Genomic DNA, 135,472 nt, shown 5'->3' on the forward strand with positions numbered 1-135,472 from the left:
TTAAGTTACATATAACATTTTTTATTAATTTCATCTTACCTGTAATTACTAATAAAGCTAATACCACCCAGGAACTAACAAAAATTCAAATACCTAACTTAGTCATCCCCCACGTTTTAAAGAAAAAATACTCTGGGGAAAAAAACCAGACTTTTGAAGAACAAAACCAAAGCACATCAATAGCAGCCTTCTGATGACACCTGGTGGCCACTTCTCCCACAAGTCTCTTGCAGGGATTTGGAAGAAGCGTTCCAGAAAGCAGGCTTTCAAGGACTCACTGCCCCTAGGCAGAACAGGCGACGTCCTGCCGGCCCCCTCGCTAGCCTTGTTCATTTGTCACTCATTCCAGGGACTCCTCTTCATTTCTCTGTGTGCCTTTGGTCCTCTCTGTGGGGTAGCATAGAGACAACTCAGCTTCTCACTTCTGCTGAGTCACTCACACAGGCACACACAGGCTGCACAAGAGCCCATCGTCTCAGTTCCTTACCCTTCACCCTTCCTGTATGCACACATGCACAGAAATTAACAGTCTCATGAACTTTCCTCTTGAGAAATTCAAAACAACATAAGCCCTAGAAGGTATAATCCTACAAAGAAAGATTCTTTCATCCTGAAACGAGGCCACACACATAACTAAGAGCTGAAGCAGCCACAGCTGAGTAGAATAGAGGAAAGTATCTCTCTCAATCTGCCATTTCAAACTGGACTTCCTGCTGAACCTGTGTCATGATAGTGTCATCTACCCTAATTTCAAGCCCACTCCTACAGTCTGTCTGTGAAAGCCTTCTACTACTGATGTGCAGTCTTGGGAAACCAGAGGTGCTATGTGTGCCCAGCCCTCCCAGTCAGGCCTCTCCTATCAGAAACATCAATTTGGAAAAGACTTTACAGAATACAGTCTCTGATCCTACAAGGCAAAAGAATACTCTTCCAGGAGAATCCTCGTTGTGAGATGAGTTGTGTTATGAAGTTGAATGGATAATTCTATCAAGAATATATTTAACAAACTAAATACATTTACTAGATAACTCTAGGGGCGACTTTTGATAAATGAACATACGAGTCTGTCTTATTCACACAAAACTAGTTCATGAATACTTGGGTTCCAACAACTCCACCTCCTCACTGTCCTAAGAGACTACAACACAAATTTCTCAATTATAAATACATGAAGCTCTTCATAACCTTGCCCTGGTGGGCTTAAATTAACCTACGAATTGTTTGTTACTATTTCGATAGGCTTAGTTCCCTTTCAGTATGATGAACTTGGTGAACTGTACCTAAGAAAGCAAGAACACTCAAAGTGAGTGTGCTCTACCTGGACTCGGTCTCAAAGCAGTCATGCTTTCTACCTGTTCTTCCCGCAAGGATCATGACCTCAGGGAGTACCAAGAGGATACAGCAAGAACACCGGTGCAGTCTGTGCAGCCTACACAGAGGCCCACAGACAAAAACGTTAGGCCTCTTCCCCAAAATGAGTGAAAAACTGAAGGCTCCCTCAAATTGCCAAGAAATTACTTTAGTAGCAGACCATGTACCCTGAGTCATTAGCCCTTCGGATGACAACTCCTACAAAAATTTCACTGTAGCCACAGAAGAGACCTGAAACCAGAACTAACTATCCAAGCTCACTCCCTAATATCCAACACACAGGAAGAGACAATGAGCTGACATCTTTGTTATGGGCAACAGGTAACTAACATAAAGCCATCTCTCTGTCTGGCTTCTTAAATGAAGATGTGGCTCAGGCTCACACCGCCTGCACTGGCGTTTGTACCTTTTCCTTCCCTCCTTTGCAGAAGGCTTCTGTACTACACAGCAGTACTGAGGTACACCCGAGAAGACCCTAATGACATCCGTCACATGAAATGCCTTACCAGGGCAGAACGCCTCTCCATTTATTTCAGAACTATAATAAAACATTTACATTTATCGCTCCTACTACCAAAAATGAGATCTGGTATCCATTATGACTAAAAACTTCACTACATCGAAAGTTACTAAAGAAGCACCTAACAAACTGATGGGGTAGGACTACTTTAGGTTTCAGAGTCACATCAAGGAAATATCTTACTGTATCCTGAAAACAGACCATTGCAGATGGAAGCACTCTGCCTCTGGAATCTACTGAGCCAACAGCTCACCTCAGAAGGTTAGCATACCCAGACTGGGGGAGCCGTGCATGTGGGGAACACAGGTCACAGTGTCTGAGAAGGTCAGACATAACCCATCGGTTACTGTCACTACACAATCAACTTTGAACTGGAAAGCAGTTAGTACTGCAGCTGGAAAGCACTCAAGCTCGGGGAACGCAGAGCCACTTACTTGTTCAGCACACAGCCTGTGTAAGACTGCCACCTAAATATATACAGCCTGTGTAAGACTGCCACCTATATATATACAGCCTGTGTAAGACTACAACCTATATATATACAGCCTGTGTAAGACTACCACCTATATATATACAGCCTGTGTAAGACTACCACCTATATATATACAGCCTGTGTAAGACTACCACCTATATATATACAGCCTGTGTAAGACTACCACCTATATATATACAGCCTGTGTAAGACTGTCACCTATATATATACAGCCTGTGTAAGACTACCACCTATATATATACAGCCTGTGTAAGACTGCCACCTATATATATACAGCCTGTGTAAGACTACCACCTATATATATACAGCCTGTGTAAGACTACCACCTATATATATACAGCCTGTGTAAGACTACCACCTATATATATACAGCCTGTGTAAGACTACCACCTATATATATACAGCCTGTGTAAGACTACCACCTATATATATACAGCCTGTGTAAGACTACCACCAATATATATACAGCCTGTGTACGACTACCACCTATATATATACAGCCTGTGTAAGACTACCACCTATATATACACAGCCTGTGTAAGACTACCACCTATATATATACAGCCTGTGTAAGACTACCACCTATATATATACAGCCTGTGTAAGACTACCACCAATATATATACAGCCTGTGTAAGACTACCACCAATATATATACAGCCTGTGTAAGACTACCACCTATATATACACAGCCTGTGTAAGACTGCCACCTATATATATACAGCCTGTGTAAGACTGCCACCTATATATATACAGCCTGTGTAAGACTACCACCTATATATATATACAGCCTGTGTAAGACTACCACCTATATATATACAGCCTGTGTAAGACTACCACCTATATATATACAGCCTGTGTAAGACTACCACCTATATATATACAGCCTGTGTAAGACTACCACCTATATATATACAGCCTGTGTAAGACTGCCACCTATATATATACAGCCTGTGTAAGACTACCACCTATATATATACAGCCTGTGTAAGACTACCACCTATATATATACAGCCTGTGTAAGACTACCACCTATATATATACAGCCTGTGTAAGACTACCACCAATATATATACAGCCTGTGTAAGACTGCCACCTATATATATACAGCCTGTGTAAGACTGCCACCTATATATATACAGCCTGTGTAAGACTACCACCAATATACATGCAGGCTGTGTAAGACTACCACCTATATATATACAGCCTGTGTAAGACTACCACCTATATATATACAGCCTGTGTAAGACTACCACCTATATATATACAGCCTGTGTAAGACTGCCACCTATATATATACAGCCTGTGTAAGACTGCCACCTATATATATACAGCCTGTGTAAGACTGCCACCTATATATATACAGCCTGTGTAAGACTGCCACCTATATATATACAGCCTGTGTAAGACTGCCACCTATATATATACAGCCTGTGTAAGACTGCCACCTATATATATACAGCCTGTGTAAGACTGCCACCTATATATATACAGCCTGTGTAAGACTGCCACCTATATATATACAGCCTGTGTAAGACTGCCACCTATATATATACAGCCTGTGTAAGACTGCCACCTATATATATACAGCCTGTGTAAGACTGCCACCTATATATATACAGCCTGTGTAAGACTGCCACCTATATATATACAGCCTGTGTAAGACTGCCACCTATATATATACAGCCTGTGTAAGACTGCCACCTATATATATACAGCCTGTGTAAGACTGCCACCTATATATATACAGCCTGTGTAAGACTACCACCTATATATATACAGCCTGTGTAAGACTACCACCTATATATATACAGCCTGTGTAAGACTGCCACCAATATATATACAGCCTGTGTAAGACTACCACCTATATATATACAGCCTGTGTAAGACTGTCACCTATATATATACAGCCTGTGTAAGACTACCACCTATATATATACAGCCTGTGTAAGACTACCACCTATATATATACAGCCTGTGTAAGACTACCGCCAATATATATACAGCCTGTGTAAGACTACCACCTATATATATACAGCCTGTGTAAGACTACCGCCAATATACATGCAGGCTGTGTAAGACTGCCACCTATATATATACAGCCTGTGTAAGACTACCACCTATATATATACAGCCTGTGTAAGACTGCCACCTATATATATACAGCCTGTGTAAGACTACCACCAATATATATACAGCCTGTGTAAGACTACCGCCAATATACATGCAGGCTGTGTAAGACTACCACCTATATATATACAGCCTGTGTAAGACTACCACCTATATATATACAGGCTGTGTAAGACTACCACCAATATATCAGGCATGCCATTTCTAGCTCTGGAGGAAGAGAGGGGGGAAAAGGAGGGGGAGGAGGAGAAGGAAGAGGAGGTGAGGAGACAATGATGAGGACCACTCCAGAGTTGGAAAGATGGATCAAGGACCCAAGTTCAGTTCCTAGCACCCACATCACCTAACTCCAACTCCAAGGAATCCAAGGCTTCTATCCTCTGCATAGACCTTTGTTGAACAAACCCACATTCAGACACACCTACATATACCTAATATAATAAATCTTCGAAGAACGCTCTCCGGACAGAGTCTAAGAACATAAAAAGATAAGCAGGCTAGAACTGCATCCTCCCATGCCTAGGAATCAGAAGAGACTAGACTCCCACCCAAATTAAATCAGAATTTACTTTTATTCCAGAGGAAAACCATGCAAATATTTCAATATCTAACTCAATTTTGCCTGCAAGTTAAAAATTCAAACGTGTTTAATGCTTAGACTAGAATGAAAACATTAATACCATCATCTGAGATTCCCATCCTTAGACCACGCTCACGGAGATGCGCTGGCCACAGTACAGTCACATGGTAAGTGGCTACTATACAGGACAGTCACAGGGTAAGTGGCTACTATACAGTACAGTCACAGGGTAAGTGGCTACTATACAGCTGGCTCATCCCTCACACCTGCCCTTTGTTAAAACTTTCACATCTAAAGTGCTACTTTCTAAATACATTAAAACAATCCAGTCCTTAAATTAACTTTAGGACAACTCTGTATCTGTTATGTCTGACAAATACGTTTCACACAGAAAAATTCTCCACAAAAAGTTAAAATTCAATTTATCCTTTTAAAGGCAATTTTAAAATCAATACTTTGGTAGTATTTCCATCTAATTTTTAAGAAAAAAATTATTGGATCAGAAATAAAAGGGATAAGGTAAAGGTGTGATGACTCTTGAGTAAAAAAAAAAAAATGAGAAAAACTCAATGTCGTTAAAATCACGTTACCAGTGTGTCCAGTGTGTGTCTCGTGTGTTAAAATCACACGTTACCAGTGTGTCCAGTGTGTCTCGTGTGTTAAAAATCACACGTTACCAGTGTGTCCAGTGTGTCTCGTGTGCTAAAATCACACGTTACCAGTGTGTCCAGTGTGTCTTCTGGTATCTGAAAAGGTTGCTTTATTATCAGTGTAACTAATCACAATGAAACCATCAACTAAAGACATTATAATGAATTTTCTTTATAGCTACAGAGAAATGGGATTTGCTGTTTCACATCATCTAGAACAGGCTGTATAAATTCTTCTTCCTATTTATTATAAAATATAACTTCATCTATAAAATCAGTCATGAAATATTAAAACTGAAACAACAGAATTTATGCCCTTTACTTAATTTAGTTTAAACGGTCTATTCACTAAAAACAGGGGTGGGGAGGTTAGATGTGATGGAGCCCCGCTTTTCTCATTAAGTGTTTCCATTAGACCCTAGACTTTCAAGAATTTATAATGCAGGCACTTAGAAAAATCATTCCAAGAAAAAAGTTAGACTATGTTCCTTAAATTCTCCCTTCTTCTCTTTCAAAAGCAAGAAGATGAAAATACCACGTGTGAATGCTGAGGAAAGTGGAAGCCGTGGCAGTACAAAAAATTAAAGAATCGTTACAGTGAGAGTTTTAACACTCATGAGGGAGAACACGACGCTACAAAGAGAAGCCTTTGCTTTTATCTCAACTGGGCAGGTCAGCAGGAAGACACAAGGCAGTGAGACTAAGATTCCGAAACCCCATCAAAAGTCCCGTGTCAACGTGGGCTACTGCGCACTCAGACACGACATTCTTAGTAATAGATTGTGTTTCTAATTGAAGCAGAAAAAAAGAAAAATGGGATCTTGAAAATATAAATCTGAGGAGCTGTAGCAAATACCAAAGCGACAAAAGGAAGGAAGAAGGAGCGTAACACTGCGGTGTCGGACCTGTCAGGTCTGTTGGAAGAGATGGAGCACAAAGAACGGCAGGAAAGACCAGAACTACTCATTTGGGAAGAAATCTGGAAAACACTGTAATTCCAGATGTCAATAAGCTAACACACCATATAAAACTATCAAGTCTCAAGACATTTGGAATATAAATTATTAGGTACCAAAGATCTAAGTGTTAAGAAAGTATATTTAGAAAGTAGAAAACCTTTAGCATTAAATTTTTAAATGAATATAGTTCTACTCAAGTCCATTTATATAATAAGGTTAATTTTTTTCCTCTCAGTTGTGAAATTATAGGTAATTCTTTTCTCCAAATCCTGGCATTTTTTCCATACTTTCCAAAATATCCTTTAGGAAAGGAGTTGGCTAAGTGTGAAGTTTAAGAAAAGAAGTTACTTCCCACTATTGAGTTACAGGAAATGATGACTGCTATCAAAGGGAAGAGGGCACACTGGAAACGCACACCTGCAACACTGCTGCTCAGATGAAACTCCGAATGCAAACACCACAAATACAAGAGGTCAGGGAACATAATTACAGTCAGATGTTTCAGATCTCAGCCTGGTCAAACAGCAAGAACACCAAACCCTCACTAACACAGCAACCTATGGCTCCCAGGATCTCATATTAAACCTACAAGAGAGAAAGTTGGTGTTGGCTGGAGGAGAACCAGTAACACCTCATGAGCACACTAGGTGCCCATTCTCCACTTAACAGGGCCAGGATGACTCCAGGACTGGCCATGATGAATCTGTAATACATTTTGTCAAAATGAAGGAAGATGCTTTAAAAGAAAGATATTAGGAAAACATAGAAGCAAGAGTAAGCACTATCGGGGCTGGGGATTTAGCTCAGTGGTAGAGCGCTTACCTAGGAAGCGCAAGGCCCTGGGTTCGGTCCCCAGCTCCGAAAAAAAGAACCAAAAAAAAAAAAAAAAAGAGTAAGCACTATGGACTTGTTAAAAATCTGAGTGAACAATGAATTTCAATGACTTGACAATGGAATGATGGATGGATGGATGGATGGATGGATGGATGGATGGATGGATGGATGGACAGATGATGGACCAATGGATGAACCGACGGATGAAAAGATGGGTAAGTGGACTGAGAGATAAGAGAGATGTAGTAAAGGTAAAATGGAAGGCAAGTGGGTCTATAGGTCAGCTCCCTTTCAGATACAGGTACAACAGCCAAACACAAAGGAGTGCCACAAGGAGAAAGTTATGTTAACAAAAAGTGTATCAGACAAGATTCATCAATAGAACTAAGCCTGAAAAATATTTATATGGAACACAATGTGTGCATGATGTTTAAACTGTCTGTCCATATACCACTGATTAGTTCCAAGGTAAGAAAATAAAATACAATTTAGTAATTGTAAAGTAGGAAAATAAATGGCACTATCTTGGCTGGGTGAAAACAACCAACAAGCACAGCCCCAGGAGTCTTTAGTTTAAAGAAAAAAAAATGGTGAGAAGGCCTACCGGCCTCAAAAGCTCAATGTCATGAAAGAGAGTATGGAAGGAGGCTAAGGAGATAAGAAGGCTAGATACAGAATCTGAAGAATAAATGCTGTGCTGGCAATGTAATAAAGACGTTTTCATGTCAACTCACAATAGTCAATGTACATTTACAAAACTCACAGGACTACTGCAGTAATATAAAAGGGCATCTCCATTAGATTGTTTGTGGTTTGGCTTGGCTTTTTTGAGGCACGGTCTTATTATGTAGGTGTAGCTAGCCAGGAACTCATAGAGACCCTCCTGCTTCTGCCTCTCAAAATGCTGGTATTAAAGGAAAGCAACATCTTGCCCAGTTAAGGCTATATCTGTTCTTAAGAGGTTATCAACTGAGTGTTCCTGAGCAAAGGGTTATAACACATACATATGTGGGGCTGTTTTTAGACATATAGAGGAGGAGGAGCATGTGTCTATGAAGACTAGATGTCTAGGAAAAAAACAAATTGAGAAAACAAGAGGGCAGGGTAAGGGATGCCAACTCCGTGACACAGGATTTGTCTAACATGTACAAGGCTGGATTTTATCTCCAACAGAACAAAGCAGGGGAGGGAGTGCAAACCGACAACAGATACATAAGTTACATAAACAGGTATCCTAGAAATTTTTCTGGGTTTATTTTCACATCTTTCTATTAAATTTAGAATAGCTCTTAAACAAAAACTAAAATGTAGAGGAATTTTAATCCAGCAACACAGCTGCTCTGGCAAGGGATCACATCCAAAGACCTTCTAAGTTTGTGTGCTATGGCTGGAATGCAGACACACCTTAGTACACACCTTTAATAAACCCCAAAAGAGAAGGTAAAGTTAGTTTGTAGAATAAGGCGGCCGTGTTTGAAGGCAATGTCTAATTGAGTGGCGAATCAGAAAAGGATTTGACAGAATTAGTCAAGAGACAGAATATGCTCAATCCTCACAAGAAGAGGAAAAAAGGTGACTTAGGAGAGCAGGGGAAGGGGGAGAGAGCAAGAGAGCGAGTGAGCGAGAGCACAGTCAGTTGAGTTTAATGCAGTGGAGCTGAGTCAGCTCACAGTGGACTACAGTTGACTGAGTTCTACTCAGTCAGAGAAGTGGAGTTGAGTTTTAGTTTGTAAGTTGATACAGTTCCCTGCAGGTCAGAGGTGGGCAGTTTTAGCAGGATAATTTTAGAGAGACAGATTACAGGTGAAGACAAACGAGAAAATGAGAAGGAGCCAGAAGATTAGAACTAATTGCCAGAGTTAGTTTGAGGCCAAGCAGAGCAATTCGGAAGCCAAGAAAAGCCAGGTTGATTTAGTCAACTTGGAAAGGGGTTTGGGCCAGAATATCTGAGTTGGACTAGCCAGTCGGAGCTCAGAGAGAACTAGAAAGGGTAAGTTTATTCAGCAGTAAGCCTCTGAGACGACACATCTGGCAGATAAGTTACTTTTACATTAAGAAATGAGAATGGGAGAACAGAGTGACTTTGTATGTGGCTTACATAGCTCTCCACAACGTCACCAACATCGTCGTCTTGCCTTTGAAGGCACCATCACATACCACACACATAAAAAGCAAAATAACACTTAAAAAAAAAAAACTCCAATTGATACTATAGATGCTTTTAGAGGAAAAGAGTAAGCATTAACTTATACCAATCAAAAGGACTGAAAGACTAAAATTGGAAGAATGGAAACGACACCAGTCAGTTCTCACAGTAAAGAGAACACTTTAGGACCACCCTAGTTTGGTTCCTAGCACCCACGGTGCAAACAGACCTTTATCTGGATGTGTTGTGCTTTTGTCTTCTAGTATCAATACCAGCCCATCCTTTACAAGCATAGCTAGTGAAAAAAGGTATGAATTCCACAGAGAGATTCAGAGTTGAGAAGCTTTTTCTGTCTGTAGCAGAAAAGAATCCTTTCAAAGGATTCTCTGCCGGGTTCTTAGGAGCTTTACTCAGGAACTACTGAGCTGCCCTAACTCATCAGAAAAAGAAAGAGAAAGACAGACAGGCTGGCAGGCAGGCAGGCAGACAGATAGACAGAATGAGAATACATTTAATGTTTAAGAACTGGACCCTAGAATTGTAAAGGAGAAGTATGTTGAGGGTAAGGGCCAATCAAAAAACATAATGAACATATTTATACAAAACTACCACACAGGTCTCCAAAGATACTTGTCAGAACCACAATTTGCCATACAAAATTTCTTCCAATGCCACACTTTTAGCAAGCATTGTCCTAGTGTCACAATAAATACATAAAAGATACCAGATCCTGTTTCTGAAGGTTCTTAATGAAAACCACTTGATCTCATTTTAGAAAGACTGTCATTCCTATTTCCTTCCTTCGATGACCTAAAATTTCTAAGCTATTTTTAAAACTGCATTACCATCCTACTTTAAATTCTAATGGTCTTATAATTATACTTTAAATTAACATGCACTCCTTTAACTGATATTCTTCATTGAAAAATAACTGATCCAATATACTTCAAATTCTGCCCCATAAGTCACAATCAGCAGAAACAATTAATGAACTGTGTACTTCCAAAGAAGCGGTTCTTACTGTTTCCAGATTTCAACCACAGTTCCAGCTATAGTTATCAGGGTTCTCTCTACACAACAATTAGTAACTGAACAGCATGCTGAGCTTGAGTTACTCTTGCTGATTAAACCACTGCCACTTAGCCTGAATTCCTCTTTCCTTACCATGCTTCTAATCACCTTACCTAGCTTCATTTAAAAATATTTTTACCAAAAAAAAAAAAAAAAAAGCACTGTCTAAGAGGAAACCAAAGAGAAGCACAAACATCAAACATGCTGCAAAGCACTCAAAATTAGAGCATGGGGACCATGTAGCTTTCACAAATATCCATAAAACAAGAAGAGCCTGAGTACCTAAAACACTGCTGTTTCTAAGGCCCAAAATATACCCACATGTACCACATGTACTCTACATATGCCTAGAAGGGATCACCTGTCATCACTTACTGTGTCTTAAATGCAGAAAACTCTGTCCTGGAAGGTCTCTCATGGTCTGTCACCATTTGATAAGGGACTAAGTCTGTCAGAAACTATAACATCCCCTAATTGCAAATGCTTGACACATCTCAAGATTTTGACAATTTTAGCACTTTGGTTATCAAACAAAAACAGTAGTGCTACTTGGTTCTGAAGTGCACGTACGTGACTTGACACACAGAGCTATCAAAATCAAAGGGGAAAACTGGCAAGTATGATTTCCCAAATATGGCCCCTTCTCTCAACAAACTGTCTTCACAAAAGTAGAGTAACCCAAGCTATAGGGAATGACATTAGCTACCACTTTCCAACGAGCCAGAAAAGTTGGGGAAGTCTGTCATCTACTACAATGATAAAGACACGTGTTGCTCTGAAAACAAACCCACAGAGGTAAAGAGTAACTTGGAAGGAACGAAGAACATCCCTCAGCAGTCTTCCTGTGGACTCATTCACTCCTATCTTGACCCTCCTTTGGTTTGGTTTGTCTGTTTATCTGTGCATCATTTTTTCCCTTTAATCCTGCATGGCACTGAACAGCTGGGTTGCTTGCCCCCTTATCACCAGGCCCATAGGCAAATTGTGCTTTAGGCAATGGTACTGAAGCTTGCTGCCAGAGGGTCCCCATGTGGAAAATCAGTTACTCAGTAGCACATCAACTTGGCAGTAATGTGCTCAGGCCAGTGCCTGAAACAGTAAGTGCTAAGGAAAACCAACCATCAAAATCATCTAAACCGGCTTTCCTGACAGCACTTAGGAGTCAGGATCTCTCACACTTCAAGATCACAGCTTCATCGCCAGCTCACCTTTCTCATGTAAACTTCAAACAGTACCCTCAGACAGGCATGCACTCAGAAATCTTCTAAGAGCTGAAGCACAGGCCAACTTAAGAAGGAATGTGTTACAACTGAGTCCTTCCATGTAGACCCTCTGTCCCCACTTTGCTCTTACTACAAAGTGTAACTCACTAACTTGACTCATTTTGTCTTTGGTTTTTTGGTGTTTCCTTTATTGCTGAGTATGGATCCCATGCCTTGCATATGCTAGCCAAGCACAGCCCAGAAAGCTAACTGATTTTCATTATGTCTGTACTCTTATCGGTAATGCAACTCTGTTCTGTGTTTCTGAACTTTAAAGGTTAGGACGGGGAAGAACACAATGTTCAGTCTTCTACATTTACTTTGTTTCCCCTCTGTATTTGTTTTTGTTTCTTTAGTTTGAAAGAGGGTCTTCCTTCTTTGACAAAGTTACCAAGGTAGTTAACTGTGGCTAGTCTCAAACCTGAGATGATCCCTCAGCCTCCAGAGCAACTGGGATTATCGCCTGCACAACACACCAGACTAGGGCTTTCCTTGAGCTCTTGTCTCCAGGCACTCAGGTAAATTTCCCTGGGGCAATGTTTTTCAAACATTACCATAACAGGGTTTAATGGCCCAAGCCTTTAGCCCAGCACTGGGATACAAGCAGATAGAGAGTTCTGTGAGTTTGGGGTCAGCCTGGTCTACATAGAAAGTTCCAGGCCAGTCAGGGCTACCTAGTAAGATCCTGTCAAATAAATGAATGAATGAATGAATGAATGAATGAATGGCATCAACTCTCCAGGAATGTTGGCAAACAACAGCAAAGACTACTAGCAGCAACACTCTGGTGGTGCATGCGGGATTTCAAGTTCAAGGTCAGTCAAGGCTACAAGACAAGATATTATCTACAAACACAACAAAGCTCGGAGAATTAATGGATCAGAGTGCACACAGCCCCCATCCCTATCAATTCACACTCCCACTCCTTGTCTTACTGTAGTAAGTATTCTGCTTTCTGCCCTCCCAACAATATTTTCAGGCCTTTTACATTGTTGCCAACCTAATGTACAAATTACACACCAGGGGCTGGAGATGGCTCAGCAGTTAAGAGCACTAGCTGTTCTTCCAGAGGTCCTTAGTTCAATTCCCAGCACCCACACTGTGGCTCACAACCATCTGTAATGGGATCTGATGCCCTCCTCTGGCATGCACCATATATACACGCACAATATTCATACATAAATTTTTTTCAAAAAATGATACGTTTGTTCTTCCTAACTGATACTAACTTAACATTTCTACATTCATATTTCCTGTGGTGGCTAGTGGGAGAAGGAAGCGAATGGGCATGCATGTGCAGAGGTTAGACAGCAACGTGGAAGTCAGTTCTCACTTTCCACCTTTTCGGCTACTGGGTTGTTTTCCTGGCTAGCCCGCCTGCAAGCTTCCTAGCAGTCCTCCTGTCTGCAGTTCACCTCGCTGTAGTACTGGGAATACAGACGTGCACCAACTTATCACATAGGCTCATCACGCTTCAGCAGATACCTTTTTCACCCGCCATTTCCCTAGTTCTGGTTTCCTATTCTTACTGACATGATAGTTCTATGTCAGCCCATCCAGACAGTTTCAGCTTTTTGTCAGTAATGTGTACTGACACATTCAATTGTCTGGTCATTTCTGGATGGGTCTGCTTCACATTCCATCATCCACATTAACACTATCAAACATACGCCTGTCCCTTGTACCTTCTGTGATTAAGAATCTCAGTCCTATAACTATTGCTCTGGATGATCTTCTAAACACTTAAAAAAGTTTCACCTTCAATATTCAAGTCTTTTATTATCCTGTACATGACTGTTTCTAATTACATAAAGACATCCCATAATTAAGTTCCTACTTGTTCATAACCACACGTATAAACAACTATAATTTTAAGGTATAAAGTAGTCTAAGTGAGCCTGAAAGTCTCTTGACAATTTGAGCCCTGCTTCTGACCACTGTATTTCCTATGGCTCTGCTCAGCTACCCTAACAGTCTCCTAGAATATCCTGTCCTCGGAGGGTACTGTGGACTCCACAAGGCTCCTTCCTAACTCCTCCATAAACTGAACCTACCTCCTCTCGGGCTTTACCATATTTTATGATAACAAGATTATAGACTCTCTGGGAGTAAAATGTCTACAATCAGACACCTAAGGACTTATACAGTTAAAAACAAAGTTAACTGTTGGAGGAGTAAAGTCCAATGTTGTGGAAATCAATGTGCTGGCTTAGTGACTACAGAGGCTTTGTAGTCACTGCCTTGACCGGAATCCCAGCAACACCATTTAAGAGTTGCATAGCATTGCACAAACTGCTTACCCTAAATTGACTACACCATAGTTGATAAAGTGTAGTACACAGCTCAGAGGATATGTTGATGACTAAAAAGTTTATATAAACTAAGAGCTCAAAACATTGTTGTTTTCATTGAATTGTTTTTTGCTATATTTTATTACTCCTTAATACCAAGTCTTTCAGAGTACCAAGTATACCAAGTAATATCAAGTATTTCAGAAACTTCTAATTCTCTGAGGCACACGAGACCCAAATTATTAAAAAGTAACATTACATGAGAAAATAATCATGTGCGTAAAAGCGATAATACTAAAAAGGAGACTTAAAGCCTCCTGTTGGGGACCATCCATGTCCACCCTCCCTAGGATTCCTCCTACCAAGCCACATGTAGGAAAATTCCGGATGTCACTATAGGAAGCTGTAAATCTCTTCATACTTTGATATGGCCTTCAACGACAGTCTCCTCTGCAGCTCTGTGTGGCTGTACTATAGGGAGTTAGTTAAACGGAGCTGGTAGAAGCACACTCTAATTGCAATAGTGACACAGTGGAGTTGTAGGATAACAAACAAGGCTTCACCAAAAGAAACCTTTAATAAAGGTACTATATACACATAAGACATGGGCTGTGTCATATTTGAATCTGGGATGTCCCCACATGCTCGGTTTTTACCTCTTGGTGCCAGCCGGTAGCCACATTTTGAAACTTGTAAATCCTTTAGGAAGTAGAGACTATTGGGCAAAAAGAGCACCAGGAGCAGGCCTTTCAGGGTTATACCTTTGAGTGCAACCTATTTTCTCTGTTTCCTGGTCGGCAGCACATGCCCATACTGCCACAAACTCTACCACACTGCCTCACTCTATAGGGGCTGTGCCTGAGCTCCACCACAGTGCCTCACTCTATAGGGGCTGTGCCTGAGCTCCACCACACTGCCTCACTCTATAGGGGCTGTGCAGTGAGCTCCACCACAGTGCCTTACTCTATAGGGGCTGTGCCTGAGCTCCACCACAGTGCCTCACTCTATAGGGGCTGTGCCTGAGCTCCACCACAGTGCCTCACTCTATAGGGGCTGTGCCTGAGCTCCACCACAGTGCCTCACTCTATAGGGGCTGTGCCTGAGCTCCACCACAGTGCCTTACTCTATAGGGGCTGTGCCTGAGCTCCACCACAGTGCCTTACTCTATAGGGGCTCTGCCTGAGCTCCACCATGTTGTCTTTCCTTTCAGCTCCCTGAAACAAGAGCTAATAAACTTCTCCCCTGGGGGTTCTGTCAGGTATTTTAGTCACAGCCAATGCAAAAGGAATACAAAAAATTATCTAGACTGTTACATACACAGAGTAACAGGCAGTTGTCTTCAGACATTTAAAGACCGGATGTTAATAGAAATGCAGGGAGTAAAGACTTCATTGGTGACCTTCCAGAGGGACCATGTACCCTATGGGTATTAGACTGGAGGACATTCTTGTTACGTTCTGGCCAACAACCTCCTGTAGTTTGCCTGTGTTCTGAAAAATATGAGCAATGCTCAATTCAAAAGTAATGAACTAACTTATATTTAGGGAAGATTTCAAAACATCACAGCATACTTTTAACCTGATTTACATTAAGGACCAAAAAAAAAAAAAAAAAAAAAAAAAAACAGAGCACAGGGATTTGAAAAACAGGCAATCGGGGCTGGGGATTTAGCTCAGTGGTAAAGCGCTTACCTAGGAAGCGCAAGGCCCTGGGTTCGGTCCCCAGCTCCGAAAAAAAAGAAAAAAAAAAAAAAAAAAAAAAACCAAAAAAAAAAAAAAAAAAAAAAACAGGCAATCTAGCTAAGAGAGGGGTAAGAACACCTTTCAAGTTGTGGACAAAACAAGGATAGAAAACACTGTAATTATTAAAAGAGATCAACACCATTAAAGAGAAGCAGGACAAGGTTCACTGTGACTGTCCACAGTGGTACAACTCCAAGGAAGAAGTATGAGGCATGGCCTTGTTGGAAGACATATGTAACTTTAATTTTTTCAAAGCCTACTTTTAATGAGGGTTTCCAAATGTTTTAAGCTCTCTTCTAGTCTGCCACCTACTGGGGGTGGTAGAAGAGAAAGGATATGGGACAGTGGAGCTGTTTAGAAAAAGAAATGGTTCATTTGAGCATCTTCCATCTGTGCTGTCTGGCAATCCATAGTTTAGTTCACAGGTCAGTAATGGCAGCTCAATCCACTGGTAAACACTTCATGGGTGCACCAGTAGAGTTAGTTCGGCAGTCTCCAGATAGTAGTAGCGGTGGCACGACCTAGCAGCAAGGGCCAGGCCTCAGCCAAATCAGCACAAGTCAGTAGGAGAGAACAGCAGGAATGACAGAAGTTCTCTGCAGTGCCTCTCTCAGCAAAAACGAAGACTCGAGACCAAGAACCGTTTAGCTATGTAAGCAAGTCAAGCTTAGCCTTAGTCACTGCCTAGTGGGCCTATTTATACCCTCCAAGCATCATGTGTCCTCCACAGGTCTGTCTCAGCGGACATAATCTGTTAACCATCCTGGGTGCAAGGAAGTAAGACAAACTGGCACATTTGTGGAGTTTCTCTCATGGAGTCCTAACAAATGGAGTTCAACTACGAAATGTGAGGTGTGCCATTACATGTATGTGTGTCATTAGTGAAGAATCCTTCATCACATGTCCTTTCACGTGCTTGTTTAGCAGAACCTCCTTTCACCTGTGTCTGCTTCGGCTAAACATTCCTTCACGAGTCTGCCTTAGCAAAACACCATCTAACACAACTGATTTCCAAAGAACTTTTAAGTTGCCACTTCAGAGGTGTGTCACTGCAGATAGGCTTTGAGGTTTCAAAACACCTTAAAATAGCTGTCTCTAAACCAGATCTCAAAACCATCTTTTCCAGCACCTAGAATGATGGCTGGCACAAACAGGAGTGCTGCTTTCGAAGTGGAGACACTGCTTTAGTACCAAATTCACTCTGTGCTACCCTGCAACTTTTCTACAAATCCAAAAAATGAAAAAATAAAAAGTTTAAAAAATGCCTTCTCAATAAAAATAATTTTAATGGAATCAGTGTTGTAAACTATTATTACACCTGTTATAGCAGAGAGTTTGTACAGAGTTTGGCAACACAATCTAGTGCTGATATAGTATTTCTCTGAGGACAAGGTTGTGCACTCAAGAGTTCTTGGGTGTCAACTGTAGTGATGGGTTTTGACTGACTTAAAGTCCTATTTGTAACAAGACTTAGGACTAAACATTTGAATGTGGACATTAATTTTGTTCGAGTTATTTAACGGATGTTTGTACATTGAGAGTAACTACTACTAAACAAGGCCGCCTTGCTTTATGAACTATGCAGAGTATGTGCAGCTAACAGGAGATCTTCGAATCTTTTCTAAGCAGTATTTTGTTTCCAAATGGTCTGCCATCCCACTAATTAGGTACATACTGTGCCTAGCCCTGTCAAGTATATGCTAAAAAGTTATAACTCGTGTGTGTGTGTGTGTGTGTGTGTGTGTGTGTGTGTGTGTGTGTGTAGTGGTGTGCTCACAGATTCCAGCGTGTGTTTGTGTGTGTTTGTGTTAGTGGTGTGCTCACAGATTCCAGCTCCAAGGGGTCCTCCTATTCCAGAACTCTTCCAAGAAACCGGCCATTCAAAACTCAACACAACCAACAGGGGTCAGCAGCTACTGCTCCCAACGCCCAGCAAGGTGATCAGACAGAGGGAAGCACCGCCACCCCATGCTCCTGAGGACGCAGAGGTAAGTGGGAAGGGGCGCGCTGCCCACTGCCAGGCTGCCCACTGCCAGGCTGCCCAGTGTCGATCACCGCAGCGGCCAGAGTCTCCCCACAGTGGCGTAGAACAGGAACCTCCCTTTCCGTCATGGCTCCCTGTCACCAGCATGGCGTAACGGAAGAAGCGCGAGTGGCAGCGGCTTAGGCAGGGGAACGGATTGCACAGAAGCGGACGGCCCGGAGCCTCTGAGGGAAGCCAGTCCCTCGGAGCGGACGCGGGGCAGCGCTACGGTTTCGGAAGCGTGTTCCCTCGGGACGAAGAGGAGAACGGCCAGATCTCGGAGCCGAGGACTGCGTGGAGACTCTGAGCAAGGTTGTCAACGCGCCAGGCAAGGGCAAACCCGTGCCCGAGAGGCCGGAGAGGGCGCGAGGCCGCCGCAGCGCCGACTGCTGCAGCGCGGGGCGGAGGGCGCCGGGGCAGCGGGACGTGCGCCGCCGACAGGCGAGGGCGTGGGTCCCGGCGTGCGGCGGGGCGGCGTCGGGCCCGGCGGGGAGGGGCGGAGGCGGGGGAGGGGGCGGGAGCGCTGCCGGCCCGCGGGTTCCGGACGCCTCGCCACCCGCCCGGGCCCGCAGGCCGCCGCCCCCGGACCCCGAGCGGACGCCGGACCATCCCCGCCCCCAGACTCCCCGCCCCGCCGGAGAATAACTCACCTGTTTGTCGTGGAAATCGCTCCTGCTCGGCCCTCTGACTGACTCCTCCGGCTCACCGTCTTCCCTCTGGGAGGAAGAGGCGGGACTTCCTGTCTCTCCGTTGAGCGACTTCCGGCGGTTCCCAGGGCGACTACGCTGGATGGAGCACGGAACACCATAACCGAAAAACAAAGATTTCACAATTGCCTTGGCTAAAGACCTAAATTCACGTTCTCTGTTTTTCCTCGAATGGCCGGCGGCTCTGCGTGTCGATTTGTTTTCAACCCATCGGTACTTTCCGGAAGTTCCTAGGGAGAAAACAGGAAGTTCCACCCTCCCTGCTGGAAGGGAAACGGAAAGCCTAGAGAGTCAATCTGTAGGGCAGATGCTGTTTTGGCTCACTGACGGCCGGTTCTTCGTGGGAGGACAGTCGCCTTCCCGAGGATGCTCAGTGGGACGGTACCCGCAGCACCCGCGCCCTGTCTCCATCCCTCGAACCCGAGGGCGGTGCTGGGAAGGGCAGGGGCGGGGCCTGCGCTAGGGCCTTCCTTCTGCATCGGGTCCCTCAAAGAGTTGGCTTAGAGCCCCTGTGGTTCCTATATGAACGCTGTGAGTGACAGAGTGCTACCTCAGATAATGAACACAGATAATCCAACGACACCAGAATGGGGTCTTTCATGTGTTGACCGCAGGGAGCCGCGAATCTAATGGTTCCTGAGAATAATCTTGTTGAATTTTAAATGTGATTCACGTATCCACGGTAGGGAATCGCAATCTAAGAGAATCAAATAACCGTTTCCAAGATTACACAGCTAGTAAAAGTGGGACATAACTCTAAACTCGAATCAACCTTTTCTAGTCTATAGTGCTGACTCACACGTCATACCAAAATTGGTTTACACGTCTAGTCTTAAAAATAAAAATACCGTGGACTTGGCACTCCGTGAATGTGGCACTCCAGTGGTCCCTGGCTCTTAAATAATTTCCACAGTACCTACAGTTAGCAGAGTTGGGACAGGACGAGTATATAAGCTAAATAATAATTTGAAAAGAAGGGACGGGGTGGTGATGTCACACGCCTTTAATCTCAGCACTCAAAAGGCAGGGGCAGGATGATCTCTGAATCTCAGCCAGCCAGGACTACACAGAGAAACCCTGTCTCCAAAAAAAAAGAAAGAGAGAGAGAGAGAGAGAAAGAAAGGGAGGGAGGAAGGATGGATGCTGGATAGGAAAGTATATCCTTAACCCCTGTAACAAAATGCTCGAACACCTAACAAAAGCAGTTTAAAGGATTTATTTTGGCTCAGAGTTCGAGAGTATACATTCCTATGCTGAGGAAGGAATGGGTAGTGGCTTCCTCAGAGGTTAACAGAAGCTTGTGGCTGCTGGTACTCTTAGGCAGATCAGGGAAACAAGCCTCAGGCAGGAACCAGAGGTGATAATAAATTTCAAGGGCCCTCCCCTAGTAACCCTTTTCTGCCCCATGTCTCAAAAGTTTCACAATCTTCTTCCAAGCACTTCCAACAGCCTGGGAAGATATGGCCCAGCACATGAGCCATTGAGGATCATTTCCCTGACTCCAGCCATAATAGTCAATAATTACCACAGCATCATAGGATTGAATTCATCTTTGCACCCATGTGATTTAAGTGCAGGGACAAAATGATTGACTTTACCTGACAATTTAAGTCTAGAGACATAAGCTGGGCAGTGGTGGTGCATGCCTTTAATCCTAGCACTGGAGAGGCAGAGACAGGTGGATCTCTTGAGTTCAAGGTCAGCCTGGTCTACAGAGTGAGTTCCAGGACAGACAGGGTTAGAAAAACCCTGTCTTAAAAAAAGACTAGAGACAGGTCAGTGAGAGAGCATGTGTGTGAGGTGTGAGGCCCTGAGTTTGATCCTCAGCACGTCATACATACCAAAGCCCAAATGTAGTATGACACACTAGGAGGTCATTCTCTGGTGATAAATGTCACTGTCAACACAAAGGACTACACAGATCTGTTACATTTGGCTAGAAGTCACTTGTAATTATACCTTCCTTTCAAAAACAGATTTTACAAACAAAACAGGAAAAAAGGCGCATGATTATCTTTCATACAGAGACACAGATTATCTTTCAACCCTCATCAAAGACCTTTATGTAACAGCGATTGACACAGAGACCCACAACTGATCAGAGAATGAAGAAGATAAGAAGCCATGAAATACTCGGCCCTAGCCAAGAGTAGTAGCATACACCTTTAATCTCAGCTCTTGAGAGGCAAAGAAAAGACGGTCTCTATGAGTTCCTCCTGATCTACAAAGCAAGTTCCAGGACAGCCAGAGCTGTTACATAGAGAAACCCTGTCTTGGAGGACAGAAAAAGAAATGCTCAGCCCTAAATGAACACCTGTAGCATAAGCATTAGGAGATATGGCCTTGTTGGAGGAAGTGTTGGGGGTGGGGGGTTGAGGTCTTAAGAGCCCTGGCCAGACTCAGACTCTCTTCCTGTTGCTGTACAACTCTCAGCTACTTCTTCAGCACATGTCTGCAGGGGTGCAGCCATGTTCCCTGCCGTGAAGATAATGGACTAAACCTAAAGGAACTATAAGCAAGCTGTAATGAAATCCTGTCTTTTATGGGCGTTTCTGTGCTCATGGTGGGTCTTCACAGCAATACAACAGTGACTAAGACAGAAAGCAAAAAGACTAAGAGCCAGAGGGTGACTGCAACAAAACTGTTACCTAAGCAAAGAAGGGTAGTTGCACACGTGCACACACAGCAGCGTGACCTCATGTAGTCATGACAGCAGCTCAAGACCTATGCAGGCTCAAACCCAAATTCCGGCATGAAGAGATGAGGGGTATACAACGTCTCACTCCTTCTGAGGTTGCTATTGGCTGTTGATAGTGACTGGGAGGGAGAATTTATTTTCTTTAAGGGTGTTCCATCTCTGTGAGGGGAGCAGTCAACCAGGCTCCAGTAGAAACCACACATCCAAGAGTATAAGGGCAGCACAAATTGAACCTGATAGATATTCTTAAAAAAAAACAAAAAACAAAACAAAACAAACAAAAAAAAGAGGACATAAAGTTGGGTAGGTAAGGAGAGGAGGGTGGATCTGGGATAAGTTAGAGGCCATAGTGACTGTGGTCAAAACACATCCAACCAAGTTTCTAACTAATAAAAACTGCCAAAAAGGAAGACTGAAGAAAGATTAATAAAAACAGGAAAAATAAATGGTGATTCTCTAAAGTATTTATAAATGTAAAAAACACCCATCAAAAGTAATAAAATATAATATATTGAATCACCGCTCTGTGATAGATACTGTTAAATGTTTTACCCACATCATTCTGCTACCAATGACTACGCTAAAGACACTAAAGAAAACTGTTAGTCACTTATGACAACATTCCTGACCAAGGTAACTTAAGGAAGTATTTCCCATAGTTTTAAAAGTGTTCCTCTACTATGAGAGGAATGACATAGAGAAAGTAACCTGAGGAAGCTAGTCACATGGTGTGCTTGGTCAGGAAGCGGAGAGAAAGGAATGCTCATCTTCTTCAAATTCAGTCTCAGGCTCTGACCCATAGGATGATGCCATCTACATTCAGGCTGGGCCTTACTTCTTCAGTTAAACCATCTTGGAAACACTCCCATAAACATACCCAGAGGTGGGTTTCAATGCTAATTTTAAATGCAGTTAGGTTTAATAAAAACCACATAGCACCACATCTGTGTTTTAATCCTGGCCCCTAAAGTCTTATAAAGCAAAGCCTGTGTATTCCATCCCTAAACAGTCCCATAATATTTAGCAGTCCCAATGCTACTCACTGTAGACCCACAATGGCACACACCTTTAATCTCAGGCAGAAGCAGGTGGATCTCTGTGAATTTAAGGCCATCCTGTTCTATGTAGTGAGTTCTAGGCCAGCCAAATCTGCACAGTCCAAAAAAAAAAAAAAAGGCCAAAATCTATGAGACTCAAAGCACACTTAGGAATCTCATGCAGTGAAAAAAGACACAAGTTATAGATTTTCAGTGTACAACGGCAAAGAATAAACATTCTTTTGGGGCAGAGTTTGTGTAACAGCCTTGGCTGTCCTGGAACTTGCCTAGATGAGGCTGGTCTTGAACTCACAGACATTCACCTGCCTCCGTCTCCCATGTGCCAGGAGCAAAGGTGTGAGCTTAGAATAAGCTCTGTCCAGCTTAGAATAAGCATTCTTGAATAGGAATCTGAGAAGATAACATATATATCTGAAACAAAGGGTCTCAGGATATTTTTAGAATTGTGTATATATGCACATGTGTGTATGTGTGTGCATTCACATCTGTCTACACACAGGTGCGGGTATATGTGTGCATGTGAATATGTCTATACCCCAGGTTAACTTGATTGCTTGACTGCTCTTTATATACTGAGGCAGGGTCCCTTGAGTAAAATGCCTTGGAATGTTTTAAAAACAGACAGATTTAGTTTTACTTTGTGTATGAGTGTTTTGCTGTGTGTTTGCGTGTACGTTATATGCAATCCTGGTACCCGGGGAGACGAGAAAAGGGCATTAGATTCCCAGAAACAGAAATCGCAATGACTGTGAGCCACAACGTGGTTGCCGGGAACCGAGCTCTGCAAGAGCAAAATGTGCTGACCTGCTGGCTGTGGCTGACCTGGAACATTCTCTGTGGACCAGGATTAAAGGTGTGCTGGGTTGGGGGCTGGAGAGATGGCTCAGTGGTTGAGAGCACCAACTGCTCTTCCTAAAGGTCCTCAGTTCAAATCCCAGAAACCACATGGTGGCTCAAAACCATCTGTAATGAGATCTGATGCCCTCTTCTGGTGTGTCTGAAGACAGCTACAATGTACTCATCTATTAATAAATAAATTATATATATATATATATATATTTTTTTTTTTTTAAGTGTGCTGGGTTAAAACACATGCGCCACCACCGCCTGGCTTCCCATACTCATTTTAATGTGGTGCTAGGGAGTGAGTCCAGGGCTCTGGGTATACATACTAGGCAAGCATTCTCTGGGCTGAGGCCCAGTCCCATCATTTAGATGTAATATAATTGTTAATATAGTTGTGCTAAGCCCTCTAATATTAGTAGTTTTCCCTGTTACAACACTCCTCTGTCTTTGTTAGGGTTTCTATTGCTGTGATAAAACACCAAAAGCAACTTGGGGAGAAAATGATGTATTTCATCTTAAGCTTCCACGTTACAGACCGTATCTGAGAGAACTCAGGCACTGAGGCAGAACCCATGGGAGAACAGGGCTTACTGACCTGCTCCTCACAGCTTGCTCACCTCGCTTTCTTATACAACTCAAAACCATCTGCCCAAGAGCGGCACCGCCCACACAGAGCTGGCCCCTCCCACATCAGTCTCAATCAAGAAAAGGCTCCACAGGCTTGCAGTATGGTCGGTGGGGTGGGCGGGGCTTAATTGAGATTCCTTCTTTAAGACTCCAGCTTGTATCAAGTTGGAAACAAAACTAGCCAACGCAGTAACCCTTTTGGAAAATGTTTGTATATAACTATACTGTTATATGACTATAACATCTGGTTATTAGTGAAAAAATGTTATATCAATGTTAACCTCAGGATTTTGATTTGAATTGTGGTTGAAAGACGAGTGTTTAAGGGTGTGCACTCACACGTGTGGGGGATAAAATGGCATCATACTTGCACTGTCTTTTTGAATGATTAAAAATACAAGAAAGAGCCAGTGAGATGTCTCCTGTAAAGGCGCTTCTTATCCAAGGTGGACAGTCTGAGTTCAGTGCCAAGGATCCATGGTAAAAGGGGAAAACCAACTTTCAACCGTGTCCTCTGATCTTCACACATAAACAATTTGATGTCCATACCCAAACTCTCTCTCTCTCTCTCTCTCTCTCTCTCTCTCTCTCTCTCTCTCTCTCTCTCTCTCTCTCACACACACACACACACACACACACACACACGCACACGACTACTTATATACAAAATAACAATAAATAAAAATTTTAAATGTTCATTTTATTTTGATTTGGTTTGGTTTTTCAACACATGTTTTCCCTAACAGCACTGGTAGTCCTCATAGACCAGGCTGACCTTGAACTCTCAGAGATCTGCCTGCCTCTGCCTCCTGAATGCTGGGATTAAGGACAAACACCACCACCACCCAGCTTCAAAGACTAATTTTTAAGGAGAAAAAATATAATTCTTGAACCCCTTTTCTGTAATTAGGGAAAATATGCCACCAATCAGCCTAGAACACTTTTTTGTGGTATCAGACTGGTTTATTCATCTTTTGTGTTGGACTGCACCTCCTGGGAGATATTTTTTCTTAATCTTATGACAGGTGAGAGAAGTGGTGGAAAGGAAACTCAAAATTAGCAGAAGTTTTTAAGATGATCCCTCAAGAGTGTCATTTTCTATCCTGAGACTTGGGGGGAAAGTTTGGCTCCAAGTTCTACCTGGGGAGGCAACATAACATAACATGACATAATATAGCATGACATGATATAATGTAGCATAGTATATTAAAGCATAATGTGATGTAACAATATAACATAACATACATAATACAGAGCCTGGCATCTCTGCTAGGCTCACCTGTGAAAACCACTGGGTTTCTTCCCGATACCTCAAACTTGCTTGGCTTCTTCCTGAGGACAGCAGTACTTTGACCTTCTTGACCACACACTGAGTAAAATCCACTGAGTACAGCTGTGAACTGAAGTTCTCCTCAAACAGTAAGTCACACCTTTGAAGACCAAGCATTTCACAAGGTTGATTGTTAAACTATCGAATGACTGGGGTGAGTTGGAATGTTGCAATTCCACAGCCAAACTCTCTTGGGCTGGCTATCTTTTCCTTCTAAATAAGCACCCAAAGTCTACTGCTGTTTGACCTAACATCCTTGTGACTAGAAGGTTAAATCCCTTTGGATTACAAACAGACCCCTCCCTTTGACCAACCCAGAAGCTAAAATATGTCATCAGATAACATCTGGAGCCTAGAGAGGCTTCTCCACTTTGCCATCTCACGTTTCTTTCAAAAAGCCCATTGATTTATAATGTTATTCCAGTACTATAAAAAATGTCACGAAGGCCAGGCGTGGTGGTACAGTGCCTTTTGTCTCAGCACTCGGAAGGCAGAGGCAGAGGCAGAGGCAGAGGCAGAGGCAGAGGCAGAGGCAGAGGCAGAGGCAGAGGCAGAGGAGGCAGAGGCAGAGGAGGCAGAGGCAGAGGAGGCAGAGGCAGAGGCAGAGGAGGCAGAGGCAGAGGAGGCAGAGGCAGAGGAGGCAGAGGCAGAGGCAGAAGAGGCAGAGGCAGAGGCAGAGGAGGCAGAGGCAGAGGAGGCAGAGGCAGAGGCAGAGGAGGCAGAAGCAGAGGCAGAGGAGGCAGAGGCAGAGGCAGAGGCAGAGGCAGAGGCAGAGGCAGAGGAGGCAGAGGCAGAGGAGGCAGAGGCAGAGGCAGAGGAGGCAGAGGCAGAGGAGGCAGAGGCAGAGGAGGCAGAGGCAGAGGCAGAGGAGGCAGAAGCAGAGGCAGAGGAGGCAGAGGCAGAGGCAGAGGCAGAGGCAGAGGCAGAGGCAGAGGCAGAGGCAGAGGCAGAGGCAGAGGCAGAGGCAGAGGCAAAGAGGCAGGTGTACCTCTCTGTGTTCAGGGCCAGCTTGGTCTACATAGCAAGTTCCAGGATAGCGAACTGTTACTACTACAGAACATGACATTTGAAGAATCCTGTCTATAGTCACCCCTGATTCTGAGAGTAAAGACAGACAGACCAAAAGAAGTGTTCCTCCTAAGCCCAACTTTGGTGAACTAAGAGTTTATTGGGGGATTCAGCCATCTGGAGCACTGCAAAGCCGCACTCCGACATTGGAGACGACTCAGTAACGCTGCGTCTCTAGGTATCGCAGGCAACTCTACTGGGAACGGCTTTCCTTTGTCAGGCAGGCTGGTCAAAACCTTATCCCAGTGTGTGCCTGAAGCAGATGGGGTGGATCTCATCCTTAATCCCAGTGTTTGAGAGGAAGAGGCAGGCTCCGTGAACTTCTAGCCAGCCTGGAATACAGAGTTAAAACCTGTCTCAAATGAAACAGTTTTCACTACTTGCAACATGCAGAGACTAAGTGTCAGTGGAGTGCTCAGCCGCAGAGGCAACATCTATAGTGGGCCCCTCCCACTAAGGTTCAAAGGTCACCACAGAGAAAGGGGTGGAAAGTTTGTCAGAGCCAGAAGCTGGGAAGGACCTGACTAAAACACTATCTTCGAAAATGACGGGACCACTGCACTCAAGGGCTCACTAGCAGCTCTGTGCTAGTCTGCACAGGACTCACACAAGACCAAGCCAGCCAAGCTATCATGGACAAAAAGAGGGTTTGTGAGCCTCCACCCCTAACTAAAAAGCTATGGACAAATTGTGGGTTCTGAATAAAAGAGATTCGATTTTCTTTAAAGGTACAGTTCCTAATAGATACACCACACCACAGTAGAAAACCTCACACCCAGGAGGGTATGGGCAGAACAGATCAGTCATACACGTTACTAAACAAAAAGCACATGAAGTTGAGGGCGTTGGGAGGTGGAAGTGGACCTGGGAGGAGGAATGAGGAGTGAAGGTGATTAGGACACGTTTTATAAAATTCTCAAAGGACTTTTTAAAGACATTTTAAAGAGTCTCTTCTCCCTGCAATTGATTTTCACTTACATACACTTGAGGAGGCTCCTTAGTAGTCTCCCCATCCCTCCTTGTAGGAGTTTGTTTCGTTTCTCTCTTTCTTCTTCTCCTTTCCTTTCTCTTTTTTTTCCTCCCTCACCCCTTCCATGGTCCCTTCCCTGTCTTGGGGCCAGTGAAATTGCCTGAGAGCAGCTTCCCAATAAACACACCTGTATATAATCCAGTCTGTCTTGAATTGGCTTGTTTCACCCATGGAAAAATAACTTATCAGAATTTAGTGTGTGTGTGTGTGTGTGTGTGTGTGTGTGTGTGTGTGTGTGTGTGTTCTTGCATGCGTAAAATGGCACATGTATGGGGAAGACACTCAGAAGACAACCTGTAGAAGTTGACTGTCTTCTTCCACCACATGGGACCAGGGACTCAGACCAGATATATCAGCAAGCACCTTTACCCAATGAACCTTCTTATCAGACCCTGTAGGAAATCTGCCAAGCTCAGTCTAGTCAGGGCACCATTTAGATGGTCACAATCACTCTCACAAAAGACAGGACGTCACATAGCACACTGAGTTCCCCATGAGTGCTGATGAGCGTGGGAGGTTTGCGCTGCGTTAACAGGCAGTCGTTTAGTCGGTACTTGTCTTAATTAGGGTGTTATTGCTGTGAACAGACACCATGACCAATGCAAGTTTTATAAAGGACAACATTTAATTGGGGCTGGCTTACAGGTTCAGAGGTTCAGTCCATTATCATCAAGGCAGGCAAGGCGCAGGAGGAGCTGAGTTCTACATCTCCACCCGAAGGAAGCCAGGGACAGACTGAGCATCCCCAGGCAGCCAGGAGGAGGGTCTCTAAGCCCACCCCCACAGTGACACACTTCCTCCAACAAGGCCACAGCTTCCAATAGTGCCACTCCCTGGGCCAAGCATATGCAAACCTTCACAGTACTTTACTACCGTGCCTCCTTTCTTTTGTCACAGTGAGCAAGCAATTAAATCCCATTTATTTCCTCCTTCCGTAGCTGGAAGGATTGAACCTGCCTCATCCCATTACTTAGGCGTAGAATGCAGAATCTAGTATTTCCCTCTGTGCGTCTACTTTCCAGAACTCTTCACCCCTATTTTTACCTGCTGAAGTATCCCAGATCTCTGCTTTCCGTTTCTGAAAGTGGGGGTGTAGATAGACTTAAATAGCTCCATTCGTTTGATAATAATAATTCACAGTTTGAGAGGGAGGTTGGTCATTCCTGGTGACTAATTTTACAGTGTCGTCTAATGTTCACATTCCCCATCACATTTTTTTTATTACGTCCAAATGCTTACTTATGATAACAGTGCAAATATGTATGTTAAACACCCACTCTAGAATTTTAAATCTTAGCTCTTTCTGGATGTGTTTTGGTGAATTTCAATGTGGGAGGTGATATAATTTAAAACTTTATATTTTCCACTCTACCGAAAGGCATAATTTCTCTGACATATTTTTTCTCATCTAGAATAAGGAATTACAGTAGAATAGTGTTTTAAAATAAGATTTGTCGACATAATGACATTTTTTTTCTTCTCTTCACTTCTACCCAAACTAAAATAGTTCGGGAACATTTATTTACTTACCATAACTGCTAAGAAATTACAGTCATTACATCTACCGTCACTTTCCTTATAAACCACATCGTTTCATCACCATAGGAAACAAAACCTCTGTGTTCCTGTCCTCGTACTTTACTCATCAGCCAAGATTTTGGAGCTGAGCAAAGTAGAAAGCCCAGACTTTGCCACCCAGGGTCTCTGTTTCAGATGAGGCTGTCTGCATCGTTGCAGAGAAGAGCGTCCCCTGCCCTCTTTGCTAGAGAATCTACAATATTCGATGTGAATTTGCAAAAAGGGCAAGACAAATAAGTAGAAGCCTTTAGCTCATGGCATTATAACAAATTAGGGCTGGGGAGATGGCTCAGCGTTTAAGAGCATGGACCGCTCTTCCAAAGGACCTGAGTTCCATTCCCAGCACCCACATGGCAGCTCACAATTGTTTGTAACTCCAGTTGCAGGGGATCTGACACCTTCACACAGACATTCATGCTGGCAAAATACCAATGCACATAAAAAATAAAATGAAAAAAAAAAACCAACAAGTTATGTTATATTTAACCATGGGCATATTAACATGGAGGCAAGAATTCTACATTGTTTCACACATTCAAGGTCCAAAACATAACTTAATTCATTAGCCACTCACATTCAATGTAGTCAAACTTAAATTTATTTAAAGTTATTTAACATTTGGATCTGAAGATGTGGTTCGGTGGTTAAAGGTAGTTGCTACTCTGGCAAAGGACAGCTGGGTCCCCAGTACCCAAAAGCAACTCTGTCACTTGCACTTACAGCTCCAAGGGATCTGGTTTCCTCTGCTGGCTTACACTGGCACCAGCACATGTGTTCATGAACAAGCAAGACACACGCAGACATAAATAAAAATAAGTCTTTAAGATAAATATTTCACATTGAATTCTTTTACTACTAGACACCTAAAGTGGTGTGGTATCCTGTTTACTAAAAGGGCACTCAATAGTCCTTCAGCTCTATCAGACAATGGGGTTTGTTCAGGACTTTGCTTGTAGGTGAAACTACCCATAACACAGATTTCACTGTGTGAGTCCTTCTTATTTCCCTACAAAGAAATCCAGCAGACTCTGATTCCAGATCAGATACTGTGTGTGGCGTTTACAAGGGTGCAGACTCAGTTCAGCTTGTTGCCCTCATGGATGGCACAGCGGGCTTACCCAATCAGATGATTACTCAACAGGACTCTGATTGGTTGGTTGGCTGGTTGATTGGTTGGTTGGTTGTGAAATCTGCCACTGTTGAAATGTTGGCATTCCGTTGTGGCACTCATGTGTCAGGATCTTTCTACACAGGCTCCTCTGTTGGCCTCTGTTGGATGATTGTTTCCTCGACTTAGGCAAGATTATTTCTATCTTAAATCAGAGTAGCAGTGATGAACCACACAAGAGCCGTGCAGCTCCCCAGAGCTAGGTAGGACCTATGAATACTCCTGTTGAGAGGGAAGAGACAAGAGGCTCTTCAGGGCCTGCTGGCTAGCCGATCTATTTACATTTTGGAGCTCCACATTCAAGAGAAGACCCTGTCTTAAAATATAAGGTGGAAAAAAATTGAGGAAAACCCAACACTAATCTCTGACCTCTACGTAATGAACATATAATTACAGCTGGACCAATGATGGCTCAACAGGTAAAAGTGCTTGCTGCCAAGTCTGACTTGAGTTTGATCCCTGTGGTGGTTTGAATAGGAATGGTCCCCACAGACTCATGTTTTTAAATGCTTGGACCATATGGAGCAGCACTATTAGGAGGTATGGCCTCGTTGGAGGAAGTATGTCACTGTGGAGATGGGCTTTGATCTCACATATGTGCTCAAGCTGTGCCCAGTGTGACATACAGTCACTTTCTACTGCCTGTAGATCAAGGTGTAGAACTCTCGGCTCCCCCAGCACCATGTCTGCTGCCCGCTGCCTGTTTCCCACCATAATGATAATGAACCAAACCTCTGGAACTTTAACCCAGCCCCAGCTTTCTTTAGAAAAGTCGCCATGGACATAGTGTCTCTTCACAGCAATAAAACCCTAACTAAGACAATCCCCCAAATCCACACGGTAGATGGAAAGAACCGACCCCTCCCACAATTTGTTCATGTAGTGACATTCATGTGTACGCACATGCTAAGCTGATGTCTTTAAAATAATGGGTAAAGAGGACTATCTAACCCCCGCCAGAAGTTAGTGGAAATATCTCTGGAGAGGGAGGAGAATAAGAGAAGCCTCTGGGGCCACTCTTAGTTGTTGAGGAACTGGAAGGATTAGAAGAACAAGGTTGTCTGGACACAGCTAGAAGGGGAAGGTGTGAGGCCAGCAGAGTAAGTGAAGTGATTGTGGAGAGACCCTTTTTTTTTACGTCAAAGATCACTGTAAGATCACACAGCCACTCCAGAGTCTTCTGCTGGATCTGAATGACACCTCATCTTCAGTGTCACAAAAGCTGCTGGTGGGAAAGCAGAAACCAAGAAGGAACCTGTGTTATAAGTTAACAAAGCTTAGAGCAATTTTGGCTTAGAGCTACGAAAGACAACAGTAGAAAGAGAAGAAAGAGGTGGCTTTTGAGAACTGGAAATGACTGGTCTTGATGGAAGAGAGACATGAAGGAAGTTCCAGGCTTTGTCACTACCTGGCCCATGGCCCATTTACCAAAATGCAGCACTCCAGGGAGGAAAGGGTTAGGGGTGAGCAGACGTTTCCATGACAGATGGATGATCAATGTGTCCAGTATAAAAGCAGGCAGAAGACGGGGGGATCTGGGTCTCAGATGAGAAGACCAGCTGGGCACTCAGCTAATACAAAAACCATGGGAGTACTGGATATACCTCACGTGAGCAAGAAGAGGACTGGAGTAGAACCGCTGTGTTCCCTGCCCACTACCCTCTCCCCACTCATCTGCACAGACACGGCAATGACCAGAAGCTTTGCACAGTCCAGCGGACATCACAAGAGGCTTCCAGACCATTACATTCCATTTTTGTGACTACAGTATGGAACCCAGACATTCCAAATCCTCCCTCTGCTACATCTATAATGCCCAACTCAAGAACCCTAAACTTGACAGTAGTGATTCACTAGTATACTACACTACTAGTTTTAGTATACTACACTACTAGTTAAGCTTGATACATTGCCCTCTTATGATAAAGTAAGGTTGTACCTGATTGATAGTGTGATGGTTTGAATAAGAATGGGCCCCCACAGGCTCATATATTTGCACGTTTGATCTCCAATTGAAGAATTTTGGGGGAGCCTTGCTGGAGGAAGTGTGTCAATGGCAGGGGCCATTGAGGTTTCAAAAGCCCATGCCTTTCCCAGTCTCTCTCTCTCTCTCTCTCTCTCTCTCTCTCTCTCTCTCTCTCTCTCTCTCTCTCTCTCTCTCTGCCTCCGTCTCTCTGTCTCTCTCTTCCTCCTCCCCCTCTCTCCAAATCAGGATGTAGCTTTCAGCTGCTTCTTCAGCACCATGCCTGTCTTGGGTGCCACCGTGTTTCCTGCTATGATGATAATGTAGTAATCCTCAAGAACTGTAAACAACCCTCCATTGAATGCTTTTCCATGAGAATTGCCATGGTCATGATGCCTCACCACAAGTAAAACTCTTTAGATGGAAATGTTACACCACACCCCAGGGTAGGATATAGTGAATGGTCACTTAACCTATGGGTATATATTTATTTTAACATTTTTTGGAAACAAATATTTTAATTTTCTCTACCCTCCGCATTTTGCCTCCTTCTAACGAACTGGCTAACTGGCTTGACCAGTCACCAGGATGACTCTTACCCCTCTGTACATGCAATGGACTTTAACAACATTCTTGTCAGGATCCCACATCACAGCCAGGCTGTGGTAGCCACGTGGCTCAGAGGACGATAGAAAACTGGTAGAGATTCACTGAGGAGTCCACCACACTGACCACGGCTGGCAGGGAAACGTCAACTCTGGACTCTGACATTTCGAGATTCACATTGCCTAGGTTCAGTTTTTTTTATCCTCCCTCCATCTCTCCTGTTTGTTGGGTAACTAACCAAGACACTGTTGGGCTCAAGACCCTGCAGGGATGAGAGCAAATGAATATATTTACTGTCTAGTCTTTCACTAATTGGCTAGACTATTGTCCAGGGATGCTCTGGAATCTGACGATGTCTGTCCCCAGTGTTGGGGATATAAATGCTTGCCAATACACACACCCAGCTTTGCTGTAGATGTTGGGAGTCTGAACCCAGGTTCTCGTGCTTGTTCAAGCAAGCATGCTGCCCGTTCATCATGGTCTCAGTCACCCATCTTTAACTCGAGACACCAGTTTGAGAAGGGGCATTCCAACAGCCAGCCGATGGAGGAAAGATGAAGGGAAACGTGTTATGGAATGTTTTTATTTGGAACCATAAGAGAAGCATTTAAAAATAAGCCTTCAAGTTCTTTCCTATTAACGGGATTTAAGTAATGAACTTAGAAGAATCAGTTTATTTATATACACTTGATTGTAAGAAAAAAAAATTAACTTTTTATAGTGTTTACACCACCAAGCCCAATCGAGCCAAACAAGATAGTTAACTAAAATGATTAGTGGATGCAGATTTAGCTGAGAGCTTTAAATCGAGAATGTCTTGCTGATGTCAGGGCTGATTAGTTCTCCATCTAACGCTGGCGTTATTAAAAGCTTTAAGCAATTCAAATAAACTCATCAGGCAAAATTTCAATGGCGTGAAATTCCATTGGGGTGAATGTTGCTGGTAGAATGGCGGGTGCACATGTTTGCAGGGAAGGGGCTTTACTGACGGAGTGGGAGGATGGGCGGCAGAGGGGCTGAGCAGGTAAAGCTGAAGAAATTTGGAATTAAAGAAAACAATTCATCTTTGCATAGGGATTCCAAACGGTGTGAGGGTATGAATACTGATCGTTTAGCTTCAGAATGTTCAAGAGTCTGGAGAAAATAAATGAAGGGGAGGCAAGAACAAGAGACATGTTCTAGTAACTCTTCTAAAGGTGAATCCATGGGAAAATCACTCTAGCCAGTGATGAAAGCCACCACTTCCGTTATTAAGGAAACAGAGGTGAAGATGACTCAGGTCCTGAGACCCCCCCAGGTCCAATGATTGGGAACCATAGCTCTTCAGGCCTGGAAAGTGAACTGGAGGACTGAGCCAATGGAAGTGAAAGTGAGAACCTAATTTCCTGAAGAGACAGCCCCCCTGCACTAGAAGGCAGTCCCAGCCTTACAGTGGTTTCAGGGACTGACCAGCCAGGTAGCTGAGACTTGTGAAAGTTAAGTGACAGAGGGACTGTTAAAATCTCTCCAGCATCTGTGCTTCCAAACATTTCATTTTCCACATTTCCTGAATTTTCCCTCCTCCAGCTTTGCCGGGGGGTCTGAGGTGGGGAGATCTGCCGGTGGGTCAGAATGCTCCGGAAGGCACCTGCTGTCCTGAATGAAGCTTTGACAACTCCAGGAAAAAGGCAGCGAATAATTTCGACCCTTGTATGTAGTTCCACCTAACAAGAAGTAAAAATAGAGAAACACACCTCCATTTGCATGAAAAAGGAAAAGCACCCAACCGTGTCCACAGAAAACCTGTAGGTGTTATACAGCCTCCATCTAAAGTACTTAACATGCTTCTGAGATCCTAGGACCAAAGTCATTCACAAAAGGAAAATGACGCTATTATTAAGAAGATGTCCAGATGTGGTATCAAATGACAAATCCCTGCATTTGGAAAACAGAGGTAAAAAGATCATTGAAACTGCAAAGCCAGTTTGGTCTGCATAGATATTTCCAGATCAGCCGGAGGTGTGGAATGAGATTCTGTCTCAGAACATAGAGAGGAAGAAAAAGAAGGAGGAAGAGGAGGAGGAAGAGGAAGAAGAAGGAAGAGAAAAAGGAGGAGGAAAAGGAAGAGAGGAAGAGGAGGCAATTAATCATGGACTCCACCCCCAAGTCCCCATTTTCTTTGTTTTTGCTTTATCCCCCTGCTTTAGCCTCTTTGGATGATAGGGTTCCTGCAGAGCACTGCAGGGGCGCCCACCGGGGCGCTGCTTTGGCTTCTCACCTTTGACAAGTCAGGGATTAAAAATTCAAACATTCCTGTTTATCCCTAGTTTGGAGGTTTATATAATCCAAATCCATACGTTGAAGCCCTCACCACCATGGGACAGCATTGGAAGAAGAGCCTTCCAGTGAGAAGACGATCAAATTTAAGCCATCTTAGGGGATGTCTTATAATTCCACGGGCTTGGTGAATTTATGGGGTAAGAAACACCAGAGCCCTCATTTGCCTCCAGCAGGACCATCCATGCCTTCCTCTTCCTCCTCCTCCTCCCCTCTTCCTCCCCTCTTCTTCCTCCTCCTCTTCCTCTTCCTCCTCACTTTTCTCTCCTCCTCCTCAGCTCTAGTCCTGCCACACAAGGACACAAGCACCACAGTGTTCTGAAAAGAGGCTTAACCTGGTATTCCCAACCTAAGAAAATGTGGGTAGAGAGCCTCCAGCCTTAGGCCGCCCGGTCTGTTATTGTCTAGTCTCACACAAGGTTGGTCTAGTGGCCCCAGAGAGCTCCCCCACTTCACGGGATCAGCTCACCTGTTGATCTTCTCATTCTGGGAGTGCTCTCCATCGTCCACAGCCCCCAGCGGGAGCATCATCACACTCTTTTGGGTGATATCCTGGAATATTTTAGCAATTGGAATGGTTGACCCATCCTGGATCATGTCAGGATCGACTCCAAACACTAAAACACAGGCAAGGATAAGAACAAGGAAAGAATAAGTCACGGGCAAGACTGTGAGTATAGTAACGTGTACTTTTCTTTATTCCTTTGGAGTCTTGTCAAGTAGCCCAAGCTGGCATGGAATTCACCGTATAGCCCAGACTTCTGTCAAACTCAAAGTCCCCTGCCTCTCAGGTGCTGGACTTGTGTGTGACCAACTTCCCAAAGCAGATTGAGTCTTCCCATATCAATTAACTTCACCAACATAATCCCCGTACTCATTCCCACAGGGCAACCCAACCTAGGCAATTCTGTGTTGAGACTTTCTGTCCAGTGATCCTCGGTTGCATCAAGTTGACAGTTAAAACTAATCATCAGAATCATAATTAAATATTATGGAGGAGGAATTCTGTCATTGTAGTCGTCATCGTTGTCATCATCCTATGGTGACATATATAAAGATAGCTGTCCTTACCTATCAACCTCATGACATCATCTTTTCTCTAGTTTTCAAGGTACCTCGTGAAGTACTTTCTTCTTCTTCTTCTTTTTTTTTTTTTTTTTCTTTTCTTTTTTTTGGAGCTGGGGACCAAACCCAGGGCCTTGCACTTGCTAGGCAAGCGCTCTACCACTGAGCTAAATCCCCAACCCCTCGTGCTGCCCTTGGCCCTAGATTGAGATTAGCTCCAGCCTCTAGCTCTGAGAAAAAGTGGCCAGTGGAGCAGCAGAAATGGAAAACAAAGATACAGAACAAAGCATGCCAGCTCCTCCTTTTAAAATTAGATCTATTTATTTATGTGCATGTGTATCGTATCTGCTCCTCTGTGTGTATTCCACAAACATGTCTGGTCCCTACAAAGCTCAGAGGAAGGTGATGGATCCCCTGGACCTGGAGTTGCTGGTGGTTGAGAACCATTGGGTCCCTGCAAGAGCAGCAAGTGCTCCAAACCACTGAGCCATCTCTCCAGCCCCACGCCCCCTCCTCTTTACTTACAAAGGCAGGTGAGAGTGTGGACGGAAGCAATGTGTCTTCTTACTAGAGCAGATCTGTTCTCAGCGGCTAACACAGTGCTCTTTAGCAAATGTCTCTACAAACCTTCATTTCCTCTGCTACCTGGAGACCGTTGGGAGGACCACAGGAAGTGCCGGGGGAGTAGCCTCCTGTGCACACAATACCGTGCCCTGTGTGGTGGCTAATTTTGGCCACTCGCCACAGGCCAAAAAGTGTCCTATGCATTCCCGCCCAAGCGTTTCATAACTCTGTGTGATGTCCCACCTGTTTGGATGGCTCTTCGTGCTGCGAGGTACTGAGTGCCATTGATGTTTGCAGTCCACGGCTGGAGTCCTAGTACCATAGAAACAGCCATCTTGTTGAAACTATTCCTTTTTGAGAACACCGCTTCCAGATGCTGCGTCACCTAGAAGGTGACACAGTCAATAGTAAGAAGAATGCTGGACTTTGTCCATGCAGGGTGTGTAACCAGTGGAAACCCTGATCTGACGAGTTGGTACGTTGTGAGCCCTTAGTTACGCCACTGGCTGTGTGACAGTGAACAGGGGCTTTGAGCTTTACCAAGAGGGGAAACATGGGCTCTGATGACTCCTCAACCTGTGTACCTGCACAGTCCCTCATCCGTAGTCATCGTGGGAGCTCAGTGATGTTTGCTACAAATTACGAACCATAACGAAATGCAGTTCCTTAATTGCAATGACTTTGGTTTTCTGATCGCTGAATATTTGAGGGACATTGCCCGTCCTGGGAAAGCAATTCCAAGCTAAACAGTGAGGGAGGCATTTCAACAACCTGCCTTCCGATGACGGACGAGGAACTCCCCCCAGGAGGCTCCAGCCTCCCGACATTTGCTTCCACTCATTCCTTCAGCCCCGAGGTGCTGAGGATGTGGCCTCAAAGGAGACAAGGAATGTGTATTGAATGTGTATTTCAAGATAAAACATCAGTGCTTCCCAAAGAAAGGAAGGCAGCAGAGGGGAAGGACAGACGGAAGAGCGAAGGGGACTTTTAGAACACAGTTAGAGCCCAAGACTAAGACAGAGGACTAACAAGGGTTTGAGACAGAGGGGAGCACATTGAGGTATTTCCTGAGCTCTCTTATTCAAGAGTCTGTCTATTCCCTGTTAAAACAGCTGAAGGTAAATTAATAATGGGCTGATAACGTAGATAGATCTCTCCTTCCAGATAGTGCTTTCCTCGCAACGGCTCTCCCAACCTGCTGATTTCCAACGACATGCTTGGGCCTGAGAGTTTCTGGCTCCAGCCAAGCACAGTCACTGGCCCACTCCATCTACGTGTAAAACCAATCTTCCTTTTATAGCTACCATCTAATTTCTAAAAATTTCCCATCACTGCACCTCCAAATGGCTAGTTCTCTGAACTCTGTAACTGCATGTGTAATTGAGGGAAGAGGTTTGCCCCAAGTAAGACTGATGGGGCGTCTCTTGACATTTGTTCCATTCTTTGTATGGGGAAAAAAAATATGAAACTTCAGCGACAACCACAGAACTGCTTAGTCTGCCTTAGTGTATGGGATCCAGAAATGCTACGGTTGGACCTAGTGACAACAGACACTTCTTACCTGTGTCTCTACCACAGACGGAGTCATGTGTGGGACTAGACGGATTGAAAATTTTCCTAGGACGCGGCCGGGAATGACTGTTTTAGTTCCAGGCTCATCAAATGCACCCTCGATGCCATGGATGGAGAGAGACGGGTATCTCCACAGATGAGTGAGGAGCTCCTCCTAAACGATGCAAAGAACATGTGACTAGAGCTCGGCTGAGGGCTGGGACTGCGGCTCGGTTGGGCAGAGCGCTTGCCTAGCATGCACAAAGCTCACTTTAGACCTCATCACCACATAATCTGGGCCTGGTGGAAGACGCCTTCACTCCCAGCATTCAGGAGACGGAGGCAACAAAATCAGGAATTCAGAGGCCAGCCTTGGCTTCTCAGTGAGTACGAGACCAGCTCAGCGAGATCCCGCTTCAAAATCAAAAGGCAAGTCAGGTGTGGCTGTGCACTCCCTTAATTCCAGCAGGGAAGCAGGCAGATTTCTGTGAGTTCAAGGCCAGCCTAGTCTACATAGTAAGTTTCAGGTAGTCTGTGAGTGTGTGCATGCGTGCATGCGTGTGTGTGTGTGTGTGTGTGTGTGTGTGTATACATACATACATATATATATATACATATATATATATATATATATATATAGAGAGAGAGAGAGAGAGAGAGAGAGAGAAGAAAGAAATTATAGGGCTATAGCTCAGGAGGAGAGAGTACTTGCTTAATATGCACAAAGCCCTAGGGCCATTCCCATAGCACTGCAAATAAAATAAATCTCAGCTGAATTAAATTGCTTGTGTCTCTAACATCTATCTATGCTCCCGAGACCCACTCACAACAAGTTAATTAACATCAATTGTCCAGACTATATCTGGACTAATAATACAGACCTTCCCTTCAGCATATGAGGCTTCTTGTCTCCTGCTGCCTCAGGCTGCACATGCTATCACCAGAAAGAACTTCTCCCTGTCAGCAGAGCTGGTTCAGAAAGTGTATCGGGGTCAATGAGATGGCTCAGCGGGTACAAGCACTTGCCAGAGAGCCAGACAACCTGAATTTGGTCCCTAGTTGTGGAGGCACACATCTGTAATCCTAGCACTCCTTCCATAGAAATAGAGGCAGAGATGTGAGTGTATAGGCTAGCCTGGGATACGCAGAGTAGGAAATACAGGCACACAGGCTAGCCAGGCTGTTTTAAGTAGAGTGGGAGAACCAATAACCTTGTCAAGGTGGAAGAAGAGAACCAAGTCCTGAAAGTTATCCTCCGGCTCCATATGTGTCAGACAAACACACCATACATTAATAATAATAATAATAATAATAATAATAATAATAATAATAAATGATGACACGATGATGATAATGGAAAATAGTTTAAAAGGTAATTGGGTCCAATTATAAATTTCTAACCAGTGCTATACATTGATAATGAATGTGCTAAATTTTATTCCTCAGAACTCCTTAAATAAGTCTTCAGTGTTTCAGCCAAATCTATTCTTGTGTAGTTTCACAAATTTAGTCTGTGAGAATAAATACACTCTCATAGAAAATGCTAACATTTATAATCAGCGTGGGTTTGCCCTCTCTGGGCAGTTCCTAGGGAATCACCCATAGCTACCAACATCTGAGTAGGAGACTGTGTTTCTAAGATTTAATTTTGCTAGTTTATGTGTGTGTGTGTGTGTGTGTGTGTGTGTGTGAATGTGTATGAGTGTGTGTGTGAATGTGTATGTGTGTATGTGTTTGAATGTTTGAGTATGTGTGTGTGTGAATGAGTGTGTGTGTGTGTGAATGTGTATGAGTGTGTGTGTGAATGTGTATGAGTGTGTGTGTGAACGTTTGAGTGTGTGTATATGTGTGTGTATGTGTGTGTGTATGAGTGTGTGTGTGAATGTGTTTGAATGTTTGAGTATGTGTGTGTATGAATGAGTGTGTGTGTGTGAATGTGTATGAGTGTGTGTGTGAATGTTTGAGTGTGTGTATATGTGTGTATGTGTGTGTATGAGTGTGTGTGTGAATGTTTGAGTGTGTGTGTGAATGTGTATGAGAGTGTGTGTGTATGAGTATTTATGTGTGTGTGAGTGTGTATGTGTGTATGTGTTTGAATGTTTGAGTGTGTATGTGTGTGAATGTTTGAGTGAGTGTGTGTGTGTGAATGTGTATGAGTGTGTGTGTGTGTGTGTGTGTGTGGTGAGTTCTGTGCATATGAATGTAATACAGTGCCTAAAGAGGCAAAAACAGGATGTCAGATCCCCTAGAACTAGAGTTACAGGTAGTTGTGAGCCAACCAACATTCGGGCTGCAAACTGAACTGAGGTCCTCTGTGAGAACAATACAAGCTCTTAAGCATGAAGTCATCTCTTCAGCCCTCAGCAGGCAAAATATGCTTTATGAAAAAAAAAAAAGAGAGAGAAAGCAGACGATCAAGAACTTTAAAAAATTCTTGAGGAATGTCTGCTCTGCGTTCTAAGTATCTTTTAGCCCTGGGAAGGGAATGTTGTGGCTTGCCCCATCAGCCCTGAAAGACCTTGGTGATGCCTGAGAGAGTGAAGGATTACAAGTGTTGGAGCGGATGCTTCAGACAGTGGCTCCCAATTTTTGAACACTCAGAAAGTCCAGCTCCCTGACAGAGAGTAGAATGGGATTTAAATTAATAAAGTGCTGTGGAAAGACACTGCCGCTGAATGAGCCATTATTCATGGTTAGGAGCTGAGGCCGGTACCAACTGCTCCCTGGGACAACTGATCCAGACCAGAGGAAAGTGGCCGTGAATGTCAAAACCCATCTGCAATTTAACCTTCGCCTGTGTACTAAGATGCACAGACCAACACCGGGTGGTGCTGATTAGACACTCGGAAAACATGATTTGGGAGCAGCATCTCGTTTGGATCATGTGTGGAATTATGGTTATACCTTGGTATCAAACAGAAATCTTTCAACCCGGCTGCTCTTCTGGTATTCTTCTAGGTCCAGATCAATGTTTTCATACATTGTCTTTTCCTCCTCTGTAATAGGGGCCATTTGATCATAGATTCCAGGAACTAGGATGTGGCCTGATGAATCTACCAGGCTACCTACAGAAGAGATGACGAGATTATAAGTACCAATGCTGTGGTCCTAGAGCCAGGCCAGATAACCCCCTCCCCATGCCAAAAACAGCCGATGACTGATTCTGCTCCCTGGCCAGACCAGTGGCAACAATTCCATTTAAATAGAGGTTGTAGTGCCAAGAAGGAAGTGGTCACAGGCAGGCTCAGCCTGAGTCAGACTGCTCCAATGGCTACCTAGCCAATCGCAGAGCTGAGGCATGGGTCTGCACCTTCAACATCACAAGCAAGCCTTATGTTTGCATTTTACCTTATCCCAAGTTAAGAAATGATAGTTATAAATTATTAAATATATGTGTAGGCATATATTTTACACATGCATTCATACAAACTCATACAAGAAACTGAAACCTTCCAAAATCTTTTCCTTAACACACACACACACACACACACACACACACACACACACACACACACACGAAAATATATAATATATACTGTACTGGCTAGTTTTGTGTGTCAACTTGACACAAGCTGGACTTATCACAGAAAAGGAGCCTCAGTTGTGGAAATGCCTTCATGAGACCCAGCTATAAGGCATTTTCTCAACAAGTGGTCAAGGTGGGATGACCCTGCCCATTGTGGGTGGTGCTGTCCTTGGGCTGGTGTTCTTGAGTTCTATAAGAAAGCAAGCTGAACAAGCCAGGGGAGGCAAGCCAGTAAGAAACATCCCTCTGTGGCCTCTGCATCAGCTCCTGTTTTACCCATAGTTTTACCCACAGTTCACCTCTACCCTTGTAGTTCACTCTGATTAAGGTGATACATAGAGGAGCCCTCAGGGACTGTGGGATGTTCACATCTGCTATTTAGAAGTAATCTTGCATTAGGGAAACTATATCGTTCTTCACCACTGGTACATTTGCTCCATCATGAGGTCATCCCTCTCCTCCTGCTCACTTTCCATGGACATCATGATCCTGAGACCATAAAGACATGTTGGAAAGTACACAGAGGGAAAGGAACTGTCTTGGAAGCCCCCACTGGAAGCATCATCGTTGCTCCTGGGAGCACCTTAGGATTTTGATGTTCTAAATGATATTAGATATTAGATTTATAATGCCTTTGACAACCAGGCACAGTGGCTCACACCTCCCTGTAATCTCAGTACTTGGAAGATGAAGGCAAGATGATTTGAGATCTCATGGTCAATCTGGTCTCAAAAGTTGAGAAAAACAGGGCTGGGGCTAGGGTACAGTTGCTATAGTGCTTTGCCCAGCATTTCTGAAGCCCTGGGCTAGTACCGCATGAGCCAACCATGGCGGTGCACGGCCATCATCCCAGCTCTCCAGCAGGAGGGTCAAGAGATCAAAGCCGTTGCCATGGTTTGATTATGCATGGTCCATGGCACTATTGGGAGGTGTGGCCTTGTTGGAGTAGGTGTGTCACTGCGGGTATGGCCTTAAGACCCTCATTCTAGCTTGCTGACTGGAAGTCAGTCTTCCACTAGCAGCCTTCAGATGCAGATGTAGAACTCTTAGCTCCTACCGTACCATGCCTGCCTGGATTCTGCCATGTTTCCACCTCGATGATACTGGACTGAACTCTGAACCTGTAACCCAGTCCCAATTAAATGTCGTCCTTTATAAGACTTGCCTTGGTCATGGTGTCTGTTCACGGTAGTAAAACCCTAACTAAGGCAGCCATTCTTGGCTACATACTGAGTTTAAGGTCGAGCTAAGCTAAGGGACCCTGTCTGAACCATACCAAACAAAAACAAAGGCAGTAGAAAGAAAAAATAAAACACTCTTGGGTCAATGATCTTTCCACTGTCCTCATGATCTTTAAAAAGTGCAGAGTAGAAAAATTGAAAAGGAGAAGCCACTGGTTGCTGGAGCTTTATCTGTGAGCACAGCATTCCATTCTTTCCGCTCTCTGCCTACCCAACCTATGACTGTTTGAGACAAGGAACTTACTTGATTCTACATTGTTCCCTGGCTGGGGTTAGCATAGGCTTTACCTACTTGGTGTTTAGTGAGCATTTGTTACTGTTGGTCACCGTGATGGTCGCCAGCAGCATGCCCCATGACGAATGGCCGAGGCCGATGAAGGCCAGAGACTTGCAAAAAGCCAGGACGGCTCTGGATTCTCAGCCCCTGGTGAACATGTCAGTCATAGGGGAAGGGCATAAGACAACCAGCTCCCTCAAGACATGACCTGATGTAACCCCAAGCCAGTGCACTGGATTTAGTCTCCTGCTGAGGTTTCTCTACCACAGCACAGCAAGCAAAATTCCTGTTAGTTTGACTAACATTAGCAATCGACCTTGCATTCCTGTGACGCTATACAAAGCACTCAGAAGTGTATGGAGCTCACTCAGGACAGAAAGACATACATGGTATGCACTCATTGATAAGTGGCTATTAGCCCAAATGCTTGAATTACCCTAGATCCCTAGAACAAAGGAAACTCAAGACGGATGATCAAAATGTGAATGCTTCACTCCTTCTTTAAATGAGGAAAAAGAATACCCTTGGCAGGGAAGGGAGAGGCAAAGATTAAAACAGAGACTGAAGGAACACCCATTCAGAGCCTGTCCCACATTTGGCCCATACATATACAGCCACCCAATTAGACAAGATGGATGAAGCAAAGAAGTGCAGACCGACAGGAGCCGGATGTAGATCGCTCCTGAGAGACACAGCCAGAATACAGCAAATACAGAGGCGAATGCCAGCAGCAAACCACTGAACTGAGAATAGGTCCCCTATTGAAGGAATCAGAGAAAGAACTGGAAGAGCTTGAAGGGGCTCGAGACCCCAAAAGTACAACAATGCCAAGCAACCAGAGCTTCCAGGGACTAAGCCACTACCTAAAGACTATACATGGACTGACCCTGGACTCTGACCCCATAGGTAGCAATGAATATCCTAGTAAGAGCACCAGTGGAAGGGGAAGCCCTGGGTCCTGCTAAGACTGAACCCCCAGTGAACTAGTCTATGGGGGGAGGGCGGCAATGGTGGGAGGGTTGGGAGGGGAACACCCATAAGGAAGGGGAGGGGGGAGGGGGATGTTTGCCCGGAAACCGGGAAAGGGAATAACACTCGAAATGTATATAAGAAATACTCAAGTTAATAAAAAAAAAAAAAAAAAAAAAAAAAGATTTGATAACAAAAAAAAAAAAAAAAAAAAAAAAAAAAAAAAAAAAAAAAAAAAGAAGTGTATGGAGCACAAACCCAGAAGGTACGTTATTGTACCAAAAGCAGACAGAAGTATAACCTATGTTTTGTTCCATTTATGAACTTGTCCTTTTCAAAACAAAACGTATTTGTGAAGTTAGGTGGAACTCCATTCCTTGCTTAAAGCCACAAGTCTAACATCCTAGCAAGATGTCACACAGTGCTCATCTCTGAGGGAAAGCTTCAGATGCCTTGCTTGGGATTTAGCAATATGAGACTGTGAATATGGTTTATTCCCAGCACCTGGGGGCTATGACAGGAGGATCGTTATGAATTTCAGGCCCTCCTGGGCTAAAGGGTAACACTACGAAAAAGTAAATAAATATTCGATGATGAAAAAAGGGAGGAGGAATTAATCTGGCAAAAAGATCAATTATCCCTGCTCCAAAATATTAAGTTGTATATTATCTGAATTCTTTAAAGGTAAAATGCTTGTATTGTATTCTTGCTGAAGTTGTCAAACATGAGATACTGCCTACGTGTATTAATGTCTTAGAAAAAGTAAAAATACATAGATAACAGGTATGTAGCCAGCTAAATAATGGACAGATGTATAGATAGATATAGATGATAGATAGATGATAGATAGGTAGAAATAGATAGATGATAGATAGAGATAGATAGATAGATGATAGATATAGATAGACAATAGATAGAGATAGATAGATGATAGATAGATAGGTGATAGATAGATGATAGATAGGTGATAGATGATAGATAGATACAGATAGATGATAGATAGATATAGATGATAGAGATAGATAGATGATGCATAGATAGGAAATTAATATGTAGATTGGTTTCACTGTTTATTTTTAATTTGGGGTCATGATGGAGGAAATGCTATAAATAGAGTTGCTGATGAGGACCTTGATAAGGGCCTCTCACAGTTTGGCCATGCAGGCTGCCTCTACTCTGTCTGGTACTAACTAGGCCAGAGGGGTTGACATGTAGGATTTGGGCAATTTATCTGTCCCAAAGGAAAAAAAGTTTGCATAAAGAACACAATGTCAGATTTGGCAAACTGAGGTATTGTGCAACCTGGGAACCTTAAAAAACAAGTCCACCAAGTGTGGCTACACACTTGTGAGGATTCCCCCACGAGGACTGTGGAAGAGGCTCCTACACGCAAGGCCCCTCGCTTTAAGTTTTCCTTGCTTCCTGGGGATTCTACTTAGGCAGTATTGGTGCTGACAAGAGACACCTGGTAGGTCAAGCCTGGGGAAATCCGATCTCTGAGAACACCTCTGCACAGGCTAGTCAGCCTGTAGGAGGTCAGGAGCAGAGGCCTGGTGAACTACAGCCAGCAAACACGTTGGCATCTCTGTGCCAATCCACCTTGGAAAGTGATGCCAAGCAGCACTCAGATATTTGGCACTATCAGCTCTGGAGTCCTCAGTAAGATAAGAGCTGTTTTCTCTGGCCAGGGCGGGCCATTAATCATCTCTGGTTACTCCAAGCCTGTCCTACTGTATCCTCAAAATATCCCTTCTGTGCTGGCTAGTTTTACGTTCACTTGACACAGCTACGGTGTCTGAGAAGAAGGACACTCAATTAAGAGAATGCCTAAATAAATCGGGCTACAGGCAAGCCTGTAGGGCATCTTCTTAATTGGTGATTAATGTGGGAGGGCCCATTCCATGGTGGATGGGGCCACCTCTGAGCTGATGGTCCAGGTTGCTATAAGAAAGCAGCTAAGCAAGCCACGAAGAGCAAGCCGGTAAGCAGCACCCCTCCATGGCCTCTGCATCAGCTCCTTCCTCCAGGTTCCTGCCCTGTTTGAACTCCTGTCCTGACTTCCTTCAACGATGAACAGTGATGTGGAAGTGTAAGCCAAATAAACCCTTTCCTTCCCCAAGTTGCTTTAGTCCTGGTGTTTCATGACAGCAATAGTAACCCTCAGAAAACTTACTAGGTGAACATTGTAACGGTGCCCATTTGCAACTGGGAAAACCCAAAACTAAACAATTTTAAGTATCTTGCTGAACCACATGCAGCTGATCTGTGGCAGTGCATGACCACAGCTGGTCACTTCCGCCAAGAATCTACATGATCCCTGGGTACTGAGGGCTGGGCTGTCATAGGCTCCACTTATGGCACAGAGACTGCTGGGATAGAGCCTCCCTCACCTATGACATCACTTAACTGTGTTCTGAATGACTTCAATTTATCTGCAGTCAGAAAGTCCTCCTTTGTCTATGAATGGCACCTGTGCTTTAGCTGGCTTCCTGCCCCCGTGTTCTGCAAGCACTAGAGGGAGTCAGGAACGGCTCCTATAACTTCTTCCTGTCTCCACATCCTTATCTTTGTGTATGGCCAGATGTATCGTGATACCCAATAAAAGGTTTGGGGGCCACAGAAATGGACCAGGCAGTAAATGCTTGCCATAGAACCATGGGGACTTGCATTTGACACCTTAGACCCATGTAAAAAAATACTGTGCCAGGGGATATGACATGCACCTTTAATTTAAAAACTCAAGGGGTCCAGGCAGGCTGATCTCTATGAGTCTGAGATCAGTCTGGTCTCCATAGCAAGCTTCAGGCTAGCCAAGGCTGCAGAGTGAGACCCTGTCTCAAAAGATTAAAATCTGGGCACAGCAACATGCAGGTGCAGATTCAGCTCTGGGGATGCAGAGACAAAAGTTCTCTTATAGCCCAGCGGTTTAGCCTACTTGGTAAGATCTGCATTCCAGTGCCTCAAAAATAAAAGTGGACAATACCTGGGAAATGAGGGATGACACCCAAGATTGACCTCTGGCCTCCACATGCATGCCCACACATATGCACACACACACACACGTTCACACATGTGTATACCAGTGCATATGTACTTGCATACCAAAAACCCAACTTTTTAAAATAAGTAAATACGTAGAAAATAAGTAAAAGCAGAATTATCATTTGTGAAAAGAAATAACAGACAGCATTGGCTTCACACCAAGCCTAGGGAGCACAAGGGAGGGAAGAAATACAGTTTTTCTGTTACTATAAACCTTTTCAGAGATGATTCAGACACCGAGGCAAACAAACAGAAGGGCAGAATGAGTCACTACCTAGAAGAGCAACCAGGTCAGCCATTGGTTCGTTGAGGATGCCACCAAAGGTTCCGGAATGGAAATCTTGATCTCTACACTTTACCTGTAAAGCAGATCAAAAGAGAACAAACTTACCCGGGCCGTGGTTCCTTTGCACACGGTACACCTAGTAGTATCCTTCAGGACTCAGGTGGGTGGCCGCCAGACCTGACCTCACATCTTATGTTTCCCAGTCACATGACTTGGGACCCTTCATTACCCAACTATCCCACCAGCACAGTTCTATCTGAGATAGCCAGGTCATCCTTGGCGGAAATACTGCCACTCGCTTCACTGGCTTGCTCTTGGCTTTGTCTCTTGCTCTTTAGGTCACCTCTTAGGAGAACGCTTCCTCCCTTGATTTCTGGGAGTTCTTTCTCTTTCCAATTATACTCAATTCTTTGATGCCTCTTTTAATCTCTCTCTCTGTCTCTTTCTCTCTGTTCTCTCTGTGTCTCTGTCTCTGTCTGTCTCTGTCTCTGTCTCTCCACTCCCATCCATGTGAGGTGTGTGTGTGTGTGTGTGTGTGTGTGTGTGTATGTGTGTGTGTGCACTTGTGTGCAAGCACTGTGTGCAGAGAACTGTGCCAGAGAGGAAAGTCAGATGTCTTCCTTTCATGCTCTCCACTTTATTTCCTTGAGGCAGGATCTCTCACTGAACCTGAAGTTCACCAATTTGCATATGGCAGCTGGCCCATCCCCCAGTGCTAGGGTTATAGACCCCCGTGGTCATTTCTAGCTTTACAGGGGTCCCTGGTCCCTTTGCTTCTGCCATCCCTGCCCATCAGGCTTTCCCTACTCTCATGCACCCTTTGTGGAAGACAGGTCTCCACAAGTGGCTGCTGGGATTTGAACTGAGGACCTCTGGAAGAGCAGTCAGTGCCCTTAACCACTGAGCTATCTCTCCAGCCTGGGATACATTTTCACTACTCTCTATATCACAGCTAACAGCCTGCATCAAACTACCCCTCATGGAGCTCTCTGCCTTGGACGCAGAGCACAGGTACCAGAGCACAGGTATCCATCAACACGGTGCCCACCCTCGATGCTGCCTGACGAGGTGTGCCCCAGTTGGGTCTCTTACTCACAGCTATGCCCGTGGCCATCATTTTGCTCTGTGTAAATTTTCTTCCTTCCCAGCAGGGGGAAAAGAGGCCAACAGCAAAACAAGATGCTCCACCATCTTCATTCTCTGTCTACCAGACACTTTCTCAAGAGAGGCTAATTCCTTCCCTTGGCACAAGATTTCATCCCTTACCACCTCCTCAGTGCCTCTGTTCTTCCTTCCCCTGCCTCGGGAAACTTCTCTGGCGTCTACCCTGTGCTCCTTCCAGCCGTGACCCCATTGCTTCTTCTCACAGCCAGCTTTGTTGACAAAGACTTCTACCAGGCATCGCAACTTCTGCTTCCTATTTCCCAGAATTCCCACATCCTCCCTCTCAGTACTTTTGTCTCCTCACAGTGAATTCCCTGTAAGCTGGGGCTGACTTAGTCATATACCGCTGGGATTCACGTCAGCACATTTAACAAAGAGAACATGTTTTCATTTCCTCTTTCCCTTTTTTCCCTCCTCTCCTCTTCTCCCCATTCCTCTCTCTTCTCCCTCCCTCTTTCACTCTGTCACTGAAGTCCCTGGATGGAACCAGAGGCCCCATGCGCACAGACAACCAAGCGCTTCTCCATGACCTATCTCCCCAGCATTGCCTTTTCAATTGTAGAAATGCATGTTGTCATTTCAAAAAAAAAATCATAAAGATGCAAGATATTTGTATCTGGTTCAAACCGTTTTTGTTTTGTTTTGTTTTTTTCTTTTTCAATACAGGGTCTCACTATGTCTCCCTAGGTGTACTGGAACTCCCTATGTAGAAGAGGCTGGCCTTGAACCCATAGAGATCTGCCTGCCTCTCCTCTCCTCCTGAGTGCTGGGGTAAAGGCATGTGTTACCACGCCTGGCCAGTTAATAAGTCTCATAAGTCATTTAACTCTCACAAGTGCCTGCCATTGGATATTTCATTATGTCCACCGGAGAAGACTTTTATGTGAGAAAGCTAAAGTGGCTAACTAAAGATCCCCCCGGGAGGAACCTTGTTTTATAAACTGCCTGCGCTATTACAGGTCGCCTGTATTACCAAGCACAATTTAAAAGGAGGAATAATGTTGGGGCGGGGTAAGAGGATTGTGCTAACATTTGAGATAGGAAACTAAAGCTCGAATGTAAAGACATCTACACAAGGCTCCGGTGTGTCACAGAATGATGCCTTCGATGACGTCAGCCTTCTGTTACCTCTTGACCATAGCACTATGGTCCCCTGCCTCCAAGGCCTGCAGGCACACAACAGGGAATGGTACAAAATGCTAGCCTAGCTTCTGACTAGGCAGCCATCTTGGTAGGTATTACTCCTGCCTTCAGATCCCATACCCACAGTTCTGAGAGAAACCCCTAGGACTCTAGAGCAAATGCACTTAGCAAACTCACTCTAAGATTTCAGGAGTTTGTGAACCACACCCTCAAGCCCCAGGACTTCTGTGACTGCCCAGGCCATGAGCCCTAAGTGAGAACTCCTGACTTTTTTTTCAAGGTCCTCCATAACTCCCCAATCCCGTCCATCGCTCTAGTACCTCCACCGTGAAGTAGCAGTTCCCCCGGGTTCCACAAGTGAGTGCAGGCTTCTTCTGGCTGAGCCACAGGTTGTCTGAAATCACAATGTAGTCCACACCAGAGAAGAAGTTGTCTTTTTCTCTTTTGACGAGTTCCTCCAGGGCGACAGAACCAGCTTCCTCCATCCCTTCCAGGATGAACTTGACGTTCACGGGAAGATCCTGGATTAACAGCGGGACAAAGACACTGTACAATGTGCTCAAGCAAGGTTTTATGTATACGCTTGCATTTCATACAGATACATGAAATAATCACCTCTATTCGATATGCGGATTGTTTGCCCTCCCAGAAGCTCTGTCTACAGCAGCAGGGGAGAAGCAAAGTAAGGCCAGTAGGCAGATTCCATGTGCTGCTTTGATTTAATGCTAGCACGGAATCTAGAGCTGAGACCCTAAAGACAGCAGCTCCTATTCTGCAAAGCTTGATTGTGATTCAAGAAGTTGGGGTGACAGGATGGGACAGGAAGGAACAGGACCGAAGCATCCCTTCCCATAAAAGAAAAGAAGTGTGTGCGTATGTATGTGAGTCCAGTGTGTGTGTGCGCGCGCGCGCGCGCGCGCGTGTGTGTGTGTGTCCTGTGTGTGTGTGTGTCCTGTGTATGTGTGTGTACAAGTGTGTGCACATATGGGTACATGCATGTGGAGAGAGGTCTATGTCTAGTGTGCTCTTCAGTTATTGACCACCTTAATTTCTAAGACAACTTCCACACTGAATCTGGAGCTCACCATTTTGGCTATACTGGCTGACCAGAGAGTTGGGAGATCTTCCTGGTCCCCAAGCACTAGGGCTACATGTACAAACACCTAGCCTTTTATGTGGATCCTTTGGATTTGAAAGTGAGACTTCATGCTTGCATGACAAGTACTTTACCGACTGCATGATCTCCCCAGTTCACCTACAGAGTGTTTTTGAAGGAAGTTTCGATTACAAATTGCTCTTTGGTTCCCGTAATTCTGAGCATGGTAGAGGAGAATTCTTTCCTTTGAAAGATGGTTAGGCCTCAGGATAAGTTTCCTTTCAGGAATGCTATTTTTCAAATGTGTTCAATCTGCTTTGGAGTTACTCAAAGTCTTTGATCTTTCAGCAAAATGGATCTTAGGGTTTTTATAACCCTGGGCACGGGGTGTCACCTTTAAAGTTTTGATAGCTTTCGTCTGACTGATTTGTGTCTCTTCGAAAGCCAACTCTCACAACTGCACACTGAGACATGGTGCTAGGGAATGTGTCATGCTCCCCGTGTGTGTGTGTGTGTGTGTGTGTGTGTGTGTACACTATATGCATGCATGCACATGCGTGTGCAGATTCACTCAACCATGCCTGCTTATGTGGAGAACAGAGGTCCACATTGAATCTTCCCATTTCTCTCTCTTATTTGTTTTTGAAAGAGTCCCTCACTGAGCCATTTACCAAGTCTGGCTTCCTCAGCAAGCTCCCAGGATCTCCCTGTCTCCAAGACCTTGGTACTGGAATTATAGAACTATGTCACCCCACCCAGCATTTTCAGTGGGTGCGAGGGATCTGAACTGAAGTCCTGGATTGAAGTAGCCATGGAACAATCTCCCCAGCACTGTATTCTGCTTTTTCGTGTGTGTGTGTGGGGGGGAGGGGGGGTTAGTATGGTTGAGGGTGGAGCACATATCACAGTCCACATGTAAAGGATGTGGTTTTCTCCTCCCACCTTGTAGGTCCTAGGGACCAAAATCAGGCATCGGCAGTGAGTGTCTTTACATGTGCTGAGCTCCATGTTCTGTTTTTGATGTGGCTGACGTTTCGGGATGATTGCTCCCTGGCTGGGATGGTCTGAGTAAGTTTCCCGAGTTTCCCTAGCTTTTACTTTTCTCTCTAAAATGGTTGTGGTGTAATGGGCACTCAAGGTTACTGTGGGAAGTGAGTGAGCTCTGTACTCTGAGACCAGGGTAAGAACTCCAAGGTGTTTTGACTGTAGTTTCCACACAGGCACAGCCACCGTCCTCTCTCAAGCGCAGTTGGCCCCCTACCTGCTGCAGAGCTCTGAAGGTGCTCACGGCATTAATCCAAGCCAAGACAGGGCCTTTGTTGTCTGTCGCTCCCCGTCCATACAGTTTCCCTTTTGAAATAGAAGAAGAAAAATTTCAAAATGGTGCAGGGATGTCAGCCAAGTTATGTAATCGATAGGAACTCAAATTCTGAGACGAAAGACAATCCTGACCTGCGTTAGAAATTCCTACAAAGTTAAGCGACTGAACTTTGTGACTGCTGTTAGATAAAATATTGTAGGCCAAAGCCAAACATTTTGGGATATTCTTAGTCCTCTTGGGACCATTTGTTTCCCATCCCTGTATCTGATCTGAACATCCTTACGAACTCCAAAGCTTGGAGAACGTACGTTGAGTAGAACCCTAAGTTCCACCAATCCAAAAGGAAAGCCTGTCGTCAGAAAGCATCTGAAACCTATGCAGACTTTTTCTTGACTTATGTGATCCACCTAGGTGTGGTCTCTGGCAATGTGTCTGTCAGAAGTGATGACTTTCGGGTTGGGAATTTAGCTCAGTGGTAGAGCGCTTGCCTAGCAAGCGGAAGGCCCTGGGTTCGGTACCCAGCTCCGAAAAAAAGAAAAAAGAAAAAAAAAAAAAAAAGAAAAGAAGTGATGACTTTCTTGGTTCCCAGACAACCACGTCAACAGTAGAGCATTTTTATTTTATTTTATTTTATTTTATTTTATTTTATTTTATATGTGTGTAGATATTGCTTTTGCCAGCTTGAGACACTGTCTAAAAAAACAGCAAAACAAAAGAAATGCAAGGCATGAATTCTTATATACAAATGGGATGCTCAACGTCAGCCATGTAACTCAAGCCTGGTTAAGCACACACCTAGCCTTAGAAGAACTCAGCTGTTTTGTCCAAGTTCCTTGATATCCCAGAGAGTTTGCAGCTGAACAGTGCCCAGCATAGTCTCTCGTGCTGAGATCTGTCTGCCAGAAGAATAATCAAATAGAGATGTCTCAATCTCTGTTGACTTTTCTTCTCCCTTTCTTTACAAAATACAAATTAGCTATGCCTAAAAAATGTGATCTAGACAACTGTCTAGACAACTGTCTTCAGACACACCAGAAAAGGGCATCAGATCTCATTACAGATTGTTGTGAGCCACCATGTGTTTGCTGGGATTTGAACTCAGGACCTTGGAAGAGCAGTCAGTGCTCCTAAGCACTGAGCCATCTCTCCAGTCCTGGCCTTTTTTTTTATTTTCACTTTTTATTTTGAGATATGGTCTTCATCAGTTTGCCCACGCTGGTCACAAATCCACTTTGAAGCACAGGTTTGGCTTGAAGCTATGATTCTTTCCCCAGCCTCCTGAGTATCTGGGTGTAGTCCTGAACCCACTAGACCTAGTTCTGTTCACGTTTAATCACCGCTAAAGACCAGGACAGCCTTTGGCTCTGTTTCAAACCTTGACTACAGGCAGGTTCCTCCTAGGTACCAGAGGACACTCACCATCCACCTCTGTCAGTGTGTAGGGGTCCGTGAGCCACCCATCCTCCTTCTGAGCTGGCTGCACATCCAGGTGCCCATAGAAACATACGGAGGGCTTCTTGGGATCATTTCCAAGTTCAGCCAATATGATAGGAGGCGTGGGAAGACTCTGACCGTCAGGCATCTGTGGGACAGTGGATCACAACATTAAAATGAACAAACAAAACTCAAAGAGAACCTATTCTCTCTTCTTCTAGAACATTCAACACAGAGTCCTGTCTACTCTATCCTTGAGTCCCTGTAAAGCGTCCATCATTTTTTCTGAGCATCCCTTTCCCCATCTCTGAGGTGCAGGCAATGGTTGGCTATGCGATGCATGCCTTTATTCCTAGGTCTAAAGAGCCAAAGCAGGCAGATCTCTATGCCTTTGCACCAGCCTGGTGCAAAGTGAGTGAGTTCTAAGCCAGCCAAGCCTACATGATGAGAGTCTGTCCCAAACAAACAAACAAACCCACAAAGCAAAAATGTATACCATGATATCTTTCCAATAGCTGGCATTACTGGAATATAAATTATTATATTCCAATATAAAACTTGGAATTATGATAATCAGTAATTATTAGATATACAATGCCAAATTGTATATAGTTGTTTGGAAATATTCTTCCAAGAACTCAGATCTCAAATGGCTTACAGCAGCAGATTTCCCAAATCCTGGAAATCCAATATTGGGTGATTCTGACCTTAAGATTCTCAGTGCTTAAGGAGGAGGCATTGGAAGCCTTAATACAGATATACTGTGGTAGAATGGCAGGCAGTTCAGCAATGGTTCTGTGCTGACTGTTTTTATATCAACTTGGCACATGCTAGAGCTATCTGAAAGGAGGGAATCTGAATTGAGAAGATGCCTCTGTAAGATCCAGGCATAGGTCATTTTCTTAGTGATTGCTTGGGAAGGACCCACCCCACTGTGGGTGAGGTCTGGTTGTCCTGGGTACCCTAAGAAAGCAGCTGAGAAAGCCCCGAAAGTGAGCAGCATCCCCCCATGGCTTCTGCATCAGCTCCTGCCTCCAGGATTCAGTCCTGTTTGAGTTCCTGTCCTGACTTCCTTCAGGGATGAACGGTGATGTGGAGGTGTAAGCCAAACGAGCCCCTTTCTTTCTGAGCTGCTTTCTGGTCATGGTGTTTCTTTGCAGCAATAGCGGCCCTAACTAGGAAGGTTCCAGGGAAAGAGCGCACTCTTCATATGGTGTTTCAGGGTTCCGCCCATGCATGCAGGAAAGGGCAAGGGGGGCAGGAAGTGCTTGGAGAACTAGAAGGGCAGGTCTTCCAATAACAAAGTGACCCACACCCATGGCCTTCACGTTCTTCTTTGCCTGCCCCCAGTCCCGCTATGACCAGAAGTCCGCAGCCCAGTCTGATTTTAGACTAGGTACAATGTCTCATTCTTATGGGAAACCTGGAAGCTGTGGGGATTGCAGGCTGTGGTAAGTGCTTCTCTTGACACCACCTAAGGAAGATGGCCATGGATGTGGAAGGAGACCCCCGAATACCTGCTGAGAACCCAGGTCTACAGAATCCACCCTAGCTCCCAGGTTCCGGAGTTTGTCTGCGGCTAAGGCCATCATCCGGAAGAGCTCCTGTCTGAGACGAGGCATGGGCTGCACAGAATCACTCTCAATGGCCACCCATTCCTTCAGGGTCTGTGAGGAAACACAATGAAGGGTTATCAGATGGGGACAAGAGCCTTTGTCCAGTTGGGTAGGGGCTGATGGGAGACAAGCTAGCTCCCTGAATGCTCTTCAGTTCGTGGAATCCTGCAAGTTAGTTTACAGTCTCGGGGACGCTCGACAGCAAGTGTCGGAGTGAGGCGACATTTCACCTGTGAAGATTTACAAGCACTAAGTCCTTAATTCCATCCCTCAGAGCTGGCTTTTGCTGTTAGGAGTGGTGCATGCTTGTAATCCTAGAACAGGTATGGCAAAGACAAGTGGAGACCAGAGGCTCAATGGCTATCCAACTGAGGCTGTTTGATAGTAAGGCCCTGGTTTCAAAACAAACATAAACAAAAACAAAACAAAAAAAAATAACACAGCACCTGATGAAATCAAGCAATATTGACCATTGAATTCCAGAAATCCAGGCTGTCTTTCGGTCAGGGGACCATTGTAGAGGAGGAAGGATTATATGGAAACCATGCTTAAGAACATTGACCTGGGGAGCCAACTTGGTGTCTTTGCTTGAAGCACAAAGGCTTCGTCTCTGTTTGCATGACAATATTCTTAATATTGGCTGATGGGTGCAACCACTGGATTAACATGGTACTAGGGGTGTAGAAGATGAAGTCTAGTGAGACCCAAAGGAGGCCCTAGATGCATGAAACTGGTGTGGGAAGTCAAGCACAATGGCACACACCTACAGTCCTAGGCAGAGGCAGGAGGATGAGGAATCCAAGTTCATCCTCTACCTGGTGTTGAGCTCAGGATAGCCTGGGCTACATGTGACCATGAATTTAAAACAAAACAAAACAAAACAACAACAAAAAAAAAAAACCTACGTCAGTGTGGGAAAGCTGTGATCATGGGCCCAGATGCCAACAGAAGGGACAAGAGCCCGTGGATCAGGAGACGAAGTTGTCCAGTGAGACACAGGACCTGCACAGACCACTCCTCTCCTACTGCTCCCCTCCTCCTTTTGCTCCCAAAGCCTCTTTCTAGTCTTCTCCTCTCCCACGTGTCCACCCCACATCCTGGTAACCAGGCTGGTGTTAGGAATGAAGCAAAGACTATCGATGTTGGCACTGACGTGTAAAAGATTCTCCTGTTCCATTTAGATATCTTCGGCAACTAAGGAATATTGTCAGTAGGCTAAGACGGACTAGAATAATCATGATCTCGCAGAGGTGCTATGAATACCAGCTAAGGACAGAGAATGTCTTTCTAGAGCCCAGGACTGAGGGATCTCTCCCACAAAACTAATGAGCCCTGATATTTTATCCTAGAAAGAAGTTATCACTATTTTGAATGGAATCATATCTCCGGGCACAAAATTCCACATCTCCCAGTAAATTGCTGCCACCAGATTCTGAAGGGAACAAGCAGAGCATCACGTGTGGCTTCTCCTACCTGCACAAACTCATCCTGGTGGAGGTCTATGTACTGGAAGAGCTTGTCCAGCGTCCCAGAGTGTGGAGGAGATAACATTCCGCGCTCCAGCTGCAGCAGCAGTGCCCAGGAGAGACGAAGCTTATGATTGGCCCACAGCAGCAGTGACTAAGAGATGAAGCCTATGATTGGCCCGCAGCAGCAGTGCAGCGGGAGATGAAGCCTGTGGGTTGGCAACAATTAAAATAAAGCCAGCATTGGGCTTCTGACCTTTCAAATGCTTTCATACAATTGCTACCCAAAGCTGCTGCTCCACGTGATTTGGACTAATGTAACCAGAGACGCTCGAACCAGAAGTGTGTCTCCTCACATCTTTCCCCACATGCTTCCTTTTTAAAACTAATGGATTTTTTTGAAACTTCTGAAGATTAAAATTTAATTTAATAGAAATGTTTATGGATGTGGGTGTTTTTTCTACATGTCTGGCTGTGCACCATGAGCATGCCTGGTGCCCATGGAGGAGAAGTTTAGAGACTATGGAACTAGAGTTACAAATAGTTATGAGCTGCCATGTGGATGCTGGGAATCGAACCTGGGTCCGTTGGAAGAGCAATCAGTACTCCTAACCACTGAACCATTGCTCCATCACCACCATCACTGCCCCCCTCTTTTGAGGACTCCGTATATGAATGCTTCATCTACATCACTCTCTCCCTCTCTGCTTGCCCTCCATATCCCTCTACTCTTCTAGAAAATTTATGTCTTCTTTGCTCTCTCTCTCTCTCTCTCTCTCTCTCTCTCTCTCTCTCTCTCTCTCTCCCTTCCTTTCTTTCTTTCTTTCCTTCTTTCTTTCTTTCTTTCCTTCTTTCTTTCTTTCTGCTCTGTGATTGTTGTTTGTTTGAGACAGATTTCTCTGTGTAGCTCTGGCTATCTTGGAACTCACTCTATAGAACAGGTTGTCCTGGAACTCAGAGATTCACCTGCCTTTGCCTCTGCCTCTCATGTTCCCAAATGCTGAGATTAAAGGCATGAGCCACTACTGACTAACAAAACATATGCTGCTGCTTGCTTTTATTGATTGATTGATTGATTGATTGATTGGCCAGGGTTTCTCTGTACAGTCCTGCTTGTCCTGAATCTCATTTTGTATACCAGACGGTTCTTGAACTCAGAGATATACCCGTCTCACCCTCCCTTCTTCTTATATGTCTTAGGGACTTTTATATTGCTGAGACAAAATGCAATGCGTAAGGCAATTTATAAAAGAAAGCATTTAATTTGGGGGCTCACAGTTCTAGAGGCATTAGAGCCTATGACATCATGGCAGGAAGCATGCCAATAGGCAGGCAAGCATGGCACTGAACAGTGAACGAGAGCTTATATCTGATCCACAAGCAGGAGGGAGGGAGGGAGGGAGGGAGGGAGGGAGAAAGAGAGAGAGAGAGAGAGAGAGAGAGAGAGAGAGAGAGAGAGAGAGAGAGAGAGAGAGCCCTAGCTGAGAGTGGCATGGGCCTTTTAAACTGCAAAGCTCACCCCCATGACACACCTCCCCCAACAGGCCATGCATCCTAATCCTTCCCAAACAGTTCCACCAAACCAGCATTTCTCAACCCATGGGTCGCAACCCCTTTATGAGTTGAATAACCCTTTTACATTGGTCACCTAAGACTATGAGAAAACACAGATATACATTATAATTTATAACAGTAGCAAAATTACAGTTTGAAGTAGCAACAAAAATATGTTTATGATTCGGGGTCATCACAACATGAGAAACTGCATTAAAGGGAGTCAGCATTAGGGAAGTTGAGGACCACTGCAACAACTGTTTCCAAAGACATGATCATACAGAAGCCATTCTCATTCAAACACATGTAACCCACTGAGTTTGTTTACTATTGCTAATATGTACCCACATCTAGGGCTGACCACATGCGATTGAACAACACACCTAGGAGCTTGTTCTTGGAGGAAACTGATTCTTACTCTTAGCAACCACTTGTGCCAGGGTCCAACCTCGACATGAGTCAGGGGTCATCAAGGGCTAGGGATACCTGGTAGATGAATAAGGAAACACCTCGGTTGAGGAAACTGACAGACTTGGTCATTTCCATGAGAACATTCTGAACTCAGGAGTCAGAATGCCCATATAGACTTGACTCAGCCCCAGTCTTTTATTGAAATCATACGAGGAAGTTGGGTTACAAAGTTCATAGTGGGTGGGTAAATGCTTCTCTGTTTTTCTGTGCCAACATTTTCTTGTGATACAGAGTAGTACAGATTTAGAACAGAAGAAAAAAGGGGGACTATATAATCTCAAACACAGAAGTTTTGAAGCAAGCACTTTTTTTTTTAAATTTCCTGACCACTAGTCTCTGGTGAGGTCGGGGGCTGCAGTATTGCAGTCACAAAGTGAATGTCTTTTAGACAGGTGAGACAGTATGGTTTAATAAAAGGGCAAACATGAGGTCACACTGCTGACCCTGCAGTCTTTGGATCTCCAATCCCGGTCAAACATCCAGGACTCCATCTGTCTGTCTACAAGAACATCCTCACTAAATCTGTTTGGAGAATTCCTAAGGGGGTGCCACCATCATCCCTGAACCCAAGGAACTCATTGCTCACTTTCTGGGAAATATGTCTGTATTATTCCAGCTTCAGTTTTATAACAACAATGTCCTGTTTTACTATACAACATTGAGACTGCAACTGAGCCAACAGCTGCAGATTTATCCATCTCTACCCACAGCTCCAGGTTACTTTCCTTTCCACCTTGAGTGAGTGACTGTAACATACATTCCTCTTGAATTCATGAACAGCTTTTAATATTATCAGATATCAAGCGGGCTCCTACTAGATCTTGCCAGGTCACCAAATACCGGTTTAATCCAGGAAGGAGGAAAGAGAAGGAACAGTAAATAGTTAAGGAGAATGATAAGTACTAAGAATTGTTGTAGAAATGACATCGTTCAGTGCTTGTGCTAAAGAAGCAGGCTTTGGGGCCTCTCGGTACTTATACTGGGGCCCACAAGAGGCCATAGCCTCGAGCACTGAGATATGGTATCCCTGTCAGGTTTTTCTCCCTTATCATCAGGGATCCCAAGCATCTTGAGCTTAATAAGGGGTGTCTCCAACACACTTGTAGCTCTTCATCTATGAGTAGGACCTTGTTGACTTTCCCGTCCATGCTAGCACATCTGCTGGTGTTGTCATAATGGCAGACTTGTTTAAGCAGTCATTTTGCCAAGACATCATGGGATCATGTTCCCTGTCAGGTTTAGGGACACTATGTAGAGCAGGCACCTTAGTCACCTGGCTCCTACAGTCTTTTTTCCCTCTCTCCCTTAATGTTTTCTAAGGCTTGGGTATAAGGCTGAACTGTAGATGTATCTAAGGCTTGCGTATAGGTTGAATTGTAGATGTATCTAAGGCTTGGGTATAGGGTTACATTGTAGATGTATCTAAGGCTTGGGTATAGGGCTGAACTGTAGATGTATCTAAGGCTTAGGTTTAAGGCTACATTGTAGATGTATCAACTTGGGCTAGGCACCCTACAGTCACCTGTTATCTGCATTTTGACCAGCTGCTGACTTCTTTAACAGTCTTCAGCTGTTGCAAAAGAGAAGCTTCTTGGGGTTGGGGATTTAGCTCAGTGGTAGAGCACTTGCCTACAAGCCCAAGGCCCTGGGTTCGGTCCCCAGCTCTGAAAAAAAAAGAAAAGAAAAGAAGGAGGAGGAGGAGGAGGAGGAGGAGGAGGAGGAGGAGGAGGAGGAGGAGGAGGAGGAGAGGAGAAGAGGAGGAGGAGGAGGAGGAGGAGGAGAAGAGGAGGAGGAGGAGGAGGAGGAGGAGGAGGAAGAAGAAACAGCTTCTTTAGGGCTGGAGAGACGACCAGTAGTTAAGAGCACTGTTTTCTCTTGCAGAGGACCTGGATTCAATTTCCAGCACTCACAAGGCAGCTCACAACTGTCTGTAACTCCATTTCTAAGGGATTTGAAACCCTCACACAGACATAGGTGCAGGCTAAACACCAAGGCACATAAAAAAATGTAAAGGAGAGGCTTTTTATCTGTGGGTATGTGAATATTTGGAATGCAGTTTGTAATTACGTTTGTTTAGGGAAATGACACCAGTAAATTCTCCTCTAGGGTCTTGGACCTCTTTAGCCACAGGTGCTGACTAGGCTAAGGTAACCAGGAATGGATTCCTTCCCATTGAGCAGGCCATAAGGCTGATCACCCAGCTGTTAGTTCCTCTAGAGGTCGAGCATCATTCCTGCTTCATCAAGGATATCTTTTTCTTTCTTTCTTTCTTTTTTTGGAGCTGAGGACCAAACCCAGGGCCTTGTGCTTTCTAGGCAAGCGCTCTACCACTGAGCTAAATCCCCAACCCCATCAAGGATATCTTGAGGGTCTGGCTATCACTGAAGTTCCCAGGCTCCACACCTGGGTAGGATGACCGATCTCCCCTCTTCCTTGACAGTGTATACAGCATCGTCTGATACCAATGGATTTTAATTAGACCTCAGAGTCTTCAAAATCATCCTGTACACCCAGAGGCTGCTAGTGGTAACTATGGCAGTAAAAAATGAGCTTGTCTTTAAGCCAAGAAACTCAAGTTATTCCTGTAATATTCTACCCCCTGGTTTATTTCCCATAAATGAAGCCAGTTCTGAAAGAAAGGTGGGAGGCGCTTTGCTTGGAAAGGGGGTGTGGGGGAGCACCAAGTGAAACCAAGCACAGATGCATGGGAAAACCTCATGGTGCCTAAATCCTGTGCATATGGTGGGGTTTCCTCCCCAGCGCCTACAATTGGAGTGTCCTAAAACACAAAAAGAAGAAACTTAGAAGTTTCCCTCTTATCAGTAACACAGAAGCAGCCACAGGCAGAGAACATCCTCTGTTCCTGGTCTGTATCTCTCAGCCAGTCTCTCACTCTGTATTCTGATGTACTCCTCTCCCCTCCCTGGTCTCTAAAGAGGTCCTGTGCACAAGTTACCATCCCCCATCTTCTTCCAGGTCCTCTAATCTTTCATCCCCACCCTCAGGCTACTCCTGGGGAATGACTCTACCCTGACATTCTTGGATACCTTTAGGGAAATTTTTCCTCCTTGGCTTAGACATGATCCTAAGTCAAATTGAGTCTGCACCTGGATGGCACATTTAGAACCTGTCTAAAACATGATGAAACAAAACACATATCAACAAAGTTGCCAAGATATTGCCACTGAGGAAAAAGCAAACCCACAACTCAGTGTTTCATGTGAATACAGTGGCCAAGAATCAAAGTTGGATAGTGAGTGCTAGTGCAGGGATGGAGAAATTGGAACCTTCATATGCTGATGGTAAAGACTCCTGGGCCAGTAAGATGGCTCAGCGAACAAAGATGCTTCTCACTGAGGCTGACAACCCGAGTTCGAGTCTTGGTGCTCTCAGAAGCAGGGGCAGGCAGAGGTAGATCTCTGTGAGTTTAAGGCCAGCCTTGTCTACATAGCAAGTTCCAGGACAGCCAGAGCTATATAACGGAGAGACTCTGTCTCCAAAAAACAAACAAACAAACAAACTAAACTAAAAAAGAAACCCTAAAAGCAAAGCAGTCTGACTCTTCTGCATATGATTAAACATGTTTCTATACGGCCCAACAATTCTACTCTAAGTCATATACCCAAGAGAAATAGAAATGTTACACAAGAAATAACGTAAAAAAAAAAAAAGTTACAACAGTGTTATTTATAGTCGCCAAAAGGCAGAACCAGACCAAAAGGCCATCTTCTGGTGACTGGATAAACAAAGGCCATGTATCCCTGTAATGAAATATTATTTGGATGATGAAAATGATAAAGTATTTGGTCATAAAAAGTGTTGATAGGGTAGGGATAGTTTAGTGGGCAAGCACTTGCCTTCACACCATAGGGCTGAAAGAAATAAGCTAGACATGAAGGACTACATATTGAGTGTTTCCCTTTGTATAAAAGACCAGAATAGATCAATACATGGAGATAGGGGCCAGTGAGAAGTTGCTAGGGTGAAGGAGGCAGTGATTGTCAATGAGGAAGAAGTTTCCTTTCAGTGAGAATGTTCTGGAATGGATTGTGGCAATGGAGATTCAACCCTGTGCATATACTGAAAAAACAAAAACCCCCAAACCAAACTACGAATAGTTGAGTTGCATGCATTGTTACCTGGCTAAATTGTAAGCTATATGCACTAATATACAGACATAAAGCACCAGGCATCCACATAGCACTCCACTATCACTGAGTACGAGAACTGTGTAAGCAGTGGTTGAGCCTTGCTCTTGCTGGGATCACTTTCAGCCAGCAGGTGGCACTGCCGGCCTGTTCCTGTCTTCTGCCTCGGCCCAGACAAAGCTGGTTCAGCTACATCCTGATGCCAAGGGGCAAATGACTCCTGTAGGAAACAACCAGGGTACCCTTCCACGAACTGAGAGAGAGAGAGAGAGAGAGAGAGAGAGAGAGAGAGAGAGAGAGAGAGAGAGAGAGAGAGAGAGAGAGAGAGAGAGAGAGAGAGAGAGAGAGAGAGGAGGGAGGGAGGGAGGGAGGGAGGGAGGGAGGGAGGGAGGGAGGGAGGAGGGAGGAGAGAGAGAGAGAGAGAGAGAGAGAGAGAGAGAGAGAGAGAGAGAGAGGCTCCAGTACCAAGGAGAACTCACGTTGGGCTCTTTGAGACTGCAAAATGCCCCCTCTATACTGGGGATTGACCAGAGCCTTGTACAAATGTTATACCATCAAGCTGCATCTCCAGTCTCAGACAGGAAGATGCTTGGCAAGTCATTGACATTTGATTAACATTTGAATTTATTTCCCATCCAGTTGTTACTAAGAGGGTTTCAATTCAAATGTTTTTATTAATTCTTTTAGACTTTATGTAATTTAATCATGTTCATTCCCAGACTTCCCCCTAACATCTCACCTTCCCCAATAGTGTGTCTTTTTTTTTTTTTTTTTTGGTAATTAATTCAACTTGTGCTGCTTATATACGCTGAAGTGTGGGACCTTGCAATTGAACATGGTGCACATACCACGGGCCACACACTTAAAGAAAAATGCCTCTCCTTCAGAATCCAGCAGCTACCCATATTCCTCAGGTAGGATGGAGGCTCAGAAACCCATTTCCCTCAAAAAGAAAAGGTAGGGGAGGTTATTTTTAAAAAGAAAAGAGACTGAGCACGATGGTACATGCCTTTAGTCCCAGCACTTCAGAGGCAGAGGCAGGTAGATCTCTGTAAGTTCAAAGCCAGCCTGGTCTGTAGTGTAAGTTCCAGGACATCCAGGGCTTTATAGTTAGACCCTGTTTTTAAATAAATATAGAGGAGGAGGAGGAGGAGGAGGAGGAGGAGGAGGAGGAGGAGGAGGAGGAGGAGGAGGAGGAGGAGGAAGCAGAAGAGGAGGAGGAGAGTTTGGGGGGAAGTAAAACACCACAGGAAGAGAAAGAAACAGCTCTCAGATCTTTAGGTACAAGGACTGAGATTTCATAGTTGCATGAAGCCACCAGGGACCAAGATCTCTACATATATGTGTGTGTGTGTGTGTGTGTGTGTGTGTGTGTGTGTGTGTCTGTGTCTGGCTGTGTCAGTGTGTCTGTGTGTGTATCTCTATGTGTGTGTGTGTGTCTGTGTGTGTCTGTGTGTGTGTGGCTGCGTCAGTGTGTCTGTGTGTGTACCTCTGTGTGTGTGTATGTGTGTGTGTGTGTGTGTGTGTGTGTGTGTGTGTGTGTGTGTGTGTATGATGTTGGGCCTCAAACCATTCTACTCTTGGTGTTTGTGTTTGTAGAAAGAAGAGCTGAACAACAGGAAGGGAGACTGGACAGATGAGGGTTCTGGAGCAGAGGCCTGGCCTTAGAGCTTCTTCAGACGGCTGTCTCAAGCTTGGGTTTCTGCTTACTAGTGCTGGGTGCAGTGTGTTTGGAACAAAGGTTCCAGTGTCCCAGTCTTAGCTTCAGATACTTTAACCTTCTCCTAGGGTATCCTCAGCTATGCCATTGCCATGCTGCCCACCTTAGCCTAAGGAGCAGATCCTCAAAATCTTAGCTTTTCCATGTGGCAAAGTCACACGGACTGTAAGTTTCTATAGCAACCAGTACTGTAGTCTGACCAGCCAATATGGCCCAAAGCTGAAGTTGAGACCAAGTTTAGCCTAAACGCATTTCCACAATGAAAGGTGGAAGCTTACATACTCCCTAAAGGTGATGCTAACAAAGGGGCCATTAGGAGGATTCTAATCGGGCTTCTGGAATTCCGAGTGGAGTCAAAAGGCACCCAAATCATTAGACAGCTGCTGCCCAGACTTCCTGCCCCGTATGACATCATTTGTCCTTCCCCATCCTCTTGCTCCAGGCTAGTCAACATGTGTGCTCCGCCAACCCTGAGCCACCTTTACCAATGACGATCCACTTGCAGCACAAATAGCTGAGAGCAGGGAGCTGGAACTGAACCTGTTACCCCACTAGTAGTCCTGGACAATGAGGGTCTACATAGGAGATGACGGTGCTGCGGCCTCTGCATTAATGCCCATTATCCTTTGCTTCCTCCCCCTCTAAAACCATTCCCTTATTTCTTCTAATATAGACAGAAAAGCTGGGCATGCAACGTTAGAATCCAGACTACTGCTCAAGGCCACAGTACCTGCAGGAGCCCCTGACAGGCATCCTATTGGTCCGGGAAGCCTGAGAGAAGAACAGACTTCCAGGTGCCAGGATTTTCTACCTGGGGAAATGAGTTTACATCAAAGGCTATTGGTGGCCATATATCCTGTTACCCAGATAGTTCTCTGCTACCTGCTGGGGAACCAGGGAACCTGACTGCAGTCTCATGGTGAAAAGTCTTCTCCCTTTCTCATGGAACTTTAAGAATGAACTCTGCTACAAGGGCTTAATTCTCAGAGTCTTCACCATCATCAGCCTATGCTGCTAAGGCCAGAACTTACCCAGAGCCCCCACAACCGCTGTCTATCTGCTCATGAATTAATAACTCGTCTAAGAAACTTCTTTGCCCAACAGTCTTGCTTAGCATCTCTCTTGAACCTGCCCCTGAGACCCTTGTCTCCCATTTGCCAGAGGTTGTCTGCAACACCAATTTGGGCATCAAAATTTTTACTTACCAAGTCTCCTGCCGTCCTAATGTTCCTGCGTGGAGAAGGCTGCTCTGTTCTGTTTCTGCTTCAAGGAATTTATTATGACAGTGGAAAAACGTGTTTTATTAACCCAGCTTTTCACGGTGATTGGTTTAGAACAAAATACAAAGGAAGAAAACAAAACCCTCAGGTTTTTCCGGGGTGAGTTAATCCCAGATCCATCCCAGACTGGCAGAACAGGGTCCAAGGGTCCCTACAGAGAGGAGTGGCAAGGACCCAGGGGGCGGTTAAGGCGGGGCCTCCTTCAAAGAGCCGCCCTCCCTCAAGATGAAGGCAGCAGTTCTAAGAAATGTATAGGCAGATATAACCAACCATCCCTACACGCTGACAGTCCTGATTCAGGGATTTGTGAGATCTTACACAAATGTTTAGACTCTTACCCAGAGAGGCCAGGCTCTAGAAAGACAATAGATGAATAAAATTTACTCCTTAGCGAGGTAGTGAGACCTCTATACCCTCAGATATAGTCACACACATGAGATGACAGTAAGTCATCCCTTACTGCTAAGAAAAGATCCCTACCCTCTCAGCTCCCTGTATATGATTCTATGATTCTTTCTCCTAGCCGTGTCTGTCTGCTGAACTGCAGTGCACACAGTATAGTACCCGAGTGCATACCTTCTCCACTTCTGACCTCTTCTTCCCTTGGTAAGTCTGTCACTGTCATGCATGCCTGGCAAAGGCACAAAGACTAAGCTTCTGTACCATTTATCTACCGCGATCTCATCAGCCAATTTGACCTGAAAGTTTTGGCTGAGGCTAAGCTTGACTTAGATTCATTCCCATTGCCAAAGGCAAGGCTCACACGCTGCTGACTGATGAAGGACGCTGACAAAGGAGACCCTTCTCGGAGAACCCTAAGTAACCTTCTAAGAAAGAGGCGAAGCTCTAATGAGGCAGAAATCACCAGAAGCTGAGCGTGCCTGATGTTGAGTCCTGGGCCCCTTGTAGTTTCAGGTAAGCTGGCACAGGTCACTGAAGCAGGGGCATGTGTAATTACCATCCTCCATCAGTACTAGCAGGAGAGGATTTGAACGGCCACGGCCATTTGTGGCTAGTGCTGGAGCATTGACTGTAACCACCACCTGTGGTCCTATAGGTGCCTTTTGAGTCGGCAAGCAGAAAAGGATATCTTTCTTGAGGTCTAACACAACATTAGAAATAAAGGGGATATAAAGATCCCTTCGATCTATAGTACTCTAAATTCCTCAGTGTAGATGAGGTCAGTGTCCCATACGCTTAAAGGGAGACTAGGATTAACACCATGAGTAATGGTTTGGTATGATATGGCCTTCTCAAGCTCTGTATGTCTCTGTCTAACTTGCCAGTGAGACTTACTGTGAGAATATGTGATGATTTTTACCAATGGTATCAAGACCTTTGAGCAGTGAAACCAAGATAGTCCACGGCCAACACTCTATGTTTCTCAATTCCCTATGTTCTCCTCAGAAAGACTCCATAGCATCGTAGTTGTTTCAGCATTGTTGACCTAAAAGATCCACTGGGGCTTTTCCTTTGGCTGAGGATAGTGGGGATCTCTTCACCTTTGAGTGGGAGGTTCTCCAGATGGATAGGAAACAAGTCATACCAACAGACTGATCTCATTTGGACACTTTTCGGAACAGCTCTTTAAAACAGAGCTTCCAGGGAGCTCTGTGAGTTTGAGCCATCCTAGTCTATACAGTAAGTTCTAGGCTAACCTGGGCTACATGGTAAGACTCTCTCCCAAACAAAATAAAGTAATATCAAGACCAGAGGAGGGGCTGGAGAGATGGCTCAATGGTTAAGAGCACTGACTGCTCTTCCAGAGGTCTTGAGTTCAAATTCCAGCAATCACATGGTGGCTCACAACCATCTATAATGAGATCAGATGCCCTCTTCTGGTGTATCTGAAGACAGCTACAGTGTACTTATATATAATAAATAAATAAATCTTAAAAATAAAAGACCAGAGGAGAAGGAGGAGACGCTCCTCCCAGTAAACCTGATTCAGTACATGAATGATCTCTTCCTGTCAGTGACATCCCAAGATGAATGAACATGGGGCCTAAAGATCTTCAAAGGAAAATTACAATTAAATGAAAATGAATTCCCATATTTAGGGCATCTAATTATCAAGAGAAAATGAGGGGTTGGGGATTTAGCTCAGTGGTAGAGCGCTTGCCTAGCAAGCGCAAGGCCCTGGGTTCGGTCCCCTGCTCCGAAAAAAAAAAAAAAAGAGAAAATGAAAAAGTATTGGGGGGGGGGTGTCCTTAGATGGTTCTAGAGAGATGGCTCAGAGGTTAGGAGCACATTTGGCTCTTGCAGAGGACCTGAGATTGGTTCTTAGCACCAATGTGGTTTCATGTGCCCAGGACCATCCATATGTCCATCTCTAGGGGATCCAATGCCCTCTTCTGACCTCTGCAGGTACTAGGCATGTCTGTGATTCAGGTAAAACCCTTAGACACTTAAAAAATAAAACAGATCTCAGAAAAAGTTTGGACTAATCAAATATTGTAGACTATGACTGACACACGGCCTTGAAATCCAAAGCCTTTATTTCAAACTCCTAGAACATGAACCATTATACAGTACCTTGAGAAGTCAATTTTGCCCAAAGCTGAAGAAATCTTGTTTCAGCCCAGTACCAGAACTACCCTCACTTGAGAAGCCCTTCTGTTTGTAAATATAACGAAAGGAATGGTCTTTAGAGTCTGTGATTGGTATTCTCTGTTGTCAACTAGACAAAATCTGGAATGAACTACAATCTAGAACTTATAAAGATCTCGTGAAAAGGGATTAAAAAAAAACAGCTTAGGTCTAGGTGTAGGGGTACACTTCTTTAATCCTGGCACTCAGGAGATAGAGGCATGCAGATCTCTGAGTTCATGGTCAGTCTACAAAGCAAGTCCCAGGACAGCCAAGCAGTTTCAAGACAAGCTTAGGCAGTCAATGAAATCATTCAAAACAGAAAGCTGTTGATGATGTAATAGAACAGGGGTGGGGAGGAAGGCCATGTTCCACCCACAGCTAGTAGAAGGACTTGGCAGCTTCGACCATGTAGCTCTGGGATCAGAGTCAAGAATAGAAGGGTTTACTGGGACAGTTGATGCTGGTTGTACCTTGTTCATGAACCCCAAAAGACCATCCAGGAGCTGACTCCAAGGAAATCACACTAGGGTCTCTTGTTTTTTTTTTTTTTTTTTTTTTTTCAGAGCTGGGGACCGAACCCAGGGCCTTGCGCTTCCTAGGCAAGCGCTCTACCACTGAGCTAAATCCCCAACCCCACACTAGGGTCTCTTTATTACAAACTCAAGTTTAAGCCTACTCACCATCAGCCCTGATGCAACAGGACAGTTTGGTGAATTAGCCTCGGTCCCTCATCAGAACAAGGTTTTATAGGAAATGGGAGCAAGTGAGGGGGTGTCCACCCTGGTAAGTGTCTAGTAGAATAAATATTGTAAGCTGACAGGTGGGTGCTCTGAAGCAAGACCACGAACTATCACAAACAGTCTAAAAGTACATATGAAGCAATCAGACTTATCTTGATTGGCTGCAGTTAGGAAGTACTTAGGGAGTAACTCTTGGGTATGGGCCAAGGACAAGCCTTAGGGTCCTTCCTGGTACTTGGCTGCAGCTTGGGCTCAGCTGCGGTTCAAGTTATCAGGCTTTTTTCTTCTTCTTCTTCTTTTTTTTTCTTTTTTTTTTTGTTTTTTGTTTTTTTTTTTCTTTTTTTTTCGGAGCTGGGGACCGAACCCAGGGCCTTGCGCTTGCTAGGCAAGTGCTCTACCACTGAGCTAAATCCCCAACCCTTTCTTTTTTTTTCTATGATGGAGTCCAGTCCCTAGATGGAGTAGGTTTGGCCTCTCACTGATTAGTGGGAGCTAAGAAATTAGTGGTGATTAAAAAAAGACCAGCACTCCCCAGTAGGGGAGGACAGATGATCACTGATGTCATTGCAATTGCTTTCATTTTTTAATAAATTTATAAAAATATGAAGGAGAAGAAGAGGAGGTGGAGGATGATGAGGAGGAGGATGATGAGGAGGAGGATGCTGTGTTCTAGAGATAGTCAAGGCTGTAACTCATGCTGTTAGTCGGACTTGGCAATGTGTAAGAGTCACCCAAGTGGTATTGGTTTTGAAGGATTAAAGAGGAGAGAACAGGTGAGGCCAGGGAAGAATACTGGTGAGGGTGTAGCCTCAATTGCAGTTGACGGCCCATGACTGAATGGATAATGCAAAGAAGATGAGGCTTGACACCATGGGGACAGTCTATGAGAGGCTACTGGTGAAGCCGAGTTGCAACAGAAACCCCCATTGTATTGGAGATGCCAGTATCATGGGATGACCATTAAGAACAGCAGCAGCAGCGGAGTAGAGTTAACCAGAGCCCAGAATGCTAGAGAGGGTAGACATAAAGAAGTGACCCAAGCCCTTTGGAAGAGCCCAAAAGACCAGACATTGGAACAAGAAGCTATGAAATTGAAGTTGCTTTAGTGTCCCTTCCTGACTGCCTTTGGATCAGGATGTAGAACTCTTGACTCCTCCAGCCAAGTCTGCCTGCAATCTACCTTACTTCCCATTATGATGATAATGGACTGAACCTCTGAAACTTTAAGCCAGACCCAATATTTACCTTTATATGAGTTGCCTTGGTAATGGTGTCTCATCACAGCAATGAGACCCTAGTTAAGACATAACTCTCAGTCATAGGGCCAGAGACGAGCTACCTTCTTCTCCAGCCCCCTAGACCCTGTAACTACAGAGTGACCCACATGTAGGCAGTCAGCGGCAGCAGCTATATCATCAACCACTGTACCATCAACCAAGGAGAGCAGAGAGCTAAGCTTTGCAAGCTCCTTGACAACTGGGGCCTGCACCAAGTCAGATTAAAGGGGCGAGGATGGTTCACTGACCCTAGAATCCTCAAGTATGAAGCCACAATATTTGAGAAGTATGATCTGAGCCTTACCACCAACTGTCCCTCAAACCCAGCATGTTCCTTGTCTGCAGTGAGACTCAGAGCCCCTGAGAACACCAACCACTGTCTAAATCAAGTAGACTACCTCACCAAGTCCAACCTGACCTCAGAAAACTCTCTGACAAGGACTCCAAATCTTTAAAGATGGCTCCCTCAAACCATAATGGGGAAAAGGCATAGTGGTCGTTCCCTGATAGAGCATGTACTGGCTGGTACTTTGTCAGCTTGACACAGCTAGACTCATCTGAGACGAGGGAAACTCAATTGAGAAAATGCCTCCATAACATTGGTCTGTAGGTAAGCTTGTAAGGCCTTTTCTTTTCTTCTTTTAAAATAGTTTATTATTATTATTATTATTGTTATTATTGTTATTATTATTATTGCTTTTAAAATGTGGTAATGTGAACAATTTCTTCTTTTTTTTAAAAAGATTTATTTATTCTATGTATATGAATACAGTGTAGCTGTCTTCAGACACGCCAGAAGAGGGCATCGGATCTCACTACAGATGGTTGTGAGCCACCATGTGGTTGCTGGGAATTGAACTCAGGACCTCTGGAAGGGCAGTCAGTGCTCTTAACTGCTGAGCCATCTCTCCAGCCCAGGGCATTTTCTTGATTAATGACTTGTGTGCGGTGTGTGGTGGGGGGGGACGAATTGTGGGTGGCTCTACCCATGGTGAGGTGGTCCTAGGGTCTGTAACAAGCCAGGAGGAGCAAGCCACTGATCAGCGTCCCCCCAGCCTCCTGCCCTGACTTACATTCACAACGGACGTCAACCATAAGATGAAACAGACCTTTCCTCCCACGTTGATGCTGCTCATGAGACTTTATCACAGGAGCAGAGACTGAAGGCAGTGAAAGAGCCAGATTGCTGTGCTCGAGCGTGTAGCTTGCTCTTCACCCAGCCCTAACATAACCAAAGAAAAGGAAGAAGCCATCTATACGAACTCTGGTTGTGTCTTTGGAGATATATATCTCGGCAGGGCAGGTAGGTGGTTGTAGGTGGATGTCTATAGCCAGGTGAGGGCTGGCACAAGTTAGGTCAAGGCCATGATTGGATAGTAAAAAGGTAAGGTGGGGACAAAGTTTTTGTGAGGCGAGAGAGAAGGGAAAGGGGAGAATCAAGATGGAGAAGGATGACCCAGATCCGGGCGGTCTTAAATGGCCCTAGGTAGTTATACATATATATATATATATTTCTTAAGGGATGGATTTTTTTTCTTTTTTTCTGGAGCTGAGGACCGAACCCAGGGCCTTGCGCTTGCTAGGCAAGCGCTCTACCACTGAGCTAAATCCCCAACCCCAAGGGATGGATTTCTATAGGTCAATTTACCTTATCTAGGTGGGTGGTTTATATCTTGGTCAATTGGTTGTGAGTTCATTGTGTGGATGTATTGTGGATTGGGAATTTAACTCATAAATCTGACTGATAAATTACAGCTTATTGAGTCATGATTTTACCGGGTAGCCGGAACCAGACAGTTCACTGCTAGCCAGAAGAGATACTAACCAGAGATAAGTTATGGATAGCTCCATATGGCCCTGTGGATGCTGGAACTTACTTTAGAAACCAAAGCTGGAAAGGACTGCCTAGGTCTGAGAGTACTTGGGGGCAGCGTGGAGCTGCTGAGATATAAGTACCCTACAGTGCCACGTGGCCCTACGGGTGCTGGCCTACCACAGGATAAAGGTTACCTATTTTTAATATTTACCACAACAGGTGGTGGTACCCCATGCCTTAAATTCCAACACCCTGGGAAAGACCCTTTCAGAGTGTCCAAATTGATTACACAGAGATGCTCAAGGCAGCCGGTATTTTTTTTTAAAAGATATATTCATTTATTATATATAAGTACACTGTAGCTGTCTTCAGACACACCAGAAGAGGGCATCAGATCTCTTTACAGATGGTTGTGAGCCACCATGTGGTTGCTGGGATTTGAACTCATGACCTCTGGAAGAGCAGTCGGGTGCTCTTAACCACTGAGCCATCTCTCCAGCCCCCGGCAGCCGGTATTTTTTAGATGTAGTTTACTTATAGTGATCAATTAATTAATTGGGCTGAAGCTATCCTATTGCCAAGTGCTGCTGCTTCTAATGTTGGTAAAGTGCTCTTAGAAATAGGTTAATTGAAAATAGAGATTCAGATAACCAAAGCCATTTTACAGCTGAGATTCTCAGGAGACTCTGGGTGACTCTGGCAAGTCACTGGGCCTAGCACACCTTTGGAACTCTCCCTCCTCAGGTGAAATTGAAGAGATTAATCAAGCTCTAAAGAATCAATTATCCAAACTTGTCCTGGAGACAGAGCTCCCCTGGACACTGTCTTCCAATTGCCTGCCTGTGAATCAGAATGGCCCCATGGAAGGACCAGTTATCTGTTTATAAAATATCCTACAGGCTGCCATATTTGGGTCAATCTGCTGGTCTTCATGCATTGAAGAGCAGAGACCATTTTCTATGGAATTATGTGCGTGTTTTGTCCTTTGTCTTATTCTCCTTTAGGTAACAGGGCCTGGTGTCCCAGATGCCTCCTTTTTTTTTTTTTTTTTTTTTTTCAGAACTGGGGACCGAACCCAGGGCCTTGCGGTTGCTAGGCAAGTGCTCTACCACTGAGCCAAATCCCCAAACCCTCAGATACCTCCTTTTAAGAGCCTAGTTTACCCCATGATTGAGTTCTAATTAAATCTTAGAAGGAGGCCAAGCTTGAGTCACCTGGGAGTGACCATATCAGGTGCCGCTTACCAGTAAGACTGAGGTCCCAACTGCAGAGAAAAGATGGATTCACTACACTTGTGGAAGTCTCTCTCCTCAGACTCTGAGAAAGATGGCTGGCTGGCACAGTCATATCTAAAGGTGCCACACCCACTCCAGTGGAGTCTGTGTGACCAGAAGCTCTTATGCTTTGTTTCTATCCAGAACAGAGGCCTGTGCCTGGAATGGCTTGGCCTCCTGGAGGTCCCGGGCAGTCTCCCTACAAATAGATGATGACCAGGGTCTATGCTTGCAGTGGAGGTGCCTTCTGTGTTCTAGCCTTGGTAATCTTAGCAACTTTAAGCTGTCAACAATATCTGATTTTAAGAATATAGCAGGGCTGGAGAGGTGGCTCAGTGGTTAAGAGCACTGACTGCCCTTCCAGAGGTCCTGAGTTCAATTCCCAGCAACCACATGGTGGCTCACAACCATCTGTAATGAGATCCGATGCCCTCTTCTCGTGTGTCTGAGGACAGCTACAATGTACTCATACATAATAAATAAATAAGTCTTAAAAAAAAAAGAATATAGCAGGTGGGAAGATGGTCATGTACCTTTAGATGTCTCAGGAACTGAAAGTTCAGAGACGGAAACGTCTCACATCACCATGACCCTGATAAACTCAACGGCTGCGATGAACTCAACTGCTGCACCCATTAGTTCCCAGCAAATAGGAGAGAAATTAATTGCAGCTATTAAGAACATGACTGTTCCAGAAAAGCCCTTCCCCCACCTTTTGGATAAGTTTTGTTTAGCATGATTCAAAATAGTAACGATTCTTTTAGAAAGATCATAGACAAGTTCCAACAAATTGAACAAACTTATCAAGAGTTAACTATGGTTATAAAAGTTTCATTTACTATTCTGAGGGGGCATAAATATAGAGTTTAAACTTTATTAAAACAAAGGTAAATGATGAATGCATACCTGGTGCCCACAAGTCTGGCAGTATAACTGCAGTTTTCTAAACTATTGTTTGAGGCTGAGAATTGTTTCCTAGACTGTACGTTCTGCTTTCCTCCTTGCAAGGGACATTTGGTGGGGTGATGAATAAGAGTTGGACGACTGCCAATTATGATGTACCTGTTCTAACTGCTTAAATCTATGCCAAGAAGTAAAGCTTTTTGCAGCAGCACACACCTCAAGTTTGTGTCTGTCTGTCGCGCCGAATCCATTCTCTACCTGAAATCCAAGCCTTGGTCCCTCTGTTGACACACTCCCCTGGGTGGTCTGTAGCATAATTGGAATGTCAAATGTCATAAGCCAGCACAACTGCTTGGCAAAGATCCAGCAAAGCCCAGCTGAACGATGAAGCCAGCATATTGTAGTCCTCCACTTCTGGTCTTAAGATCCATATATTGCATGCTTGTAGATCTTTTAATATCATACAACTTGGGGACATTGGATTGATGGGAAATTTCTTATGAACCATTTATGCCTCCTCCCAGAAGGACTGCTTCTAGGCTTCCCCAGGAAAGTCCTGAGCATACAACTCCTCTCAATTTTAGAGAGATATTCTTATCTGGCCCTACTTGAAAGTCTTCCTTACACCCTTGAGGTTGTGATTCAAATGAAGACATCAGAGATCTTAGGAGGCTCTCCTACTATATGCTCAGGTGATTATGTGGCATTTAAGGTTGGCTGGGGCTGCATATGGTATGCCCCTCACGGAAAATATATAGCAACAAAGTTAGATTGCCTGGAGGTATATCTCTGCCCTACACAGGGACTTATGCTGATGGACAAAGAATGGTACAGAAAAATGATAAAAGAATGAAGTATTAAGATCTCCCCCTTCTTTCTTAGAAAAGTTAGCTTGTGTGGGGCCACTGTGGTGTCATATGATCAAGGAACAAAAGAATGTCAAGACAAGACATATGAATAAATTCTACAAAGATATAAAATAAACATTCTGTCATGGAAGAAATTGGATAATGACTGCAGCAGCTTTGTCCTAAGATTCTTCTTGCCCTAATGACAATGAACACTCTGACCACTGAAAGGTGATAATTCACTGCTCGGGATGTGGTAATCCACCCAGACTTTCTAGGAGAGTTTTTTCCTGTCTAGTGCCCTTGAAACCATAAGGTTCTTAAAAGTTGGGTTTTGGGGGGCTGGGGATTTAGCTCAGTGGTAGAGCGCTTACCTAGGAAGCGCAAGGCCCTGGGTTTGATCCCCAGCTCCGAAAAAAAGAACCAAAAAAAAAAAAAAAAAAAAGTTGGGTTTTGGGGTTGGTGAGGAAAAATGATTGTGAAAGATAACTATGTTCTGTCACTGTTCATCAATAACGACTAAACTTATGACCAAGAAGAAGTTAAAACACATGTCTGGCGACAAAAATAATATGATCTATATTTTGGAACAACATGAATCTATCTTTGCCCACTGAGTTCTGTATAAATAAAGAGGTGTGATGACTGCAAATCAGGCTGCAAGATCCCCTCCACTTCCTAATCCCCTCCTCCCCTGTGCCTGACTCAATTCCTCCCTCACCGACTTCTCCAAAGTTCCTGGCCATTCCCAGGACTGGCCCCTAGAAAAGGCCATCTCTGGTCCATCTGCCACCAAACGGACTCTAGATAGATTCTAATGTTGTTATGGTATCACATCTAGATGATTAGCTAACTATGCCTGGGTCATTAATAAAACAGACAACAGCCCCCTTTGACTGTTACATATGATGCCTGTCTTGTTCTTTTCTGTGAAAACTATACCAACAGAGTCCATTTCAGACTGAAAATATCTACATGTGTGCACACCCCAGACCTTCCTGTGTACCTATGCTGGATAGTTTTATGTCAACTTGACACAAGGCAGAGAGGACAGAGCCTCACCTGAGAAAATCTCTCCATTAACACTGGTCTGAAGGCAAGGTTTCAGGACAGTTTCTTAATTAATGATTGACGTGGGAGGGCCCAGTCCATTGTGAAGCTATAAGAAAGCAGGCTGATCAAGCCATGATGAGCAAGTCAGTAAGCAGCACCCTTCCATGACTTCCATATCAGCTCCTGCCTCCAGGTTCCTGCTCTGCTTGAATTACTGACCTGACTTTCGTCACTGATGAATAGATGTAAGAACATAAGCCAAATAAATCTTTTCCTCCCCAACCTGCCTTTTGCCATGGTGTTTCATCACAGCAATGGTAACCCTAACTTAGACAGTACCCATATGTACTAGCTAGCCATGCCTCCTCTGTTTGGTTGTCACTCAAGATAATGAATAAACCTCCCTTGGTAATAAAGGTGACCTTAAATCACAGATAATAAAATCCAACTAATTAGAGGAATGCTTTCTCCTAGTTGCAAAACTCTTGAATGTAACACCTCTTTCTGATGTAAGATGATGTCATCACGCAAATGAAGGCAGGTACAAGATAGAATGAGGCCTGTCATTGGATGAGAAGGAAGGATGGGTGGGAGAAAAGTTTTAGAGAGGGGAGGAGACTGGAACAAGAGAGAGAGAAGCAGCTGGGAGAGCATGGAGACAGATGTTAAGATTCCTTTCTGCACCTTTACAGGTCATTATGAATGTTCTTAAGGGATGGATGTGTACAGGGCTTTGTGTGTCTAGATGAGCAAATTAGATATTATCAATTGGATCAGAGGTTATTGTGTTGTGTGTTCTTTCATGTGGCAATTCAAAAGTTCAAGAGAATATGTGGTGGCTGGAGACGTGTCTGGTGGCAACCTGCCTTGGGAACTAGATGGGTAGAGAAATTGTTGCCAGACTCAGAGAGAAGCCATTGGTAGTGTGATATGAGCTAGAACAAAGCAGGTAAGAGGCTTTGCTGACTGAGATGAAGACATCTACCAGATATCTTGGAGTACTACAGGGACGGATCAAGTGCGGGGTAAAAGACAGCATTTCTTTTAAATATAATTTTACAGCAACATTCTGGCAACTGACAATCCTAAATGAACAGATCAGTCCTCATCTGTAATTAGGAATTATTGCACATACATTTGGGGCTGACAAGTCCATGGGCACATTTTCCTTAAAGTTAGTTTTAAGAAAAAGAAAAAGAAAAGCAAGCCAGCCCATGTCTATAGACCAAGAGACACACCTCTGCTGCCTACAGCCCTCACAAGACCCTCTGTTTTCCTCACATATAATGATCCAGCTAAAGTTAACCTAACAGGTTAAGAACCAAGACTAACTTTTATTATGAGAACAGGACATGGGGGGATGCAACTGCCTGGTTGTAATGGATCAAATATTCTGTTCACATGTTCATTAGAGTGATGGTCACCCGTGTTTGACAGGCAGACAGGGAGGTGAAATTGTTCTATTCCCTTCTGCCCTAGTGAAATACACTAATACCAAGAAGATGCCCAGGGGGACAATGAGTTCAGACCTTCTCACTAACATTTCCTCCACTGAAGGATTTGAGGTACTGACCTCTTCTGGAGGAATAAATGCTCCACCACTGAATAGATACGCTTTCTGTCTCTCAGGATGGAGGGAACAGCTTACTCCCATGTGTGATTAACAGCGGTGTCCTTTCCTTTAGAGAGATGGTTAACTAGATAGCCTCGGTGATCCCCAAAGCAGGTGACTGACGGAATTACCTAGGGCCCCTGTTGGGATTTCACTAGTCTATTGGAGTAGAGCCTGTTCTTTGGTCCAATGGGCTATTCCTTTCTCCCTAGCCTTATACACCCCAACTCTCTCCAGAGACCTTCCCCTGATGAACATTCTTGATTTGGGGAAGTGCCATTCAATCCCATATCTACATAGGTGCTGTAGAGGTACCTAGGGGGTATCCTTACTTAGTGTATGGCTCTGAACCAGGTAGCTGCTGTCTTTCAGTTGGGACTGTTCTAGTGGTCCACTATCAATAAAAATGTAGATCGGGTCAATCATCTTTACTACGATCAACAATGGTTTGTCAACTACACAAGGGAAGTAGTGAAGGGAGTAGCTCATGATGAGACTCGATTTGTAAGGTGGCTTAAGAGATGAATGAAGTCTAGATAACGACTCTAGCAGAGAAAAGCAGAGCTTGTGCAACGTTAGGAGGTCAATGCCACTTTTACCACTAACAATATAGCCCTCAGGGGAATAGTCAAGGCCTTCATGGCTACACTGCTCTAGGCTAATTAGTTGAAAATTTGGGAATAGATGACTCCTTTGCCAGCCTTAAGGACCAGAGGATTGGAAACCGGAAAGGAGGGAAGACTTCAGTTCTTACTACAGTTTGTAGTTTGATCCTGTTTGCATGTTAGATAACTCAGTGTGTTAGGGGCCCCATCCAGAAGCTCACTGGAACCGCTCCCACCTCACCAAACATCCCTCAGTCACAATAATTATTGTTATTGGAGACTTCAGAGCATGAAAGTCAGCATAGGCTGGCAGAATTTGAAGAAAAGAATGAGAATTATGATAGAGTGGATTGGGTTGTGAGAAACAGCATTTTCTAACGAAGATGGCTGACCTGCCAATGGCTAGCATTCTGGAAGCCTCCCCAATCCTGAAATTTGATTCTCTAGTACAGATTTTGATGTTGAGCTCAACCAACCTGTTGGCACAGAAACTAAGTGAACTTCTCACCCCGCGTGCTTGTTCACCCAACTTGGACTGCTGTACACACGAGTTGTTTCTGTTTGGTTCATGTCTCTTTGTGTGGCAGTTGGAATAATCTTTTTCCAACTTCCCGCACATTGCTGCTTCTATGACTGTTTTCATGGTTAAATCTGTTACTACCTGTTTTCCACACCCATCTTTCATTGACTTGTTTGCTTGAGTAGTTTGAGACAGGGCTCATTAGGTAGTCCAGGGTACCCTTAAGCTCACTGTGTAACTCAGGCTGGCTTTGAATTCCTCCTGTAGGAGCTCCCTGAGTGATAGGATTACAGGTGTATAACTTGCCCATCTGGTATTAATTTACTATGCTTGATGAAGTATTGTTAAGTTTTGGTTCCTGTGTGTGCCATTCCTTCATTTTTCTTTAAAGATTTCAGACATGTTTGTTTGTGCATCTTGATATGGGTACTGACTGGTTTTGTGTGTCAACTTGACACAAGCTGAAATTACCACAGAGAAAGGAGTCTCCCGTGAGGAAATACCCCATGAGACACAGCTGTAAGGCATTTTCTCAATTAGTGACCAAGGGTGGGAGGTCCCAGCCCATTGTGGGTGGAGCTATCCCTGGGCTGGTGGTCCTGGGTTCTATAAGAAAGCAAGCTGAGCAAGCCGGAGGAATCAAGCCAGTAAGCAACATCCCCCCATGGCCTCTGCATCAGTTCCTGCTGAAAGAATAAAAAATACAGCCAAGAAGTCAGAAGTTTAGAAATGCTAAAATGCTATCTCACCCCTAAGGAGCCCTAAATACCTCAATTTCCAGACCCTGCTCTCTGCCTGTAAGTAGGTTTAAGGTCACATTTCTTGAACCTGCTCTCCCAGGAACTAGATAAAAGGGCATAACCTAGTAAAGATAACAAGAAGCTTCTCCCAGGAACTAGCTGACCATAAGTTAGATTACAATCTTAAAAGCAATCTTGAGAGATAGGAAGCTTCTCCTTGTGATTTTTCACTGGTATTCTCGACATTTTCCAATGACACCATCCCTACCCCTTTGGGTTGTGGCTTTTTCCTTTAAATATCCCTTCTCTCAACTACTGGGGGTCGAACTCCTCTACCCCTGCGTGGGATACGAGTCTCGACCCCAGTGCATTGGTTCCTATCGATAAACCTCATGTGATTACAGCAAGGACAGTCTTACGTGAGTTCTTGGGGGGTCGTGTCATCCCGAGACTTGAGTGAGAGTCTCCCAGCTCCAGGGGTCTTTCACTGCTTCCTGATCTGCTTGAGTGCTGGTCCTGTCTTCCTTTGGTGATGAACACCAATGAGGAAGTGTGAGCTGAAAAAACTCTTTCCGCTTCAACTTGCTTCCTGGTCATGAGGTTTGTCCAGGAAAAAAAAAAACCCTGACTAAGACAACATATTTGTTCTATTTATTGTGCACAGAAGTGCCACAATTTTCAGCATGTCCTCATGCAATTGTTTGGCTTTCTCTTTTGGTGGCTCAGGTGACAGATTCTGAGTGTGGCACTCCGATGGGTTAAGCTGGAGAACAACTTAGAACCTGGTCTCTGTGGCCATCCTCCTGCCTCCCCACTCTTGAGATTCCTTTCGTCCTCCTTCCTTTTAAATACAGATAGGGCCCTTTAGTGAACTTCCCTGTCTACCCAAGATTGTGTAACTATAATCTACTAACAAAGGAAAAGGACCAGGCTGAAAACAAACAAGCCCAGTACCCAGGGGAACTTCACCTCAGGCTCACTTGTCCCTTACACACACACACACACACACACACACACACACACACACACACAGAAACAACCTACTGGCCCTTTCTCTGAGTTTCATGTTTGGCTGGCTCTGGATACACTAATAACCTTGCTACGTGTTTTCTTTGACAATCTGCCATTTATTTATTTATTTATTTATTTATTTATTTATTTATTTATTTATTTATTGAGACAGGGTTTCCTCTGTGTAGCCATAGCTGTTCTGGAACTTGCTGTGTAGATGAGGCTGGCCTCTGCCTCACAGAGATTTGCCTACCTCTCTGCCCCTTAAGTGCTAGGATTAAAGGTGTGCACTACCACCACTAACCTGTCAGTCTGCCTTTTGTGATATGGTGTCAGCCAGGCCTCTTATGTTACACTGGGAGCACAGGGTCACTTTTTTTCTCTGATCCATATTTGTATACATCAGAATTTCCTCTTGTGGGCTCCTCTTGTGTGGCAGGTATTCTGTCTTTCTCTAACTATTCTGTCTAGGAGAATTAGACTCCTCCTGGTTTAAAAGGTGCCAGTTTAGGTTCAGGGTTCACACTGGTGGCTCAGAGTTCCAAACAATGTAACCCAGAGAGCTGGAGCTCATGGAGTACTGTATGCAGTGGGTCCCTAAGCCAGCCTGTGTAGCTTATATTCCAGAGGTTAGACAGGCTGTGGTCTGTTTAGTCTGTCTCAGGACAAACAGGAGGAGCCTCTCTCCTTCATGCCTCCAAGAGCTTTTGCAATTCGGCAGGAACATGAGTGTGGTTTTGAGTGCATGTTTTATTAAAATGTTAAGGGACCTTTGGCTGTTTCGTTTTGAAGTGGGGTTTTAATAGTGGATAGTGAATCTTGCTATCTATCTCCCCATGAGGACTTTCCCAAGTACAACAGGTTAGACTGAAAATAGGAAGGGCTGCTTACTTTAAGAGGCATATGTGTTTGTCCTGGATGTCCACTGCCTTTAGGACTAGGGATTGCCTGTATTTAAAACCCTGACACTGAAAATTCAAATTCTAAAACCTGTCACTAGGACCAGGGTCAACTGGTCGACCTGGACATGATTCCTGTGTGGTGTTTGTGCCTAAAGTGTAAAGTGCTGAATGGATAAAGTGCCAAGCTGGATAAAAGCTGCTCCAGATACTCCATGTGACACAGGGCTCTTTCTGGAATAAGCACTCTAACACCAGTGACAGTGGAAGAGAGGAGATGTCACTGGTGGACTGAAGCCAAAACCAGGACATCTCCTGAAAGGTCTCGATGCCGGTCTAGTTTTTATATTAGCATTTTATACTCTAGCACCACAAGGTATGGCAGGTGAGCTAGCAAGATTTTACAGAAGCCTACACGGCAGGGAGCAGGTTGTTAAGGGCAATGGCCTATTGTTTCAGCTGTTCCTCTGGGTCTTTCTGTTCCAAATGTAGCAAATGAAGACATAGTTGGCAAATTGTTGGTACAAACAATGTATTGAGTCACTAAATCAATCAGTATCTAATGGTTGGTCTGTTCTGCTTTATTCTACCTCATCTGGAGGTGAAACAGAGAAACACCTACACTCTGGTCTCTGCCAAAAGTCATTTAGGGGAATGACAAATGGCTTTAGAATTCGTGGAATGTGGCCCACCAGTTAGTTCAGTCACGATGGGTGTGCCTTGGAGAGGCATAGACCCTAGGATCACGTGTCCGAGGGCTTCATGCTGTTGTGGAGTTCTGCTTAGCTTGTGGCCCTCACATCCGTCTTAATCTAAGAATTGTATGAAAATTCTAAGAGGCTTCCAGCCCCTCACTGGGTCATATGTCTGTCACACACAATAACGGTGCTTGATCTCTTGCAGGCATTGCTCCTGGAGCAGACTAAAGATGCAGTCACCACCCTAGGAAAGAACTTGGAGACGTAGATTATCAACAATGATCACCATCCTTAGAAAGAATTTGGAAAAACAAAATTGTTAGTGCAGCTAGGTTACAATGTTTTTTGCTATTGGCTCTGATGTAGAAAATCTTGGGAACAATTTGAAATTTAGAAAAAGCACATTCTTAATAGTTAAGCCAGGGACTTCTTAAGATCAGGGAACAAGAACAATGGCAGCACTGGCTGACTCTCATTAAGGCTGGACTGGTGATGATTGATTTCTCATATCCATTTTTGCCCTCAGCTTCTTGATGTGGTTTAATAAAAGTTACTGATGAGTAGATATTTCTGAGGATTTAAAATAAATATGACTGATTTTTATATAAAAGTCTAGATTTGTGATTCTTTTAAGATTCTCATGAGATTATTTTTTAAAGATAAATTATAATTAATCCTTTCTTTTTAACCACAAATTGTTACCTGTCAGTAGGAGAAACTGGCTGAAAAAGCTATCTTTCCTGCTTATGTTTTATTAATCTATAACCAGTTGCTTAGTTACGAACGCCTGTATTATTATGAATACTTTACCTGTTCTATGTAATGTTATTCTTGTAAAGGTATTGGGGAACATTTTTTTTTCCATAGTCATTCACTAGAACAAAACTAGAACATAATCACCTTATAATTTTATACTGCTTGAAAGATTTTGCTGAGATACATAAGCTGTGGTAGAAAAAATAAACTTGTTGGAATTTTGTCCCACCTACCTGTTAAGGCCTGTTAAGGTATAAGTTACCTAGCTAGCCTGCCAATATAAGGAAACTTCTCATATGTTTCTAGGTAACTTTCTAATGTCAAGTTGATTACATATTGTTTGTTATGTTTTGTGCTCTTGGAAACCAATCATGATAGAAGTTACCCACTTCTACAGTTTTATATAGTTGCCCACAATAAGCTTGGACCCGAACCCATCACCCAATTGCACTTCCTGCACCTGTACAGCTTTTATGGTATATACTGCCCCTTAGACGGACCCCAACATAAAAAAGACGCCTGCACTGATCGATATAAGAAACTATTTGGAATAAGACTTCTGTTTTGAGTAAGGGTTGAATAAAGTTTATGTTCCCAAGACCTCCCTGGGAACTGATACCCTACTTGGCAGAAAGAGACATGCACATGGGTAACTGACATCCTGCTTGGCAGAAAGAGACATGTATGTGGGTAACTGACATCCTGCTTGGCAAGTTAAGCCCTGAAAGTTAGACAAGTCCCATTCTGGAAGACAAGTTAGAAACATGGATATTAGACAAGGTAAGTCCTCTGTCACAGTTGAATGGGAGCAGGATAAGTGTATAGCAAAGACATGTTCCTAAGGAAATCCCTATTCCTAAATCCTGATTGGTGGAATAACTTGGCACAGATGTTTGTAGATCTCAAGCTTAAAACGCCCCGTGGGACCTTAACCCAAGGTCACAGTTCAGTTCCAGAATCTGGACTGTGGCCCTGGTCGATAAATCCTGCCCGTGCACATGCTCAATAAACTGTCCTTGTCTGACTGAGATCCGTGTTTGTGTGGTTTGTAAGGTGATTCCTGGACCCCAACACGTCAAATCTATATGTACGTACGTATGTATGTATGTATGTGTGTGTGTATGTATGTGTGTGTGTGTGTATGTATGTATGGATGCATGCATATGTATAAAGTTTGTGTGGGAGTAAACTGAAACTTTGTTCCATCCGTCAAATCTGTATTTGTGTGTATATTATAAAGTTTGTGCGTGCGTGTGTGTGTGTGTGTGTGTGTGTGTGTGTGTGTGTGTGTGTGTGTGTGAAATGCTTGGAACATGGTTGGAACTTTATTCTCTCCACCCACCAGGTATGTGTATATATGTGCATATGTGCATTTGTGTATACATGTATATACATGTATGTGTGAGCCTGTTTGCAAGAGCTTTGCTCCATCCATTTTATGTGTGAACATGTATGTGTCTGTCCATCTGTCTGTATATATGTATGTAAACATGTATATATATATATATATATGTAGGTATGAAGTTGCTGGAGCCTGCTTTTGCTTCATTCATTCATTCATTCATTCATTCATTCAGTGTGTATGTGTGTGTGTGTGTCTGTATGTGTGAAATAGGGTAAGGTAGAAAAGACCAATTATTAGATACTGATGTGTTCATTTAATGACTTATTTAATGCACTGTTTCTAGTGCCTATTTGCCAACCATGACTCCACTTGCTACCTAGAACAGAAAAACCTGGAAAAAAACCCTGAAACAATGCAACATGCTTAACAACATGGTGAGTGCCACGTTCTCACCTATAAAATCTGGCTGGCCCATCAGTGTGACCTTATAGTTTTAGAGTATGAGAATGTAAACTGGATCCAGGTTTGAACCCTTTCAGAAGCTGTCCTGGCTTTGGTCCATGTCAGGGTACTCTGAAGTCACGGAACATATGGGATAAATATCTTTGTATACTAAGGGAATTTATTGGAATGACTTACAGTCTGCAGTCCAACTAACCAATCGATGAGCAGCTATAAATGGGAAGTTGAAGAATCAGCCCACGAGGCTGGGTGTTCAGCTGATGTTCTATACAAGTGGAATCCTGAAGAAAGTAGGCTCTGGTAGATATACTGGCAAGTAAGTGCAAGCACGTGAAGAAGCCTTCCTTCTTCCATGGTCCCTATGTAGGCCTCCAGCAGAAGGTATGGCCCAGATTAAAGGTGTGCACCACCATGCTGGGACCTAAGCTGTTCTTTACTTGGAACTTGATCCGTCCCTGGCTGGCCTTGAATTCAGAGATCTGCAAGCCTCTGTCTCCTGGAATTAAAGGCATGTGCCATTTTGCCTGGGTCTAAGCTTTTCATAGCCACTATGCCTCAAGATCTGGATCAAAAGTGTGTGTCATCCCATGTCAAGATCCAGATCAAAAGCCTGTGTCTTCCAGCCTCAAGGTCTGGATCACAGGTGTGCCCTCCATTTCTGGATTGTAGTTCATTCCGAATGCAGTCAGGCTGACATCTGGGAATAGCCATCACAGTCCACCAGTGACATCTCTCTCCACTCTTGTTGGGGTCAGAACGCTTATTCCCAAAAGATTTCCACATCACTGTCCTAGTCGGAGTTTCTGTTGCTGAGATAAAACACTTGGCCAAAGGCCACTTGGGGAGGAAAGTTGTTTCATCTTAAACTTCCTAGTTCATCAGTGAGGGAAGTCAGAGCAGGAACCGAGCAAAGATCATGGAGGAGTGTTGCTTCTTGGCTTGCTCAGCCTTTTTTTATATCATCCACAATCACCTACCCAGGGGTGGCACCGTCCACAGTGGGCTGGGCTCTCCCGCATCAATCATTAATTAAGAAAGTGCCCCACAGGCTTGCCCTCAGCCAATATGGTGGGGGCGCTTTCCCAACTGGGGTTCCTTCTTCCTGTATGATTCTAGCTTATATCAAGTTGATGATAGAACTAAATAGGACACTTTATTTAATTAATTACTGGGCAGGTTCTCACTGTGTAGCCCGGACTGTTTTCAAACTTGCAAAGGCCCATCTATTTCTGCCTCCTGAGTGAGGAGATTAAAGGTATACCACAATACCCAGCTACTTTATCATGTAAATGTGTGTGAGGCTGTGTGCCTGTGTGCACATGTATGTGCACAGTTGTGAGTGGGTGTCGCTTCCAACCCCGACCAGCAGCAGGAAAGGAGCGACACCAGGACGTGACACCAGGACGTTCTTCTCAAAGCAGTTTATTCAGGAACCCTTTTGTCTACAAGCAGCAACAATGTCTCAATCCAGCTCCACAGCGCACTCCCTTATAACCTCCCTCGACCGCCTCAACCGTCCAGTCTGCGTAACCTCCGTTCATAGGTCCACAGCACATGGCCTGATCTATCGTCATGGTGTGCCTGCGCAGCTCTCACGATGGCTTACTTTCAGGTGCTAGTCGTAAGACTTGGCAGCAGTCCTGGGTGCCATCTTGGGATTGCCGCTACAACCCGCTCCCCACAAGTGTTTGCAGAGGCCAGAAGAGCTCATCAAATCTGCTGGAGCCGGGTTACAGACACTTGTGAGCTGCCTGATGTGGGTGCTAGGAATTGAACTCTGGTCCTCTGGCTCTTAATTGCTGACCTATTTCTCCTGCCCATATGGAGACCCATTTTCTACCTCTCACATAGTTAGGGGTGGCCACATGACTACTCTCTGGAGAACTAAATGCAAACTAGTCCTGACTTGTGCCTGAGGAAAAAAGCCTTCCTGCCCTCCTTTCTCACCCCTGCCCACAGGCAGATCCAGCAAGAGGTCATCTATGAGATGAACCTGACAGAAGAGTTGCACAGCAGAAGGATCTTAGGCCCGGAAACAGAGCAGCCACCATACCAGCCCTGGTTCACCAACTTCTACACAAGGACTAAAGCCTGAGCACTCCTGGTGTAGAGCCTTTGAGACTGAGGCTGCACCAGTCTGTCCTGCATCCTAACCAGTGCATAACCATCAGAACCCTGAGGATTTATGGCACCACTTGTTTTGACCCAGATTCCAGAAGGTGACAAGGACAGAAACAACTTGACTTTCTCTAGGTCGTGAAGAACCTCCATATTCCATCAGGTCGGCAGTGCGGTTAAAAAACAGTCTCCTTTTCTAAACCCACAGTGTCTGTGCGCTTCCCAGGGTCCAGGTTCCTGCTGTGGGGAAACAATGCACACCAGCTGTTAATATTCATAAGGGTGGAACTGTTTCCACCCACTGCACAATTTCCTCAGGAAACATTGTTACTAAATGCTAGCCATTTCATTATTGCTGGATACAGCTTTTAACTCCTCACTGGATACAAAGTTCAACTGCACCGACCCTGACAGTTCAACATTTGAGTAACACAAGCATGTAAAGTGATTGATAGCAGATTGTTTTCTTGGAGCATACATGTCTGAAAGGACTAATGGGGACAGGAACAGGGCGACATCAGACTCTTGATATCCTGGTTGTGAGCCCAGGGTAGGAGAAAAAGGGAATGCAAGGACCTAACCCTTGGAGATGATGTCATGATGCCCAAAATCTCTATTCTATACTATGAAAGGCCTGGGGGTTCCAAATTTAACTCAGATTGAGTATTTTCAGAGAGTCTGATATTTTCTCATTGAGCCTAAATCCTTGGAGCTGACACTCTCTCCTGAGGGAGACACAGGATATGGGATGCTGATGGCTTAAGTGCAGGATGCTCTCTCACTTTGATCACCTGGTCCTCTTGGGGCTTCATTGTAAAGTCACTGGTTTTTCCCCTAGGAATGAAGAAACCTAGGGAGATGCTTTCAGACACCCCAAGTTTAAGCATTTTAGTACACATTTCAGTGACCTCGCCTGCATCACTGTGGTCACATGGTGGTGTTCCTCCTTTGCTTTACTTCTGCATCACCAAATGGGAAATCATCACAAGAACCTGAAGTGGAAACTTAAGGGTTTTTTGGAAAGTCGGTTGGATGTTGTTTTGCTGGGGCAAGCACATGAAGGAACGTTTAGCTGAAGTGGACACAGGTGAAAGGGTGTTCTGCTAAACCGAGCACGTGAAAGGACACTCGTAATGAAGGATTCTTTGCTAATGACACGCACATATTGGGTCCACCTTACATTGTATAGTTGAGCTGCATTTGTCAGGACCCCATAGAGAAAAACACGCCAAAAAAACTACTGGTGGTAGTTTTTGTGCAACGACTTTTTTGCTGCTTCTGCTGACTCAGACTGACAGGCAGAGTGATACCAGCTGAGGCAAGACCCGTGGAGGGCACATGTTTGGAGGATATAAATAGGACTCCACAGACAGTGAGAGGCTGTTATAGAGCTGCTTGTTGGTCTCAAGTCTTTGCTGATCTTCGTTTTTTTGAGAGAGACACAGCTGAGAACTTCTGGCATTCCTACTGGTCCCTCCTGCCGACTCCAGCCGAGGCTGAGGCCTCTGCTAGCTAGTGTTTGCTATCCCAACTCTCCTGAGCTAGACTGCTGGTATAGAGTTGCTGGTGGACAGAGCTGTCACTGCTAACGAGTGAACTGAACTGCCAATTTCCAGCCAACACAGATGGGAGTTTTTCCAAAGAACCTTTCTAAACAGGTCCACTTCCCTCCCACCCCCACCCTTTTTTCCCCACTACCTCTGATAAAGGGGAAAAAGGCTAAAAGGGAGGCTAAACCATTTAAGAGCCATCATTAAGGTTTTGGAAAAAAAATTAACGTTACAAGATCCCTCCCACCCCCATCAGCACTCACAGTTACTTGAATTAGTCGAGATGGGAGGTGGTTATTTCTTCTGCAGGTATAACTCAGAAGTGATTTTTTTTTTTTTTTTTTTTTTGTTTACCATTTTGAGACAGGGTTTCACATTATACTCCAGGCTGGCATTGAACTCGTGACAATGAGTTCCGCCCCGGCTTCCTGCTCCTCTACGGTCACAACATTCCCTTTCAGCTAGTACTTTGGTTGTGTGCTCTCGGGCTGGCTTCTACGTCCCCGCCATTATCCTTCACCACAAGATGCTCCGGGCTTATCTTTGTTGCCTAAGACTGGGGGCTGCCGCTTTCAGAATTGGATGTGGAGGAAGAAGGGTGGACATAAGTCTAGTGTTATGAGCTCTGGCTGTCACCTTTCACTACCCAGGTGACACTATATCCAATACATGTGTGTGTGTGTGTGTGTGTGTGTGTGTGTGTGTGTGTGTTCCACAACTGCATGTATATCCCCAAGAAAGTACGACCACGGCAGTTCCTCCAGAGGTTCATTGTCACATTTATTAGTAGTAGCTGCAGCTGGACTGGTGCTTCTATGGGGACTGTTGGGACAAACTCTGAGGGGCAACAACAGGAGGGAACACCAGTGATGGTCAGCAAGGGTCTTAAGATGGGATACAGAGCACAGTGACGGTCACCATGGTGCTGTCACAGCACAAGGAGCTACTGGGTGCTCATTTCCTTCCTGAACATTCCCTGAGCCTCAGTCCACGATGGTCAACGCCTCCCACAGACCTGGAGCTTTTGGACTCTGGCTACTTCCTGGAGGTGAAGTCACACAGGCCACGCCCTGCCACCCCCAATCATGGCCAGTCAATTGTCTTCAGTAGGCCTCAGTACTGAACACTCGTAACTGCCTGACACAGCTGACCCTACCCTACCTAGTGACAGCTGGAGGCATTGTCTCCATTCTTGCCTGTCTGCCTGTGACCTGAGAAAGAGATGGGGAAAAGAAACTTCCACTTTCCCAAGAAAGCTGGAAGAAAGAGAGGGCAGATTGTTTCTGGGCAGGAACGGTACTCCGAGGGAAACGAGACTTCTCAGTTCTTCAGCTGAGACACCTCATACAGATATGCAGCCAGCATCTTGGTTCCTTCTATGTAGTTGAGCCTAAGAGAGAGAAAGCAAGCAAACTAGCAAACAAGTAAACAGACAGCCCACTCTCAGCTGCTGGCCATGGAGTCAGTATACAGGTGGATGGTGATTGCTCCTGAGTTCTCTCTAGGGAGCACCCCCTGTTCCGGCGTGCAGTCTGGCCTGGCCTGATAATTCAGCCTGGTGGTTCTCACATAGAGGTTCAGTGTGACACCTCCTTTCACCATCCCTCACTACATAACCTGTCCAGGCCCAGGTCTAGGGCTTGGTCTCACCCAGTTTCCTGGGAGCGAATGGCCATTATTTCTGAGGATTAGCTCTTTGACCCAGTGCCTAGTAACCAGGTTTCTGTCTCTGTGATTCCTTATACTGGGCCTCTGCTTCCTGTTTTCCTCAGCAGCTACAGGGCTGTACCTTCCTGCAGTCTGCAGTTCCCCCCAACAGTAGATCAGAGAGGCTCTCTCCATCCTGCAGGCTAGAGGAACCCCAGAGTATCTGTCAGAGGCAAAGGGGGCTTGAGCAGTTAGTGATGATAGTGTAACATTTTTTTTTTTTTTTTTTTTGGTTCTTTTTCCTAGGTAAGCGCTCTACCACTGAGCTAAATCCCCAGCCGATAGTGTAACATTTAAAACAGGAGCGGTAGCTTTTGTGGATGCTATAGGAAGAGTGTGGTGAACAAAGAATACTAGAGGAACCCTGTTTCCTAACTATTCCTACCAAGGCCTTATGCCTGCCTCTCACCGGTTCTCACTAGCAAACCCCCATGGGACGAAAGAGGAGTGATCCCAGAACCACCTCGTGCCACATGCAACCCAACCTCAGGACACCCGCCTCACCTGTTGAGCTTTTCATTCTGCGAGTGGGCACCGTCATCTGCTGACCCCACCGGCAACAGCATGACATTTTTGCCTGTAGCCTCCTGAAAGGTCAAGGTCACAGGAATACTGCCACCTTCTCTGGTCAAGTCAGGTTCAACACCAAACACTGGGGAAACAGAGAGAAATGATGTGTTTTGGGGACTGGATGCCAGAAAGCCACCACTTAGCAACACTTTGTCCAGACCCTGGGCTCGGGAATATACTCCTACAGACCTAGGTCCTGATCTCACCCCACACTTTAGCCCTGCCCTTAGCACTGCAGACACCATCACGTGTGCAACATGCTACACAGAGTCCTCAGACATTCCCAGGACCTTGGCATCCATCTTCAAAGGGTGGCCAACCTGTTTTCAGGGCTCTTCTCCCCGCCTGGTAGTGAGGATGGTTGAAGTCAGACACCCAGGGCTTCCCGCCATGGCCCATGTACACCTTGAACTTGTTGGGGCTCTGCAGTTCGGCAAACTTTTTTGACAAGTAGCTTGAAACCTAAACAGAAGAGACACGTGGTGGTTTGGACCTTGTGTTTGACTCAATGGGGGTAGTCTATGGGGCGTCTAGAGGCCCAGTGAGTTGGGTGTAATGGGCCTATATGGCATCTAAGAGTCTAGACATCCTCGACGCAGACATGCCAAACTATGACAACGTTTAAAGGCTGAGTGAAAAACCATGCCGTCTGACCTGACTTACTACTCAACAGACATATTTGTATCCTAAAATGCCTTGGTCGACACTTGGGATGGTGAACTTTTCCCGATAGGAAGGATCACCTAGGAAACACACTTCTGGGTGTCTAACTTCTAGGTAAGTTTGACAGAGCGAAGACCCAGCCTGAATGTGGACAACCTCGAGACAAAAACCACTTTTCTCCGGAGAGGAGGCATCAGGGTACTTGTCCCAGAAGCCCCTGAGGGCCCTCGCTGGGATTTTCAGCTAGCATGTGGCCACACACGGACATTTGTTTTACATCTTTGGGGTGAGGTCAGGTCGGCTTTCGCACGTCTCGGTAGTCTGAAGTGCAACCGCGTGCTCCTATGGCCTGCCTCTGACGGGCTTCTACACCGCTTCTTACAGCCATTGTGGAGGGAAAGAATCAGGAGGAGGCTCTGCCCGGGTGAATGTCCTTACTGTTTTAAGTTCAGTGTCACGGCAGCTGCCACGTGCGCCCCACGACCCCTGCCCGCACTCACGCCCGCATCCCCACATACTTGCTCGCTAACAACTTCCGGTATCATGTCGGGCACGAGCCTGATGGAGAACTTGCCGACCACTTTCCTGGGGATCACAGTCTTGGCCCCTGAACCGGAGAAGGCCCCTTCGATTCCATGGAGGGAGAGGGATGGGTATCGCCACCTGTGCATCAGGATGTCTTTCTGCAGAAACCCAGGAGGAGACAAGATGGCTACACAGGACGGATGAAGGATGACGAGGACCCGCCCGGTGTTTTGGAACTACTGTCACATGCCCCAGAGGGCCGTGCAGACTTAACAACCTCAAGAGGAGGTGGTGAATGATGTGGGGGTGGAATGCTGTGAGCCTCCAGCCCTCAGCTGGCTAAGGTGTCTGTCTCTCTTCCTCGGCTCATACTTGTCAGGCTGAGCAGCAGCTCTCTAAGCAGGTCTGACCTCTCCCCTTAGCTAGGCCTTTCAGCCTTGGCCCAGGCAATAGGGCAACTGTTTATTTATTCCCCTTGACTCTGAGATATTCAAGAGCCCAGCCTGGCCTGTTTCTCTTATCTCATGTCCTGCAAGAGTGTGGAGCAGGATTCTGTTAACATTGGCTACAAAGAGATGATGAACTGGAATCCACCCTCCCCAGGCTGGAACTAGACCAAGATAAAGTTTTTCTCCTAATGGTTAAGTAACGACAAATGACTGCTGCATTCAGGTTCATCTCTGGGCCTCGTGGGAACTTGTGACCTGTGAACCCAGACAAACAAACACCACCTGTGGCAGGAGAGGGGGCTGCTCCCCCTGCTCGTCCCCGTGTCCTCCCCCCCCCCCCCCCCCCGCCCTCAGCTGGTCAGAAGCTGATCCCGATATCTGAAGACCCTGACTGCTTTCGACCTGGGCACACCCTGCTTTTGATGACTCTTGAGCTAAGGCTCCCTGGGATGAACCTCTGACGCCGGCTGTCTTTCAGACACTGCCTGTCGCTGGAGCCCCGGTGGCCCGCACAGGGTAAGGGGTGGGTGGGGTGCAGCACCTTGCAGCTGTGCAGAAGGGTCCCGGCTCCCACGTCCTTGGCGAACTCTTCCATATCGAAGTCAATGTGGTCATAGAGCTCATGCTCCTCATCCGTCACAGGAGCCACGGCGTCGTTGATGCCGGGGATGAGGATTTTCCCCTTCTTGTCTATCAGGCAGCCTGAGGGGTGTGGCAGAGGGCGGAAGGCTTGTCTGGGGCAGCACGTAAGTAAGCAGTGTTCTGGGTTGTCCTGACTCTGGGAACTCCAGCACCAGGGCACATACCCTGGCCACGTGACCAGCAGGAGGCCGGGGCATTCTAGTGAGTCAGTTAGCTGGCCCAAGGGGGTGAGCAGGACAACTGCTCACTGGTTTTCAGAGAGACCGAGGAGCATGTGGAGTGCTTAAGTGGCTCGGCTGTGCCTGAGGCATGAACCTGAAAACCCACAGTAGCCAGCCAGCATTTCTTTGTGGTGACAGGAAACCTGTGAGTGGGACAGAGTCTGACTACACATGCAGTGTCATTCGTCTGTAGGAGTCCTAATCCTGGGATGGGGGTGAGAGAGAGGATCTGACCAGCAGGGGGACTGAGTTATGGCCCACTGAAACAGATCAAAGGAGATATCCTCTGAGAGATGTAAAACACCATGACCAGAAAAAAAGAAATCGTGCAAAGGGGGAAGGGGGGGGAGGGGTCCTCAGGGACATTCTACTGGATACCGGAGGGAGGGAGGGCAGTTCTACACATGGTGGTGATGAGGTATGGGATAGACGCAAGAAGGACAGGAAGTGGGCAGAGGCAGAAATGAAACACAGGGCCCTTTAAATAAGCAATGCCTGGAGGAAGGGAAGTTAATTAGAAACACAGCTGAGTGGGCCCGTGAAGGATGCTGGGACACACTAGGGACGTGCAGATAGTTTAGGAAAAGTGCCCTGCCCACTTCCCTAAGTGACAGAGTGCTGACCCAAAGAGCGCCAACCCCAGGCTCACCCATCAGTGAAATGAGATCCGTCATGGCTTCGTGCACTGAGCCACCGTATACCCCAGAATGGAGGTCTTTGTCACTGCATTCCACCTGGCGGAAACAAAGATCACTTTATTTGGTGACTTAGTGGGAGCTTATTTTAATTATTATATGACATTGCAGTGAACAAAAGGACACTTGTAAGACTGACAGTTTTCCAGTCTAAGTCTGCTCTCTCAGGCATTAAAGCAGGACACTTCTCAATTAGAACATCCAGACACCAGAATAACTCCTGATGTGCATACCACATGTGCACAGGGAATGCTGGCTGCATGTGCACAGGGAATGCTGGCTGCATGTGCACAGGGAATGCTGGCTGCATGTGCACAGGGAATGCTGGCTGCATGTGCACAGGGAATGCTGGCTGCATGTGCACAGGGAATGCTGGCTGCATGTGCACAGGGAATGCTGGCTGCATGTGCACAGGGAATGCTGGCTGCATGTGCACAGGGAATGCTGGCTGCAGGTGCACAGGGAATGCTGGCTGCAGGTGCACAGGGAATGCTGGCTGCATGTGCACAGGGAATGCTGGCTGCAGGTGCACAGGGAATGCTGGCTGCATGTGCACAGGGAATGCTGGCTGCAGGTGCACAGGGAATGCTGGCCCCAGAAGTATGGTGCAAAGTAGCCTTTCTAACACCGGAAAAGGGCAAAATCCTGTCTGGTATAGCCATCCATATGCATTGGAAACGGTGAAAGCCATGAATTTAGCATAGCTGTTTGACACAGTTCCATCGAAGCTGAGCTGAATGCTGTGATCTCTGTCATTCTGTCCCTCATTTTTAGGTTTTGGTCTCATTCATTTTATGTCCGAGTCTTTTTAGGAGAGTCCTAAACTTAACTATCACTTCTGCTTTTAGGGAAATAACTTAATCTGGCCTTATTCAGGTATCTTCCTTATGCCCAAGAGATCATGATAAGGAATTTCTAAATGAGACCTCGACTCCAGGAATCTTCTTGGGGTATCTGCCCTTAGGCAAACTCTGACTACAGAATTAGTAAAAGATTAAGGCTTTCCTTTTACAATACAAGTGAGCTCTCTCAAGTGTAGTTTAAAGATAGGGTGAAACGTACTTAATTCAGCTTTTCCTGCTTTATAGCACAGATGATAAAAGAATTTAAGTACAAGAGTTAGGTGTTTGTGTTTGCTATTCATTAAAACACCAGTTCAGATTTTTGTTTTTGTCTAGAGAGCTTTAAAACTGCAGATACTGCCAGCCTTTCTGAAAGCAAGCTGTCGGATAATAAATGTGTCTGCCTTGACAGAGACATTCTTTAGATTCTTTGAATTGGGAGTTTTAGGACTAATAATAAAAATGAAACGTGTTCTGTTTGTAACTTTCTAATTGTGACTGAACTTGTAACCCTGGACATGCCATGAAAAATCAAATACATGTGCAGATATGGAATGTTGTAAACTGTACTTCCTGGATGATCATCAGTCTGTCTTTGCTGTGTGAAACCTGTATACATAGAGGCAATCTGACTGCTAGTCAGTCAGGGCTGTGGGATTCCCTGGTCACCTCGCCTGACTCACTCCTCCCTCACTGACTCCTCTCCTCTCAATGGCTGGGACTGACCCCAGCGCCTGTCACTTCACAGAAGCCGTGCACAAGCTTACTCGAAGCACAACACCAAGTATGGGGTATGACACCACCAACCCAAGAATCAGGCTCAGACCCCTTTGAGAACTGACTAGTCTCATAACCAGGCAAACAGGTAACCAGTGTGTGCTCGTTTGGACCAGCATCTATAACGGAATGCCATGCTCCTCTCTCACAATACAGCACTGGCATGGTCCTGTCCTCTCAGGTGATAAAGACCCCTAGCAGGCCCGCCCATTATCCCAGTGGGAGAAGATCTCCAACAGCGAGCAAAAGATCCACCCCAACACCTCATTCATCTGGCCAAGGGTGACTCAGTTACAGGATTAGGTCTTGGCCGCTGACATGCGAACATTTTTAACTTTTAGAGGAAGGTTCTTAAGGCTTATTGTCCATCTCAGGAAAACTAACATTCGCTGTCACCTGCTCTGATAAAGTATCAATATTATTAAGATAATGCTGTCTTAATTTAAAACTGCCACGAGATTTGACTTCTGATCTCAGACGTCCATGCCTGGGGTATTAGGATGGATTACTGAACACAAGGGTCCCTGGGAAACTGAGCTCCTCCTTCATGTGTGACTAGCTTCTTGGTATTTGCCCGGGTCAGGGTATGGAAAAACAAAGAGGCTTAGGGGTTAGAGAGACAGGGTGAAGTCTGTGGGACTCAGTTCGTACCTCGATGAAGAAGTAACAAATGCCCCTGAGGCCGTACGTGATACACGGCTTATTCTTCCCCAGCCAGTAATTGTCCGAGATGCACACATAGTCCACATCTTTGAAGAACTTGTCTTTCTGGGCAAAAATTAACTCGTCCAGGCCTTCGGAACCAGATTCCTCCATGCCTTCCAGGCAGAACCGCAGGTTGACAGGGATTTCCTGTGACAGGGCATCGTAAGACAGTCGGTTTCCTTACTTTTCTTGCATTAGTGACACATGGAAGACTGTTTTGAACTTTAGCTTCAAATATGAGATCTTCTCCCACTGTCCCCTGGGAGTTCAGGGTTAGAAAGAAAAGTCCTAGGCCATGCCTAGGCAGGCCACTTACAGTGAGCCAGTTTGTGTAGGGGAAGCCATGAGACAGGGAGAAGGGCAACCAATAGAGCACGGATTGCTCTCCCAGAGGACCAGGGTTCCACTCCCTGCACAACCTGCACAAACAAGGCTGCTCACAGCTGTCTGTAACTGACCCTCAGACCTCCACATGTATACGTATTCCTATGTAAACCCATGCGCACACTTGCAAACATACACACTCACATGCACATAACACACGCACTCACAGAAAAAAATTAGAGGAATTGGGGAAGATTTTCTTTTCCTGACTAACCACTGAGATTTCACCGTAGCTAGGCTAACTGAGACCTTCCGTATACTAGGAAGGCGTCCACACTGCCAGCATCCCCCTGTTCACAGAAGTCAAGCCGTTTTGAGGTGCTTGAAGGGAATCTCATCGCAGTGCTGGGTTGAGTTCTCTGGAAAATGTTCCAAGAGTTCTCCTAGCTCTGTACGCAGTTACGGAGCAGGTAGCCTTCCCACAGATGAGAAAAGGGGCTGGATACAACCAGCTAGAGGCCACACACAGGAGAGACGCATGGGGTCCAAAGACACTGATGCCTAGCAGCCCACAGCTCACAGCTGCCCTGAGAGCAATGTTCAGTGAACACTGTCCTTCTGATCTCTTCTTCTGTCCCATGTGAAATTTCCTGAGACCTCCATATACAGAGCAACTACAAATGAAACTGCTCAGGGCTCTGCCCAGTGTGCCCTTCCCTCCATGGCCTCCCAATGCTGTGGAGCCCTGCAGGGGGTGAGGCTGCCTGGTTTCTGTGCCCAGCTCTTGGGTCAACTGCCAGACAGGCCAAGTGTTTTCTGTTTTGTTTTTGTTTTAAAACCTTTTCTCTCCTGTGCAAATGGTCTCCCGGACAAAGAAAGCCTAAGCCCCTTTCCAGATCTAATGATCCAGACTTTGACAAAAATGATTATTTTTATTTTATCATGCTGTGAAGTAAAATTCATCTGCAAAAACTGCCCAGACAGCGTGATCACAATCAGGTTAAAGATAATAAAAAGCCTAGTTAGGGAGCAGTACTAGGTTTCTAGAAATGCTTTGCTTCTATATTTAACCAATTTTGAACTTTGAGGAATAAACACAAAATAATCTAATATATTTTTTAGGAGGATATAAGTCACATGCAGAAAAGAATTTGCCTAATATCACAAAGTCTGTAGCTTCCTGGCACAACTCATAGGTACAATCAAAGGTTGAAAATTTGTATTAGTCAGGGTTGTAGCACAGCTCTATAATCCCAGCCCTTGAAGTTTGAGTGGGAGGGTGGTCACGAGTTCAAGGCCAGCCTGTGTTATATAACACAACTGCATCAAACACACACACACCTATTAGGGAGCTGGGTGTGGTGGTACACACCTATTATCTCAGCACTGGGGAGATAAGAGGCAGGTGGATCTCTGTGAGTTACTGGCCAGCCAGGAATTCAGAGTGAGACACTATCTCAAAATCAAACAGCCAACAAACAGACAGTAATAAAAATACCAACAAAATAAAACAATAAAAGACCCCTAAAACATCTAGAATAAAATACAGTAAAATTCACATTTGGGGATAGAAATAGAACTCAGTGGCAGAGCCGTTTCCCAGCATGCATGAGGACCCGAGTTTGATCTCAGCACAGAAAGAGAGGAGAAAGACCAAGATGCACATTTTAAGTGTCAGCAAGGGCCCTGCTGAGTGTCGATAGCTTGACCTTTGAGCTCTGTAAGATAATTAACTGTTTAATGATTTCTGGAGGTGGGAACAGTTGTAATCTTCAATCTGTGTCCCGTGTGCTGACTGAGGTGGGGCTTGCTCTCTCCTCTCTGGTAATCTCACATGACCTTAAAACCTTAAGGGTGGACAGAATCTGCTGCGGGGAAGTACCTGGCCAGTCTTCTGATAGGCTTCCAGGGCGTTCATCCATCCGGCCACCGGCCCCTTATCATCTGTGGAGCCTCTCCCGTACAATTTGCCTGGAACAGCAATCAGCAGATGCAGTTAGAGACAACCAATCGAAAGACCTTTTCTCTGGTGGTCATCTGATAACGAATGGCTAGGCACAGCACTCAGCTGTTCTGAGCGATGGGGCTTTAAAAGCCCAGATCTCCATTTAACCTATGCTAAAACTTGAGAGAACTTCTTGATGTCCAAAAGAAGCAGTCATGTGGGTCGTTCCCTGTCATCCTTCCCTTTCACAGCAAGGTCTAGGACCAGGATTCACAGAGTGTCAGGGGTGAGATTCGCCGTGCAATTTCAGGACGTAACATTTCACAGGACGGCCCTACAGGTAGCTACACCTTTAAGACCCATGCTCCCTCCCCGGCTATGAGTAAGCCTGTGGAAGTACATGCCATCACTACAGAAGCAGCGCCAGCTACACTCCCATCCCAGTTTTGATAACTAATTTGGATCTGCTGGGAGGATGGCATTAGGCCCAGAGAAGCATGGGCGACTCATCTGGGATCAGAATGGGTGTGGTCGGCATGGATGCAGCAGAGGAGGGGAAGAAAGTAGGGATGGCCTGCAGCAAGAACCAGATAACCCTGTTTCTGGTGTAGGTGGGCAGATGGCGTCACTCAAGGATACGTGAGAGGGCCCAGTCCAGACAGCTTGAATCATGAGGCCAAAAACTATCGTGCGGATGTGGATCTGAGACTCAGAGGAATCCAGTGCCCGTGGAACCAACAGCAACGGGACATGCTCAGTTCTGTGAGGAGGGCCAGTGTATGGGATGAGGTCTCAGAAATAACGTGATAAATAAAAACTTTGCATACTTCTCGGCCATGTAACAGTCCATACAGAGTCAGGACACGTGTAAAGACAGACTCCACACCCAGTCAGGGGGCAGGAACTCAGTCCTGAGGGGCAAGGCTCAAAGCTATAAGGTGTATCTCAAGGACTGTCCTGGCGGAAACAGTGCTGACAGAGGCTGGACCTTGAACAAGCACAGCAGGGAGTGAGGGACAGCTGGCCTTCAGGAGCTACACAGCCCCAAGTCACAATGAATGACCCCGACAGGGAGTTAGGGCTGCAGGGAAGCTGGCAAGCCCCCACCAAGGCCTAGTTATGAGAAAAGAAAACTGCGCTTTCAATGACTGAGGCACACATGAGAAACTTCCAGAACCCGATTTCTAGACTTTGTTCTTATTAAACAGAAGTGTACTAGAAAGAGGAAGACCCAGGAGTATATTAGTGATTTTCCAAATGTAACATCTTCCCCCCCCAAAAAAACACTTCCTCTGATGTGGGAAGTGAGCCCTCGGGTGGGCAAGCCCTGGCGCCCTCACCTTCCCGCTCCACCAAGGTGAAGGGCTCGCTGTCCCATCCGTCCTCCAGGGCTGCAGGCTGCACATCCAGGTGCCCGTAAATGCACACCGTTTTCTTCTGGGGATCACTGCCCAGTTTGCCGAGCAGAATGGGAGGAAGTGGTATCTCCGAGCCGTCTGGGAGCTGAGAGGGAGGGAGCAATGGAGGGCAACCTGGTTAATAAACTGTAAGGGCCTCGCAGCAGTCAGTAAACCTAGCTGGGATGGTCTTGTCTGTTGTCATCCAACAGCCGGTGTTGTAGGGTTTAAGATGGTATCTTCTAACAGCCCTTAGCAAGAAGTCACTCTCCTGAAATCCAGTCAGCACTAACTAAACTGTGTCTACAACTAGTTCGATAAACTGCTCAAGGTTGCTTTAAAAAAAAAAAAAAAATCAATGTATGTGACGAGACACCATGTGGCCTGGATCTGAGGTACGACTTAACTCGTTTTTGAAGTAATGGCTAAAACAACTACAACCTGCAGCTGAATGCTACGTTTTCGAAATTCTGCATGTAGACATCTAAGAGGAACAGAATGGACCGTCGGCCAGGACATTGATGGGATTCAGGGCTGGGAGATGGCTCAGCAGTTAAGAGTGCCTTCTGTTCTTCCAGAGAACTGGAGTTCGGGTCCCAGAACCCTCGTCAGGCATCACAACCACTTCAACACCAGAGAATCTGGCCACTTTGGGGACCAGCAGACATGTTGCTAACACACACACACACACACACACACACACACACACACACACACACCACACTTAAAAAGAGAATCCACAGAATCTGGTAAATGAATGGTGGCGTTGGGCAACCCTGGGCTTCTCCCCAAAGGCCTTGCCAGCTCTCCAAGACACTTATTGATGAATCCTCTGAGTCTAGAGGAGGATTCGGGGGACACAAAGACAAATCAGTCTTGGGTCTTCTCTTTCCTTTACAGGTCAATGGTTACCACTTGTGACCCTAACTGTGGCCCAAGCCAGCTGTACCCCTGCCCCTCAGCCTCTGTGCCTATGCTGGCTCCTATAGTTTATCAGAAAAGCCTTGTGGTGACAGCAAACTGCCACAAGGAGTTTGCAGGGGACAAGGTCAGCATGGGAACATGCATATTTATGCTTTTAAGTGTGTTTTTCCATTATTGAAAATATTTTTTTTCCCTCATACAATACATCCTGATTAGTTTCCCTTCTCTACTCCTTCCAGTTCCTTCCCTCCTCCCCTGCCATCCAGGTCCTTCCCCTTTCTGTTTCTCTTTAGAAAAGAGCAGGATTTTAAGAGAACAACAAACATAATAAAATAAAATGTAATAAGATAAACAGAACCCATCACACTGAAGGACCAGGCAAACTGACAAGGAAAAGAGCCCAAGAGAAGGCACAAGAACCAAAGGCCCACTCGTACCCATATTCAGGAGTCCCATTAAAAACACTAAACTGAAAGCAATTCTGTATACCCAAGGGACCTGGCTAAGGAAGCAATCTTTATAAAGAGACTCAGATAACGTGTAACTTCTGCATGTGAAAACTTTCATTTCTGGGAAATTATCTCAGCCCTCAAGAATGACAGTCATTTTAACTTACTCTTGAGCTGCTGGTCTTCCGTTCTCCTTCCCAGAATTAAACATGCTGAATAATCAGAAAACCTTTAACTCACCCAAAGCGAGGTGGTTGCTGGGATGTACACAAGGGCCAGCATGAGCTCGCTTAGAAGAAGACCTTCAGCCAAAGATCAGCCAAGGGAGATAAAGCCTTCAGCCTCTTCCCACCCTCCAGGAAGAACTGTCTGCTACAGTCCCCTGGTCCATACCTTCTGCTTCCCGATATCCACCAGCTCCACAGATCCCCCCAGCCTCTGGACATCTGCAGCTGCCGCTTCCGTCATCCTTCTGATCTCTCCTCTCTTCTCCGGCCACGCGGACACGCTCTGGATGGCCACCCATTCTGCAAGTTTCTGTTTGTAGAGAGCAAGTGGAAAGGGCTCCAGGATGCTGTTTTTTAAGGGCAGGCAGGGATGGGCTGTATCTATAGCCACTCCGCTTTACAGGCAGAGCAGACCCGGCTTGCCTGCTCCGTATTTGGGTTAAACAACGACAAAACTGTGCTGTCGTACCCCCGAAACCAAGCAGAAATGTGTACTTTTAACCACAGAGCATAACCATACAGTGAGTTTATATCTATAGTCAACAAAATGGTAACAGAAAGAAAACGGACTGCAACATCCCAATCCAAGTTCACAAAGTCTCTCTGGTCAAAGCCACATTTTCTACCACAGTTTCTAAGGCGTAAGTTTTAGAGTTAAAGTTGTGATTCTATCAGATAAAAACCATGCAACAGATTAAAATACAACATCATAGAATCGTGAAGTCATGATCTATCAGATAAAAACCATGAAACATTAAAATATAACATCATAGAATCAATCAGAACATGCTGGGTTCAAACAGTTTTTAAAAAGAACTCCGATCACAAGAGACCATAAATGAGATTAGGAGAAATGATGGGCTTTATTTGTAGAAGCGGGCAATTCAACTCTGTCAGATGATAAAAGTATAGCTTTCACCATCACGAGAAGATGAAGAAACGAGAAATTTAAATACTCGATCAAAAAACGGTCACGGCTCATATTAGCTTCTTGGAAAGCTCTCTGACTCGACAAGATTAAAGCAGGTTTCACTACTCACTCAGAAGAGACAGATGCCCACCTTGACAAAGCGGTCCTGGTTTTCGTCAATGTACTGGAAGACAGCTTTGAGGGCTGACATCTTTCAGGCAGACTTCAGACCTGGGGAACTCTGAGCAGAGAGAGCAATGGGTCAGACCTGCTCGCAGCTGACACAGAAGAGCAGTGGCCAGGACCGAGAAGTGCTCCACCCAGTCAGCATAGTATTGCAACACTCCTCCCAGGACTCCCCCCGGAAGTGACTGCACTTCAGGGCTGAGAGGGTAGGAACCAGTCAGAGGCTTGGGTGGATCTTTCCTTCCTGCTCCAAAGGAAAGCTCCCCTAAAGTTTGTGTCCACAAAGAAGCACCCCAGTGGCAGACAATCTGAGGAAAACTAAAAGTGGGTACTTGGCAATCACGTGGATTTACTGTGCACTTCATTTTTTGAGAGAAACTCACCCTGGCTGCCTTCGAACTTTCTTTTTCTTTCTTTCTTTTTTTTTTTTTAAAGATTTATTTACTTATCATATATAAGTACACTGTAGCTGTCTACAGACACACCAGAAGAGGGCATCCGATCCCATTACAGATGGTTGTGAGCTACCATGTGGTTGCTGGGATTTGAACTCAGGACCTCTGGAAGAACAGTCAGTGCTCTTAACCACTGAGCCATCTCTCCAGCCCGGCGCTGGAACTTTCTGTGTAGACTGGGCTGGTCTCACACAGAAATCCATCTGCCTTCTGAGTGCCAGGATTATTAAAGGTGTGTGCCACGGTGCTTAGCTGTCACTCATTAAAAGGTTTTTTTTCTTGAGACGGAATCTCTTGCTCTACCTTCTGAAGGTTAGAATTACAGGACCAAACCACCAAGCCAGGTTTATGTGGTTATGCGGATCAAATCTAGGGTTTCATGTATGCTAGGTAGGTACTCTACCAACGGAACTACAGATGCAATTTTTATATTCTTAAAGCATGGGGTGAACTATTAACCTTCTATTGCTACAGAGGGAATTATCATTTCGAAGATCTCCATAAAAATGCTGCAGGCTGGGCGTAGCAGCTCACGCCTTTGATCCCAGCTATGGGGAGGTAGAGGCAGTGGCTCTCTAAAAGTATGAGGCCAGCCCGCTCTATAAATGGAGAATTCCAGGCCAGCCAATGGCAACCTGTCTCAAAAAAACAAGCGAGCAAACAAACAAACACGCCCTCCCTCTTCACAAACACACGGCCAATATCCTGCCTCTTCAATTGCAAACCCACACCCTGCTGGAGGATCCAGAAAGATAAATTTAGCTGAGGATAACAGACTACACTGGGGAAAAGCTCCCATCTCACAGAGGGTGGCTTTGGAGAGAAGCTGTGTACTTCTTTTTAGAAAGTTATAGGGGATGTGCGATGTTTTCACCACAAAGAAACAGCCAAGGTCTGAGGAGCCGAGAGCCTCAAGTTGCTCACTATTGGGTGCATTCACGTATGAACACCCCATAGATATACTCAGTGCGTGCATTTTCCCGACAGTTTTTTCTTTCCCTTTTAAAAATAAAACAAAATGTAGCCTAGGCTGTCCTTGAACTGATCTTCCTGCTTCCACCTAGAATTATGAGCAGGCACCCAGTTTATGTGGTACTGGGGATGGAACCCCAAGATTCGGGTATGCTTGATAAACTACTGACTAAGCCACAACTCCAGCCTCCTGGGCACATGTTTCAGCATCTACCTCTCAAGCCCGAGACCCCAGAGGCAGGAGAAAGTAACTTGTGAAACTGCTTTTTCTTGTTATTATTTATTTATTTATGTAAAGATTTATTTATCTTACGAGTGCTCTATCTGCATGGACACTTGCATCACATCATGTTATAGAGTGTTATGAGCCACCATGTGGTGGCTGGGAATTGAACTCAGGACCTCTGTTAGAACAACAATGCTCCTAAACTCTGAGCCATCTCTCCAGCCCCAGAACTGTTTTTAAAATGGGAATCAATGTGAACTACAACTGACTCAGGCGCTGGGATTTGCAACCGGAGTTTTCTCTTTCAAGTGCCAGACTCGGACATAACTCAGCATAGGTGAGGCGGAGCCCAGTTGGGCTGAGAAAGTTCATCCGTCGGTGACGACCGAGTGACCTGCTTTCACTGCTGCACGGTCTCAAGTGGGGGCTACAGAAATGCCTGCATGCCACACGTGGCAAAGAGCACCGTTTCCTGCTCCGGGACCCCAGAGCAGTTTCTAAACTGAGGACAGAGTTGATTCACTGTGACAGGAAGTGAGGCAGTCATCCAGCACCATGAAATTCTGCAGCCAAGCAATATGAAATCCCAGAGCACTTCAAATAGTAAATGCGGGGTTGCTGCTAGGGTGGGAGACGGAACTGCTGGAGTCTCAGTGCCCTAACAATCTTCTCTCCTTTTTAAAAATCTAACACAATAGAAGAAAAATTTCTAGACCCAGGACACCTCCTCACACAGCCTCACCTGAAAGTGCCTCTGGGAGACTCCAGATGTTACCCAGCCCCCCTACACACCCCCGCCCCCCCGCTCTGTGCACAGGGAAGGTGTCCGTTTACATGATGAACCCTTACCCTGCAGGACCATCTGTTACACTGGGTGCTTTTGACTTGGGCTCCGGGTCCTCACACAAATCCCTATCACCTTGGCACAGCTAAACTAACTTTGTTGCTATACAACGTTGCCGTGATCTGAGGTACACTCTTCAACGAGGGCAGTAAACAGAGAGATTTCAACTAACCTGCAGAGTTCCCACAGCACATTAAAAACAAGCCCTCCCTCTAAACTGACACATTAAGTTGGCAACTCTCCCTCCCACTAGTTTCCGATGTCTCCTGCTTCACCTCGCTCAACATGAAGGCCTTCAGTTGAAATCATTTATTAAGGTAAAAAGGTGGGTTGAACAGAAGCAAACTTCCTGCCCAATATGCCAGCAACCTCACTATCTCCTGGAGGAGCACAAGCAAGGTCCCCGCGATTGGGTCTTTACAAGATAACAAGACTCTCCGGAGAAGATTGGAGGTCCTAGGGTTTCATGGGTTAGCAGAGTATATCAAACATCTACTCCACTTTACAAATGAGTAAACTGAGACTAGTAAATGAATGAACGACCTAATCGCACCAGCAAGCTGGCAATGGGAGACCTCTCTCCTGCGGATCCATCCTTGAGGCAGGTCCAGCTGGACCCTGCCCTGAGCCTTTGCACCCAAGACAAGCCAGGCAGCATTCTCCAAGTGTAGACGTGAGGACTGCCCAGCCTTTGCGCCCTGCAACCCTCCAGCCCCGAGTCGCCACGCAGGATGGCTGGGACAGACAGCCCATCGGCGCCCCAGGGCGAACGGCGTGAGCCGCGTGACCTCGCGCTTCCGGAGATCGGTCGATCCTAACCAGCCCCTGTGACCGGAGAGGCCTGGGTCCTGGGCTAAGGTCGCTGGAATCGCGGGCCCGCGCCCGGGGCCTGGGGTGACTCAGGCCTGGGCTGACTGCATTAGAGATCGGGGAACTCCAGGGTTCCGCCGCTCCCACCTGGATGCTCCTGGGTCCCGCACTTCCAAGCAGACCAGGGAGACTCAGGCATCGCTGGGCTCTGCACCTATTCCACCCCGGTCTCCCCGCACCCTCCCGGGAAGGGAGGCCCTGAGGGCACCCGCTTACCGCGCCGGTTCCGCACCACGTGTCTCTGCACGCCCCACTAGCCAATGTCCAGAGGTCTGGGGCTAGCCCCGCCCCAGCCTGCCCCGCCCTGACGACGCTCCCCTCCCCAACAGCCAATGCCAGGTCTCCTCGGGCTATCCCTGCTCCATAGAAGCCCCGCCCTTTTGCCGAAGGTCTAGTGTAGAGCGCTGACTCCGCCCTGCTAGCTCTAGCCACGCCCCTCCTCGGTTGGCGCACCCTTTCAGGACCCGCACTGTACAAAGAGTCTGGCCTGTTTCTTCTAGGTGGGTCCTAGAAGTCTCCTTCGATGCTGCGCTGAAATCCAAAATTGAGGTGTTCACCCTCAGTTTCTCAAGGATCCTGTGTCGCTCTCCAGCGGGATCTGTGTTTCCCACCGTTCTCCTATTCCTGCAGAAGCCCGGACTGCACACCCTCCTCTAAGATGATTACAAAGCATAAAACAGCAAGTTCTCTGGCACCTTTCTAGCGAGGTTTCTAGAACCTCCAGCCTCACTCTCCCAGGTGCTGGGATTACCAATTTGTAGCATCGTGCTAGCCCCCTTTTAATTAAAAAATATTTTTATATGTATGAGTGCTTTGCCTGATATATATATATACATATATATATGTATGTATGTGTATTAGATATATATATCTCCCCCGCTTGTGTGCCTGGTACCAGACCAGAAGAGGGTGTGAGGTTTCCCAGAACTGGAGTTATAGGTGGCTGTGAGCTGTCACGTCAGTCGTTAGTGTTAGAAGTCTAAGCTGGGACCTCTGCAAGAGCAACAAGCGCTCTCACCCTCTGAACCATCCCTCCAGGCCGCCTATATTTTTAAAGCTCTGGGATTTTTCTTTCATAGGAAGGCTGTTTCCTATACTGCAAATACGAATTTTCCTTTAATTATTATTGTTACATAATGCTAATAATAACGATGATCAATAATATCTATGATATTATCTTAACACTAAGGATTAAACTCAGCATCTCAAGCAAGCAAATACTCCCTCGGAGATATATATATATATATAGATATAGATATAGATATAGATATATACATATATATAGATATAGATATATAGATATACAGACATATATTTTTTTTTGGATTTTCTTTGAGGTAAGTGTCATGTAGCCCAAGTTGCCTGGGTTGGCCTTAAAGGTGCTATGTAGTTGGACTTGCATTTCTGATCCTCCTGCCTCCATTTTCCAAAGTGCTGGGATTCCTGGTGCGTGCCACCATGCCTGGCTTAAAATATCTATAATTTTATTTTACTATGTTTTAAGTTGTGTGTGTGTGTGTGTGTGTGTGTGTGTGTATGTGTGTGTGTTTGTGTGTAAACCAGAGGTGTTGCATACCCTGGAGTTACAGATGGTTGTGACCACCTGATATGGGAATTGGGTCCTCTGGGAGAGAAGCAAGCTGTCTTAACTGCTGAGCCATCTCTCCAAACTGTTCCTTTAACTTATTATTTATTTTAGCTGCTTTTTCCCCTTCTGAACTGGGCATGGTGTGCATGCCCGTAATACCAGGATTCGAGAAGCAGAGGCAACAAAACCTGCCACAGAGGGAATTCAAAACCAGCCTGGATTTCACGAGATGATATGTTTAAAGGACACTGCTCTCTCTTTTGGATTAAATTATGATTATCAGTGCAGAAATGACTTTAAAAATCACCAACTCTTTCACACTTCGACAAACAACTTTTAGACATTAAATGTAAACTCTTAGAATGCTTTTAATCGAATCTGTTGATTTAAGGCCTTTCACACATACAGCTATCTATAAATTTAATTATTATTGAGATGAAAAAGTGTATGGTGAACTGGGCAGCCACAGAGAAGTGATTTGAGGGTGGACGCTGAGACAAAGTGTTGCCTTTAGCTCAGGCCACCTCAAACTGAAGACCCTCCAGGCTTGCCTTTCTGGGTGCTAGGGTTGCAAGGCACGGACATGTTGTACTGAAGAGAGGGCTGAGTGCGTAGTCCATTCCTGTTGGATGTGTTGGTGGGCACTTGGCAGGATTACACTAACAGGCAAAGAAGCTGGTGTAAACCAAAGCTAGCAAGAGGCTTGGGGTCGGGTTGGAAATAAACACTCACATATGAGACTTTATCATCATCTGCCGAAAGTTGAAAATATTTTTATGAACCCAAATAAATCTTAAGAAAACACAAAACTTATCCTCAGCCTTGGCCATATTTTATGGAAGTAGGTCTCCAGAAGGTATTAGTTACTAGATTCTACCCTTTGATATTTAATTTTATACATATATGTGAGTGCACACCCTATATATAAACACACCAGACGCACCAGAAGAGGGCATCATTGGATCCCATTACAGATGGTTGTGAGCCACCTTGTGGTTGTGGAGAACTGAACTCAGGACCTCTGGAAGAACAATCAATGCTTTTAACCACTGAGCCAACATCTCTCCGATTCTACCCTTCGAAATATGTAAATTACACTCTTGACCTTCGCTAAGGCACTAAAGTATCCTCTTCCGGTAAGATGGGGCTGGATTTGCAATCCTGCATTTGAAACAGGCAAAGATTTGGAGTGGAAAAGAAGTAGGAGTTGTTTAACTGGAGTTAACAAGAGCTTTAGCAGGGCTAACTCCTCATTCCGACACAGAGCGGGCACGCTATGGTTCCTGCACGCTTCCAAAACCATTAGTTCCCAGAGACACTTCCTGTGAAATGCGAACAACCGGACACCGAAACTGGCAAACTTAAACTGTACATAAAGCTCAGGGTCCGTGGGGACCAATTTGAGCTCCGCCCCAAACAGCAAGCACTGCTAGTTTCATGCCTTTAAGTGTCCAGCAGATGGCGGTGCAGGCCATTTTCTTAATAAAGGGTGCATTGGAGGTTGCGCAGCAATACATCTGCGTGTCAGGAGCTAAATCCGTATGTTATCCTTTCTGAATTTAAAAAGAATGGGGACAGTGTGAGAGAAAACAAGGAGAGAGGTATGTTTATGGAAGACAAGAGACAGGGTACTTTGAAGAACATAGGGAATGTAAGCATCACGGAATTATTTATTGACCCATTTGAGCCTACTTCCAGTTGCTGCAATTTTCAGTTCCCGAAACGATATAGCGTCATCTCCAAAACTCCACTGGATTCTGATGAACCAGTATAACTGGGCATGGAGGTTATACCGACCTCTCTGGCAAACAGTTTCCGAGGTACAGAAACCTATTTGAAGAGCATACTCTTCGGAATCATAGCTAGAGAACTTATTGCTGACCAAGGAGAAAGCGTAAACAGATTGAGGGAAATGGATGCCAGTGAGCTCCGCCTCCTTCCTCTTTGCTGCGGGTAGTTCTGGTTTACTCCAGAGCTGGGCTTGTGGAATCCTTCTGGCTCTTGTGTTCATTCCCATGGTGTCATCCTACTTAACGTCCCAGTCCCAAACACTCTTATTCCTCTGACCTGCAGAAAGTCACTGAATGTTCCATAGTCTCATTGGAACGAGCCTTTGTACCTATGGGATGCCACAGGTTGCCTGTGTATTCAAGGGAGATATTAATTAATTAATTAATTTATTTATTTATTTATTGCTTGCCAGATCACAGCAACAAAGCAAATATCACAGTGAATTACCTTCTGGTTTCACATGGCCTAAGAAAATATGCATTCATTATCTTTATCTATGAAATGTACAATGGCATCAAGTCCTTAAAATGTATGCATGTTAGCATGAAAAACATTATATTGCCTATATTTATATGATTTTTAGTATTATTTGTTGAAGTACATTGATAGTGTTTCAGATATTTAATTTGTATTTATTGAATATAACCTTATTTGCTTGTGGTATGTTCTGTTTTTTTTTTTTTTAAGTTGGATCTTACTTTGTAATCCCAGCTAGCCTGAAACTCAGAGATCCACCTGCCTCTGCCTCTGCCTCTGCCTCTGCCTCTGCCTCTGCCTCTGCCTCTGCCTCTGCCTCTGCCTCTGCCTCTGCCTCTGCCTCTGCCTCTGCCTCTGCCTCTGCCTCTGCCTCTGCCTCTGCCTCCTCTGCCTCTGCCTCCTCTGCCTCTGCCTCCTCTGCCTGCCAAGTGCTGGGGTTAAAGGCATGAACTGCCATGTCTAGTCCAAGACACTCATTAAGAAACAAAAACAAGAACAAAAACAAAAACAAAAAAACAAACAAAAACACCATACTGGTATGCAGGGTAAGACAGGACCTGCTCTATGGAAGTAGAGGCAGCAGGAGCCAGAGCTCAAGGTCATCCTGAGCAAATAGTGAGAAGTTCAAGCTGGGGTTGACTACATGAGACCCCAAAATAAGACAAACAAATAAATGAATGAAAGAGAAGAAACAAAAAGACCATTCTTGATGGTCCTGAAGCCACTTATATGGAAAAAAATAAATTCTTACATGTGTGAATTATTTTTTATTGCTTAAAACTGATAACAATCATCAGAGCCACCTGGCTAATGGTGCAAATGGATGTATTTCCTGTACACAGCCTGTACACTGTAGCAAACCTTCAATTTGTTAAAAAGTAACAATGATACAGGCTGGAGAGATGCTCTGTGGCTAAGAGCATTTGCTACTCTTACAGAGGACCTGGGTTCAGTCCCCAGCCCCTACGTGGTGGCTCACAATTCAGCCTCAGTGGGCCTCGGGCATGTATAAGGTACACATACACACAAGTGAGCACTCGCACATAAGAATTATAAAAATAGTAAAGTAGTATCTAAGAGTGTAATAAAGTAAGATACACTTGTATGTCTAAAACCAAACACTGTTTCCTTACTTCCTGTTACCTCTGTGGTTGGCAGAATTCTGAGAGCCTGCCATTTTGAGCAGGTGAGCCTGATCAAGTGAGCTCTCTGAAAGAACCAGAGATGAGAAGAGCCACTTGCTCAGGGGAACAGTCTCCTTCTGACCCCGGGAGTGACCTCGATACTCTTTATAGAAGTCAAGATGTAGGGATTGAGTCATGTGAATCTAAGAATGAGATGGGAAAAGGTTTCTTCCCCAGTCACACCTCCAGGTAAGAGCAAAAGACTAGACCATAGTTGAGTGTAGTCTGGTGCAGCTCGGGGAGTTCCACATAATAGTTCAAAAGCATTGGGGCAAACAACAACACCAACAACGACAACAACACAAAAACAAACAATTCCTGGAGGCAGGAGCTGAAGCAGAGGCAATGGAGGGGCACAGTTTACCGGTTTGCTCTTCCTGACTTGCTTAGCCTGCTTTCTTAGAGAACCTAGGATCACTAGCCCAGGGATGGCACCACCCACTATGGGCTGGCCCCTCCCACATCAATCACTAAGAAAATTCCCTACAGGATTGCCTACTGCCCTATCTTACGGCGGTATCTTCTCAATTGAGGTTCCATGCTTTAAGATGACTTTAGCTTGTGCTGAGTTGAGGTTAAACTGTCCAGCAGACGAGGAGGGGTGACACACGCCTGCAATCTTAGGATTCGGGAAGTAGGGTCAACAGGGCTGTAAGTTGGGCCAACCTGGGATTTGAGGTCTTTTCTCAAAATAAGCAAACAAACAAAGGTGTTTTACATTGCCAAGTGTGATAGTCCACTAGCAGAAAATGACCCTATCTATATTGGCTTTCTACTTAAGTATTAACTCTCTGAAGAGATCTCAGGGATGGCCTCTGAAATGTCTCCACCCCTCATCCTCCCAGCTGTGGCTAAGGCTTGGGAATCATCTTTGTCTACTGGGACTATCGTTTCTCGAAGGCAGCCCAGCGGTCCCTCATTTATCATCTCAGGCCTCTGATTCAACCCAGCCCACTCCCCTCCTCCCCACCTGCAAGCCCCATCTTCTCTCTCTGCTAGGGGAACCTGGAAAACCTTGCAGAAAAAGGCAAGTAAGTGGATTTTTGTTTTAGTGGGTTTTGCTTATCTGACACATTTAGATGTGCTCATACACATTTGAGGTTTTAAACTGAGTACCAGGGTTACAGACTGCCTAAGGGAACGTCAATTAAGTTAACTTCATATTTTAAATATCTTTTTCATCAAAATACCACCCACATGGTCAAACCTGCTACAGTACCCGTGATAAGAACACCTCACCTTGAGTAAATTCTGACAAAAATGTCAGAATTTTTGAAGTTCGGTAACTCAAGTATTTGAAATATCTACCCTATAAAACTCCAGCCACAAAACCCTAAGGTTTAAGGTGCCATGTGTTTCAATGGTCAGAAAAGCTGAAACACCCCATAAGTCCTTACAGAGTACACATAGTGTCAACTCCTAGATACTTTGTTGTTTGTTTGTTGCCGCTTTGAATGCCTGACTAACCTGACTGGTCTGATTAGTTCCAGTCCCACATTATCATATATATTCGTTATATGGTTTTAAACTGTGTGTGTGTGTGTGTGTGTGTGTGTGTGTGTGTGTGTGTGTGTGTGTGTGTGATTAGAAATGCTTACAGACCGTGGTGCAGCCAGTCCAACAGTGACTGTCTACCATACCAACAGGTCCAAGAACCCAGTAGTTGTTCAGCCCACAAGGCTGCATGTCTCAGCCGGTCTTCAGTTACACTGGAATCACAAAGACGTAGACTCTAAGGCCAGTGAAGGAATGGACTTGCTTGCAAGGGTGAGACTAAGCAGGCAAAGAGAGCAGGCTGTCTTCTTCCTTGCCCATATACACCAGGAGTCGTGGTGTCTGAATAAAAGGTGTGTAATTCCACCTTTAGAAAGATCTGAATTAGATGTGTGTCTTCTCACTTCAAATCATTTAATTAAAAAAAAAAAATCCCTCGCAGACACATTTGAGTCTTAATTAATTCCAGACGTTGACACACACCTGCAAGAACACTGGTCCTTGAATTAAATCTTTTTTGTCTGAAGTAGAGCTTTTCTTTAGATTTCTTGTATTAATTGGATTCACGAAGGACAGACTCTGGAAACAGCGTTGAACCGAACACTGGGCAGCTCCTGAGCTCTGGTCTCGTGAGACTCCATGCTGACCCTTCCACTGACTTCACAGCGTGCCAAATTGCTGATGTGGTAGGGGTGAGAAGAGGAGCATCTGTCCGTAGTTGTGTGAATGTCACCTCAAGGTTATATCAAGTCCCTGAAAGTCAAATAAACTTGCAAGTTTTTGTGTCTTTCTAGTAAAAAAAAAAGTAGGCAGCCAATGTTCAAAAAAATTTCACAGCATTTCCAAAATGTAGCTTCGTCGTTCCCACTTGGTATTTCTAAGTACAGCTTCACAGCTTCACAGAGCTTTTATCTTTTCTAGTTACAGAGTGATTCTGTATGTGAGGGAAGGGGACTGAAGATAGTCTGAGACTGCGGACATGAAAGGAACCCGTGGGAACACTAAGGGCTGACAGACGCACCTTAGCAGGGGCTGCCCGGCCTTGATGGCTGTGAGACGGTGGCAGAGAAGGGTCCAAGATTAGTTGCTGTTTGTTAGGCTTGTTCGCTGAGGTCTGTTTCCATGCATGCCTCACGTGGGAACGTCAGGTGGAGTTCTAGTAGCCTATTTCTCCTTAGTCTTTTAAAAACGCCTGGCTGCTCTGCTCTGCTCGCGTTTAGATTTGGAATTGTAGCAATTTCAGAATAATTTTGGAACTTCGAAAGGAACAATGCTAATTGGGATTTATCACCTGTTAGAGTTTGAATATGAAATGTCCCTCAAGGCTCCTGTATTGAAAGGCTGCTCTCCAGGTGGCGGGATTATTTTGGAAAGTTGTGGAAACTTTGTGAGGAGGGGCCTGGGAGTGGGAAGTTGGTCTCTGTGGAAATGTCCTTGGCTTGCAAGCTATATGTCTTGATCATCTCTCTCCCTCTCCCTCTCCCTGTCTCCCTCTCCCTCTCCCTCTCCCCCTACCCCTACCCCTCCCCTACCCCCTCTCCTCCCCTCCCTCTCCCCCTCTCCCTCTCCCTCTCCCTCTCCCTCTCGTGTGTTTGTTCGGGGGAGATTCTCTAGGTAACTGAGGCTGACCTTGAACTCTCTTTGTAGCCCAGGCTGCCCTTCAGTTCGAACTCTTGGTCCCCCTGGCTCTTAGATTGCTAAGTACTCTTAGAGTACTTAGTTTACAGGCTTGAGCCACCAGGCCTGATGTGTGCTAACTACTGATGTTTTAAAATGCTATTTTGCATTTTTCACTTATGTTTTCAAATATCCAGATATTTGAACATTATGCTTACTAATTCATCCAGAGCACACGTGTATACATTTATACATCTACGCATGTGTTTATTTCTTTAAACTTACCTGTGTCAGCTATGTCAAAGGGAGTCAGAAGCTAAGTTTAATTACTCTCATTGTGGTCTTCTTCAAATCGAAAATACAGGGAATTAAAAACAATAGAAGTATGTGTTCTTTCCAAAGTCTTAGCCAAAAGTCTGTGGTGAGTTTCTGCCAAAACAGCCTTTAGATATTGCATGTGGCATTGTGTGATTTAAAAAAGAAATCTTCACTTGTGAAGTGAGGGCGGTTATAAGGTGATAGTCTCACCTGTTTCTGCTGGACTTCTTTTGCTTTCTCCTCCTTTCTTTCTTCTTTGAGACAGATCCTTACTATGTGTCCCTGAGCTGGGCTGGAACTCACTACACAGAGCCTGGCCTCAAACTCGGTTTGATCCTTCTGTTTCTGCTTCCCATGACACTGGGATCACAGGCCTGTGTTAACACACCTAGCCTAGCTATCTCTCATTTTTTTCTTGTGTGTATCTATGAGTGTGGTACATGCACACACCCTGTGAAGGCCAGAGGACCAGGTACCCTGATTTACCATTCTGCCTATATTCCTTGAAGACGTGGTTTTTCACTGAATGTGAGCTAGCCTGGAAGCCAGCAGACCTTGTTGAGCCTCTTGTCTCCACCCAACCTGGTCATACACGTGTGGAGCCCTTTCTGTGGGTGCTGGGAAATTGAATTCAGCTCCCCATGTTTGTGCATCAAGCATTCTACTTCCTGTACCCTTTCTGAACCACTTCTCCAGATCTACATTTTGTTTTATTAGAGAAGTGAAAAGTTTTGGGGGGCTTTGAAAACATTCATCATTCGTGTACTGTTTATTGGCATTTGGGAACTATTTTTCAGCCTTCTATTAATAAGAAAGGGAGGAAATAAATCCTATTTCAGGATGCAAATAGCCCCCGAACTCTTGATAAACAAAAGTAAACTCAAATCACCTGATGCTCTGGCACGTATCAAGGTCTGTGGATTGGCAGCGGTATCCATCCGATCAGGTGAACACTAAAGAAACCAGAGACGTGGGACAAGCCCTACATATACACAGGACACACTGACGTCTCCTTTCTATTGGGTCCCCTGGGTCTAGAGCTGTGGGTGGCTGTCAGCCACCATGTGGGTTGTGGGAATTGAACTTTGCTCTTCAACAAGAGTGTTAGGGTCTCAAACCTACACACATGGCCACTAGGTTCTCCTAGCACCCTTTAGTCCCTAGCTGTTACAAGGTATGGCTGCCATACTCCACCCCTACCATTATCTCCAGCAAAAGAGCTGCACTGCTCTTTCTCCAGACCCCCTTCCCGATATAGTGGAGCTGCCTACCCAGCCCTTTCCCCTTTTGGCCTACCCTTTATTCTCCTGGCCGCCTTGGTCTGACTCTTCCCTCTGTCCTCCTCCTTCTCCTCTCCTCCCTCTCTCCTCCTCCTCCTCTCCTCCCCCTCCTCCTCCCCCTCCTCCTCCTCTCCTCCCTCTCTCCTCCTCCTCCTCTCCTACCTCTCTCCTCCTCCTCCTCTCCTACCTCTCTCCTCCTCCTCCTCTTCCTCCTCCTCCTCTCCTCCTCTTCCTCTCCCTCCTCTTCCTCCTCCTCCTCCTCCTCCTCTTCCTCCTCCTCCTCCTCCTCCAGACCCCCAAATGTTTCTGCCTCTTGCTATGCCCTCCCTTTTATCTACAATAAACTTTCTCTTCTTCCACCATACCTAGGAGTCTCTCTCTCTCTCTCTCTCTCTCTCTCCCCATTCAAACTGCAGGTGTTCTTAGCCATCTCTCCAGCACCTACAATGTATAGTCACCATATCTATCCGTCACTACTTTCCTCCAACTCCCTCTGTTGCCCCCTAACCCTCCTGTCAACTTCATGTCTGTCTGTCTGTCTGTCTGTCTGTCTGTCTGTCTTTATTTATTTATTTATTTATTTATTTATTTATTTATTTATTTATTTGAGACAGGATCTCTCTTTGTAGCACTGCCTGGCCTGGAATTCTCTATGTAGATTATTAGCCTGACCTCAAACTCATTGAGATCCATCTTTCTCTGCCTCTCCTGTGCTGTAATTAAATATTTGAGCCACCGCACCTGGTTAACCCCCTTCAAGATTGTTAGCATCTTCCTGAGCCCCATTAGTTCTATCTGAGTGATAGACGTGACTCCAGTGTTTCTGAGAAAGCAAAGACAGGAAAATACTGATGGAGCCCAGGGTTGAGTGACACACTCTGGCAGCATACTACACTGACACACTAAGATATTTATTTAAGCTGGGCATGGTGGCACACTCCTTCAGTCCCAGCATTTGGGAGACAGAGGCAGGTGGATCTCTGTGAGATTCAAGCCAGCCTGGTCTACAGAGCGAGTTCCAGGACAGCCAGAACTATTCTGTGAACTTGTTAGATCCAAAGGACAATCAGGACAAAAGGCTAACTGTGGTGCCTCCTAATGTGCGTGCTGGCCTCTGGGCCCTCTGAGCATCACAGCAAGTCCCTGTGCGGAGTCTACTCCAGTATCCTGTCTTGGCTCCCTCAACTCTTCTCATGTTAGCACTTTGTCTAAGCTCCGCCCTACAGTTACCTGGCAACAGCCAGGTGTGCCTCACTCACTATAAAAGGGGCTGTTGGCCCCCTCTGCTCTCTCTTGCTCTTGCTTTCCTGCTCTTGCTCTGTCTTCTTTTTCCTTCCCCCTCTCTCACCCCCTCTACTCCTCTACTCCTCTATTCCTCTCCCTCTCCCTCCCCTCTCCCTCTCTCTGTCTCTACTACCCTCTTAACTCCCTCTCTATGCCCTGAATAAACTCTATTCCACACTATACCGTCCTGTGGTTGGTCCCTCGGGAGGAAGCAATGCCTCAGCATGGGCCTGCAGAGCCCCCCCTTCTCCACACCTTACCAAACATATTCCTTCTTTCCTTATCTTTTTATAAAACACAGCACTCATCCCAACCCCTACCCCAAACTTCTCCAGCTCCCGGGCTTCCCATTCTCCAGCTTCTTGTTCTTACACAACCCTGTCATTTGGCCGTGCAGTCCCTTGGCTCTCTCCTCCCCACCTCTCTCGCTCCTCCTCTCTCGCTGCCCCTCTACCATGGCCCAGTTCACTTTGCTGGCCGTGCACACTGTACTATTTCCTCTGGACTCTCTCAGATGCCTCCGGCTGTTCTCTCCCTCAAATCTACAATAAAATCCCTCTTAGCCATACCCTGGAGTGGTCATGTCCTCACTTTATACAAGACCCTGTCTCAAAACACAACAAAACTTTTTTTATTTAATATAAAGGAAGAAAGAAGAAAGCCACAACACATCGAATTCAAATGGCCGCAGGGCACATGCAAATTCTGCCCCATCAATGATTAGTAAATAAATCTAAGTGAACTAAAGAGTCTAACAAAAGCATAGATTGCCAAGCGGGTAAACAGACCTGACCCAACTATTACATGTATCTGTCATCGGAGATTTGGGGGAGCCCTTGCAGAATAGAGAGATCTGGGTCTCCTCTTGAGACCATTAGTCTCGTTAATAGAATAATTTAAAATAAGGTAAAAAGAAGGCCTGAGGGTGATTTTATTATAGTTCAAAAGAGAAGCCCCATGGCAGAAAACTATAAATCTCGGCAGCTGTGTGGAGGAGGAGGATGGAGAGGGGAAAGAGAAGGGCTTGCTGTTTGGGTTAATCCAGAGTGGACGTAGCTGTGTGGTGGACTAACATTCACATGGAAAGGGGAGTTTTGGAGTAAGGAGGAAGCCCTTGGCCTTCAGGGGAGCATGCTCAGAAAAGAGAAGGAAAGGGAAACACCCGGTTTTCTCAGAGGTCTCCCCAGCAGAACTTCATGATGGTTCTGTACAAGTGCAAACCTGGCAGGCTTTCTGGGAAGGCAAAACTCACCACAGCATTAAAGGGATAAAATATTCCTCCTGCCTTCCAGGATGGCCTAATGTGCACCAGCCTAAGGGGTGGTCCCTAGGCCAGATAACTGAATGGCCCAATTGGACTAACTGTCAAGGAAAGAGGCAATGCCATGTCTCCACCCAGAGGGAGGTTGCACTCTTTACTATAACATATCTATAGGGCACATACCTTGAATTCAAAGATATAAAGGAGTGGAAAGAAAAGGAGAAAATATACAAAATAAACAATACCCCAAAGGGAAATGGACTATTGCAGAAGTTTGGTCCTGGTTTTTCCTCCCAGCCCCATGCTCCCAGAAATACGACTCAGACTGAAAGTATATTTACAAATACTTTGACTATACAGCTAGACTCTTCTCTCACTAGATCATAACTTTCTATAATCCATTTACTCTAATCTACATTCTGTCATGTGGGTGATTACCTGTGCACAGACTGCAAGCATGTGTACATCTCATCACATCTTCCCAGAGGGAATCCTGCACCTGGCTCTATCCCAGAATTCTCTCTGCCTCCTGGATGCCCCACCTTCTATTGTATCCTCTTCTATAGGCCACAGGTTTTTTAACTGACAAGTGGTGCATCCATACAATATATAAGACATTCTCTCTACAGACAATTTATATTGAGACAAAAGGATAGACTTTATTGTGACTAAATTGTTACTGCAGACATTATAATGACATAGTTATATATATTATAATTTATAATTATATAATATATAATATTTATATAATTTATAATTATATAAATCAGGGAGTAAGACCTCAGAAATGCAAACATAAACACATACACTCCTCCTGCAGTGTGGAAACCACTATCAGCATACAGAGATCCCAATTGCACAAACACAGATTGACAGAATTAAAGGGGAAAGAGGCAATTCACTAGTAATGGAGACCTTACTGTTACTCTCAACAAAGGCGAGAACAACCAGGCAGAAGATGGGTAAGGAAAGAGAGTCTTGAACATTCCTCTAGCCCAGTGGCACCCAGAACACTTCAGCAACAGCGTAATAGGCATTTTCTCAAACCCGTTCTTTAGTGTATGCAATATCTGGAGCCACAGAGCAAGCTGTAATGAGGTAAAAACAATTCATACAAAGATTCTCTTCTAACCACAATGAGATGAAACTAAAATAAATAAATGAAGTTGGGGAAACCCACAAACACGTATAAATGGAAGAATATACTCTTTTATAAACAATGAGTAAAATTTTAAAGATCACAGGGGAATTTAGAAACTGCTTCAAGATGGACTGAAGCAAATGTATAGCATGGTAGATGAATGGGTTGTTGGGAATGTAGCTGATGCTGGGGGTTAAGGGTGTGGGGAGGGTGACTGTAAGAGTCTTTAGCATCTGAGGGAGGGGGCTGGGAAGATGGCTCACAGCAAAGACCTTTTCATACAAGTCTGATCCATGGAACACACTAAAGAGCCAGGTTTGGTGGCACAGACTTCCAAGTCTGTTGCTGACAGAGACTGGAAGATTCCTGGGCTTACTGAGCAGTCAGCCTTCTTAGTTTGAACCTGGCCCTAGAGACCATCTCAAATAAGATGGAGATTTTCTGAGGTTGACCTCTGCCTTCCACAGCCCACTCTCTTCTACATGGCTACTCAAACACACATCTGCCCCCCCACACACCCCAAAGAAAGCAAGAATAGCTGGAAGGACTCTTAGGGGCAGTGGCTCCATAAATCTTTGCGTGTGTTGTAACTCATAACACAGTAAACACAGTCACATGTGGCTAATTGCTTATATGTGGTTTAAAAATAAAGTTGTGGTAGGGTGTGGTAAGGTGTGCATGCCTTTGATCCCAGAGCTCAGGAGGCAGAGGCAAGAGGATCTCTGAGTTTGAGGCCAGCCTGGTCTATAGAGGGAGTTCCAGGACAGCCATGGCTACACAGAGAAACCATGTCTCAAAAAACTAGTAAGAAAGAAAGAAAGAGAGAAAGAGAGAGAGAGAGAGAGAGAGAGAGAGAGAGAGGGAGGGAGGGAGGGAGGGAGGAAGGAAAGCAGAAAGACAGACAGACAGACAGACAGACAGACAGACAGAAAGAAAGAAAGAAAGAAAGAAAGAAAGAAAGAAAGAAAGTTAGTTAGTTGTAGAGGCTTCATTGCTTTGGGGAAAGAGAGCATGATGTTGGAGGTATTTCCACTGATGGGCACCCACAAGACTGTCTTGTAGAATTCCTACAGCTTTCTATAGAGGTTGTATGTTTGCTTATATTGCACAAATAGAGTATTTGATTTAGTTACAGGAAAAAAAATAAAGGAAAAAATATGGATGCTTAGTTCTGCTGCTAAACAATTCACAAGAGAGTTTCTGAAATAATTAGAGACCTAAAGACCTTAAGGAAGACCACGAAAACATCATTATTTAGAGGAAGAGAGTGCCTCTCACCCTTTCCCTACAGATGTTCTGTTCTGAGGTTGACCCGAGTCAGGGAAGTACTGCTTTCCTAAAGAACTCTGGAGTTCCAGTGTTAAATAGGATTAACTGCCTTCCTAGCTATAAAAGAATCTGTTGTTTAGCACTGAAAGTGACTGGGCTTTGAGCAAAGCCAAAATGTCAGGGGTCAGGATACTGAAAGCAATAGATGATATGGGGGGGGGGTGTGAAACCCTGCTTTCTGGTTATATCATGAGAAGACAAGCATTTGTCTCCCTGTCTCCTACCCCTGCTGTCCTGCTCAGGAAATCCCTCCCAGTCTTCTCCACAGCCATTTGCACATCACTCAGGAATGTGAAGAACCTAGCCATGCAGGTGGAAAGGAAGACCAGAATGGGAGGAAGGGGGGGGGGTGGAGTGGGAGAGTTAGGAACTCGGTGCTGAGGTAATTGGTCTGTGCAGATGACAGACAGCTGAGGTTCTTTGGTTTGTTCTTGACTGGACTAACATTGTTTACTTGCACTGACTGGTCCTGTGGATTCTGTAATCCTGTACCTTGGCAAGCATGCAAAGTTTTGTAGGTTTTCTTTTTTCTTTTTAAGCCATGAGTTTAGATATTACTTTCAATCAAACATCCCTGGGCATGTCTTAAGATAAATTGTTTTCTGACTTCATAGTAAGGAAAATTAACACCCGTGAACAAAAACTCCTGAGAAACAGCAGAGACTGGAGAAGTTGGGATGTTCCAAGTCCAGAGGCTAATTACCTTAACTTGAGCTAGTTTTAGCCCCAGGAGCAGCCATTTCTTGGCCACCTCTGTGTCAGAAAGAACATATTGCAACAAAGAAAAACCCTTTGGAGTCTATTGACTTAACAGATCAATTGGCTTCCACCACCTCCAAAGCTCTCAAGGTCATCAGATGGTGTCTTAGTTAGGGATACGAATGCTGGGATGAGACACCATGACCAAAAGCAACTTGGAAAGGAAAGAGTCTATTTCACTCACACTTCTGTATATCAGTTCATTATTAAAAGCACCGAGGGCAGGAACTCAAGCAAGGCAGGAACCTGGAGGCAGGAGCTGATGCAGAAGCCATGGAGGAGTGTTACTTACTAGCTTGCTCTGCCTTTCTAATAGAGTACAACTTTGTTATAGAACACAGGGGCATCAGCACAGGGATGGAACCACCCACAATGTGCAGGGCACCCTCCCATCAATCACTAATTAATAAAATGCCCTTCAGCCTTGCTTATAGCCTGATCTTATGGAGGTATATTTTCAACTGAGGCTCCCTCCTCTCTGATGACTCTAGCTTGTGTCAAGTTGACATAAACCTGTCAGCACAAATGGCATCTTGGGCCTGTAGAAAAGCTCCTCCCACCTTGCTGTACCACCTCTCCTATATATTCACTGATAAAATTTAAAGTTGTCTTGGTTTGTAACTTTCTTTGTTCTGTAAAACTCTAAAACATCATAAAACTGCTTCTATGTTGAAATATGGGATTTGGGACAACCTATATCTCTGTTCCCAAGCTATGGTCCGTCAAAATGGCTCTGGGAAAAACTATCTCATTCCATTTAAGATGAGAACTGTGGTTTTTGCTTTGACATACCAATGGCTTATCAGAACACTTTCCTACTGCTTGTCTTCTCTTTTACTAAGACAAACCAACCCATCAACCAACCAACAGCCAACCAATCCATTATCCATCTGACCATCCAATCAACCACCAGTCAACCAGCCAGCCAGTCAACCAAAAAACCACCAACCCAGAACTCAGGAAGCTGTGGCAGGAGAATCAGAAAGTCAAGGTCATCTTTGGCTACAAAATCAGTTTGAGACCAACCTGGTCTAAAAAGTAAGCTCCAGGATAGCAAGTACTACACAGAAAAACCCTGTGTCAAAAAACTGAAAAAAGAAAAAAAGAAACATTTTGACACTAGCAACATCAACGAACCTCAAGAACATTACACTAGGTAAAAAAGACAAAGGTTGTGCAATTAGAGAAGATACTTTTTGTTACTCAACTTTCGTTACTGTAACAGATACCCAAGATAACCAACTTATAAACAGAGAAGGTTGATTTGGGCTTATGTCTTGGAGGTTCTGTCCATGATCAGTCTGTTGCTAGTTCAGCAGTTTGGGTTGTTCTAGTAATGTGGGTTCTTTGAGGGGTAGGGCCTTCCTGGGCTCTGGTTGGATTAACTCAGGTGACTAGGGTGACAACCAGCTGCTACTGGAGTTGCTCTGAGCCACTGGCTCTTGAGTTTGTCGTCTATGTTAATGAGGCAGAAGTATATACAAAGAGGAGTGAACAAGCAGAAGTAAGTTTTATTAAAAATTGAGAAAAAAAACTGTGTGTGTCTATGTGTATATGATGTGTATGTGGTGGTGTATGTCTGTATGTGTGTTTATGTGTGTGTGCTGTGCTCTGTATGTGTGTGTGTGTGTGTGTTGTGGATGAATGTCTTTATGTATCTCTGTGTGTCAGTGGGTGTACGTCTCCATGTGTGTGCATGTGTATGTGTGTGTGTGTGTGTGTGTGTGTGGTATGTGTGTGTATTTCTCTGTCTATGTGGTGGTATGTGTGTGTATTCATGTGTGTGTGGTATGTATCTCTCTGTGTTTATCTCTGCGTGTGTATATGTGTCTGTTTATATGTGGTATGTGTGTTTGTGTGCTTCTGTGTGTGTCTGTGTATATGTGGTATGTGTGTTTGTGTGCCTCTGTGTGTGTCTGTGTTTGTGTGTGTGGTGGTGATGGTGTGTGTGTGTGTGTGTGTGTTTGTTTGTATATTTATGTGTGAGTGCTGTGTGTGGTTTTGGTGTGTGTCTGTGTGTATTTATATGTGTGTCTGTGTATATGTGGTATGTGTGTTTGTGTGCCTCTCTGTGTGTCTGTGTTTGTGCGGGTGTGGTGGTGATGGTGTGTGTGTGTGTGTGTGTGTGTGTGTGTTTGTTTGTATATTTATGTGTGAGTGCTGTGTGTGGTTTTTGTGTGTGTCTGTTGTGTATTTATATGTGTGTCTGTGTCTGTCTTTGTGTGTTTATGTGTGTGTGTATGTGTGTGTATGTATGTATCCTGTATGTGTGCCTATGTATATATGGTATGCCTGTGTGTGTGCATGTGGATGTTGTTATATGTCTGTGTATGTATGGTATGTATATGCGCACGGGTATGTAGTGTGTGAGGTATTTGTGTCTGTATGGTGTGTGTATGTCTTTGTATGCATATGTCTGTGTGGTATGTGGAATGTGTGCATGTATGTATATGATGTATGTATGTGTGGTATATGTGTGTGTGTGCATGTGTGTCTGTGTATCTGTGGTATGTATGTGTATGCATGTGCATATCTGTGTGTGTATGGTATATGTGGTATGTGTTGTGTGTATGTGTGTGTTTATGTGGTGTGTGTATATGTAAAATGTATGTGTGTCTATGTGGTATGTATGTGTCTTTGTGTGTATGTGTTTGTGTGTTTATAATATCAAGAAGGCCACACCATCACACTCCTTTGTTTAATGGCCTTTAATGGGACATATGGTGGGAGTTGGATGGAGACATGGGTAATTCTTATTGAAATTGATCATCCTTTGAGCACAATGAGGGCTGAAACAATGAAGGTATCTCAGATTGTTCTATTGCTGTGAAGACACATCATGACCACAGTGACTTAAAAGTGAAAGCATTTAACTAGGGGTTTGCTTATAGTTACAGGGTGGTTTTGAAAGCATCATAGTGGGAAGTGTGGCAGTAGCAGGCAGGTCTAGCACTGGATCAGCAGCAGAGAGCTTCATCTTATCTGAAAATTAAGGGCTGGGGGGATAGGGTGAGACAAAAAGAGAGGAAAGACAGAAAGGCAGACACACACAGAGAGACGGAGACATACATTCTCCAACAAAGCCACAATTTTATGATCCTTCCTAAACAGTCCACTAACTGTGAACCAGACATTCAAATATATGAACACACAGGAGCCGTTCTTATTCAAATTGCTACAGAGGGGCCCATTCCTCCTTCTCCTCTGGGGTCCCTCAACACCAGGCAGCCACGCCCTGCTCATGCAGGAAGGGAAGAGCCCTCCTCTCTCATCTTATTGTATCTGTTTCTCTGGCTGTGGGAGTCACATTCCTCTCTCATTCTTGGGCCGCATAGCTATTTATGATTTCCCATGAGTCCTTGCCTTATTCCTATGGATAGCTGATCTCCATCTCAGTGGCACACGATATGGGGGACACACGAGGCAGCAAAACCCAGAAAGAGGCCACGGTCTTCCCATAGCTTTTGAAGGCAAACCTCCATTGACTAAATACTACCCACAAGGCCTCACCCCTTAAAGGTCTTTGCTATCTCCACAGTTTCCAGGTAGGGGCTAAGCACCGAGCACATGAAACTTTGGATCTAAACTATAATTTAGCTTGGGTCAACATAAAAAAGGTTCCAAACAGAATAAGAATCAGTTCATTCCGTGACCATAGTTCAGAAACCTGAAGTCATATCCCATAAAGTAAGAGGCTACATGAACTTTCATAGTCACAGAACAAACATCACTTAATTAGTGAGCTACAAGCACACTGGTGGGGACACCAGGTGGGTTGGTCATAGTTCAACGGGGGCTATCTCCACACAGTGGGGTACCTCTGCACAGTGGAGACATCTGTAGGTCCCAGAGGCTATTTGATGAGATTTTTGGTTTGGGGGTTTATGAAAAGCAAGTGGCCCACTAACTACAAATTAATACATTCCAAATATTTTACACAATATTAGATCAAATACAGAGACATTACAGAATAGTAGATCAAATACAGAGACTGGGTGTTAAATGGCTATTAAAAGAATTAGAAATAGACCAAGATACTTTGGCTCATGAAACACTCTTACCTCTCTACAATCCTAAGGTTCTGATCAGCCAACTGATCTACAGAATTTTTAACCTGGGGTTGGTTTTACTTCAGGAGACCTTGCTTCATGCTTCCATGGTCAAAACCACAGAGGAAAAAAGCAGAATAGGAATCACCAGGGGTCATCGGAGGGGAGTGGGATTTGGTTCTTCATGAGGTCAGAGTTCGAATTGCGGAGCATGAGCAAACAGCGTGTCAGTGGCTGCTCAGTGAGGTATATTGACTGCCACCGCCACTTAGAGTGACAGCTCGTAAATCTAATGTGATCTGTGCACACAATACACATTTGTGTTTTGTAATGTATCTATTTCAGGCACTCGCTTTATCATTAAATATTAACGTTGATAAAGAAACATATATAATGTCATTAATCTATTATGAGGTGCTTTCACAGCTCATTTTTCAGAAGTCTTTTTTTTTAATCCTTTCTTCATTGTCTCAGTGCCAGGATCACTCAGAAATTTAACACAGTGCACAGCACTTAGGGAGTGGCTAGGGTGAATGGCTTTCTTAGTCCCTACATAGAGAAGTTGAGGCTCAAGAAGCAATTATACCAAGCTGTAGTTGGAAGAGGAACAGTGCTGACATGCTCTGGGAGCAACAGAAATAAGTAAGAATCAGTGCAGTTGAAACTTGTTATTTTGTTTTGTTTTGTTTTGTTTGTTTGAGACAATGTTTCACTATGTAGCTTTGACTGTCCTGGAGCTCTCTACCAGGCTGGCTTCGAGCTCTCAGAGCTCCATTCATCTCAGCACCTACAGTACTGGGATTAAGATGTGTGCTACCACGCCCAATACAACTTAAAACATTATTTATTTTTATTTGTGTATATGGGTACTGTGGAGACTGGAGACCTGGCTCAGGAGAGGGAAAGTTGCCCTGGATTTGATTTCAGGAACATCAAAGATGACTAGCTTCCAAGGTAACAGTTGTTCAGTGACTGACAGAGGTAGAAGACGAGAGACCAGAATTTGCAGACTATGCAGGGGCCGAGCAAGTGAACAGGACTTGCTAACGGGATGTGAGGCCAGAGAGGGCCAGCCCAAAGCACTTAATGATGGTGGCGCTCTTTCTAATAAAGTCACCATAAAGTGGTTCTTGAAATAGACCAAGTAAAAGGAAGTCTGACGGATCTAGGTTTCTGACGGTGACAATTGCATTGCTCTTCATGAAATATTTCAAGAAGTTATTTAAAATACTTTGAACAATTCTTTTGTTCCTGTGCTGTCTTGGTTTCCTAAGCGAATGTGGACAAAGCCCACTACAGACCCACCCACACTGTTGTCAGAGATCTGAAGGTTAAAACAGTAGGAGACACTACCGGAGGGGAGCCCCCCCGAGGCCACACTGCTCCAGTCTAAACACAGCAGCAGGAAGCAGGAGGAGAAGCTGGCATGCATCATGGTGCAGAGGCTTGAGATGAGACTTTAGAAGCTCCTTACAAAACCAGTCCACCGTGTGACCCAGGAATCTCGCTTGAGCATTTTCAACCAGTGAGCTACAAATACCTATATGCAAATTTGCACATAGATGTTTTCAGCAGCTCGATTCAGAGTTCCCGAACTTGGGAGCAAGCAAGGAGCTTCACCTTAGGCAAGTTTATAAACTAACCGATCTCGTCATAGCTTTCCATTCAATGCTAAAGGAATGCAGGGCTGAAACCACAGAAGGACTTAGAAGAAAGTTGACCCAAATTGCCAACTTGAAAAGCTATACACTGCTTGATTTCAATAAAAAGATCAGGGGTTACTAAGGGGTGTGGGGGAGAGTTGGATGATCAGAAAACCACTATCCCTGCAGACCCTGGTCTGCATTTTAGGTTCCATGGCAGTAACCATTGTTCGAACCCACAGACTTAACACACCCAGAGTGACCCACACAGGTACCATGGATTTTTGGGTAAGTGTTGTTAGGAGTAAATTCCAGACCTCAGAGAAAGAGACCACCGCTCCAAGTGAAGGGTCTTGACGAGGCAGAACTTTACCCCTCATCCAGAGGCTGCACTCTGAACAGCAAGCACATCAGCGCAGGAAGCACACTGGGATTTTATTCTAACGCCTTTGGTTTTCTCAGTTCTTTCCCCATTGTCTGGGGTCCAACCTCATCGTCTTTTCCCATTGGCCAACTTTAAAGAGACTCAGTACAAAGCTGCGGAAGGGGGAAGGGGCCAGCCACTTTAATCCAAGAATGTACCAGGGCCTTTGTGCAAACAAAGGTTTTATGAAGTGGGAGAGATGAAAGATTTGAATTCTTTGACATAAAAACGTTTTATAGTGTTTGATATAAAAGAGTCACATTTAATGTTTCTTAAAGCCTGAAGCATCCCTGTAGTTCCTGGTGCCCTCCATGAGGTGGAAGGTGGAGACAACAGAGGGCCACGCCCACAAAGGGTGGGGCATGGGTAGGAAATCCCTGCCCACTACCTCTCTTATTTGTATTATAAAGCTAACATTTTTCTAAAAACAAACAACAAAAATAAAAAAAAAAACAAACCAAATTTAAATTTGCTGTGATGGCTCTTATCTGAAATCTCAACCATCCAGAAGTGGAGGCAGGAGGATTGGAAGTTTAAGATCATCTTCCGTTACAAAGTCTAAGGCAAGCCTGGGTTACATGAGATTTTGTCTGAAAGCAAAATAAAAGACATCCCCCACCTACACACACACACACACACACACACACACACACACACACACACACACACACACACACCTTTAATTTAAAGAAAAAAAGCCAACACTACTGCATTATCAGAGGGGTAGAAAGGATGCTTTGGGGACTAGAACATTACTCAGGGCGTTGTGACCACTCCTGCCTTCGGGGATCCCAAGACTGTGCCCCAGTAGACCAGATCAAAGCTACATAAACTCAGAAAGACCATGAGACCTGGGGAACAGGGCCAGGTAGCACAAACTTCTCTGCGTAATAAAGCAGTCTCTTCTCTTCCAGTATAGGGGCATGTTCTTGAGGTGCCTCTGGAGGTCAGAGATCAACTTCCAATGTCATTCCTCAGGGCCTTACACCTTGTTTTTGAGAAAGAGTCTGTCCCTGGCCTGGAGCTTGCTGGGTGTGCTAGGCAGGCGAGTGAGCTCTAGGAACCTGCGGGTCTCTATTTCCCCAGCATAGACATTCATTATAAGCACACACCGCCTGCCTGGGTTCTTTTTACCAGGGTTCTGGGGCTCACGCTGTGGACAGGTCTTTTTCTTACTGAGTTGTCTCAGCCTCTGAGAAAGTCTTTCCACCACCACGGCTCACGGCATTTTCCAGCAGTGCAGTGCAAGCAATATGTTATGGGCCCAGAGGGAGGTGGGGGTGAGAGGCCAGGCCTATTCTATCTTGGGACGGGCCTCCATCTTAAAAGAAAAAAAGCCTGAGAATTTGGCCCGCAGCTGGACCCAAGCTGCACCCAGGTATCAGGAAGGACCCCACGGCTGGTCCTTGGCCAGTTATCCCTAGCTACTTCCTAGCAACAGTCAATCAAAGATTCGGCTGAGTGTTTCAGACGTATTTTCGTGATTGTTCATGATCTTGCTTCAGAGCACCCATTTGTCCGGCGGCGTTCCATAGTCATTCAATTAGATACTTGCCAGGCTGGGAACCCCCTCGCTTGCTCACCATTTCCTATAAAGCCTTGTCCCCCTAAGACCTCCGGGCTGCGCCCTCCCATTCTGCTGTCAGAGATGGCGGCATGACCCTAGTGTGATTACATCAGAATCTGCTCCTTGGTGGTCTTTTGGGGTTCGAGAACGCTTCCTGGCACAACAGAGGGCCGACTCTCACCAGAAGAGTCAGGGCCGCACAGCTCCTTCAGGGCTGCTTCATGGCTGAGCCCAGACCTTGGCAATGAGTTGCATGCCATTGCCAAATGAGAAATGACAATTCTGGGATGTCACTTTTTCCAAGGATGCTTGCATAAGCGTCTCAGTGCCAAGTGGCATGACACAGTTTTTCCCTATGCATCATTCTTGTGGGCTTGATGTGCATCTTGGAGAGGCACTCACAGGAAGACATCCATGTGCAAAGGCTTAGCATGGGGTGTTTACCTTCTGGAGGGAAATCCCAAGGCGCAGCTGTGGGTGTGGTGAACTGAAGGCTGCCGTTGGAAACTACTGTGGAACCTGTTACAGAAGGGAGGCCAAGGAAAGGTTGCATATTTCCTAAAGTTTAGTCACAGAAAAATCAGTGCAACTGTGGGTGGTTAGAAAACCCCAGAGGCTCGTCAAGCCAAGCTCAGTCCAAAGAGGAGCACAGCGATTCGCTCAGTGCAAACCATTCTGGTCAAGCCCAGTGAACAACAAAGGCATTACCTAAACTGAGTAGTGGAGGCTTTGTGGAGAGCCTCCCCTTAGTACCCCCCAACAGGAGGAAAGGGGCAGGAAGAGCCTGCTCTTTTGCAGTTCCTGGGTTTTAGTCAATGTTGCTGGTGTTTTGAGACCAAAAGGGCAGCCCCTTGTCTTTCCAGGAGCTGGCCCAGCGTTCCCGGAAACCCAGGACTGGGACTAGCCAATGATTTTTTCCACTCACAGACCTCTGTGACAAGCAGGGTCCAATATGTCTTGAGGACTTCAACCAGCACTTCTAAATTGCAGTTCTGTCAGATCCTATCATATCATAGATGGATATAATTGGGGGATGTACTGGCTGGTTCTGTGTGCCAACTTGACACAAGCTGAAGCCTCCCTTGAGGAAATGCCTCCCTGAGATCCAGCTGAGGGCCCCTTGTGGGTGGTGCCGTCCCTGGACTGGTGGTCCTGAATTCTATAAGAAAGCAGGCTGAGCAAGCCAGGGGGAAGCAAGCCAGTAAGTAACATCCCTCCATGGCCTCTGCCTCCTGCCTCCCGGTTCCTAGCCTGTGTGAATTCCAGTCCTGACTTCCTTTGGTGATGAACAGCAATGTGGAAGTGTAAGCTGAATAAACCCTTTCCTCACCAACTTGCTTCTTGGTCATGATGTTTTGTGTGGGAATAGAAACCCTGACTAAGACGGGGGACAATAGAACCATTTGCTTAAGTTGTAGGACACTTCCTGCCCTTCAAACTAAAAACAGTGACTGTTCATGAAATGCACAATTCCAGGGCATATCACTGCTTTGACCCTAGAACAGTCTACAGTGAATTTAACTAGGGCCTGTTAGTGGGACACAGAGACACCAGCATCCTTGATGAATCCAGTGGCGTGTGAAATGGTGTGAACATTTTGGGAAAATAGACTGGCTCTTTCTTTAAAAGTTAAGTCTAGGGAACAGGAATGGCTCAGTGGTTAGACGCACATGTTAGTCAACCATGAGGACCTGAGCTTGAATCCTGACACCCACTTAATGGGCTGAGCATGGCCTTGAGTTTGCTTGTCTCCCCAGGTCATGGAGGAAAGAGACAACGGTATGGCTGGGGTTTGATAACTGTCAGCCTGGCCAAAAAGCATGAGTTCCAGATTCAAGGAGAGACCTCTTTTCAAACGAGTGAGTTGGATAATCATAGAACAAGGCACTCAGCATCATCCTCTGACCCATGCTCCCCCCCACACGTGTGCACATATAAAACCACCTCACACTATGTATACATATACAACTCTGTCTCACACTCACACATCTGCACATAAACACCTTCAAACACATATACACCTATACAGCCTTCTCACACATACATCTGCACATAAACATCTTTACACACACATGTGCACACATACACAACTTTCTTCTCCCTCACACATTTTCAGTCTACCCCCCAATGCACACACAGATGCACATAAAACTTAAATATAAATTACCTCGATACCTGACAGTTCCAGGATCTAGAAATAAAAATACATCTGCATAAAGACATGTACACAAACTACCACAACAGCGAGATGTTGCAATGGCAAAAAAAAAAAAAAAATGGGGAAGCATTTAGATGTCAGAGCTGACAACGTGTTACATATTCCGTTCTGTATTCACACAGTGGACTCAACTCTAATGTAAAAGAAATGAGGTGTTGATCTATGTTACAACACAGAGGAACCTTGGAAAGGTTGACATCTGTTAGATGACCCTAGTTATACAAAATAGTTACAAAGGTATCAATGAACTCAAACATGGCCTATCTTGCCAAATAGTCCCACAAAACTTGAGGACAGAGGCCCTCTGACTCTGACTGGTTTCTCATGCCGAAGCTGCCTTGCCCAGCCATGTGGCTGGGAGATGTGAAGCCCTTATAGGCTCTTCATAACCCACCTCACATATGTTGAGTAGACGCACTCCAGGATGGCCAGTTTCCCAGGAAACTTTGGGTATAGAAAAGACAAGAAATGACAGATATCCTCCTGTAGTATTTCCCTAGAAACATTCTCTGCCACATTTTTATGCCATATCTTTTGGCAGACAGGCGGCCGAGGTTTATGTAATCCCTCCCTCTGGTGCATGTTTATGCTACCTCCAGCGTTACTGCTGTTATCAGCCATGTGTCAAAGAGCAGCCCGATGCCAGGCTGTGCCTGTGCTCTGTCTGTCTGTACAGGGAAGGTCTCTGGGTTTATTCACTGGATGGTCCTAGGCTCTCACTCTCTACGGCAGAGCCATGTCTCCACCTTCCTTCTCACCTCTTAGAAATCTGTCCTCTGGTATATCAAGTTCCAGTCTGCTTGAAACCTCAGCAAGGCAAGCCATGGACTGTCACACAAAATAAAATCTCATTTTAAAAACTGGGCCCATTTCCCTTAACGGAACGCAAAGTAGGGACTGGGAAAGGTAATCCTTCAATGATGACATCACTACAGTGATGATATCACTACAATGATGACATCACCACAGTGATGACGTCACCAACATTTCTAATGCCTGGGCTATACCGCCGATGTGAGGGTGACACCAATGCTGGTGTCCTCTAGCTATTTTCACTGCCCCCAAGCTAGCCAGGAACTTGCTTCTCTCTGTCCCCTCACTTAACCCACGTGCACAAGGAAGCCACTGCTGTCATAGCAGAGGGGAGAGAAAACTGAGCAGAAGCTAAAATCTTGTTCCACCTAAACTCTTTCATGTATCTGGTAAAAAATGGTAACTGTTGGAAATGCTCCTGGACTGAGGCAAGACACCTGTGTAAACAGTGATGCTATGGATAAGCTGTGGTAGTTTCAATATTAAATACTCCTAAAGCTTGTATGCTTGGTATCCAGTGTGTGACCAGAGGTGGGATTTTTCTGCAAATGTCTGGACCTTGAGGGCTCTGACCTAATCAATAGATTGATCCATAATTTGAAAGCATCATTGAGAAATGGCAGAAACCAAGATGTAGGGTCTGGTCTGCAGAGGTAAATGACGGGGTTGGGGGTGTGGGGGGGGGCAGTGGTGGCCCTGAAGGGTGCCCTTTCCCTAGTCCCTTCCTTTCTCTCTCTGCTTCCTGTCCATAGGAAGTGAACAGCTTTGGTGTCCAGCATGAGCTCACCACAATGTGCCGTCTCACGGGAGGACGAGAGCAACAGCCTGTGGCCACAGACAGAAGCCCCTGACACTAGAGATCAAAACTAATATTTCTGTGATGTATTATTGCCTTGGAGTCCTTCTGCTGCATACCCAGGAGTGGTAAAGGTGAAGCATTGTAGGGTGTCATACAGGTAAGGCAGGTACAAGAGAGAACGAGGCCTGTCATTGGACAAGAAGGAAGGATGGGTGGGAGAAAAGTTTTAGAGAGAGGAGGAGACTGGAGTGAGGAGAGGGAGACGCTGAGGAGAGAACATGGAGGCTGATGTTAAGATTCCTCTCTGCACATTTACAGGTTGTTATGAATATTCTTAAGGGACGGATGTGTACAGGGCTTTGTATGTCTAGGTGGACAATTCTATCTTATCCATTGGATCAGAGGTTATTGTGTTGTGTGTTCTTTCATGGGGCGATTTAATTGAGTTCAAGAGAGTGCATGGTGGCTGGAGACATTGGGCTGCCATGGAATTGGGATGTGTATGTCTGGCATGGTGGCAACCTGCCTTGGGAACTAGATGGGTAGAGAGATTGCTCTCAGGCTCAGAGAGAAGCCATCGGCAGTGTGATATGGGATGGAGCAGATCTGGTGAGACACTTTGCTGACAGAGATTAAGATATCCACCAGACATTTTGGGGCACTATGGTGCCAGACCTAGTGCAGGATAAAAGACAGCATTTTTAAATATATTTTTACAGCAATAGAACATATGGTAGATTTAGCTTGAGCTCTTTAGGAAGCCTCCCTACAGTGGGTTGACCAGTAATCCCTCCAAGCACAACATGTGAGGTCCCTCCTTGGCACTGATTTGCTTCCGTATCTGTCATTCTGATGAAAAGTGGGTCTTCCAGAGCATTTTCCACGTTCATTTCTAGAGCAATAAATATGGATAGTATATTGAGACAGAGAGCAGTGGGTGACTGGGCCCAAGGTGTCCTTTCCACCGACAGACCATTCAGAGAGAAGGACTTTACCCAGTGCTGCTCCCTCAACGTGTGCATCCGGCTCTCCGACAGCGACGAACACAGTGAGCTCTGCCGTCACAAGGGAGAGTTCTCATGGCCAAGAATTCTCCAGAAGTGTTTGTAAGTTCATGTAACTTAGCAGAATGGGAACTAATAACCTCGTGTGTTTAGAAAATTACAGAATTACAGTTTCTTCCAGTAACAGCCTACAAGCGACATTCCCTGCCCCAAGGTGACAAGCTCAGCTATCAAGGAAAGAGTTCAGGACCCAGAGGATATGTTCAAACATATTCCTCACCCTGAAATGCTCCTGCACTCTTCAACATAGCCTTCAGAAATCAGATAGAAATATTTATCGGTTAGAAGAAATTTCTTGAGGAAAAATTCTTCAGCGTACTCAAAGCTTTCTGATCTTCTGGGGGAAACGCTAGCACCATTGTTCCACTAATCTATTTTGTGTTGGGTACTGTATTGAGTTCTGGGGCTACAGAATACAGTAAGATACAGCCCCACCACTGAGGATCTCCAGTCGAATGACCCTGCAGTGTTGAGGCTGTGTCAGAGATGCTCAAATAACACAGAACGTCTCAGAAACGAGATGTGTTCATTTTGCTGAATGTCAGTGAGACCTTAGTAGGGCTTGTGTATGAAACTTTCTCCCAAAGGCTCCCTTATTGAAGGCTTTGCCCCTAGTTGATAGCTTCTTATCATCAAGAAGAGATTAGGTCGAAAGGGCTCTTAGCTAATCCATTGATTGATCCGTGTTCTGATGGAGTCAAGGGGAGGCGATAGAAAGCAGGATATAGGTCCTGACTGGAGGTAGGAGGTTGCCTGGGATTAATTATGCCCTGACCTTCCTATCAGGCTCTTGCTTCGTGGCTGCTCGATGCTGAACAGCCATTCTTGCTTCTGTAATAGTCTGAGTCATGGATGCACGGGTACAGATTACTGGGGACGGAAGTCTCTGAAACCATGGACCTGAATATGTCCTTCCTTGTTAAAATAGTTTTTCTCCAGTTCTTGTCATAGTGATGAAACAAAACAAAATGCTAGACACTCAGGTGTGGGCCATAAGCCTGGATCTAGAATCTGGGGGTACCCTGGG

At 45.0% G+C, this 135,472-nt stretch overlaps 3 protein-coding genes across 7 annotated transcripts in view; all 3 read right to left on the reverse strand.

The window, feature by feature from the left end:
- Positions 1-18,790, reverse strand: part of Zfp407 (zinc finger protein 407) — a 395,146-nt gene extending 376,356 nt beyond the window's left edge. The window contains 1 exon segment of the mRNA NM_001427664.1: positions 18,723-18,790. The gene's annotated coding sequence lies outside the window, so the exon portion shown is untranslated.
- Positions 18,791-33,318: 14,528 nt separating this feature from the next.
- Cndp1 (carnosine dipeptidase 1) lies at positions 33,319-80,535 on the reverse strand. 4 transcript variants are annotated; one of them, NM_001007687.3, is given in 12 exon segments: positions 33,319-34,454; positions 35,537-35,684; positions 36,940-37,081; positions 38,258-38,422; positions 41,152-41,312; positions 47,577-47,661; positions 50,216-50,416; positions 52,253-52,341; positions 53,732-53,894; positions 55,264-55,413; positions 56,836-57,037; positions 80,401-80,533. In NM_001007687.3, coding segments are annotated over 11 exon segments (1,479 nt in total). In that variant the 5' UTR covers positions 56,914-57,037; positions 80,401-80,533; the 3' UTR covers positions 33,319-34,357.
- Positions 80,536-89,575: 9,040 nt separating this feature from the next.
- Cndp2 (carnosine dipeptidase 2) lies at positions 89,576-106,628 on the reverse strand. Of its 2 annotated transcripts, none has more exons than NM_001010920.1 (12): positions 106,562-106,628; positions 102,944-103,033; positions 102,049-102,192; positions 100,226-100,388; positions 98,823-98,911; positions 96,563-96,763; positions 94,247-94,331; positions 93,276-93,436; positions 92,279-92,443; positions 91,418-91,559; positions 91,032-91,179; positions 89,576-90,210 (listed from the first exon to the last, which is right to left on the reverse strand). In NM_001010920.1, the coding sequence occupies exons 2-12, from the start codon at positions 103,001-103,003 to the stop codon at positions 90,141-90,143; spliced, it is 1,428 nt and encodes a 475-aa protein (NP_001010920.1). In that variant the 5' UTR covers positions 103,004-103,033; positions 106,562-106,628; the 3' UTR covers positions 89,576-90,140. The 2 variants fall into 2 exon arrangements, with proteins under 2 accessions (NP_001010920.1, XP_087448391.1); XM_087592265.1 differs by having other exon boundaries at positions 106,433-106,590.
- Positions 106,629-135,472: the final 28,844 nt, after the last annotated feature.

This window comes from Rattus norvegicus, chromosome 18 (assembly GCF_021556685.1).
Source record: "Rattus norvegicus strain SHRSP/BbbUtx chromosome 18, alternate assembly SHRSP_T2T, whole genome shotgun sequence".
In the NCBI taxonomy this organism is placed as follows: domain Eukaryota; kingdom Metazoa; phylum Chordata; class Mammalia; order Rodentia; family Muridae; genus Rattus; species Rattus norvegicus.

What these genes read in the sequence shown, in the direction of transcription:
- Cndp1 (XM_087592703.1), bottom strand. Translation starts at nt 56,913, where the DNA reads ATGTTATCTCCTCCACACTCTGGGACGCTGGACAAGCTCTTCCAGTAC. An exon ending in ACTGCTACTTCACGGTGGAG is followed by an intron (nt 47,662 to 50,215) that starts GTACTAGAGCGA and finishes TCTGCTTTACAG; the next exon opens with GTAAAGTGTAGAGATCAAGA. An exon ending in GATTTCTGTTTGATACCAAG is followed by an intron (nt 37,082 to 41,151) that starts GTATAACCATAA and finishes GTCACCTTCTAG; the next exon opens with GTGACGCAGCATCTGGAAGC.
- Cndp2 (NM_001010920.1), bottom strand. Translation starts at nt 103,003, where the DNA reads ATGTCAGCCCTCAAAGCTGTCTTCCAGTACATTGACGAAAACCAGGAC. An exon ending in ACCAGGACCGCTTTGTCAAG is followed by an intron (nt 102,193 to 102,943) that starts GTGGGCATCTGT and finishes CTCTACAAACAG; the next exon opens with AAACTTGCAGAATGGGTGGC. An exon ending in GAGAAGAGCCCTGAAAACAG is followed by an intron (nt 91,180 to 91,417) that starts GTTGGCCACCCT and finishes CTGTTTCCCCAG; the next exon opens with TGTTTGGTGTTGAACCTGAC.